Genomic DNA, 144,179 nt, shown 5'->3' on the forward strand with positions numbered 1-144,179 from the left:
CTAATACATAGTCGAGATACTTATTATATCTCTTAATCGTATTTCTATACGTATGATACTTTCAAACTTTAGGGTTTAGTTTCATTCCGATGAAGTATCAAGTAGTTTTCAGGACAATGCGCAGGTGCTGCCTGCACACTGACACTGTTTAGTAAAACGACGATCTCTCCCAATTGAACTGTTGGATCAAGATGAAATTTGACAGAGGCGTTCCTAAGAGGCAAATCTATAAACTGACCGTTGGGATTTTGAATCTGGCAAGTTTTGGGTAGTGTGCGAACGCACACAGTAGGTGTGCGAACGCACACCCTAGTTTTTAAGGAGTGTGCGAACGCACACTCAATGTGTGCGAACGCACACCCTTAACAGCCCCCGGAAAGTTGTTTTCCGGGGCTTTTCAGCCATCCCGACGTGCTATACATTCAACTATACAAAACCCGCATCTCGGTTTTCATTAAAACGCTATAATAACTTCAAAAACGTCAAATTCAATCCTAAAACACAATCTCACTAAAACAGCCATATATATTCGATTTTTAACCAAATTTATTGAAGATTTACCTTGAAACGAAGCTTAGGATCGATAGAGGATTCGATTCTGAAGAAATCGCCGCGAAAATCACTCGATTCGGACGTCGAACGGCGAAACGACGGTATCGCTCGTTATCTCTCTCGCTCTCTCTGGACTCTTCTTTCCTTCTGATTCATATCTTTCATTATATATAATCCGGCTAAAGTGCCACTTTGATCCTTGTTCTTTTTGTTTACTATCATTTATCCTTTAAACTTTTCTTTCGTACGATTTAGTCCATAACTAAATCGATAAACTCTTAAATTATTACTGTTACGTATTATTTATATCCGATAAATAATACGAAGCTCGATATTAACACTTTCCCGTCAAAATCCAATATTTCCATTTCCGACACAAAGTGGCTAAATTACCACTTTGGTCCCTGTACTCTATTATGGGCTTTACTTGACATTTTTCCTTTTAATTCCAATTCTAACTTTAGAATTGAAATATAACCGTAATTTCTTCATAATAAATTTCCCCCAAACCGACCTACTAAAACTTATTTATCTTAGTTTTATCGAAAAACTTCATGATAACGCCACCCTGGCGAATCCAGACTGGACACGTTTTCCAATTAGCTAATTAATTATTTTGGGGTATTACATTCTTCCCCCCTTATAAAAATTCGTTCTCGAATTTTCATATACCTTCCTTAAATACCTTGTTCAATCATATTCTTACAAACTGCTATAATAGTTTACCTTTTTGATCTTTCTCGATAGTGAGTTCAGTTGTACTCACATATATATTTTATCATTAGGGACGATAATCTTCGTCACCAGGCTCCCTCGTCTAGACAATCCATTACTCTTCTTTATTTGGTCGTTGTCACGACTTGATCTTATTTTCCAACATCATTTACTCCTATCATCATTCCTTATTGAGTGATATGGACACTCAAATTATACGTGTTTCACTATCCGCGTAGTCTCATTACCCACCATCTTCTCTTGTCTCGTTATTCCACTTATTATATATAAATTCCTTCTTTTACTACTTAGTACTTGATTCATATTTATTATGAATCAATTCTCTTTCGTCGACCGTTTACGATAATATCTTATTTATATTCCTTAACAAATCCTTGTTCATAACCTATCATTCTTTTCTTTCCACACTTCCGCTGCGATACTCTGATTAATCATTCACTAACTGTTGACTTTGCAGTTAGGTTCACACGGTCTCTTATCTATTACTATTCCTCGGTGACAGTATCTCGATATACTTATCGAGTAACTTCCTATGCTAACAATCCTTAACCCTCTTACTACTGCTTGATTCATAATCATTATGAATCAATTCTCTTTATTCGACCTTTTTGAACAAGGTTTGTTTGTTCGTAGGGTTCGTATCCTCTGACGTATGTAATTTCTATGTTCGATTTTCTCATTCTAGAGGTACACTAGCTCTTAGCTTATTATACGTGGTCGCTATCACTTTACAAACGTGTAAAGTAACGCCATTGTACTTGTATTCTACATACAAGACTGCTTTATGGATTTGCAATTCAAATCTTGATACCTCTCGCTTCACGATACACTATTCGTTATTCTATACATGTATATTCTTATGTAGGCCTAACAAGATGATCAGTTTTGTTCTATGCCTCTAGGTACAGAGTCATTGTCTGAGCGTACTTACGTTTGAAAACTCATTCGTTTAAAATCACGATACTTTTCATTTTCAATTCATGTCATAATTGTGCGCCGGTGTGATGACTTCTCTCATCACAAGAGTTGCAATGACACTCCTCTTTTTCATTTTCAGACATACACAATGTATATGATGCATGTCCTATTAGTGAATGCAATATGGATGTAGTGATGCAATTCTATTTATGTCAATGCGATGTTTTTATGATTCGTGTCCGGGCACAATTATGTCTTTTCAAAACATTTTATTTCATCAAATACATTTCTTTTCACAAAACAAAATTTACGTAAGTTTCTATTGACATAAGACTCTGTACAACTTTTTATTTATAGCGATTAACGCTCTGTCATTCACAAACTAAACATACCTATTACATACGAAAAGATGTAACCCTATTCGTCTGTTTCAGGCGTCGTGCTAAACTCACGTCCTAAACGTTCTCCTTTGTACTAGATTAGCTCAAGAGGTCCAATCATTATTGAGCTTCTTGTGTTTGGATTCCATAACTTCCACAGCTACTATGTGGTCTATCTTGAAATTTCTAACCAAACATCATTGGAGAGACAAAATTGTTGGGCATTTCACATGATTCGTGGTATTCTGTTACATGGAAAGTGGGCATTCGTTCTCGTAATGACCTTGTTGTCCACACTTAAAGCATACATCCCTTGCAGCCTGACAGACACCTAAGTGTCTTCTGCCACATTGTGGACATATGGGGTTTGTAAAGCTTGAACTTCCTTGTTCAGACTTCAGACTAATGGTTCTAGCCCTTTTGGCTACTTTTCCTTGTCTGCCCTTCTTATGAGTCCGGCCATGTCGTCGTTCAGTTTCTTCTCTCACTTGACTAGACGTTTGATGTCCGTAATTCAAACGTTCACTTCTTGTCTGATTTGAGCGTGAAGGATCAGGGATTTTGTCAAAATGGATAAGTGCTCGTTCCATTTGTTTCGCACTATCCACAAGCTGAACAAATTCTTTATCAGTATGACTCAATAATCCTATAAATTGAGATCCTAATCCATTCACGAATCTTGTATTTACTTGGACCCTATCCATCATTAAATCTGGAGCAAATCTGCCCAGTCGATTAAACTCGGCGACATAATCGTGAACTGATCCATCACCCCGAGATAATGATAGTAGCTTATCTCTATTACCTTCAACCACAGCAAATGGTAGGAAGAATCCCTTAAATCGAGTCACAAACTCTGCCCATGTTATTTGACCCATTATCGGTCTGATTACTTGTCGAAACCAATCCATGGCCGAACCTTTCATTGACATCTCAGTCAACATTATTGTTTGTCTCTCATCTGCTTGGAGTCTACAAGCATTCTGCTCAACTTCTTCTAGGAAATCGAGTGCATCACTTGATCCGTCAAACTTCTTTGAGTTTAACTTCGTATAAGCCAATAACAAATCTCTATCCGTATTTCTCTCTTCGCGTTGATACTGTCGTTGTATCAACTGCCCCGTCATTAACATACAATTCTGCATATCGGTTACTTCTGCGGCCAGTCGATTGACATCGACATTAAGTGGTTGCGGCACTCCTGGTGCCTGCACGTTCCCGACTAGGCCTACTCCAGGTTCCTCTTGATCTCTGCCCCGTCCACGGCCCCTACCTGCCGATTGGGCCGGGTCATATTCGCCCGTATTACCTCTGGCCTCCCCGCGGGCCTCGTTTACGAGTTGTGCGACTGCACGCGCTTGTATAGCTCTTTGCTCAGCCATTCTATTCGTATAGAACCCTTGATGTGTCCCTTAAAACATAACATAAATAAATCATCACAAACAAGTTCCTTTTGGCCTAACTTGGCCACGTCACAAACTTGATAGTTTTGAGAGTATTCCGCTCTTTGTAGACGTAGTGGAACATTAAGAACATATAGTCATACATACGTGTTCCATTCTTATGCTACGCATGTCTATAAACATTCTATGTTGATCAAATCCAAAGAAAATCGGTGTCCCTTAGATTTTCTTTGACTAAATTGCGTATCTTAAATCTTGTAATCATTTAGCCTATCATAGACTCAACAAAAACCAACAGCATTCAATCATAAGGCACAATCCTATTTACAGGAATCAATCACAAATACGCATGCGTTTGATATATCACATTACTAATTACAGGTTTACGTACCTGTGAGCATATCACTCTCCTGAGTGTTCGCGTCTTGCAAAACAATACACAACTCATCTTATCAATCATATAACAGCTGATCATTTCAATCTCATCATCATTATTGATGATATTCTTATAATATGAGTCTCGAGAGTATATAACTCTTCACAGACTATAGATACTCGAAAGCATACTGCTTATTCGAGTAAAACACAAACATATATTGTGCTCGCGCACACATCTAACTTGACTCATATTAGCACATATAAGGAAGGACGTTTTTACAAAACGTTTGAAAAACCGATGAAATCGATGATTACGTTCAAAAGACATGACTGGAAATCCCTATAATCCGCAGTAGTGCCTAGGTACTGACTGACTCTTCCCTAAACTCCAATCACAAAAGAACAATGGCCTAGGAATACTAAACCATTGCTCTGATACCAACATTGTCACGACCCAAATTATTGAGCCGCGACCGGCGCTAGGGAATGGGAGTGGTAGCTCCAAAACCCGTAGCAAGCCTGAAAATACATATTAATTTTTCGCAAATCAAATTATATCTCGTATATCATAATAGTATCCAAATATACACGACCCCTATTTGAAATACATATCAGAGTTAAAGCGCTTCACAAATAGAGTCTGGCTATTCTAAACTACTGCGGACTTGCTAGAATGAGAACCTAGTCTCATGACTCGTACTACTTCCGAGAATTAAAACTTCGGAAGCTTCGTTCTCCACATCATACCTAACTCAACCTGTAAAAATTGGAATAACAACGGGGTCAGTATAAAACTGAGTGAATACACTTAATTACAAGTAATATTGCATAAAGGGTGAAAATGTTTAAAAACCTCTTTATGTAGAAAATATTCTTTTTGAATTATACTTCACACGATCTTACTCTCAACCATACTTCGTATGTTCGTTCATACTATCAGAGGCCATGTACGTGTCATAAACTAAACGTTTATGTTATAGACGTACTTGATATCCTTGCCTCGTTCTTGTATCTCATGTACGTTTATACTGCGTACATGCTTGATATGTTTTGTTTACTGTTATAGTTTTGATTGTCTTTATTTTTCTTATTAAACTTTTCTAACTTCATTTTTCTGACATCGATAGCAAAGCCAACCGATGTGTTTCATCTGTCTGACATCGATAGCAAAGCCAACCGATGTGTTACGCATATCTGACATCGATAGCAAAGCCAACCGATGTGTTTTACATATCTGACATCGATAGCCAAGCCAACCGATGTGTCTTTAATCATCTGACATCGATAGCCACGCCAACCGATGTGTCTTATCTCATATGTTAATTATTACTCTTGTTTCATATTGATTCTCAGTATATATATACTTAATTTTATCTTTATATGAGTCCCGAGGACTATTATCAAGAATCGGTAGATACAGGTCTCGGGATACCTCTACCGAAATCAACCTTGTATCTCAGTTCTTATATTTGGTTGTACCATCGTACAAATTCTCGTTTTACGTTTATTATTTAATTATATATTTTCCTTTATGTTGTATTGATCCTTTATGGACCATGACATGCACATTGCAATCTACAATCATACATCTATAACACACGCACATATGGTATTCGTTATAATTAAAAGTACGTATGGGAACGTACTATATTTCTTTGTAAACATATGAATAATAGTACATATGGGAATGTACTATACTTTTCTCGTACATATTTGGTTCGATACTTGTATATTGCTTAACCCCTTTCCCAGTATTTTAAACATATATGTTCTTTTCATCTATTTATGTTATTCTTAAAATAACGCAGTACGGAAAGTAATCATTTTCAAAACATACATACATGTACTTTTTCAAACATATATTAAACATATAAGTATTCATATAGTCGTCCGTATATGAAAATACGTGACTCTATGAATATTAACGAGTAATTAAAATGTACTCACAGTGACTGCTATCCAATCTACCGCAATGCTACCAATCTATCACGCAGGTTCTATGCATTGTCCGATCTTGTAGCTATTCCAGCTCGTCGGCCTGGTAGCTCGTCGATACGTCCATTACTTATCCAAATTACCTGTACGTTTAATTCATAAACGTAAACTTAGTACCGAAATCCTAAGTTGTAACCTTAGGCAATCACGATCTTATTCTAAATACGTCTTTTAACTTTGATCGTGTTCTAATACATAGTCGAGATACTTATTATATCTCTTAATGGTATTTCTATACGTATGATACTTTCAAACTTTAGGGTTTAGTTTCATTCCGATGAAGTATCAAGTAGTTTTCAGGACAATGCGCAGGTGCTGCCTGCACACTGACACTGTTTAGTAAAACGACGATCTCTCCCAATTGAACTGTTGGATCAAGATGAAATTTGACAGAGGCGTTCCTAAGAGGCAAATCTATAAACTGACCGTTGGGATTTTGAATCTGGCAAGTTTTGGGTAGTGTGCGAACGCACACAGTAGGTGTGCGAACGCACACCCTAGTTTTTAAGGAGTGTGCGAACGCACACTCAATGTGTGCGAACGCACACCCTTAACAGCCCCCGGAAAGTTGTTTTCCGGGGCTTTTCAGCCATCCCGACGTGCTATACATTCAACTATACAAAACCCGCATCTCGGTTTTCATTAAAACGCTATAATAACTTCAAAAACGTCAAATTCAATCCTAAAACACAATCTCACTAAAACAGCCATATATATTCGATTTTTAACCAAATTTATTGAAGATTTACCTTGAAACGAAGCTTAGGATCGATAGAGGATTCGATTCTGAAGAAATCGCCGCGAAAATCACTCGATTCGGACGTCGAACGGCGAAACGACGGTATCGCTCGTTATCTCTCTCGCTCTCTCTGGACTCTTCTTTCCTTCTGATTCATATCTTTCATTATATATAATCCGGCTAAAGTGCCACTTTGATCCTTGTTCTTTTTGTTTACTATCATTTATCCTTTAAACTTTTCTTTCGTACGATTTAGTCCATAACTAAATCGATAAACTCTTAAATTATTACTGTTACGTATTATTTATATCCGATAAATAATACGAAGCTCGATATTAACACTTTCCCGTCAAAATCCAATATTTCCATTTCCGACACAAAGTGGCTAAATTACCACTTTGGTCCCTGTACTCTATTATGGGCTTTACTTGACATTTTTCCTTTTAATTCCAATTCTAACTTTAGAATTGAAATATAACCGTAATTTCTTCATAATAAATTTCCCCCAAACCGACCTACTAAAACTTATTTATCTTAGTTTTATCGAAAAACTTCATGATAACGCCACCCTGGCGAATCCAGACTGGACACGTTTTCCAATTAGCTAATTAATTATTTTGGGGTATTACATGCATATCAAACTAATAGTCCTGTTTTTTTGACAACAATTGACCTACTTTATCAATATATATCAAAGTGAGGAAAAACTTTAGAGACCTATTTTTAGGTTTTGTGCATGTAATTGAAACAAAACCAATACTACTTGTTATTTGCTAGAAACCCCAAGATTAGATGCTTGTTTAGGATTACATATGAAACCCCAAGATTAGATGCTTGTTTAGGATTACATATCCCTTGTTTAACATGGCCAGTTAAATAAAATCATATGCCAGTTTTTGTTACTTGATGCATGTTTGCCAACTTTTTAGTATTTACATTATTTCTAGTTTTGCCCATATATTGCAATTTAGAGATTATATATGTTATTACTTCTATAATTTGACATTCATGAATGGATTAATAGCGATAATTGATAAATTTAATAAAATAGTAAATTACAATAACTGATGTGTTCATTAGTTCACATTTTTTTGATTCGATATAAGACATCTTATGCATCTATAAGTGAGTTAGATTGGCTAGTCAATCAAATATTAAGAACTATTTCTCTCTCTAAAAAATTTGTTGTCCATTCTTTAAAAAAACTTTATTTTTCTTTATTTTTTTAAGGGTGGAAAAAGATGATAATTTCAGCTAAAGCCGAAAAATCATCTTCTCTCCGTCTATATTACTATGTATTCTAGATCTACTCCATGTTTTAATAAGTCTTCCTTAAAAAAAATTTGATTTGGAGTTTTATCTTGTTTGAATAAATTGTTATGTCTTTTGTATCTGTTTTGATCTTATGTTTTAGATTTTTCAAGAATCGTTAGCGTTTGTTCGGACTTTAAATTCAATTTTTATAGATTTAAAAATTGGAAGATTATATATCTAAGTTTTTATAATCTTATTTAAGATGAAAATTGGAAAATACTAGACTTCAACAGATCGAGCGGATTGTATGTCAATCGAAAAAAGAATATATTGAAGTACCCATCCAACGTAACTTTTTGCTCATCGTTGTGTTAAGTTTGTGAGATTTATATCTAGATTTTTTTATTTTCGATTAATCTGTACTTGTATGTTAGATTGTTGCTTAGTATTTAGTAGTTCAAAATTTAGAAGATGGTATAGTTATTTTTGTTATATGATTTTCATCATTTATACTTTGATTTTTTATTTTTGATAAATCACCAAAAAAGGCAGCAGATTGCTATAAATCACATAAAACAACATTCAGTAAAACTGATACAAATAAGCTGAAAAATCAAGAGGCAACAACTTGCCTTTAACAGAACCAGCAAAAAAGCAAATAAAAAACAAATAATCTTAGATTTGGCCTCCAATCGAAAATAAAATGCCAATACTTTAATCATAAAGGAATTTTAACTTGGAAAAAAAGATTAATTTGTCGGCACAAAAGATATTTCTAGTACTATTAGATGACGAATTCCTTCGTGTTTTATTTGCCATAGGATTGAGCAAAATCGAGCACATTGTATTCACAGACCGCTCGTCCCACTTTTACTAACATATTTTCGTACTTTTACTAACATATTTTTGTAGATAAATTTCAAATTTATAATCTCGTGATGTGGTATAAGGCACTGAAATTTTATATGTCATGCTAGATAAAAGATGTCCTAACAATTAGTTGGCTACGTGATCTTAGATTATCATACTATTGTTTTACTGGATTGCTATTCGCCGCCCCCTTTTGCTTAGCACCGCACGGGCAAAGGACAATTTTACCCTTTTCACATTTTCAATAGATAACCAATTCATAAAAAAAAAACTAAATCCTCTCAACTCATTCAACTTTTCACAAATTCATATTTTACGAAAATGTCGGATTTGGAACGAGATAGAAATCGACAACCTCCGGTAAGTATTTTTTTTTATTAATTTCGGTTTTTTTTTTTAAAAAATAATTTAAAAAATAGAAAACGGAATTTCACGTCCCCTCCGGAGGAGGGGACGCCGGAAACCGGCGTCCCCTCTTCCGGAGGGGACGTGAAATCCGACGTTCCCTCCGGAAGAGGGAACGTGGATTTCCCACGTTCCCTCTTCCGGAGGGAACGTGCGGCGTCCCCTCCGGAAGGGGGGACGCCGAAAACGGCGTCCCCCCTTCCGGAGGGGACGCCATTCGTCCCCTCCGGAAGGGGGGACGCCGGAAACGGCGTCCCCCCATCCGGAGGAGACGCCGGGCGTCCGGCGTCCCCCCATCCGGAGGAGACGCCGGGCGTCCGGCGTCCCCTCTTCCGGAGGGGACGCCGGACGCCCGTTCCGTAATTTAATATAATTTTTTTTTTTAAAAAAAAAAAATTAAATTTAAAAATATATTAAATAATTTTACAAATTTATTTAATTTAATATATATTATTTCTATAATTTAAATTATTATAATTGCAGGGCAGAAAACGTATGGGGAAGACGTTTTTGGCCCCAGAATTAGGGGGATCGGGAGCCCGTCACGTTACGACGCGTAAAGTTTCTGCCTCGGCTCGACGGAAGAAACAAGCGCATACTTCTCCCGATGAGGTCCGCATTTCTGTTGAGGATCTTAGAGAGTCTGATGATTTTGTGAGCTCAGAGGACGAGCCAGAGGACGAGCCAGAGGACGAGCCAAGTGAAAAAATTTACATTTCTAAACGGAAAAAGGGTGCAGGTGGTCGGTTCGTTGGCGACTCGTCATCAGGTAAATATAATTAAATGATTATAATTAATTTAATAATATTGTTAAAAAATTAAATGTAATTTAATTATGTTTACTGTTACTTTCAGGGTCGAACAGACGACCTGAAGAGGTTGACGTGTGGACCGTTACTGGTCCAGTACCTGGTGGACCCGAGGATGACACTGTTATTCCTAGTTTTCTCGGGCATGTCGCTTCTCGGCTATGGGATGGGGCGGACAGAGGCGTGCTGAAGTGTCAGACTAGACATGGAGCTCTGAAGAAGCTGAGGCAGTGGTATGAGACGGCCTCAGAGGAGGTTAAGGTGCTGATAGACGGGACTGAGATATCACATCTCCCGTTTATCATGTTTGATCATCTGGATATCCCGCTCCTTTCTGCATTTGTGGAGCGATGGCAGCCAGATACAAACTCTTTTCACATGCCATTCGGGGAGATGACCATCACATTACATGACGTGTGGCATATTCTTCGGATTCCAGTTGCTGGGGCTATGGTTTCAGGTGCGATATTCTGTTATATTTTTTACATTTAATGTTATTTAGAATAAGTTAATTGTTTTAGGTTATTTAATAAAATATTTAGACAAATTAGTTGTTTAATGTGGATTGTGTTTTGGTTTGCCAATTGTAATTTCTTTGCAGGACTTCCCTGAAAAATGGGTGATGCTCATTTTTAGGGGAAGTGCTGCCCAATTTTTTCTAGAAATTTACTGTACTTATTGCGTGATATTAATTTAAATTGCGAAATTATGATTTCAGGTCAGCCGAACAAGGCTCAGCTGATGGCTTACTGCGTACAGATTTTAGGTATTTCACCAGAGGATCTTGTGAGTAAGACGAGCAAGCATTTTGCCCAGGGAGGTGTGCTGATTGAGTCGATCATCAGCTTATGTAGGCGTGACCGTACTGCAGAGGTGGAGGCAATAGCCTGGATCTGGTTGACGTTAGGTTGCACTCTATTCACTGACAAGAGTGGCCATCGGATTAGACCTGCAACCATATGGGAGGTGCGGGAAGGAGTCACAGATACGAGTACAGTTTCCTGGGGATCAGCTACACTAGCTTATCTCTATCGGCAGCTTGGAATCTCATCGAGAGGAGACTGCTCCGGTTTGACTGGCTGTCTGACACTGCTGCAGACATGGATTTATGAGTACTTTCCATGCTTTCGGCCCCAGCGAGAGCGGTTGTTGATCGAGTCTCATCTTCCTCGATGTTCTAGCTGGAGTGCTATTGCGTCTGATTGCTCAGCCACCCGACTTCGGTCCTTGCGAGCTCGTTTGGACACGCTGACTGCTGAGGAGGTATGTAAATTTGTTAATCTATTAGTTAAATTTTATTTTATTACGATCGCTATATTTTAATTTTTGTTTTGTAATTTTTTAACAGATCACATGGCTCCCTTTTGGCGGCGAGCCTGCTGCCACCGTAGAGCACACTGCATATTATGGCTGGATAGCGTACCGGGACATTGTCGAGCCGTACATGCCGTCTAGGGTGCTGCGACAGCTGGGTTATGTGCAGACTGTACCTGTGCCAATTTGTCGGCCAATAGGGGCTGTTAGGTCCTGGAAGTCAATCAAGTACTCTGTGGACATGAGTGTGACGATTGCGGTTGACATGTGGAACGCTTTTCCGGTCATGTACAAGCTGCCGTTAATGGGATTTGAGGAAGCCCACGTTATTGCTGGAGGATGCCATCCAGCTTACCTGGACTGGTTCGAGCGCCATTCGCACCCCCGTGTCCTTCCTGGCAGAGATGTTCCACGACGACATCCTCCCCGCAGCAACAACGATTATGTAAGTTTTCATTTTATAATTTAGTGAATATTACATATATTTAACATATTGAATTTACTTGTCTATTTGTGGTATTACAGTGGATGACACTGGTGACCACGAGGTACGAGAATTTCATCCAAAAAGTCAGCACGATTACCGGCCAACATAGACAGCACTGCGACTTTGACGGCATTCCGGAGTTGGAGACTGAGTCGGAGGAGGCCAGCACGGATTTGGAGAGAATCATGGCCGCTTGGCGCATTGCTGACTGAGTGTTGTTAGTATATGTTGTATGTTTATATTATTAGTACTTTTTTCTGATTATGGACTTGTTTTCTTTAGATGTTAGTTTCTAGAGAATTTTTTTATATTATGTACGTGTTTGTTTTTATGCAATTTCATGAACATTTTTAAATATTACGTACTGTGGAGTTCAAAAATATTACACGTATAATAATAAAACACACAATCAGCATAATTACCGAATAAACATTTTACAATCAACTCAATCTGCCATACCTATCAAACTATCCCATTGCTCTCTCCTATTAGCATATAAAGTATGCCAAGACTGAACAGTATGGTCCCTGTGCTGGAACCACAGCGTGGGAATTGGTGGGACAGGAAAATTATCCTGCAAATTCAACCTAACAAAATGTGCGCGTCCACTAATATACAATATCACTATCTCCTTGGATGGTCGTGAGTGAACCTCAGAGGAATGCAAAGGCAGAACAGTAAACGAAGAGAACCGAGTCTGTTGTAGCGTCCCGCCTTGTATGTAAATAACAGCTGCATTGAAGATAGTGGCAATAGGGAACAAGTCATCCAATACCTGCATCCATTTAATAAGTCAGAATATAAATATCATTTTTTTAAAAAAATATAATAACTTTGTGATAAATTTATATAATTCAATTAAATACCTGCATCCAGTAGCTAGGGCCACACTCTCCGCCTTCCCAGCTAATAGGTGTAATGGCCGCTTGCAACCCATCAATGAAAATACCCTCGTATCGATAAGGGTGGGCGGAGATTTCGTTTGCAATGTTCATTCTAGTCATTCCCCACATCTTCTCGTCACCATATATGTGGTCTGCCACCACGCGAAATCCACAGTTGCCGTCTCCACGCACGTCCACAAGCTCGTCAACGAATGGTAAAAGGAATCCTGGAATAACCTCCGCATTTTGCAAACCAGCTGCGGGAAATAAAAAAAATATTATTATAAATAACAAGGATACTACTACAGTAGACGTACATAACGAATATTAGTGGATGATAATTACCTGACGCGGATGTACGATTTTTCTGAGCTTTGGAAGATTTAGGACGACCAGGTACACGGTCCTTGTACTCATGACGACTCGGATCCCGCTTCGTTGATTTGCTCCCCTTTGGTCGACCTTTGACATTTGTTTTAACTTCTGGTTCCATGTAGCCTAAGTCTTCGGGGTGAAGTCGCTCTCGAACAATACGAGAAATATCACGCAACACTGAAGGATCCTTAGTCATGACCTCCTCGGCGACCTCGTGAAAATACTGATGTTCCTCAGTCTGAAAACCAGCAAAATCGGGTTGCGCAGATGCGTCCAACCCATCGCCGAGAATAACAAGTTTCGTCCAAAACGGGTGTATACTGTCAAGGCTGATCGGGTTACCTACAAATAACACATATTAGCTTTCAATAACAATATTAATATTTTTAATATTAGTATTCAATGAAAGTGGTGCGTGATACCTGAATCGACCACCGCTCGCAGCTCACATGCACAGGGGATCTGATGTGTTGATCTAACCACACAACCACAGCGATCGTAGACATCGGTACTCAAATCTCGCATACGCCTTAGTTCTTTCGATATTAAATCCAGACAGTAATGCGACACTCTGCATGAGAGCTTGTCAAATGGAAAACCGCGTCGATGTACGCCAATAGTCCGTCTGGAGTCCTCAAGTGTTTTGCTGCAGTAATTTTAAAACATTTATGTTAATAACAATGTCCACATAGTTTGTATAAGTACTAATATTACTCGAGAAGAATGTTACCGGATATCTATCAGCTGCGACTGTATAACTTTGTCGACCTTCGTCCAGACTGTTTCCAGAGCACCGGTGCTAGAGTTGAGCCACTGCTTAAGCTGAGCATGTGCGCTCTCGACTCTACATGTGGTGGTGTTTCCAAAATGTAGGACTAAGTCCGTCCAGCAAGATACGAACTTCTCTCTGTGTCCCAGCCAAGTCCCCTCAATGTACTGTATCAACCCTGGAAAACCTTTAAACCGATCTCTGAAGTGCTCCACAGCTATGTTATATTGATCAAAACTTGGCGCTCTGATAATTTTCTTCCATGTACTATTCTTGAAAATTTCAGCAAACTCTTGGTTTTTCCCACTAATTCTGTACACTCTATCTTCTACGTCCTTATTTATGTGCCACGTACATAGTAGATGAGAAGAACGTGGGAAAACCTCTGACACTGGTCTCATAAGCCCCAATTCTCGATCAGTAAGAATAGCGCTCGGATGAATATGTTCCCCAATCAAGCACCTGCATTATTGCCCGATGATTTAATAAGTAATTTGAATTTGAATATCATTAAAATATCAAATAACATAATTATAATTAAATACCCCAGTCTCTCCAATACCCATCTGTAGCTCCCTTCAGTCTCATCCTTCATAATTGCATATGCAATTATGAAGTTCTTGTTGCAAGGAGTCATTCCAATAATCTCAAAAAAAGGCAGCTTGTACTTGTTCGTCTTGTACGTGGAGTCCATGCCGATGATCCAGTAGTACGTACGAAGTAGTCTCACTGAATCAGGATGAGCCATGAAAATATGGGTCAACACACCTGTATCCTCCTCAGCAAGAGTCCAGTGTACATAATCATTTTGCTGAGCCATGTGATAAAATTGCCCAACCACATCTCTACCCTCAAAGCTAGACTTTCTCAAAGTCTCTCTATAGTTGTACACTTGCTTTATTCTAGGGTTGTCAGATGGTACTTTATCTTTTAAAGCTGCCATGATAGAACACGGCTTCGCTTGTGCCGCAGTCATATCTCGCACAATTTCTTTCGCCTCGCCACTCAGCCCACTCATCTGACGGTATCCTTCAGGATACACAGCTAGAGCATGGTTGTGTGTACTCGAAATACCAGGATCTGTAAGTATAAACCATGCAGTCTTTCCTAATTTGACAATAATTTTAAATTTGCACTTACACGCTTTTGTCTTCGTATTTTTCCGTACGAAGGAATCAGAATCTGTGAATGAACCTCTGTAACGCTCACCCCGAGCACATCGTAGAAGCTTCTTTTTCCCCTCGTTCTTATGTGACGAAATGACTAATTCAAATCCAATCTTTATAGCAGTACTCTTAGCCCAAGTAATTGCTTCAACATCACTATCAAACCCATGATCTAGCTTAAACCAATCGCTGTAATCAATTCCATCACCGCCATAATCTTCTAAATCAACCTGCAAAACATAAATACTTACGTTTAACAAATCGAAATAATATGTAATAAAAAGTCGTAATAATATGGAATAAAAAATTACTGTAATTATTAAATTTTTTAGCATTAATTAATTTCCGGCCGCGACGTTTCGGTCGTGTTGAGAATAAACCCAACTCGTAGTAAATCCGGAAGTACGGAATCGATCCCACGAAGACAAGGGGTTTAAAATGAACGAACACGGATCTTGAATTCCAATTCGGAAAGCAACAACAAATGATTTGGATTTAATAACTACGGACTAAAAATAAGGTAAACAATAATTAATCTATCGATAACAACCAAACAATCAACTAATTATCTTAAAGTTTGAAACAATAATAAAGGTAAGTTCAAGGGTTGCTAGCTTAAATTGATAGTATCTTAGAGTCGGGATTGTAGGATGGCGCCGGTTTTGGGTCAAGCTATTCGAAAGCCCTAAGTTCCGCTCTCTCGAGTCTAAAACTAGGAAAATTGCAATAACTAATCAACCGATAACTAAATTGCCCTAGCATAATTAGTTATCGACTAAACTAGCAAATTACAATTAATCAAGCAAACTTAAAAGACCACCTAATCCCTAAACCGCCCTCGCGTGATTAGGTCCTAGGTTCATGACTAATCAAATCCGTCTAATTAATTGACCCTCGCCTAATTAATTATACCAAAATCCTAGGTTAATAGATCACACTAACCTAGGCATTAAGAGCACATAGCCAAAACAAACACAAGCCAATCACAAACCCAAATCCAATCAACTAACAACCTAAATTAACAACCCCCAAACAAGGAGTTTAGCCAACCATACTTAATCTAACATTAATCACAAGGTAATGACTAATAAGCATAATGGAAATAGGATAGATTACCTTGATTAGAAAGTAGAACACCAACATAAACAAGATAATGAAGATTGAATCATAAGAACTTGCATTAAAGTGGACATAAATCCCAAAATCTGGAAATGTATCAAGAACACTAAAAACTAGAAATATTCTCTAGAGCAAAAGGAAATTCTCTCTACTTTTAGTTGATTCTTACAATAATGAGGTAATGACCTAAAAATAGAGATAAAAGGGGTTAAATAGTACTCCCAAAGAGGAAATAAAAGACATCCTATTACATGGGTGTTTAGCCAAATAAGGAAGTGGGCCTAAGTCTTGATTCTTCAAAATTCGAAATCTGAGCCCACATTATATCCCTTGTCTCGATCGAGACATTCATTAAAGAGTGTGTCTCGATCGAGACAAGCTTCTCCAAAAGCTACTGCTCCTTTTCTTGGCCTTGTCTCGATCGAGACACTTCTCCTAGTGTCTGTCTCGAACGAGACAAGCTTCTAGCTTCTCCAAGATTTCGCTTCCTTGCTTTCTTGACGATTCTTTCGCTTCCTTTAGCCAAAACCGCTCTAAAACACTCAAATGCCCTGAAAAGGTAAAGCACGTAATAAGGTACTCAATTCATCTTAAAACACTCTGAAAATAGCATAAAAGTGCCTTAGAATCCCCTAGTAGATAGGAGTATTTTACTCCTATCAAACCTCCTCACACTAAACCTTGCTTGTCCTCAAGCAAGAAATGCATCAAACCACAACTCACTCTTAGCAACTTGGCAATAATGAACAAGCATCAACAATCAATCTCCACATCAAGAATGCACAAATGCAAATGTCTAACATCAACAACTAGAGACAATGCAAACAAATGAGTACTTCAATTATCATGACATATTTCGAAGACAAAGAGAATACAATCGCATTAGTCTATGGTCAATCTCGAATAGTCAAGTTATCGCCATCATCTACGGGACATGCGAATATTTGATTAACAAAATATTGGGCAAGCTATGGCAATTCGAACATAAAAATTGAACCTAGGCATCAAAATCCTCACTAGGTATCACTCTAACACACAAGTGTTTAGATAAGAAATTTAAGCACACAAACGCGGAATTCCCATAGGTTTGCTCATAGTCCTAAACTCCACTACTTAGCTCGGTGATCAACAATTATCTTATGGGCTTGCACGGGTTGTAACGTGGCCAAGGGTCGGGGTAGGTCAAAGTTGATATTTTTAGGCTAAAACTTGACTTGAAACTAGTTAAAACATTACTAAGAACTTGGGCTAGCTTGGACTTTTTACATTTTTGAACTCTTTTTGAACGCTTAACTCAATCTCATGCCTTTATTTCTTTTCTATCTTTCTCTTTTTGGATCTTTCTTTCCCTTGCATTTTTTTTTTTTTTTTTTTTTTTTTGAATTTTTCTTTCTTTTTCTTTCTTAGGCACTAATTTCACTTTTAGTTCAAGTTCACTCTTCTTTATGTTCATCAAGCTATTACCCTCTCCTCCTCACACTAGTTGTCAAGTCAAGTTGGGTGAATGAAAGTGGAAAATTTAGAATGGGATTGTGTTGTTAATATGGTAATATCAACAAAGGTCTAAGCTCAAAATTGGCTATCTAAAGGGTTAAGGTAGGCTTTTTAAGCGGTCTCTAGAATGGTTACACCTAATGCCATAATCATTTAATTATCAATCACTCAACAATGCAATTTTGAATGGACACCGAGCAAATTCTAGGAATTCCGGACAAAGTAACACTCACAAAGACAAGTAGGCTCGAAATAACTCAATAACAAAAATGTGGTGTTATGCCTATTGTTCAATCCCTATGTTTTCATGCCAATTATGCCCAAATTATGCCAACACAAATTTTTCACAATTTCGCACATCATGCAACCGTATTAGGCTAAACTATCATTTTCAAGAATCAACAACTAAAGATCAATTTTTTTCGATCTCTTCGCAACATGTCATGCCCATCATATTTCATTAAGCAAGCATTAAGAATAGTTGTTTAAGCTAGACAAATGCATTATGACATTTAAGTACAAGAGATAATAAAAGTTGATGCTACTCAAGATATTGCCAAATTCACTAATCTTAAACAATCAACATTTCAAGCTTGGTACAAAAGTTTAGTGGAGGCGACTCAAACATCCTACAACTAGACTCAAACATAAAGAAAACACACAAACATAAAGCAATAAAGATAAAGCGAGATACAATTTCATAACCCTCCTCACACTATTTCTAGCTTAGTCCCTAAAGCATAGAAATATAAAATAAAGCAAGAAATTGTAATGAGAGAGTTAGAAAAAGCAAATCTCGCTAGTCGAAGTCCGGGGTGGCGGGAGATTGAGGTGGAGTGTCAATCCAAACGATTCCCGAGCCATTCACATAATTGCGGAAATTTTCATCTTGGCGGTCCATCTTTGCTCTCAAGCGCTCTTGCTTGTATTCGAGTCTCGCCATTCCACGCCTTTGCGCCGCTTCCATGCGCTCTAGCATCAATCTTTGCTCCTCCCAAGCCCGGCGATTTTCCTCCGCCAATTCATTGAAGCGATGGTCATAGGTCGACCATGGCCCCCCCCTAGCTCGGGTTCGGGCCCCTCGGGGGCTTGCTCGGGTTGAGATGTTCCACCCACTTTCTCCTTTCCTTTCCTCCTCACACGCTCCTTCACCGGCCTAGCAATCGGTTGATCCGCTTCTTGTCCCGCATTTGGAAACTCCGCTCTTAACGCCGCATCGGTTCCATGTCTATTAATCCAACTTGCACGTTTGTAATAGGGAACCACCGCACCCTCGTGCACATACGAAGCCGATTTCAAATGATCTATCCCAAGGCGCCTCGGAGTGTGAATTACCCACGGACTCAAGTCTTCATTTGTGAGGCCGCGATCCCACGTTCTCAAAAGGTGTAAAATCATCCATCCAAACCCCACTTTCTTCGTTTTGCTAGCCGGGACCTCCAATAACATATGCTTCAAACGGAAAGCGGTGTTGAGCCGAATGTCTTCATTCTCCGGATGCAAAATTGAATTTAAAGCAAGCAAATCTTCCTTCGCCACTTTTGAATACTCATTGCGTCCCATGAACGAATGTCCGTACCACTTTAGGACCACCACAATAGCGGTGTCCTTAACCTCGTTCACCTTGGATGTGTGAGGATCATAGAAGTCCTCATCCGACAATTCCTTCCAAACGGCATCCGCATCAAACTCGTCCGGCATACTAGTCAACCCCGTCTCCCTCATTTCAAATGTCGTCTTCAAAGTGTTCGCATCAACATAGTAGTCCGCTCCTCTCATTCGAAACATGAAATCTCCCGGTTCGCCCGCCACTTTAATTGTAGAGAAAACCTCATAAGTTAGTTCCTCCACATAATCATGCGGCATTTCCGCCAAGCGACGCAATCCCAAGACATCCAAGTGCCGTTTAACATCCGCTTCAATCCCCAATTCCTTCATAGCCTTCCAATCAATCTTAAATGGCTTGGCAATGCCCCTAGAATGGAGATTTTCGTACCTCTCCCCCTCTTTTACCGAGCGGCATTGAAATGGAGTTTCAAATCGTCTTGTTAGAGCCTCGGGAGTGTTAGGTCCGAATACTCTTGCACCGGAGGCGGATTGTTTCCGAGTAGCTCTCTTGGGCCTTGGTTGTTCTTGAACGGGAGGGTTTGAACTTGTGGCGGCATTGGTGGGTGCGGTGGAGGCTTCCTTAACGGTCTTACCGGATCGAGCCATAGTGAGAGTGGCGAAAAGGGTATCCGAAAACGTATTTTGTTTGAAGTTTGGTGGTGGTTTGGTGGTGGTTATAGGGTGGCCGAATTTTCTTGGAGGAAAGATGAAGAAGCTTTAATTTTTCTAAAAATGGCTAAGATAGATGGAGAAGATGAAGTGGTGGGTGAGCTTTTATGGAAAAATTTCAATTTCAAAATGGAAGCCCAAGATGTTGCCACTTCATTAATCCATGTCTTTTGTGTTTCTCAAGAATGGCTAGGATCGTGCCACCTCATCAATCCATGTGGTTGTGTTTGAATCAAAACCAATCTTCTCCCCTTTAATGATTGTCTCGATCGAGACACCTGGGTAAGTGTGTGTCTCGATCGAGACACTAGTAGCTCAAAAGCTACTGCCTCTTTTTCTGCTCTTGTCTCGATCGAGACAGCTCTTTTAATGACTGTCTCGATCGAGACACCCATACATGAGTGGAATTCGATTTTTTCTTTTCTTAGCCTACACAACACAAACAACACACCCGGCATAAGATCCAACAAAATTTTAAAAAAAATAACAACTAAACTACTAAAATTAATTGACTAAGAAAATGAAAAGACAAGGATTAAAAATCGAACCTCTCGGGATTGCCTCCCGAGTGCGCTTGTTTTAAGTCGAAAGCTCGACCGTTCCATCACATGAGACTTACGAAGGAGGGGCTAGATAGACTTGTTCGCCTATTTGATCCGTCAAAGGTCCCAAGTAGGGCTTGCAACGGTGTCCGTTGACCTTAAACGTTTCCCCCTTTTGGTTTTCCAATTCTAAAGCTCCATGGGTTGCTACATGCCGAATCTTGAAAGGCCCACTCCACCGAGATTTTAATTTCCCTGGGAACAATCTCAACCTTGAATTGTAGAGCAACACAAAGGCTCCTACCTCAAAAGTCTTGGGTGAGATGTGAGCATCATGCCACCGCTTTGTTTTCTCCTTATAGAGCTTAGCATTCTCATAAGCATTAAATCGGATTTCATCCAACTCATTGAGTTGTAACATGCGCTTCTCACCCGCCGCCTTGAAATCATAATTCAACTTTTTGATGGCCCAATAAGCCTTGTGCTCTAACTCCACCGGTAAGTGGCACGCCTTTCCGTAGACAATGCGAAAAGGGGACATACCAAGCGGTGTTTTAAAAGCCGTCCGGTATGCCCACAAAGCATCGTCTAACTTTAAGGACCAATCCTTTCGAGACCCATTCACCGTCTTTTCCAATATTCTTTTCAACTCACGGTTGGACACCTCGACTTGGCCGCTAGTTTGGGGATGATACGGAGTTGCAACTCGATGATGTACATTGTACTTCTTCATTAAGGCGTCAAATTGCCGGTTGCAAAAATGAGACCCCCCATCGCTTATGATGACTCTTGGTGTGCCAAAACGATTCACGAGATGCTTGAGAAAACTTAGGACAACCTTGGCGTCGTTTGTAGGCAAAGCCTCCGCTTCTACCCATTTGGACACGTAATCCACACATACCAAGATGAAGAGCTTCCCGTGAGACATTGGGAAGGGCCCCATGAAGTCTATCCCCCAAACATCAAATATCTCCACTTCTTGAATGGAGGTCAATGGCATCTCATCCCGTTTTGAAATGTTTCCAACCCTTTGGCAACGGTCACAATGCCCCACAAAGTCCTTGGCATCACGAAATAGGGTCGGCCAAAAGAACCCACTCTCAAGAACCCTTGCGGCGGTTCTAGATGACCCATAGTGCCCGGCATAATCCGCTTCATGACAATGGCTCAAGATTGGCATCATTTCCTTCAATGGCACGCACCTCCGAATCATCCCATCCCCACATACCTTGAATAGGTAGGGTTCATCCCACAAAAATCGTTTCACATCGCTTAAAAATTTCTTTCTTTGATGATGGGATAGATCCGGAGGCATGATATTCGAAGATAGGTAGTTTGCAATATCCGCATACCAAGGTGTATCGACTTCCGAGATCACCATCAACATTTCATCCGGGAATTGCTCATTAATCTCCACTCCAATTGGGATTGCTTCCGGGTTCTCAAGCCTTGATAGATGGTCCGCAACCACATTTTCCGTTCCCTTTTTATCCCGGATTTCAATATCAAATTCTTGCATCAATAGGATCCACCGGATTAGGCGAGGCTTTGCATCTTGCTTGGCAAAAAGATGCCTCAATGCCGCGTGGTCGGTAAAAACAATAGTCTTGGCCCCAAGTAGATAAGACCGGAATTTATCAAGAGCAAAAACCACGGCGAGCATCTCTTTTTCCGTGGTGGTGTAGTTCAATTGAGCCCCCGCCAAAGTTCTACTAGCATAATAAATCACATGGACTCGCTTCTCCTTACGTTGCCCCAACACACACCCTAGAGCTTGGTCACTTGCATCGCACATGAGCTCAAAAGGTAAACTCCAATCCGGAGTTGAAATGATCGGAGCGGTCACAAGTGCTTCCTTCAATTTCCCAAACGCCTCACAACACTCCCTTGTGAACTCAAATGGGGCATCCTTCACTAGGAGATTCGTCAACGGTCTTGCAATAGATGAGAAGTCCTTAATGAATCGCCGGTAAAAACCCGCATGGCCTAAAAATGCCCGGACTCCCTTCACCGTGATCGGGGCAACCAACCTCTCGATTACCTCCGTCTTAGCTCTATCCACCTCAATACCTTTCTCGGAAATCTTGTGCCCGAGCACAATACCTTCTTCAACCATGAAATGGCACTTCTCCCAATTAAGTACCAAATTTGCTTCCTCACACCGTTTCAATACGCGTTCAAGATTCACCAAGCACTTGTCAAAAGAATCCCCAAAGACGGAAAAGTCATCCATAAACACCTCCATAATATCTTCAATCATGTCATTGAAGATTGAGGTCATGCATCTTTGGAATGTAGCGGGTGCGTTGCATAGACCAAAAGGCATCCGGCGGTATGCGAAGGTACCGTAGGGGCATGTGAAGGTCGTCTTCTCTTGGTCTTCCGGGAGAATTAATATTTGATTGTATCCGGAGTACCCGTCGAGGAAACAGTAAAACTTGTGACCCGCTACTCTCTCCAACATTTGATCGATGAATGGTAGCGGAAAGTGATCTTTTCGGGTTTCCGCATTGAGCTTTCGATAATCAATGCATACTCTCCAACCGGTCACCGTTCTTGTGGAGATTTGCTCTCCCTTGTCATTTTCCACCACCGTTATACCTCCCTTTTTAGGCACGCATTGAATCGGGCTAACCCACCCACTATCCGAAATAGGGTAGATTATCCCGGCGTCGAGGAGCTTGACAATCTCTTTGTGCACAACTTCCTTCATATTTGGATTCAATCTCCTTTGCCTTTGAGTTGATCTCTTCGACTCGTCTTCAAGATGAATCTTGTGCATCACAACTTGAGGGCTTATCCCTCGGATGTCGGAAATTTGCCATCCCATGGCCAACACATGACTCTTCACTACTTGAACAACCCTTTTCTCTTGCTCTTTTGAAAGCTTATCAGAGATGATGATGGGGAGCGTTCTGTTTTCTCCCACAAATGCATATCGGAGGTGAAGTGGTAACGGCTTCATTTCAACAATTGGTGGCACCTCGGAAGATGGGGGTGTCACTCCTCCTTCTTTTATCAAGATTTCCGGCCTTGGCTCCTCTTCTTCGGAATACTCACCCTCAATGTCATCGGAATGGAAGACAACCTTTGAAACTCGAGAAAAATCAGTAATTTCCCCATTACAGCTTGTCTCTTTCGAGACAGAGGGGTCCAAATCGAGACAAGGAGTGATTTTTCCTTGTCTCGATCGAGACACCCCTGTCTCAATCGAGACTAGGCCAAATTTTGGGGCAGTAGCTTTTGTGCTACATGTGTCTCGATTGAGACACTTTTCTGGGTGGCTGTCTCGATCGAGACACCCCTTGCAGTGGTCAAAATCTTCCAAATTCCGTGAAACTCCTTGGTTGATGACTTCCACATTCTCTTTCAATTGATCTTCCACAAGATTATCCACCAAATCAACCCTCATGCACTCTTCGTCCTCGATGGTGTTCCGCATCACCCTCTTCATATCAAACTCCACTTTTTCCTCATCAATTCTCAAGGTAAGCTTTCCGGCATGCACATCAATAAGAGCACGCCCGGTGTTCATGAATGGGCGGCCAAGGATCATAGGGCACTCTTTATCCACCGCGTAGTCCAAGATTACAAAATCCACCGGAAAGATGAATTTATCCACCTTAACAAGCACATCTTCTACTATCCCATACGGCTTCTTGAGAGAGTGATCGGCTAGTTGTAGCACCATCGAGGTATGCTTCACCGGTTGTTCACCAAATAAGGACCTAAAAAGAAACAAAGGCATCAAATTAATACTTGCACCAAGATCACATAAACAATTTATAGCATTAGTATTTCCAATGGTGCAAGGGATAGTGAAACTCCCTGGATCTTTTAGCTTTGTTGGTAGGTTGCTTTGGATTATAGAACTACAATTCTCCGTGAGGGGTATTGTTCCGCCTTGCTCCCAACTACGCTTATTCATGATGATGTCCTTCAAGAACTTCGCGTATTGGGGCATCTCTCTTAGAGCATCCGCCAAACTAAGGTTGATTTGAAGCTTCTTGAAAACCTCAAGGAACTTATGGAACTTTTGGTTGTCCGGTGCCTTCCTTAGCCGGCTTGGAAATGGTACTTTCGGAACAAAGGGTGGAGGTGGTGGAGGTCTCACATATGCTTCCTCGATGTTAATAGCCACCTCCTCACTAGCATTAGGGAGTTCTTGACTAGAGCTAGCGACATCAATCACCACTTGAGGCTCATCCTCCTCTACAACATGCTTCTTTCCATTGGCCTTCTCAAGATTCCTCCCGCTTCGGAGCTCTACCGCTTTAAGATGCTCTCTTGGATTGTTTTCCGTAGTGGACGGCAATCCCCCTTGAGGTCTACCTTGAAGCGAAATTGCCATTTGAGAAATTTGAGTTTCCAAATGATGAATAGTGGAAGCTTGGTTCTTCTCCCGTTGCTCCATTTTTTCCAATTTCTCAAGTACCTTGGCAAGCACATTTCCCTCATCCGTGTTCCGTGGTTGTTGAAAACCGGGAGGGTGTTGCGGTCTACCACCATAGTTGTTCCCATGGTTTGGATTTCCTTGGTAGGGACCTTGTTGTTGTGGAGGTCTATTGTGACCTTGAAAGTTTGAACCCGCTTGATTTGACCCTTGAGCATTGCCTTGCCCCTCTTGATTTCTCCACCCAAAATTTGGATGATTCCTCCATCCGGGGTTATAAGTGTTGGAATAAGGATCATTGGCTTGCCTTTGACCCCCGATGTAGTTCACTTGCTCACTCATACTTTGCCCCGTGACTAGGCATTCGCCTCCCGAGTGGTTGAGATCCCCACAAAACTCGCATCCTACTTGGACATAGGCCACCGGAGCATTTCTTGGGGCAACTTGTTTCCTTAAGGCATCCACTTGCGCTTGAAGTGAAACATTTTTCTCCTTGATAGCTTCCATCTCTCTAACTTGGTCAAGCGTCATTACCGACTTTTGACTAGCCGGTGCTCTTCTATCCGTGGGCCCCCATGTGCTACTAACCATGGCCAACTTTTCTACCAACTCAAGAGCCTCTTCATACGTCTTTTGCATCAAAGACCCCCCCGAAGCCGCATCAATAGTGGCTCTAGTGGTGATATTCGTTGCATCATAGAAAATTTGAATCACATGCTCCTTGTTAAGCTTATGATGGGGAACACTCCTTTGTAGATCCTTAAAGCGCTCCCAAGCTTCATAGAGTGACTCCCCGTCGAATTGCACAAACTCAAGAATGTCTTTGGTTAGCTTTGTTGTCTTGCCATGTGGAAAGTACTTGTTAAGGAAAGCTTGAGCCAACTCCCGCCAAGTATGGATCGATTCATTGGGTAGAGATTGAAGCCACAAACTAGCTTTATCCCTCAAAGAAAAAGGGAACATCCGGAGCTTGATTTGGTCCGCGGTTATCCCATGAAGCTTGAACGTGTTAAGGACCCCCAAGAACTTGGCTATATGGGCATTTGGGTCCTCATGCTTCAACCCAAAGAAAGCACAACGGTTCTCCAAGAGTTGGATAGTACTTGGCTTGATCTCAAAAGTCGCCGCTTGAACCGGCATAGCAAAACATCCGAACGTGGCATTATCCACATCCGGCAAGAAGAACTCGCCCAAAGTTTGCCTCGGTTGATTTTGCACTTGCGGTTGCACCCGAGGGCGAACATCCCTTGGTCGCTCTTGTTGCCTTTGTTGATTCACATTCTCAAGTGGAGGAGGGGGTGGATATTGTTGTTCCCCTTCATCCACTAGAGGATTGAATCCTTCTTCTATCTCATAATCATGTCCGTCACCCTCCATAACTAAAGGGATTCGGGCTCTTCTTCTCACGCCTCTTTCGTAACTACCGAGATCCTCTTGAAAAGGTTCTAGTGGAAGATTAGCACGTCGTGTATTATGCATACACGAAGGGTAGATTCCTACACACAACAAAGACAAGAGAACCGAGCGTAAATCACGAAAACACGCAAGATGAACAACAAAAAGTAAAAACAAAAAATAATGCTAACTCGACCGAATTTCAAAATACTTTCAATCAATTAAACGCAACCTTATCCCCGGCAGCGGCGCCAAAAACTTGTTGAGAATAAACCCAACTCGTAGTAAATCCGGAAGTACGGAATCGATCCCACGAAGACAAGGGGTTTAAAATGAACGAACACGGATCTTGAATTCCAATTCGGAAAGCAACAACAAATGATTTGGATTTAATAACTACGGACTAAAAATAAGGTAAACAATAATTAATCTATCGATAACAACCAAACAATCAACTAATTATCTTAAAGTTTGAAACAATAATAAAGGTAAGTTCAAGGGTTGCTAGCTTAAATTGATAGTATCTTAGAGTCGGGATTGTAGGATGGCGCCGGTTTTGGGTCAAGCTATTCGAAAGCCCTAAGTTCCGCTCTCTCGAGTCTAAAACTAGGAAAATTGCAATAACTAATCAACCGATAACTAAATTGCCCTAGCATAATTAGTTATCGACTAAACTAGCAAATTACAATTAATCAAGCAAACTTAAAAGACCACCTAATCCCTAAACCGCCCTCGCGTGATTAGGTCCTAGGTTCATGACTAATCAAATCCGTCTAATTAATTGACCCTCGCCTAATTAATTATACCAAAATCCTAGGTTAATAGATCACACTAACCTAGGCATTAAGAGCACATAGCCAAAACAAACACAAGCCAATCACAAACCCAAATCCAATCAACTAACAACCTAAATTAACAACCCCCAAACAAGGAGTTTAGCCAACCATACTTAATCTAACATTAATCACAAGGTAATGACTAATAAGCATAATGGAAATAGGATAGATTACCTTGATTAGAAAGTAGAACACCAACATAAACAAGATAATGAAGATTGAATCATAAGAACTTGCATTAAAGTGGACATAAATCCCAAAATCTGGAAATGTATCAAGAACACTAAAAACTAGAAATATTCTCTAGAGCAAAAGGAAATTCTCTCTACTTTTAGTTGATTCTTACAATAATGAGGTAATGACCTAAAAATAGAGATAAAAGGGGTTAAATAGTACTCCCAAAGAGGAAATAAAAGACATCCTATTACATGGGTGTTTAGCCAAATAAGGAAGTGGGCCTAAGTCTTGATTCTTCAAAATTCGAAATCTGAGCCCACATTATATCCCTTGTCTCGATCGAGACATTCATTAAAGAGTGTGTCTCGATCGAGACAAGCTTCTCCAAAAGCTACTGCTCCTTTTCTTGGCCTTGTCTCGATCGAGACACTTCTCCTAGTGTCTGTCTCGAACGAGACAAGCTTCTAGCTTCTCCAAGATTTCGCTTCCTTGCTTTCTTGACGATTCTTTCGCTTCCTTTAGCCAAAACCGCTCTAAAACACTCAAATGCCCTGAAAAGGTAAAGCACGTAATAAGGTACTCAATTCATCTTAAAACACTCTGAAAATAGCATAAAAGTGCCTTAGAATCCCCTAGTAGATAGGAGTATTTTACTCCTATCAGGTCGCGGCCGGAAAAGGGGACGCCGGCGTCCTCTCCAGAGGAGAGGACGCCGGCGTTGGGCGTCCCCTCTAGAGGAGAGGACGTTGAATTTCACGTCCTCTCCTCTGGAGGGAACGTGAAATCCAATCGTCTCCTCCTCTGGAGGGAACGTGAAATCCAATCGTCCCCCTTGAAAAAATTTAAAAAAATATTTAAAAAATTTAATTATTACCCCAGAAAAGCCGGAAAAACTTGTTTCCAAATGTCGATACTCGTTTCCCGACGAATTATACTCGTTATCCGTCATTTTACTCGGCTTTTTACATATTTTTCCGAATGTGTTCGAATAAGTTGAGAGAATCTTGGTTTTTTTTTTTTCGAAATTTTTCTAAAAGGGCAGAAAATGTCTTTTGCCTGTGCGGTGGTAAGCAAAAGGGGGCGGCGAATAGCAATACCCTTGTTTTACGGTTGTCAAATTTTAGAGTCCGGCAAATTCAATCTCACATGCTTTCAAGTAGCAAATTAAATTAAATTAAATGAACATTATGTATATATTAGGATTTGCTTCTACTAGGAGAAAGAAAAATAAATTAAAGTTTAGACTAAACAATCAAATACTTTAAGCTAAATAAATAATCTATTTTTTTTACTCTTGTTATCTATTTTTATTTTTATTTATTTAGCTCTTTATTTTAGTTATATTTTTTTTAATTAAGATATCATTCAATCTATTAGATAAATGATGATTTATATTTATTAAACAAATCAATATAGAGATTTTTAACAGCTCCACTAGCTTTCTGTTTAAAAATAGATATATAAATTAATAGCTTAATGTTTTAAAAAATCTCGACCTTTCATCCCCTTTTTAATCATAACATGACGTTGAAAAAATTTCAATTTTACCCCATTTTGTATTTTTTCATTTCAAACCCTGAAACATAAAATTGACCTTTATTTATTGGGTTAATGTCAAAAAAAATCACAAACTTTACACGTTTTCTCATTTTAATCACAAAATTTAAATTTTCTCATTTTCATACATGAACTATCACTTTTTTTCAAATTCATGCACGGTGCTGAGGTGTCACGGCTCCATTGGTGTAATTCGCTGAGGTGGAGGTCATTTTACACCAATGAATGAGTGCCACCTCAGCACCATGTATGAATTTGAGAAAAAGTGGTAGTTCGTGCATGAAAATGAGAAAATTTAAACTTCGTGATTAAAATGAAAAAACGTGTAAAGTTCGTGATTTTTTTTTGGTAGTAACCCTTATTTATTTGACAAAAATTCAATAAATTTTTTTAAAAATGGTTAATTTAATATAAAAAGTTAATCTAATGCAAAACGAGTCAATTTAGAGAATTTTTGCCAAATAAAAAAAGATCAATTTTATGTTTTAGGGTACAATTGAAATGAAAAAAAAAGTGTAAAATAGGATAAAATTGACAGATTTACAACATCAGGATATGATTAAAAAGGGGATGAAAGGTCAGGGTTTTTTTAAAACATTAAGCCTAAACTAAAACATACTGAGTGTATGTAAATGGAAAATAAATAAGTACAAATAAGGGTTAAATAAATAAAAAGACCAAATAGTATAGGTATCTCAAAATGACTAGCTAAAAGGAATATAAGAAAATTCTATATATATATATATATATATATATATATATATATATATATAAGGATTATATGATAAAATGAAAAGTGTATACACCTTGAAAGGTTATGAAAATTTATCTAAATTTCTAAAGAAAATTTAAAAATTTAATGTCTTAAAATATGAATTTAATTGTTTGACTAAACTTTTTTAAAAGTTTATATAAAAATCTTTATTTTTTTTTAAAATAAAATCTGATTTTTGTACTGTTCTGCTATAATGTTTTTATTATTACTATCTTTCAGGTTTTTCTATTAAAAATAATTTTATTATTTTACTTTCTCTTTCTCAACAACGTTATCTTTTCATTTTTCTCTTATATTTATCTATTTATTTTCTAATTGTTTTTCTTCATAAATAAATGCTCTATAATTGTTTTCTATTTCTTCTTTTTTTTTGGTTATTTCTCTTCTTTCTATATGTTAACCGTATTTTGAAAAAAATTGAAGAAATTTCTCATAATTTTTCAAAAGAACAATGAACATATATTGTTTTGAACTATTTTAGAATTGTTTTTTTAAATATTTTTATAAACTGTTTGAAACCATTGAAAATTATTTACGAAATGTTAAAAAATACTTTCAGAATCCATTTCTTTTTAAATTTCATTTGAAACCATTTTATAATAGTATGTTTTTAGATACAGTTTTTAGAAATAATTATAAAATATTTTTAGAAAATGTTGAAAACTATTTTAGAAAGGGTTAACGTACCCTAAGATTCATATAATTTTATTTTTTCTTTACTTTGTCCCTAAATATTTTTGTTTCTTTATTTTATTCATGTACGTCCGAAAATTTTATAATTTGTTTTTGTTTGTTTTACTTATTTTCTGTACTTTCCAAAAATATTATTACTTATCTCTCACTTTTCACTTTTGTTAACAAAAATACTTTACAAAATTATATTCAAAAATGAAATGACCAAGTAAAAAAATAAAAATGGCTATGGACAGAGTAAAAAAAGAGAAGAAAAGTACAAAAACTTTAAGATAGGTTTTGCTTTTAAGAAACCATCAAAGAATATTTTTTAAAAAATCGTTTGAAACTATTTTTTGAATGTGTTGAAAAATATGTTTAAAAACCATTAAAAACTACAGTTTAGAAATTATTTGTAACCATTGTAAAAGTTGTTTAGAAAAAATTAAAAACCGATGCAAAATATTTTTTAAATTGTTGGAAATTGTTTTTCAAAAAATTCTAAAAATATGCTAGAAGCTATAAACTGTTATAAAAAATCGATAAAACAATTTTTTTTAAACAACGTTTAAAACGTTTTTATATAATTTTTTTTATAATTGGTTGCAAATTGTATTTTTTTAGAAACTCTTTGAAACCTTTTAAAAATAGGCTTAAATACACCAAAAATCACAAATTTTCGCGTGTTTTTGGTATTTAACATAATCTTTTAATTTTGACATATTTAACATAAACTTTCTATTATTTTTTTTGCAATTAAGACCACATGTGTTTTTCTTTGAAAAATAATGTCATTTTATATCTAAAACGGCGCCGTTTTACATCCAAAATAGTGCCGGTGTTTTTAATTGCAAAATTATGAAAGTTCATGTACTTTTTTGCCAAAATTAAAAGATTGGGTTAAATGCCAAAAACACGCGAAAGTTGGTGATTTTTGGTACATTTAAGCCTTAAAAATAATTGTAAGTTGTACCTTAAACTTTTTTGTGGTAAAATATGATGAAACAAAATTTGGAGTTAGTAATAAAAAAACGCAAGACTAAACTTTTAAATTTTAAAGTATGATTTTCAAACTATAGTATGAGGATTAATTTATATGAATATTTTTTATGAAAGTCCAATTTTAATATAAGTTAATGTTTGATCCAATTAATTAGGGATTTGCGATCCTTTCAAATTTATTTCAACGTGAAAAATTAAATTTAACGAATGTTATACCATCTTTCATAAATTAACGGTGTAAACTGAAAAAAACTAATTTAAATTAAAATGCATTATTTATTTTATAAAAAGTAATGTGCATTAATTGAAATTATTTTATCAAATTGACGTGAATTTTAGAGGATTCTAACTCATTAACTATAGATAAAGTCGTGCATTTTGCTAGTCATTTTTAAGTTGCCCATAAGTAGAAAGTGAGTCTAGGACAAATATGAGATGAAATAAAACATGTATATATGATTATAAGAGACATGTCAGTTATTAACGAGAGTTTCTAATGATGATGGATTAAAGAGGTTGTTCCGAAGTTGTCGTTACATTTGATTTTGTGGAAAAATTTAAAAAGGTTCTTTCAATTAATAGGTAATTAATCCTGAAAATTATTAGATTTTCAATTTTTTTTATTTTAATTATTAAACTATTTTTTATAACTGGACTTTAATTTTTTTCATTTTAATATTTCAACCAAAAACATTTATATGGCAGCCAAAATTTATTTTTTTTATCTGAAAATTTTCATATATATAATAATAATTTTATCTAAAAACTCCTTATCAAAGTGAAATTATGTTCGTATGATAAATTTGCAAAGTAAAACTAGTAAGATTCGATTGTCAAATGTCAGCTTCCGGCTGTAATATCAATATTTTTTGTCGAAAAATACAAAAACAAAAAATTTAATGATAAAAATAACTAATTTAATAATTAAAATAAAAAAGTTTAAAATTCAATAATGGTCAAAATAGTTACCGTCCAAACAATCATAAAAAAACAAATTTCAAACAAAAATAGATATCCTTTTCAGCTAATTCAAAATTAAAAAGGTCTAGTTTACGGGGTTGGTGAGAATATATTTTGTGGTAGTTGGCGACGTCCGTGCGAAAGAATTTTGGATTGGTTAGTTGGTATGATATGACATGGAATTTGCCACGTTTCACATTATCATCCTATCGCGGATATGGTAAGGAGAGTGAATAAACACATGAATGATGTCTAAATTTTGTACAAATAATCAAGACCTAAATGCTCCAAAAATCACAAATTTCAGCTCGTATATTTTTAATATTTGACATAAATTTTTAATTTCGGCGTAAAGATACACTAACTATCCAATTTTTGCAATAAAAACACTGTTGTGGATTCCGGCTTCAATCTGCTTATATAGGACCGGACGGTGCCACGCTGTTTCAATTCTTGGTATAGTTCATCCTTGTCATCAAAAGGGTGCCCTTTTCTATTGAACACACCTTAAAAATATAGGAATTATTTTTACATTTTTTACCTTCATCTTTTAAATCAAATTTTCTACCATAATTTTAAATACACACCCAACAAAATGATAAACTAATCTCACTAACATAAAGGAATTTTCAACTAAAATCCAAAATAATCAAATAAGACACAATTAAAAGAAAAGCTAACCATTCAATTCAAACTACAAATCCAACTGTCCTTTTCAAAAATTTAAAATTAACATAATATTTTGCATTCTCGTCGTCTTCTTCGCCGAGTCCTTCTTTATCACCTTGGCCGGGAGCTTTGATATTCCGGCCACCAGGCAATCTCTGTAGGGGCAGTCGTGAGTTATGTCGTAAAATAAAACTGACGATCACCGTCTTTCGGCCGGCGTAGCGGCCTTATAAGAGGACTACAGCCTTGTTGGTCTTCAGGAACTTCACCATTTTGGGAGATGTTGTGGTTTTTGTGTTTGCCGTCTAGAGTTTGGTGGTTCTGCTAGTTATATATGGTGGGGTGGGGTTTTGCTTTAGGATTTGTTGGATTTGGGACTGGGCTTGGTTTTGAAAAGAAGTGCCGATAAGAGCGACAATCTCATCGTGAGACCAACAAGGCGGCGGGAGACAGCGGGGATTGGGGGTTGCGTAGGCGCGGAGAGTAGGGATATCAAAGGGTTTGGCAGAAGGATTGAAGGTTGTAGAGGGGCAGATCCGGAGGCGGAGATGGACATGGTGAGGAGTGGATAAGGAAAAAAGGAGGTGGAGGCGGTGGTGACATGTTCAATTGAATTGGGTGTAAAAGGGTGGATGGATGTGAATATGTTAAAAATTTATTTTAGTTTATGAATGTAAAAAGAATAAAATTAGTCCTTATATTTTTTAGGTGTGTTTAATAAAGAAATGAATTTGAGATTAAAAACGACATAGTTTCGATGATAAAGATGAACTCTAATATGGGTAAGGACAGTATGACATTTTGCGGTGCCACATAAGCGGTTTGAAGCTGTAATCCACACCTGTGTCATTATTGTAAAAATTGGACATTTGGACATATTTCATAATTTATTCTTAAACTTCTACATATTTTATAATTTATTCATAATTTAACGAATTATTCTTAAACTTCTACATATTTCATAATTTTTAACTTTAATTCTATTTTAAGCGATATGATTTTTTATTTTTATTTCCGTTGATATTTTAGTCTTTCTGTTTATTTTCATCTCAGTCAACTGAGTCAAAGGACTTAACTTAAAAAAAATTAAATTTTAATTCAATTTTAAAACTTATTTTTGATATAAATATAAATAAAAAATAATTCTTATGAAATTTAGTGGTTTAATAAATTTGATGTAATTTGTTTTACTTTTCTCATATTTAAATTTATTTTTCTATTTTTGTTTTTTTTACTTCGTTTACTCTTTAAAACTAAAAAATAAAAAAAATTATTGTTTTAAAAAAAAATAAAAATACTTATAAATAGTAAAAAGGTAAATTAAATCATTAAATTATTAAAATTTACCATAATATAATTTGTTAGATTTTAAATTACTTTGGCATATCCCTAAGGCATGTATGTTTTTCACTGATATCTGAAATGAAAATATGAATCAGATATAATAAATTTTATCTTGAAAATAATTTCTTATACTTTTTCAGTTGATTGTTTTAATGAAATAAACCAATAAAAAAATGCATTGTTTGCCATAGTGGCGCTGATGTGGTGTGAAAATTCGCCTGCCGTTTTAGAGTTGGACATAATTGAAATGAAATTCTATATTTCAACAAATTAGATAAAATTGAAACTTTTGAATTTAAATTAAATTTTTATATAAAGTTTGACTTTTTGTAATTATTTGGCCAATATTAAATTAGTAAAGTATGAGTATAAATTTTAAAATTTTGCAGTATGTTTATAAATAAGTTTAAAAGACTATTAAATAGTTTACTTTCCACTAATATGAATAAAATATACTAATAGTGCAAAGAAATAAACTACAAAAGTTTTTCATAGTTTTTCCAATACCAAAGCTATTAGCTCTCAAAGGGCAAGGCAAGCAAATGGTTATTTAAAGAACAAAGGATCAATTCATTTTCTATATTTCGCATGAAAATTCAAAATGGCCCGAATCGTAAAATGTGGTCAAAAAAATTTAATAATTCCTTACAAATCGCTCTTCTTGCTGGAGAAGGATCACAACTCCTTCTCGAATACCGGAAGCGGTTTCCGGTGGGTGTCGGAGGCGGCAGTGATTCTCGATGGGTGTATGACGACGAATTATTTAAAATTATTTGTATTAAATTAGGTTTAGTTAGTATTAAATTAGGTTTAACTAGTAGTATTTAGATTAGGGTTAGTTAGTCATTTCTCAAATTCTTTGGGTGCTTTTAACCTATTTTGTATAAGTGTGAGTTTGTTTGATTACTTTCATGATTTTAGGCTATTTTGATCTTTCATGCTAAATACATGGGTCGATTGATCCTCTTTTTGTTGTTTAAAGAGCAAATTACTCTAAGGCCCCTCACGTTTGTCATAATTCACAGTTTGATACCGTTTGTTTGAAAATCAAACAATTTGGTACCTCAATTTTGATTTTTTAAACTATAAGATCCTTCTGTTAGTTCCGTTAATAATTTGATATTTACTTTCAAACAATTTGATACCTCCGTTTTAATTATATAAATGATTTGGTACCTCAGTTTTAATTATATAAACTATTTGGTACCTCATTTTCAAACGATTTGCAAACGATTTGGTACCTCACGTTTCATTCTGTTAACGATTTGGTACCTATATTTAATAGAAGTACTTTATAATTTATAAAATTAAAACTGAGGTACCAAACTTTGAATTATGACAAATGGAGGGGTCTTAGAGTAATTTGCTCTTATTTAAATTATCACAAGCATTTACAGTCCAAGATAAACTTTTTTTTTTTTCCAAAATGAAAATCATAACAAATTTTAGATTATAAACATGCATGTTTTTGTAGAATGAGAAACCACTACCTATTCAATTTCTCTACATTAGTATCACCTCAGATTCACTCACTAAACCAACATTTCCAATTCCCAAAACCCACCACTAGAATACGCCAACTTTTAAGATCACTCACACAAAACAACTCAGAATTACACTACAAGCAAATCCATGCCCAAATTATAGTTTCCAACTTGGAATGTGATACATTTATAACCAATGTATTGCTTAATTTGTATGCAAAGTCCAACTTTTTATGCCATGCACGTAAATTGTTTGATAAAATGCCCAAGAGAAACTCAGTTTCTTGGTCTTCAATGGTTTCAATGTATTCCAAAAGTGGGTTTAGTGAGGAAGCTTTGTTGGTGTTTTTGGATTTTAATAGGTGTTGTAATGATAGTCCTAATGAGTACATTTTAGCTAGTGCTATACGTGCTTGTGTGCAGCTTGATGATTATGGTGGTGGACATGGTGGTATAGGTAAACAAATGCTTGGCTTTGTTGTAAAGTTTGGTTTTGATCAAGATGTTTATGTGGGTACTTCTTTGGTTGATTTGTATGCAAAGAGTGGCTGTGTTGATGAAGCTAGATTAGTCTTTGACGGGTTGTCGGAAAAGAGTGCGGTTTCTTGGACAACTATTATTACTGCTTGTGTTAGAAGTGGGAGAAGTGAGGTGTCATTGCAATTGTTTAACCAAATGAGAGAAAGTATTGTTATGCCGGATAGATATGTTCTATGTAGTGTTTTAAGTGCGTGTTCACAGCTTGAGTGTGTGCGAGAAGGCAAGCAAATTCACGGGCATGTGCTGAGGAAGGGGATTGATATTGATGTTTCAGTGGTTAATGTGCTTATTGATTTTTACACCAAATGTGGTCATGTACAAACTGCTAGGAAAGTGTTTGATCGAATGGTAGATAAAAATGAAATTTCGTGGACAAGTATGATTGCTGGATATATGCAGAATTCTTTTGATAGGGAGGCTTTGAAATTGTTTGTTGAGATGAACAGATTAGGTAGGAAGCCGGATGGGTTTGTTTGCACTAGCATTCTCTCATCATGTGGTTCACTTCAGGCTCTAGAATTGGGGAGGCAAGTGCATGCCTACGGTATAAAGGGTAATGGTGAGAGTGATCGGTTTCTGCAAAATGGTTTAATTGATATGTATGCGAAATGTGATTCCTTGATTGATGCAAGAAGAGTTTTTGACTCTATGACTGATCATAATGCGGTCTCATACAATGCATTAATTGAAGGATATTCGACATGCGAGCAACTATTTGAAGTAATAGAACTTTTCAGCGGGATGAGACATAGGATGATCTCGCCGAGCCTTTTAACATTTGTAAGTCTTCTTGGCGCATCATCAACGACGTCAGCCTTGGTACTCGGTAAGCAAATTCATGCCCTGATGACTAAATTTGGCATCCTAATGGAAATATATGCTGGCAGTGCATTAATAGATTTATATTCGAAGTGTTCATGTTTGATGGATGCCAGACTTGTATTTAATGAAATAACTGAGAAAGACATTGTAGTGTGGAATGCAATGCTTGCTGGCTATACCCAACAGTTGGAAAATGAAGAAGTTCTTAAACTTTACTCTAAATTACAATTATCTGAACAGAAACCCAATGATTTCAGTTTTACTGCCCTTACTACAGCAGCTAGCAACTCAGCAAGCCTCTTATGTGGACAACAAATCCACAACCATATCATCAAGACAGGTATAGATTCAAATTCATTCGTGACGAACTCGCTTATAGACATGTATGCTAAATGCGGAAGCTTGCAAGATGCTCGTAAGACATTTAGCTCAGCGATGAGGAGAGATGTGGTCTGTTGGAATTCAATAATCCTGACATATGCACATCATGGAGAAGCAAAAAAGGCTCTTCAAATATTTGAAGAAATGACAAAAGAGGGAATAAATCCCAACTATATTACGTTTATCGGCATTCTCTCAGCTTGTAGTCACGCAGGTCTCGTTAAAGACGGACTTCATTACTTCGAATCAATGCCAGACTATGGCATTGAACCAGGAACGGAACACTACGCTTGCGTAGTTTCGCTTCTAGGTCTTGCAGGTAAACTACACAAAGCCAAGGAATTTGTAGAGAAAATGCCAATAAAGGCAGAAGCAGTAGTATGGAGGAGCTTACTTAGCGCGTGTCGCAGAGGAGCTTCGAGTAATGTGGAACTGGCAAAATACGCAGCGGAAATGGCAATCTCGATCGATCCTACAGACAGCGGTTCGTACACATTACTGTCAAATATTTATGCAGCTAAAGGAATGTGGGTAGATGTGAAAAAGATTAGGGATGGAATGGATGTTGCTGGTGTAGTAAAAGAAGCTGGACATAGTTGGATAGAAGTGAATAATGCTGCACATAAGTTTATAGCAAGAGACACAACTCATTGTAAAACTGAACTAATTTATTCAGTTTTAGATTCTTTAATTTGGCAAACTAAAGAGGCAGCTCATACTTATAAGTTATAACACAACTTTTTCTTAAATGATTAAATGGATATGTTGTCCAAGTGCTTCAAATTTTTGATCAACTTATAACAATACAGCTGGAATAAATGAGTTTTTTAAATATACATTAAAATTATATGTATCTGATACTGAATGTATAAATTGAATTTTTTAGCTATAAAAAAACATTAAGCGTGTTAATTTTGAAAATATAATTTATTTTAGGTCATTTTTATAATTTCTTAAATAATTTTGGGTAAACTATAAAATTACCTTAAAATTAGCTCCAAGTCAAGACATTTCTATTTTACCAAAAAAATAATTTTTTTCCATATTTTACGTATTTATTTTGGATACATATTTGATACCTTAAAAGAACATTAATGATATATTTTTTTTATACATCTGTGATACATGAATAGATAAAGCGATTTTTTTTAGATATCTAGTGAATATTTTTTGAGTACTAAGTATTTTTTTTTTTCAGAATAGCGGATTTTTAATATTTTTACCGTTTTTTTAGATTTTTCTGCAAGTTATTTTCCCAAAAACAACAGGAAAAACAGTACAAGCCCAAAAAATAGCGGGCCAAAGTTGTGGGCCTGACCGGAGATTTAAGGGTCTGCCACCGTCTTCTACTTGTAACATAAAACGCAGCAGCCTTCAGTTTTTGATTATCTGGTAGCTTCTTCAAAACTGTATCGAAGCAATAGCTGCACTCGGTTTGGTTACAACTCGTCGCCGTTTAGTATTAACGATCCCAGTCTGAGTGTCGTTTAACCTTGTAAGCCGCAAAAATGTCGACGGTAATGCAGAAAATCAAAGACATCGAAGATGAGGTAATTTTCTGATTAATTTTTAGTGTAATGAATTAATTTTGTTTGTAAAATTTGCTTAATTTTTGCTGGTGTTGTTGGAAGATGGCTCGGACTCAAAAGAACAAGGCCACAGCTCATCATCTTGGATTGCTCAAGGTACTAGTTTTAATTTGTTATTATGTAAGCTGTAGCAGTGCCATTTTCTACTTCAATTTAAACTCACTACAATGGAAGTAATTAATAATAATTTATTGAAGAATCTATATAAACTTATGGCTATGTTTGGTTCATGGAAACTGTGGAATAGCAATTTGATATGGAATGAAATAACTATTGAGGAATACTTATTCCATAAAATTTACATTGAACCATATACAGAGTTATTCTATACGGAATAGCTATTCTATTCCGGACTTATTCCATGAGCCAAACATACCTTATAGTCTATGTGTGGAATGAGAGTAATTGTCTTGAAAATATATCCTTCATTTAAATGAGACGGTGAGGTGAGGGCCTTATCCGTGAAAAAGAGAGAATTGATTCTGGGGTTCATCAACATTGAAGAATATAGGGAAAGCACATGGACTTTGTTTTAGATTGATTTTATTTTATATTAGTGTTAGTCTTACAGTTGTAACAATATCGCCACTTCGAATCTTTTTTAGTCTTCTGTTAAATCAGGATATAAATGTATTGTCAAAATAATTTACTAGTTACAAAGACAGCTTATCAGCCTAATGAGCATTTGGTTTGAAAAATAAGTTCAGGTAGTATTATGTTAAATTGTGCATGTTATCTCAATTATCTTATGGATTGTGTGCCGTCTTCTTATTTCCCCTCAGAGGTAGTATAGCTTAAAGCAGTTCAAAATTCAGTGAAACTAAGAGAAATCTCGACTACTGTTTTGTAGTACTTTATTCCCAAGTCGTCAATATTTTGTTGCCTTTTCTACCTTATGAACACCGATAATTTCCCTTTGTGATTGCCTATTTTGTGCTAGGCTAAACTTGCAAAGCTACGAAGAGAACTCCTTGAGCCTTCTGCAAAAGGAGGTGGTGGTGCTGGTCAAGGTTTTGATGTCACTAAAAGTGGAGATGCCAGAGTTGGCCTGGTTGGTTTTCCTTCGGTTGGGAAATCTACACTGCTAAATAAACTAACAGGAACTTTTTCAGAGGTACAAAGCTATTACCGTGATTTCATAGATTTAATTGTTGTCATTTATGGAATACATAAGCAACACAGGCACCTCACAATTTGAGCCTGAACTTATCATAGCAGAGTAAGTTTATAGCTAGTTATTAATCAGTTAATTCTATAAGGTATCAGTCTCTTCCCTACTCTTTATATCAGAACTAAAATATGTTTGCAATGGTCTGAAAGTACCTGGAAAGACTACAAACTTCAAGTGATCATTATGAAATATTTTTCTTGTGTTAAAACTTTATGCTGAATATTTTCAAATCTCATAGTTTATTCTGTCTTTAGTTATTTGATATGCTTATGTTATATGAGAATTATAGAGAGAGCCTTAATATCTAGGACTCTGGTTTAAGGTCGCTCCTATTTATGTGTTTTCTAAAAGCTGGGGTTAGAGATGAATGTGCTGATTACTTGGTAGCGTAAGAAGTGAGCATTACAATTTCTTGAAAACTGAATTCATTTGAACCTTTATGGCTTACAGGTCGCATCCTATGAATTTACTACCTTGACTTGCATCCCAGGTGTTATTGTATATAGAGGAGCTAAAATTCAGGTATAATTATTCTATATTTCTTTTCCTTTTCATGGGTCTATAGTCAGATTCAAACTACCATTAGGATAAGGATGTGTCACTACTGCAACATATAAGAGTTAGAAATTAATTTGATGCTCGGTGTCTCTTTTTAGTTTCGTTAGTTGTCCTCTTTGAAGTATTGGTCATCAGTATATGAATAGACATAGTGCCATTTCTGCTGTTTGAATATTAAAATTTTCGTCAAAAATATTTCATTTATTGATAAATTCATATGTAGTAGGTTTCCTGCAAGATAATGTTCTAATACTTTTCTTTCATGTTTATAGTTGTTGGATCTTCCTGGTATTATTGAGGGTGCTAAGGATGGGAAGGGTAGAGGAAGACAGGTACAATTTTTTTCTTTTGCTGGTGCTATAGGTTGCGGTTCAACTTCCATTTACTCTGGTTTGTGTTATTTTTTCTGCCTTCTAAACCAAAATGATGATCTTTGATTAATTAGTCATCTGAAATGGATATTGCATAGTGATTATACAAAAGCTGATAACTATTTTCATAGGAGTACTACTAATAACCTGCTAATTGTGGCATAGTTGTCATAGTATGTTAGCTCCATGATTGTTACTTATTATATTTTATTGAGAATCAAACTTGTTATTAATTCTCAAGGTCACAGATTTTATTAGAAAAGAGAAAGTGATGATATGAGAGGTAGTGAGGTACGATGTAAATGCTGATTACCATAGGATGTCAAGATGATCATTAAAGTTCAATCCTTTTTTCGTACTTATGTTGTAACTTACCCGCTCATGTATCTGTATTGAAATGCAATTAATATTTAGATTCTGCCATCTTCATTCAGGTTATTAGTACTGCTAGGACATGCAATTGTATCTTAATCGTTCTTGACGCCATAAAGCCGATAACTCACAAGCGTCTGATAGAGAAAGAGCTGGAGGGATTTGGCATAAGGTAAAACAGAAATACTGTGCATTCCATGATATGTTAATACTCTCTTTAGAAGTAGACATTGTTTCTTACTCGTAATGTGACATCGTGAATTTTTAATTCCTCATCCTTTTCCTTTGTTGAATCTTGGAAAATAGTCTTACTTGGATGCCTCCTTGTTGCTGGTAATATGTAAAAGTACTGCTTCCTCATTTGTTTTGCTTTCAATGCTATTTTTTTAAACTAGTTTAAAAGGCATGTGCTACACAGATTCATTTCTTGTAATCTTTTATTTGTAGGAACAAAGATAAAAAAAATGTGAAATTTTTCCTGAATCCTGATATGTAGCACAACTATTTAACAAGCACTAACTTTACAAGTTGGCTTTTGAACTGTGGACAATGTTCTCTAATGCATCGAAACAGATATTTAGGCTTCAACTGTAAAGCCATCAAGTTGAGATTAGCGCAGTTGCATATGTGGAAAGCGGAACTTCCACCGCTCGAATGACAAGCACCGATAAATTATGTTATGCTTTTGGTTGTTTGATATGTGTGTGTACAAACATACAAAATCTTTTTGTAGAACGATAAATATATCAACATTCAGTATATGTCCAAAATTTTCTTGAACAATTGTGGTTAAATATCCGTGTCTTCTGGATGATTTTCTAATAGTTTTACTTCTATGCTGGATTCCTCATAAGATCATCAAATTACATTTTGATGATTGATAGTTCTGTTTGTAAATCCACTGTTGTTTTTCTGAGAACAGATTAAACAAGGAACCACCTAATCTCACATTCAGGAAGAAAGAAAAGGGTGGGATTAATTTCACCTCAACAGTTGCTAACACTCACCTTGATCTCGATACTGTGAAGGCAATATGTAGCGAATACAGAATTCATAATGCCGATATCACACTGAGGTATGATGCAACGGCTGATGACCTTATAGATGTCATCGAGGGCAGTAGGATATACATGCCCTGCATATATGCGATAAACAAGATTGATCAGATTACCCTTGAAGAGCTGGAGATTTTGGACAGACTTCCTCACTACTGCCCAGTCAGGTGATTTGGTTTCTTGCTTAAATTATTATTCTAAAGTTTTCATTGTTGATAAGCTGTTCTATAGTTTGCATCTATAAAGACCCGATGCAGATACCGGAAAACAACATTTAAAAAAAATAAAAGACTCGAAATGTGGGAAAAAGATGTAAATAATAATAAAATAGAGATATATACATTTTTAACAAGTAATGAAATGAATCATTAAAAAATATTCAAGATTTAAGTTCATAAAGAATAATAACTTATCTATGAATTCCATAACTATAATTGAAATGAATATTTTTAAAAGATTCTATTATAACAAAAATATTATACAATTCAGTGGAATTTAAAAAATTAAATTTATCGCCGATAGTGTAAATAATAAACTTTGTGAGTAGTATAATATTTTTGTTTAGATTTTTTTTATAGTATACAGACACTGAAGCATTTTAGGAGCGGAGAAACGCATCTTTATCAAGGCTTGCTATTTAAATTTGCATTAAGATTATATAAGCAATTTTGAATCCATAAATATGGTTGTAAATGAGCCGAGTCGAGCTGGGTTTCGAGTTAAGTTTTTAGGTACTTGAACTTGAGATTGACATTGAGCTTGAGTTGAGTTTTAAATAGCTTGATAAAGGGATAAGTTCATCTATATCTTGTGGTTTCGATTTTTGTCGCAAAGGTCCTGTGAAGTTTTTTTACTATCATATGGTCATGTGGAATGAACTTTTGGCAAACCAATTTCGTTAGTAAAATCAGTTGAAGGGCTTAATTGACGTAAATAAAGTACAATCTAGTCGCTTAACTTATTTTAAATCTAAACTAGCCTAAAAATAAACATCAATGTATTATAATATTATTTTTTAAGAATCCAAGAAATATAACTTGTTCAAAATAAGTGAATATCATACTTCGTTCATGGTTTCTTTTGTTTATATTAGATTAATTTGGATTAAAATAAGTTGAGTGAGTAAAGTTTGTTTTATGTATATCAATTAAGTATTTATTATTAAAAGTTATACCATTTATTAAAAAAGTTGGGCATTTTTTTTTGCTAAAATTTCATTCCACAGGACTAGGGGTGTAAATGAACCGAGCCGTTCGCGAGCAGCTCGGTGTTTGGCTCGATAAGAGCTTGGTTTATGTTCATTCGTATTTTAGACGAACCGAGCTCGAGTTTGATTTTATGTTCGTTAATATAAATAAGCCGAACATGAACATAGTGGTGTTCGGCTCGTTTACGTTCACGAACAGCTCGAACAAGAGTTCGTGAACGAGCTCGATTAAGAGTTCGTGAACAAGTTCGTATATAGTTCTCAAACAAGTTCGTTTAACTACTGTTCGCAAACTAATTTATATTTAAATTAATTTATATAATTATGTTTCCAATTTATTCAGCTCATATTCGTGAACGAGATCGATTAGATTGTTTTTAATTTATTTAGTTCATATTCATGTTTGTTCGTTTAACAGCTCGTGTTTGTTCGTTTATCCGCTAAACAAGCGGGCTCGCGAACGAGCTCGTTTTCTTGTTTAGTGCTTATCAATCTTGTTCGCGAACTTGTTCGTTTAGCGGCTAAACGAATGAACACGCTGAATACTAAAAAATCTAAACGATCCAAACATGAACACTCCGTTCAAAGTTCGACTGAACATGAACCAAACATGAACACTCCGTTCAAAGTTCGACTAAACATGAACCAAACATGAACACTCCGTTCAAAGTTCGACTAAACATGAACCAAACATGAACACCTTATTCGCTAAACGAGCTGAACATGAACACTCCAAAGCTCGGCTCGGCTCGGTTCATTTACATCCCCTATACAAGACACAACATCCTTTAGGATCTAAAAATTTCACAAGACCCTTCGTGTTAAAAGTCAGAACCACATAGTAGTTAAATGAATTTATCCCTTAACTTAATGAGCTTTTTATGAGTTTGAGCCTAATCGAGTTCACATAATTAGTTTATTTACTTTTATGTTAAGCACTTGATTCTTTGTTTTATACATCAATAAACTTTTGTGAACCCAGAAAACTTACGAAACATACCAAATCTTGCAGTGATTTTTAAGATTAACCTTTGGTTGAAAAATTTACAATTTTTATTATCTAAGCGATAAAATGAGCTGACTTGAAAAGTTTATATTAGTAGCAGTTAAGTGCACAAATTTAGAGCTGTTATTAGTATATGGCCCTAAATTCATTTACAATACTGTTGACAATTCTTTTTTTAACATAGAAATTTACCATCTTCTTATGAAGATAAAAATAATTATAATAAGATCATGAAAAGTTCTGTCATTCAAAGAGAACTATAAAATGGAAGGAATTAGCAAGTGAAAGTAAAAATAAAATTAAAAAAAAGTTAAAAAGTTTTAAGAAAATGGTAAATTGGTAACTGTTAATCTCGTAAATAAACTAAAGCACAAGGGTAAATTCATAGAATTTAAAAGTTTGATAAGATAGAAATAATAAGCAAGAGTTAAAAAAAATTATAGTCTTAAGAAAATGGTTAATTCAATTGGTAGAATTTTATAGGTTTGATAACATTTGCGAGCCTGTCAAGTCAATCATCACGGAGCTCGAGCTTGACTTGAGTCGATTTTGATATTGTGTAATAATTCACTAGTTAGCTCGACACTCTTACAAATTGTCATCCAGATATTTGAAAAAATTGAGGGAGGCGGCAGGCATTTTTTACTTGTAATCTTGTGATGAATGGAAATTAGTGGTTCTTGCAATCCTAGCAGCATTTGCTTGGTTTCAGTTAGGGGATATCACCTCCCTGATTCTCTTCTGGTTTTAAATTGAATCTCATCGCATAATGTATATTTTTTGGCGATATGATTGCTGCAATGGATGATAAGTAAATTTTATTGGATTACCTGGCTATAAATGTAACAAGCTCTGTCCATAATTTTCGAGCTGACTTGCGCTTACACAAATTTTTCCAAAACGCTGGAACTGTCTTAATATTTAGGGTCATACAGATGCATACTCTTTTGTGATATTATGTACTATACAGTAATTGTACGTAAAATGGTTAATATTTTTATGCCATGTGTTTTAAATAGTACATTCTATTGCCATATACATTCAAAATCAAAGTTAATGTTTTGCAAACAAAACATAAGAATTTAATTTGAAAGGAAAAAAGTAGAGCAAGTATTCAGATCAGCAACCTGACTTGGCTAGAAACTCAATGTGGGCTTGGTGCAAGCTATGGCTTGTGTATAACTGGCTTATCCCAGTCGATCCAAACTCCTTAGCTGTTTTTCCTGGCTGGGAACAACTTCCTCATTAGTGAGGACAGATCCCTCCCAATCTTTCATTGATCTCCTATAATGGGAAGCAGTGCCCTGGAATTGAAATTTATTATAGTATTGTACATATTATAGCTGATAATGACAGTCCTTAATTTTTCATTTAGCAATACATACTAATGTTGTTGGTCTTTGTCAATAAGTTAGTTATTTTTCACATCATTGCCTCTTTCCTATTTAGTCCTTTACGTTCCATACTCATTTTTATGGCTACTCTACAGTGCTCACCTTGAATGGAATCTTGATGGTTTGTTGGACAAGATATGGGAATATCTTAATTTGACTCGCATTTACACGAAACCTAAGGGCATGAATCCAGACTATGAAGATCCAGTGATTCTGTCATCTAGAAATTGTACAGTGGATGATTTCTGCACCAGAATCCATAAGGATATGCTGAAACAGTTCAAATAGTGAGTGTCTCTTAGTTTTATTTATTGTTTGTGTTTATGCAGTGTCATGTACTTACCTTTGGCATATGGTACAGCGCGCTGGTATGGGGATCAAGCGCAAAGCACAAACCTCAGAGAGTTGGCAAGGTTTTGCATTCCCCTTCTGCATTTGTCTTTTTCTTTTTCTTTTATCTGTTTTCACTCGAGTTTGCTTTTATTTTAATTTTCAGGAACATGAACTAGAGGATGAAGATGTGGTACAAATAATAAAGAAAGTGTGACAAAGTCATCTCCGATTTGTGAGTTCTTTGGTGAGATCTGTAAGCTATGAATTCTGCGGTTTTGAAGGTAATCGAGTTGGAGCGGAACTCACATGGTGAGCATAGTAGGAAACAGATTGATATGAAATTATGCTATTATCCAATCAGGCACTTCAGTTATGTATCTGTTTGCCCATGGTATGTATGACTTAAATGATGAGACTGAGCAAATAGGATTAGTTGAGAAATACAAATTGGAAAGATAGGTGATGAAGAATTGTGGATTTACTTAATGAATTGGGTGTCAATTCATCACGTGTTTAACTGTGTTATTGGTATTTTGTCTTTGCAGCTGAACTATTCAAAACATGGTATGGCAATGGTTTTGTTTTTTATTTTGCTTATGAATTTTCTTTTATGCTAATATATATAATGAATCTGCCCCCAAAATGATTCGAAAGCTAATTCCGGGGTTGACCACAAAATTGCCCAAAAAGTCGTGCAATTTTTAAAATTGTGCTCAAAGTTTAAAAATTTCACTTTTATCTAAGACGTGAATTATTTTATTTTCATCTTCGACGCTTTTGTTTTTGCCTATGAAAAATACATCTTTGATATTTCAAAATTATAATGCTGTTGATACATTGTTTTTAGCGACAAATCTGTAAGAACAGAACTGCATGCAAACAACTTGGGAACAATGAATAGAAGCAATACGCTGGTTCCACTTAGGAGTGGAACAGAGTTGAGAGCTTTCAGAATTGGTTTAAAACATATTCAAAATCAACTCAATAATCGAGTTCAAACTATGAATTAAATTCCCAAGTCAAATTGTATTATTAGATCCTCAAGTCAACACGTTTGCAAAACTTATTAAATATGGATCAATTTGCTTTTAAATTGGAGGAAATTACACTATTTATAAAAAAAATGAAAATAATTGTAAAGATATTATTGGTTTTTTTAATTTACGAAAATACTAGTTGATTTAAAAATATCAAAGATAAAAAATAATTACAAAAATATGGTAATGTATATTATTTGTATAATATCAATATACTGAATTTCTATGCGTATTGTATATAAACTAAAATTTTACCAACATTATACTAAGAGTATACATATCAGAACATATTGAAAGTTTATTAATATTAAATAAAATTATACCAACACTACACCACATCGTAGAAATTAAACTAACAGTATACTAAAATTATATCAACAATATACAAATTTTCTGGTTCACTACCTAACTAGTGCAAATATATATAAATAATGTATACAATATCAACATGAAAATATATATAAAAAATTATTATCGATATACTAAAAATATATTGAAATTATATCAATATTATACCAAATACTGTTTTTAAATTCTATGATTCATAAGTTTTAATATACTAAAATAATAGCAACAAATATTGTAATTTTGTAAATAATTTTCATTTTTTAATATTTTTGTAAATACTTTTAAATCAACTCAGTATTTTGTAAATGCAAAAACTCAACACTTGTTTTTGTAATTTTTTTTTTAAAATTTTAGATATATTTGTAGGAACCCCTTTAAACTATGGGTCAATTTAAACTTTTTATTATCATACATTTTTATATAATAAATGAATATTTAATTAGTCAAGTCATATCATATTCAATTTATAGTTATTCTATCGAGTTTGCTGGAATTTTATAATCAAATGGAGTTTCACAATAGTTTAATCTAGTCCCAATGCTAGATGAAAACTGTATGATGCTCATTGAAAATAGAGAGAAGAATCATTTCAATCAAACTAGGTATAATACAAGGGAGAGAAACAGAAGAAAAACTAGTTAAGAAATAGAAGGCAGAGAAGAAGATGAGTAAATGGATGTTTGGATGATTACAAATGAGGTAGCTCACGATCAAACCGCTTCGTTCGATTTTATTAGGCTTTAACACAGCAGTTGAAGCACCTGAAAAAGCTTCTCCTTGCCTGTTTAAACAAATTCCACAATCAGTTAAATATCATATAAATAGCATTATTAGTACATGTTTGGAATCCATATACAAATATAATCACTAAGAGTTGGCTGAAAGTTCCGGTTTACGGAGACTTCGAACCTCCATTCTATGGAATAAAAGGTCATAAGAATGGTACAAAAGCTTCTATAGCATGTGCATGCTTCCCTCTATGACCAAACACCTCTATACTGCCTAACATTTCATCTAATTGCTTGCCGGTACTGATCCTAGATGTTCAATCATCAATAAGCTAGGACCACACGGGACCATTGTGCGATAATTGAGCTGTTCAAGGCCTAGAGATCTAAAATGACCTTTAGAGTTTATAATCCCCATATCTGTTTTAAAATACTTGGAACTTGGTATAGTTGTATACAACATTAGCTTCTTACGCACTTCTAACAAGTACAATAGTTTTCCTTTCCGTTCTCCTCCCGAAATTTTAACTGTTTAAATTTTTTAATAGAGTTGGAAGTCTTATTTTCATGCAATAAGAAAATATGAGACTTGAATGAGTATGTTCTTCCTCTGTAGTGCAGTATTATAATTTTATAATATATTGGAGTATGGGACCTTATTGAGTTTATTCTTTTTTCTTTGTTTGAGCATTATTGAGTTTATTCCTCTTCACTCTGTTTTTTTATACAATACATTATCTAATAAGTCCCTTTCCTGTGCCGAATTGGCCCCAATGAAAGACTGCAAAAATAAAATACAACCTGAAAAATCGAATTGAATCGAACCGAACCTCTAATTGAGTACGGTTCGGTTTGAAATTATAATTTTTTCAGTTTTTCAGTTTCAGTTTGAATTTGAAGTAAAATAATTGAAGTTCATTTTTGGTTCTAGCCGAATTGAAAAAACCAAACAAATAAATAAAAAGAACTAAACCGTCTAGTTTGTTCGGTTTAAAATATTTCAAAATCCTTATGAAATCATCAGTTTAATATATTACAAAATCCTTATGAAATCAGTCGGGTTTAAAAATAAAAATAAAGTTTTTCAATCTTTATTTCAATTAGTTCGGTTTGAACCAAATGCACACCCTTAACCCGATGCATTGACCGAGCATGGTAAGAGCACCAGGTTTGGTACCCTTTTTCCTTTAAAAGAGGGGTTCAGATTCCTATATCAAGTGGAGTAATCTTTTTTCGGAAAGACAAATTAAAATACTCATTAAATACATACTACCTACTAGCTTGCAACATTGACCCACCCATTTTAATTAACACAACCAAGCAATTTCCTTACCACTATATCACATGTCTGCCATTATAGCCTACCACATTTCTTTTATTTATTAGTACTATGTTATTCTCTAAATACTCTAACTTAATAACTACCAACTGCTGCTACCATAATTATAACCGTACTAGATATATTATCTTTAATGAACTTTATGAAAAGAGATATATGAAGAATCTTACATTAGGAGGGTGCTGGTGATGGCTCTGATGGTAATGGTCGTTTTCGTGGTGGTGATCATGATCATTACGGGTAGCTTTTGCGGTGGTGGCTGTCGGGTTAATGAGGTCGTCTTCATTGCCGAGACTGGCTCTTGACACATCCCTCTTGTTCTGCTTCCTCATTTCCCTGATTTTTGAGAAATCCATCGAATAATCCGGCAATGGACCCTTTTGATCCCAATCTCCAAATTGTGGTACTGATAGCCATGGTGCATTTTTCTTCACAAACAACGAAAAGATTTAATTAACTAACGTTCTATCACCTTTGAAAAATTGACTGCAACATTTTCAATTTGCAACATCTAAAATCTATAACTGAAAGGTTGTTAGTAAATTAATCACTCAAATTTCAGCATACAAGAAGGGAGAACAATTCATGACATTTCAGTCTTTGCTTAGCAGATAAAAAACCACATCAATAAAGAAACTTGATCGGATACAAACTATGCCGCATCGAAACTTCTCGAGTTCTAAATTTGATGTATCTACATTTTACCATGGAAATGCTTATAAAATTCTGAAGTTCTACGTATACAGTAACCTATTTCTATTTCCTAATTCAGCATATTCCATTTCAACATTTTCATTTCCGTGATAGTAGTGTACAAAAAAAATTACAACATGGAGAACAGAATAGTGATGACAACTATCCATTTCGATATTTTCCATTTCCATATTTTCGTTTCAATTTCCGAGCTACTCGGATACAAGTGTACGAAGATTGAAACATGGAAAGCAGAATTATAATGACAAATCATTGACAATTTCAAAGCTAGAATTTCCAACTTCTGTTACTGTTATACATGTATTATTATAATAAAGCAAGAACTTTGACTGTTTCAGACATTCGAAAAGTCCAAAATGATGACTTAGCTCGAATAAGTATTCACAAAAACAAGGTAAGAAAGCAACTTTTTGACCCAGAAACAAATAAAATCATCCAATCAAATCTACATCAACATAAACACCATAATTAGCGATCACAACCATAAACATAAACATAATCCAATCTTCATTAAACACATGCATATAACAAGAATTCATGACACACAACAAAGAGAGAGCCGAGGACTTCACTAGTAAGATAGCACGAACACTTCATTCGATTAACGTTTTTCATTTTGGAAACGTGCCGGACACATTACATTTCGGACACGAAACTTCCCTTTTTTACATAGAAAACCTTAAAATAACACTGTTTTGCCGTGTCCGAGTCCAAATATGTAACAAATTTCGATTTCCATGGTAAATAATGACTAAAATCCACAGAAAATCAAGCTAAAACTACTCAAGAAACAATCTTTATAATAAATAGTTACTCCCCATTATCAAACTTACATAATCAAGAACCAAAAACATAACAGAACAGAAAATTAAAGACAAAAAGAGAGTAATACCTCCTTACGATCCTCCATGAAAGTAAAACAAGTTTCAAAGAATTCAAGAAATGAAAAACAAGTTTCAAAGAATTCAAGAAAGTAAAAGAGATGAGCTTTGTGGGTATGTATTTGATTTTTGTAAAGTGGGAATTTCAATCAGAAGTTAGTTTATGTGATGAAAGTTTATAGATAAAATAATGGAATAAATAATAAAAGAATAAACTCAAAATGTTGTGTACTGACTACAGCGCGATGACAGCCTCTTTATTTTTTTTTCTTTTAAATACGAACACTTTTCTGACACGTACTTTTTATTTTTGCTTTACTTCTTCTGCGAAACTCTCTTTCTATTCGTTTTTATTACCTAAATGCCACCCTCCAACACGGTTTCATATACTTTTATAAGAGAAATTTCGCAGACTAAGTCAATTATATCATAACACCTCATTAAAATGAAATTATTTTTATAATTTTATTTGTTATTTGCATACACTTTTAAATAATGATATTAAAAAATATCTTCATTTTAATGAAATGTTATAATATAATTGGTTTAGCATATGGATGACGTAATGAACTGAGTCTACTTAATAATTTGAGAGAATTAAAGAAATACCTCAATAAGAAAAAAATTAGCAATTACCTACCATAATTTTTAGACTTGACTTACCTACCTATCTGTGTCAGCAAATTATTTTTATACTCTGCCCTATTTGTTTTTATACCTAAAAATTAATACACTTGTTTACAGTGTCTTCTTCTTCTTCTTTTCTTCATTTTTTTCAATTTAATTTAAAAAAAATAAATAAATCAACAAATCAAGTTTAATCTTCAGCTCATAACATTTTAGAAAATTAATTTTTGTGATTTTATTACTATTTTTTATAGATTTATTGCTAGTTTCAAATCTATTTTCCGAACCGCTCAAATTTTTAATTCGTAATCAAATCGCTTCAAATTTCACTTAGAATTCAAATCCAACGATCATAACTTTCTCCAAAAACAAAGGAAACTGATAATTTTTATTTATTTATTCTATTAAAAACGGTTTCTAACTGTTTTAAACACAGTTTCAAATGCGGTTTCAAATGCATTTTCAAACGGTTTCATACAATTTTTAAAAGACATATTTATTATCATTATACAATGGCTTCAAACAGTTTACAAGCGTATCAAACAGTTTCCAAAAAAACAGGTTCAAACAGTTTACGATGGTTTCAAACAGTTTATAAAGGTTTCAAACAGTTTCATAAAACACAATTTGCAATTTTTATCTAAAAACAGTTTCAAACAATTTAAAAATGTTTCAAACAGTTTACAAAGGTTTCAAACAGCTTAGAACGGTTTCTAAAAACACTTTAAAACAGTTTCAAAATTAACAGTTTCAAACAATTTAAAAATGTTTCAAATAGTTTACAAAGGTTTCAAACAGTTTAGAACAGTTTTTGAAAACACTTTAAAACAGTCTCAAAAATAACAGTTTCAAACCGTTTACAAACGTTTCAAACAGTCTAAAACAGTGTCTAAAAAACACTTTCAAACATTCTAAAAATAACAATTTCAAACAGTTTCAACAAAACAGTTTCAAACCGTTTACAAAAGTTACAAACAGTATAAAACAGTTTCGAAAAAACCGTTTCCAACAATTTCTAAAATTAATTTAAAAACGTTTGAAAACCATGTCAAAACATCATTAATGAAGAAAAAACGATTTTTTTCAAAAAAATTGAAAAAAACACCAAAAAACGATATTACAATTAAAACAATATAGAAAGAAGAAGAAGAAGATTCTGAAGAAAAAAAAAGATCAATGATGGTGATGGCGATTACGAAAATCTTCGTTATTTCTTGAGACAAATTATGTCGAATTTTTCATAATGAATTCTTCTTTATCTTGAATTTTTGGATAGAATTTGTTAAGAAATTTTATTAAAATGAAAAAAAATAAAAAAAAAGTTGCAGAGAAAAGAAAGAAGAAGAAGAAGAAGAAGAAAAAGAGAGAAGAGAAGAAAGAGAAAAGAAGAGCAAGAAAAGAAAGAAAGAGAAAAAGATAAAAAAAATAAAAGTACACATGTGTCTTTCACGAGTGGAGTAAAAATGCTAATAAGTTAAAAATTCTAATTGGGTAGAGATAGAAACATTACAAAAAGAGAGTAAAAATATAAATTTTCAAAATTGAGGTATTTAAAACAAATAAATCTAAAAACATAGTGTTTTGTGTAAATTCCTCTAATAATTTCTCTCTTTATAGAATAGCTTTTTGGTATTTGCAAGTGTCTATTATTTATATTATAGTTACTTATTTTAATTTAATAATTAATTATAAATAATTAAAAATGAAGTATAGAATTTTAAAAGTTAAAAAAAAAATTTAAAACATATAAAAAATAAATCGAATTTATTAAGTTATTAGACTTCATAAAAATATAATTTTTGTTTATATTGTTTCAAAAATAATTTTAATGACTGAATTGAAATTTAATTTTTTTAGTAAATTTTTTGGTAGTTGACTAACATAAAAAAAATAAACAAAAATATTAAAATGTCAACGGAAAAATAAAATAAAAATTATACTGTTTAATTTTTGAATAAAAAAGGTATAAATTGATACTATATATAAAAGGTTTGAAGATAATTTAATAATTTGATTATTTTAAAGTCATTTAAAATATATTTAATATAGCAATTCAAGATTTGTGTGGATGACGTTGGATTGAGAGAATGAGATGGGAGACTAGTTAAAATTTCGAAGAACCACTGGCTTCCAGCCGGGCTAATTTCATATTATGCACATAGACATTCTCTTTAACTTATGACTCTTGTGTATTTTATTTTTCATACAAAGACATCTCATTATTAATCGATTATAATACATTTTAAAAACAATAAAGTCTCTAAAAATCCCCCAAATCAAACAAATTAAATATGACCAACCTAACTGATCAATATTTAAAATATGAATAAACAGCCTAAGTGATCATTGGAATAAATATTATAAGACCTAATCAACCAGAAGACGCGAATAAGGAATTTCGGAACATGCAAAATATGAGTAAAGGACTCAATTCCGAGAATGAAACAAACAACCTGGGCAAAAAGATTGATATCATGAATATCTTAAAAAGATATATGTATGAACAATGGTATTTTCGGAGCTCTGGTTTGCTCAAGTTTATGGTAATTTTAATGGTCAAAAATAGAATGGGAAAAGGGTCATTTATACCCTTAAGGTTTGACTTTAAGATTAAATAAGCCCTCAACGTACAAAAAGGTCATATATGCCCCTAACATCTTAAAAAATGAACAATCAGGCCCCCGATTTGGACAACCAGACCCCTAACCTTTCATTGATGCGTCAAATTTAGGGGCTTGGTTGTCAACATTTTAAGACGTTAGGGGCATATTTGAACCTTTCCGGACGTTAAGGGCTTAATTGATCCTGGAGATAAACCATAGGGGCATAAATGACCCTTTTCCCAAATAGAATCGTCATCTAAATAAGTAAAGAAATACTTTTTTTACCGACTGAATGTCCCACTCACTTATGGATGCATAAGACGTCATGCATCTAACTTTCAGTCTTCAGATTTGTGGACACAATTAACTCTTGTACTTGGTTTATTAATTTTAGGGTTAATTACATATAAAATCACCACCTTTACACGAAATTGCAAAAATAACACGACCTTTAAAACGTGGCAATTCAGGGCACCACCTTTCATTTCTTTTCAAAAATAACACGGGCACATTTTTAGTGGCATTTTTGCTGACGTGGCGTGACAAGTGGCACTCTTATCGGGTGTCCAAGTCAGCAAAATTTTATCAAAAAACGTGCCCATGTTGTTTTTAAAAAGAAATGAAAGGTGATGCCCTGAATTGACACGTTTTAAAGGTCGTGTTATTTTTGAAAATTCGTGTAAAGGTGGTGATTTTATATGTAATTAACCCTTAATTTTATCTATTTAACTAGCATGTCCCAAGTAAAACAATTCGTGTTATATATGCAATAACAGTCTCATCAAATAGAACGTCCAGATAAATACTGGAAAGTAAATGATTAGAAATAAGTGAAAGAAGTAAATGTAAACATGCATTACATTCATGATTGGCATATGAATCGATATGTACTGATATGATGAGTAAGAAGCAAATAATCCTAAACAAGCATCTAACCTTAGGGGTTCCTAACACATAATGGATACAAGCAGATTTTATTCCAATTACATGCATAAATCCTAAACTGGAGATACAAGTGGGATTAATTTTAGTATCTACCATCTTGAATGTATATACCACTACTAATTATAGATTTCATGACAGTCCTAGAATTCCTATGTGATTTGATTAGTTTGGAACTAAACTAACGTGATTATTTGATTAAGCCTATTAAAATTGGATTTGTCCATACATTCAAAGCAATAAACACTTTCAACATACTCAATACTATACTTTATATACATATAAGGCTAGAGATACTTTTAAACCTCATTCTAGAGTGTCTAGAGGTTGTTGGTCGTTTGTCTGCCAATACTGTTAGATTCAAGATCTGGTCAAAACATGAAAGTTGTTTATCTAGTCAATATGAGTTCAGTGGTCCAAACCGGAGTCGATTCTGAATTAAAACAAAGCGGGAAACATTGAAATAAGTTACTAGATCGAAGATCTAGGGCATTGTGGACCATGATGTTATTGATGACATGGCACATGGCAGCATTGTTGAAGTGGCAACGACATGCTGACTCGTATGGGTCCAGAAAAATATAAAATAATAATAACTTACAATTAATTGCATGTCCAACATCTCAAACATGGAGCAATTTTGAGTTTGGATGAACCTGGAAACGCAAAAACAAGTTCAGGATTCAGAGACGAAGATTTACAAAAGCTGACAGACGAAGAATACGGTTCCAGAAGGAATGGCGGCATTGCCAGATTAGAGTGGCGGAGGCTCCCCGTCGTTATGGTGGCGATGCCACAACTCTCTTTTCGAACCAGGTTTGATATTTTGTCCATAAAATATGCAAAAAAAAAATAAAAAACGCATAATTAAACTTTTGGAATCAATATTTAACCAAAATGACATATAAAAGCAATAAAAAAACACCCTAAATATGGATCTAGAAGTGAAATCATAGGCAATCATGGCAATTTACTTAAGAACGCAAAAACAGTAATCACGCAACTAATATATTGAAATTGAAATTGAAATTGAAATTGAAATTAAATGTGTGAATGTATATACTTATGTGTTTTAGGGAATGATTAGGGTTCTCAGAAGTACCGTCCTGAGTTACGAGGTCATTGTTTAGTGATTTGAATGTAGAATCCAGTGTAGAACGCCGTGCAACAGTAAATCTTTGAAGATTTTAAGCGTATAAGCTCGATTTGACTGATTAATTGTGGTAGTGGCTGGAAATTATGTGTGGTTGCTGAGATTTGGTTTGAGATTTAGGGTTTCCGTATAATTATGCGAGCCAACCCCTTAATTAATTGATGTGCTAAGGTGATGTTTATAGAGGTTATGTTAGCTAGGGTTGGGGTTTAGTGTGCTTAGAGTCTAGATTAGGTTAAAACTCCTATTTTGGGTCAATTAAAGATTATTTTTGAAATATACAGCGTTTGCCATTAAAAAGGTGGAAAAAGGTTATTTCTAGTCCCTAAAAGTGTCAAAAAGGCTTCCGGGTTACTAAGATTAGGTTTTGGGTAATTTAGTTTTTAAAACCTACAAATTGGCCTTTAAACTTCTAAGTCATTGTAATTAGTCCAATTTATTAGACTTCTATCACAATCGATTTGGATTTTTATGGATTATTTGAAACAATTACGCTTCAGCCCTTTAAGTTTGATGCTGTGTATCTATCTAATCCGCTTGAATTCTAACAAGCGGATCGCCAGCTCAACACCCGGACGGATGTCTCTAGAAATCAACATCGAACGCTTCAATCCCTTATCACTCTTTTACATGTTCGAAAAAGAGGTGTCCACAGTCCCCCCCCTTTGACATGAATTAACAAAGTAGGTCAATTTTTGTTAAAGCATGATACTCGCTGTGTGACAAGCAATAAGGATATTTCCCACCAGTGGAGATATTTACTCGCCGATAGTTTAGTAATACCTTGTCTGAGCATTACCGGTTGAGGTGCGCCGTACTGATTCTGTGCCCCCTACTTTTGATCTACCCTACATCTATCGCGCCTAAGAGTAGTGCTTTTCAAATAGCCTGAAGGTCGTCCGCGGGATCCGAACTGCCTAAAATTTGCCCCGTGGAATGGAGCTGCATCCCTTAGCCGCCCTGGGGGGATCCAATGGCTTGAATCCTATATGGTATTGGTATTTATCATGTTTGGTGCCTCCTAGGTTTGTAGAGGAGACATCATCCCCTCAGCTGTCCTAAGGGCCATCATATTGAGTTGATGCGTGATAATTATCCTATATGGTACTTCCTAGGTTTGTAGAGGGGCCATCATCCCCTCGGCTGTCCCAAGGGCCATCATATTAATTGGATGCTTGGATTCTGTAATTATTCCACAATTATTAAAACCATCAGAGGTTTATTTGAACTATTGCAGACAAAATATGTGACATCGTCTTAACAATAAAAATCATCTTCCATCCGGAGTCTCGCATGTAGGGTTCGACCGCTATTATGCTACTTTCTGTCGCATTCTGCAAATTCTAGAAACCTCGATGTTTCTGTTCCGCTGGGTGCTTGAAGTCAATTCTATCCTCTGGGGATGAAAAATATGGTCCTCTAGAGGTAAAAATCTACTATAGAGTCTAGAGATAAAATTCTGATCCTCTAGGGATTAAAAACTGGTCCTCTGGAGTAAACATTTGGTCTTGAGTCTGGAGGTGAAAATCTGATCCTCTGGGGATAAAAAATTGGTATCCTAAAGGGCAATTTTCTTGCAAAATTTGGGCATTATGTCCTCTCTTGGATGCAAAATTACGTCTCTCAATAATTTTCTCTATTAAAGCTTAGAGCCATAAATACTTTGAAAAATTCAATTCCTTATTTGTATTTCACTTTCTCTTTCTTACTTACTTTTCACTCAACTTAGGAAGCTTCCTTTATTTTCCGTTGGTTCTACATCATTATGCAATAATAGGCGTTCAGAGAACCGTGTTTGGATCTCGACAAACATGCTGTGCATGAGAATCTGTCTCTTGATATGGGCGATGAGATCCCGCTTCTCTTTCACTTAAAGCGACATTTTTGAACCGGATTTTGATATGAGGTGAGTTTTTCCTGAATTTTTCCCTTGGGTAAATGTTTTGATTGCTTGAAAGTTCAAAATCCCATTTGAAAACGCACAAAAATAGGCTCGTGGAGTGGGAAACGGTTGTATAGAGGGAACATCCTAACTTGTGTCGGCGCTAGATTGATGTGGCGCTTCCACCACATCAAATTAGCGCTGCCGCCAGTCAAAATGGCGTCGGTCTGGCAAAAAAATGATTTTTGATATTTTGGAAAAAAATATACGAGCTAAATTTGGACTATTCCTTTATCAGCATTGACAAACTTGGCATTCTTGCAATCTCACGATAGGGCCACATTCCACACATTTGGCAATTTTTGCAAGGCTAGGTTGTGGTTTGAGTATTTGCCTGATCTAATTCGGGAGAGGATTGATGGTGTTGGCTTCGGCGTCGTTCTTTGTTTACCTAATGAGGCAGTGTGAGATGCTCTCGCGGCATGCTTTGATAAAGAGGTGGACAGATACTGTTCATACATTTCACTTGCGAGTGGGTGAGATGATAGTTAGTTTAGTGGACTTCTCGCTTATTACTGGACCGGAGTTTGGTGGGCAACCGGTGCCCTTTGATAGTGGTTTACACTTGTTTGTTGCAAATATATGTCGGTTTCAGCAGTTTTTGTGACGTCTCAAGTTTACCAGATGCAGATTTCTTGAAAAATCAAGTTTGTATATAACTCTAGCGCGATTATTTGATTTCACCTTTTTATAGGCTTGTAAGGCAGATTTGCGACTAAATCGCTTATATATGTAGCACAGGCCATTTTTTCTTTATCAGATCTACATGTTACCATGCATCTCATACTGTAATTGTTCTCGTTTCGAGTTAATACAAAGATCTTTATGTTGATTAAAAAGAAATATAAATATATCATTGAATTCTAAATTTCATGTGGCACATACATGTGTGAGAAAAATTACTCTGTAAACATCAACTTGTTAAACAAAGTCTTCTTAATTCACAAATAACATTCACAATTCATACCACATAGCTAAAATCACTCATAATTCATATCACTAAGCTAATTACTGGTCACTCAAGCATAATTGTTACTCATCTTTCTTAGTAATGGACAATATAAAATAGACACACTCAATTTTCTCCCTTGCCATGCAATAATTCAGAATTTTCGAATATCTATCAAAAATCTCATCAATAATATCATTCGCAAACCCGAAGTGATTGATAATCAATGGCTCCATCGCAGCTCTTATAAGCTTTGCAACTCCATATCCTTCATTCTTAACAACTCCAGAGTCTATGTGGCACTCATTCCAATTTTGTTCGTAAATTTCCAGTGTATCAACAGAGAACGACCCTTCCTTTTCAATTTCATATTTCACTTCCAATGGAGATGGTGTATATATAGGAATGTTGAAGGAGTCAAACTTCTCCTCGTCTATCATGCCCTGAATCATATAATTAACCATATATTTTCATTAGTGTCTTCTATTAATATATTTACATTTAGAGGTTCAGTCTACCATGTCTAAGGGTGTGCAAAACCGAACCAAAACCGAAAAACCGAACCGAACCGACAAATTTGGTTCGGTTTGAGATTTCAAAGAAATTTCGGTTGGTCGGTTCGGTTCGGTTTTGAATTAAAAATATTTCAGACAGATTTCTATATAAACCAAACCGAAATAACCGAATAGAACCGAAATAACCGACCGAACCGACTGATTCGGTTCGGTTCGATTTGAAATTTTTTTTTCTAAAATTTTGGTTCGGGGTTCGGTTTGAACCGAATGCACACCCCTAACCATGTCATCCGTGTACTAAACCTATTACATAATGACACGCCATGAAAATGATGGCAATTTTATAAATTCGTTTATTACTTATTTACACATTTGAATAGTAATATTATAAGATTGCCATCATTTTAATGACGTGTCATATATATAATAGGCTTAGTCCATGGATGACGCGGTGCACCGAGTTTATCTAAGAATTTTTTTCCCATTTTGAATAGCTAAAACGATATTAGATAAGACATTTGGATCATAAAATGCTAAAAAATGAAAGGCTGAGTTTTTCATTCTAAAAACTAAAAAGTTAAATTTTTTTAATATCAAATTTTAACATAAAATTACACCAATTTTCACGTGTTTTGGGATTTAATATAATCTTGTAATTTTGGCATATTCAATATAAACTTTTCAAAATTTTGTAATTAAGACACAGACTCTATTTTTGAAATAAAATGATACCATTTTGGAGTAAAACGGCACCGTTTTGGATGTAAAATGATACCATTTTTCAAAAAATTTACACGTGATTTTAATTGCAATGTTTTTTAAAGTCCATGCTAAATATGTCAAAATTAAAAGATTATGTTAAATATTAAAAACACGCGAAAATTGGTGATTTTTGGTGCATTTAAACCTTTTAAATAATATGCGTAACAAAAAAAATGTTGAAGGCTGAAATTTTATATATAAATAACTCATTATTAAATAAAAATATTTATTTGATTACATAAGATAATCAATTAATTTTAGATTTATTGTTATTTTTAGCTAATTCCAAAGTCAAAATAATAATTTGATTATTAAAGATAAACTTCTATTCAAATAAAAATAAAGTAGTGAACTTGATCTAAATAATTAATTAAATTAGGGTGTATTATTAATACTGTTTAACTTTAAAATTTTACAGTAACTTATTAATTAATTATAAAATTAAAACAATTATTTAATCATTAAGTATAAAATTCTATAAAAATAATAAAAGCAGTTAATTTAATTTAAATATTTAATTGAAATAAGTTTAACTCAACTTTTACTTTAATAAATAGGTAATGACTAAGTTGACTTAAGATTATTACAATAATATCATCATTTTAATGAGATGTTATAATATAATTAGTTTAGTATACAGATGACGTGGTAGACGTGGTCTATCTAAAATTTTGTCATACTTAATATACGGAAAGTGAACCATCCAAGTGGAATAATAAAAAAGATTAATAGCTAAGAAAATAATTTGTACCTTTTGAACTAATTGATTGAGAGCCATAGCTAAAAGCTCCCAAAAATAACAGCACTCCTTGCTAGTTGGATCTTTGGTTCTCCTTCCCATGAAGGTTAGTACCATCCGCCCTCCTCCCACTATTTCATCAGAGCGACACTTTAAAAATGTAGAAAAATCCTTTCCAAATTGGGCACAATATGCTTTAAGCACGCTTGGTGGACTTGAACTGGACATATAAATATTTCCTTTGTTGCTCTCCGGTGCTTTTGGAACCTTAGCAAAAAAAAAAAACAGATTAATTATGAATATCAATATATTTGGGGTGAGTTTTTATATAGTAATAAGTTCGAAAAACGTCACCTGAGATAGCCAGTGGATGCCACTAGAGGAATAAGCAAAATGAAGAGTGTTGCTTGGAAAAAGCCTGCCGTAGAAAGAACCAGGGGTTCCAGAAACGAAACACGGCCCTTTAACATGTTTTTTCATTTCAATCTCGAAAGCTGGCAGCAACGACTTGAAAATAAAATTGAAGTCATTGCTTGATAGATCGTTTAAAAAGACATGATACTCTGGTGATTCATGCTCCATTTTTTTGCAGATGTTCTCTACTATTTTAATTATTTCAGATACAGCAAATAGAGTGTTTGGCCCTGAAGAGCATCCGAAATCGGCAATGACTAATTTTTCATGGAATTTACGGTTATAGAGATTGGTCATGGCTTCCTTTATTATTAGCTTTGACCTTGATATCACTTTTTGCTGCAAAATTAATTAACAAACCTGAATTACTCCCATGCAAACGAATAAGTGTAATTTAGAATATAGATGTCAGTTTGCGATATTTTTAAGTTATTATCTATCTGCATGCAGTTAGGATATTGCGAATTGAACAAATAATTAACACGCCTTCTGAATTTATGACACGGAGCTATTTTACTTAGTATATATATTTTTTAGCATCTAAACACAAAACTCTTCATTTTGTAAATCTGATAACCCGTACTTTACATTTTGGCAAAAAGCTCCAAAATGAAGCTTTTTTAACAGCATCTGTTAGAGGTTAAAAAAACTCCAAAAATCTTTTAGAAAAACCTCACCAAACGCCCTTTTTGGAGGGTCACCAAATGTTTAAGTGGAAATTTTTGAAAAGGAAAAGGTAAAAATTCTACCGAAAAGTTAAACCAAATGCCCCCTTAATATTTTTGCTAAATACATACACGGATATGATCTTTAAATCATGTCATATATTACATCAACTTTTTAATTTTTGCCAAAAAAACTCTCAATTCATTGAGAGCTAATGTGGCGCAATATTATATATACCATGTTGTATTTTTTTGTCATGTAAACGAATACCATTACGCCACATCGGCCATAAATGAGTTGTAGGTAGGGGTGTGCATTAATCGAATTGAACCGAAAACCGAATCGAATTAAACCGAAATTTTGAATTAAATTCGGTGGTTTCAAGCAAAACGGCACAGTTTGGGTTGGGTTGGGTGATTTTTTCGGTTTATGATAATCAATTCGGTTTTGGGTAGATGACCACCGATTTAACCGAAAAATCGAACCAGTGAAACGGCGTCGTTTTGAGAGGGGGCTGAAGCACGTGTGAGGATGGCTTCATGCACGTGTGACACTCCAGTTAACCCTACACAAACCGCAGCGTTTTGTGTAGGGTATAAATTCGCCTCTTAAAAAAAACCCTAAACCTAATTCATTTGCACCGCCTACTTCTCTCTGATTCTCTTCCTTTTCTCTCTGAAATCCCAAACTCTTCGTCTCCATTCTCTGCATTTTTCATCACTCGACCCTTTCAAATCCTAAAACAGCAATGGTTTCTCCTCTAAAACTTCGATTAAGCTAGCGTTTTAAGGTTTTAATCATACAGATTTCACCATTTTATACTTTTTAGTGCTCGATGATGTTATATTTCATATCCTTCGACCTTCGTTCTCTCTCGAAGGAACATGCATGATGTATAACATCACCGGTGAGTGTTTTTTTCAGTTTTGGTTTCTGTTTACATTAAGTTCCTTCTTCTTACTGTTATTATTTGATTCTTCCTAACTTTTTTCGTTTTTATGGAACATCAACATGGATCTAATTTTTGACTGGCGATCTCTCTCTGTTATGAACAACAGATTAATCGGTGAGTCTTTAATTATCTCTTTCCATTTTGTTGAAGTTCATGTGTTCTTTATCTGATTCTGGGTTTGTGACTAAACTGTTCTTTATTTCTGTTTGATTCACGTGTTGGTTTGGTGCTTCATCTGATTCTCTTGGATCTAATGTTTGAGAAAACGATTCATTTGACTGCAGTTTAAAAAGGGTGAGTCTTCTTCAGTCTTATTCTTTTTCAGTTGTATATTCTTATTGTGCAAGAACTTCTGTAAATGTGTGTTTCTGATGCTTATTTTTTTCTGATTTTTTGAGCAATCAAGTGGTGGAAGCATCGATCTCATTCTGTGTGGTGGAATTGAAAATTTTGAAGTCTTATTTCATGCTCTTTGGTGGAAGCAAAACTTGATCCCATTGATTCTGTTGGTCCCAGAAGTTCTCTGCCTCTGAAATTTAATCCCTTTCTTTCTTGTTTCTCTGCATCCTGTAAATGGCTATGAACCCAACGGTAAGCATTTTTCTGGATACTTTTTTTTCCACAAGTTCCATATTTCTTGTAAAAGATACTAATTCTTGTTTGTTTCTTTGTGTTTGTAGATGCCCACAGTTCTTGAAGTTGGGACTGAGAACAATCTTGCTCCCAGTCTTGCTCCTGTGGTTACTGCTTCGTTGATGGAGGTTGAGGGCATAAATGGCCCTCAACCTGTGCCTGCTAATGCAGAGGGAACAAATGCCCCAACAAGAAAGAGGAGGCAAATGACAAGTAGGTCTCCTGTCTAGGATCATTTTGAAAGGGTCTGTGATGAAAATGGTAGAGTCTTACATGCTAAATGTTTATATTGTGCTAGACTTTATAACTGTCATTCTAAAATGAATGGGACCTCCACTTTGAGAGCTCACATGCTTGCTTGCCTTAAAAACCCACATAGTAAACAGACCAGACAAACTTTGCTAACTATGATTCCTGTTGTTAATCCTTTGAATGTTGTTGATGATAATGTTATGGTGGGAGCCTGGAAATTTAATCAAGATGCTATTAGGGCTGCTGTATGCTATATGATCATTGTGGATGAACTTCCATTTAGGTTTGTTGAGGGGATGGGGTTTAAAAGACTAATGAACACTGCATGTCCAAGGTTTATCATACCATCTAGGTGGACTGTGACTAGAGATTGTTTTAAAATGTATGAAGAAGAGAGGTTAAAATTGAAAGTTCTGTTTAAGAGTCATAGTCAAAGGGTTAGTATTACAACTGACACATGGACTAGCATTCAGAGAATTAATTATATGTGTGTTACTTGCCATTGGTTTGATGATTTCTGGGTGTTGCATAAACGTATCATAGCTTTCATGCCTGTCACTGGCCATAAGGGTGAATACATATCTAAGTCCTTAGAAAATTGTCTGGTTGATTGGGGTCTTAAAAATGTATTTAGTATCACTATGGATAATGCCAGTAGCAATGATACAGCAGTGTCTGCATTTAGGAAAAAAATGCTGCAATGGGGAACTGGGGTAGCTAAGGGGAAGTATTTGCATATGAGATGCATTGCACATATTTTGAATCTGGTTGTGACTGATGGTCTGAAAGATTTGAATGTTTCTGTTAAAAAAGTGAGAGATTGTGTTAGATATATCAGAAATAGTCCTGCTAGGTTGAGAAAATTCAAAGAGGCTGCTGACTTTGTTGAAATTCCAACTAAAAAATCTTTATGTCTTGATGTGCCTACTCGTTGGAACTCAACTTTCTTGATGCTTAGTACTGCTTGCTTGTTTGAAAAAGCTTTTGAAAAGTATGATGAGGATGAGTCCTCTTTCAAAATTGATTTGAATGGTAATATACCTGATGCTCAAGACTGGGAAATGGTCAGAAAGTTTGCTGATTGTCTATCTCACTTTTACTCTGTCACTTTACGCATTTCTGGATCTTTGTATGTCACTGCTGATATGTATTTTCAGGAAATATGTGATTTGAATGTGGTGTTGTGTGATATGATTGAGAGTGATGACACTGAGGTAAAAACATTGGGTGAAAAAATGAAAACCAAGTTTGATAAGTATTGGGGGGATCCTGAAAAAATGAACAAGCTGATTTTCTTTGCTTATATTTTTGATCCTAGCTCTAAGTTGGAGGGAATGGAATACAATTTGAAAATCATGTTTGGTCCTGAAAAGGGTGGGAGTCTGTTTAAATCTGTGGTTGATGAGTTAACTATTTTGTGTAATGAGTATTTCAGTTTGTATGAATGTGGTGGAAACAATGTATCATGTATGAGTTCTCAATCTGAGCTGACTCAACCTCAAGGAGGCAATGTCTTAGCCTCTTCTGTGTCTAGTTCTGCTATAACTAGAAAGCCTGCTTCTGTCAGTAAGGCAAGATTCAAGCAGCACAGAATGGAAATGGGAGCTTCAAGTTCTCGAAAGAGTGAACTAGAGGTTTACCTCAATGAGGATTTGGTGGAAGATGGTGATGAATTGGAGGTTTTAACCTGGTGGAAGCAAAATGCTCATCGTTTTCCAATTCTATCGAAGCTTGCTCGGGATATTCTTGGTGTTCCCATTTCCACTGTGGCTTCTGAGTCAGCCTTCAGTACGGGAGGAAGGGTACTTGATTGCTTCAGGAGTTCATTAACTCCTAAATTGGTGGAGGCTTTAATCTGCACACAAGATTGGCTAAGAGCTTGTAAGGCCCCTCTTGTAGTTGAAGAATGCTTGGATGAATTGGACTCCTTTGAAAAAGGTTATGCACTCTTTCCTTTGTATTTTGGTTTTAATTATTTACATTTATTTTCACTTATTTGTTCTGAACTTTTATACTTTTCTTTGTCAATCCAGAGTTGCCAAATGTTGGTCCACCTGCAATTTGAATTATGCAAGGAAAATGCTGATTTTTTGTTTTTTGGAAACACATGAAGTGTTTGGACCTTATGGTGGAAGCAGAAATGCATGGTCCCTGTCCCTTAAGAAGTGAAAGTGATCTAAGGATCAATTTTTGTCCCTGTCCCTTCAGATTTGAAAGTGATCTAATGATCATTTCTGTCCCTGTCCCTTCTGAATTCTGATAAGAATGTGGTGGTGGAAGCATAGCAAATGCTGGCTGTTGACTTTGTCTGCAACTGCAGCAAGTATGATTTTCTAACTTTGATATTTCTATTGATTTTCAAATGTTTATGACTTTGATATTTCTACTCCTTCTATTTCTCTTTATATGATTCAAGCTACTTTGAAACTGTTTAACTTATGGTTTGAAACTTTCAAGCTTCTATATTGAACCTGTTATTTAACTTTTAAACTGCTTTTAGTCTTTTTATTTTTTTAACTTTTTGTAAACTATTTTAAACTATTTTTTGGGCAGTGATGAAGCTTCCACCACATTCAGATTTTGTAAAGCCTTCAATTTTTGATATGATGTTTTTGGCACCTTTTGAGCCACCATGTCATTTGATCGCTTTACAAATGAAAGATAAACAAATTTCTGAGCCCATTTTTTAAAAATTCCTTCTGGTTTTCAAATTTTAACAATTTGTATTTCTCCTAAATCCTAACTTCTAACTTGTAAATACTTATACTCGTTTTGTTTGCTGTATTGTGTTTTAATCATTCTTCACAGCTTTCTTCTGAACTGAGCTGACTCTGCTTGGAGGAGAATACAATACAAGATTCATTCGCCTATTTTTTTGCTTTGCTTAATGAATCTGTATAAATTTTTGTACATTCTGTTAAGGGCCTAATTTTTGTACAATCTGTAAGCAATATGTATTGCTAAGTTGACATCTGATTGCTGTAATTAGAGGGATTCAAATGTATGTATGGGATATAGGTTAATTGGGTTTTTGGGGGACATTTTATTGCCTGTAATTTTTGGGCATTTATATAATTTTGTATAAGTTAATTGTAAATTTTTTCATTTTCAAATGGGCTTTCAATAAGGCCCAAATCGAACTACCGAACCGAAATCAAATCGAACCGACCAGTAAAATTCGGTTATAAATCAATCGGTTTTTGGAAAAAAAATAGGCAATTTGGTTTTTAATTTTCTGATTAATCGGCATAGTCGGTTTTCAAGGTTTCACTACCGAACCGAACCGAACCGACCGATGCACACCCCTAGTTGTAGGTATATTAGACAAAAATTGAAAAGATGATATATATGACAAAAATGAAAAATCATGGTGTATATGAAAAACATGTCAAAATTGTGGGTAAATAGATGAATTTTGCCTTACTAGTATTCCCCACCGTCCCAAATTGATAGGCACTATTTAATTTTTTTTTTTCACAAATTGTAGGCGCTAGATATTTATCTTATTAAATAATTGTCCATACCCTCATTAATTATAAAAAATATTTTGCAAAAGCAATAAAAGTCAATGGACGACAAAAGTTACCACTCTATTAAATAAGAGAAAGTATGACATTTTTTTATGTATTAACTCATTTTATCTAGAGAGCCTAAATTTCTTAAAATCCATGTTTATCCTAAATTGTTTATTAATTTGAGACGGAGGGAGTAGTATTTAAGAGTTAGCCTGTTAAATTTATGGCTTTAAAAGCCCAATTTTTTTTTTGATTTTTTCGAATTCAAAAACCTTTTAAAATTTGTAAATGTATATCATAATTGAACAATCCGCTAGAAATTAATCAAATTTTCCAAAACCTATTTAACATTTTTCAAAATTAATTTAAACTACATGGTATTTCAAATCAATTTAGAAAAATTAAATAAATTTTTAGTACATTATTTAATTTGAATAGATTTACAAATTTTAAAAGATTTAACATTTGACTTATTGACGCTATTAGATCTAAAATCATATACACACATGCATAATGCAAAATAATATTAAGCATAATGCGTTAAGAACGATATCACTTTATTATCTAGCACTAGCATTTTCTAAGAAAAATGATAGACAATTTGGATAAATAAGAAATAATTAAAAAATATCATTATATAAAGGGGCCTAATTATTTTTAAAAAACCCCACCCTAAATTTTTTTTTTTTATATCCTGACCTAGGAAAAAGCTCATTTGTACCTTTTTTTTTATTTTTCGTTTTCAACTGTACCTCAAAATTTTATTTTTTTAACAATTTAAATAATTAAAGAATGAAAACATTAGAAATAATTAAATAGAAGAGTTATATCATCTTTTTTCTATTTGAAAAAAACACAAATAAATCCTTCAATTTTAAAAATGTTTAAATAAAGCCAAAAAATAAATTATGTTTAATTTTTTTTTATTAAAAAATTAAATAAATTAAAAAATACTTCCGACAAACCACCGTACTCTTCCAATTTATACACCGCTACGAATTGTTTTACAAAAAGAATTAATTTTTTTTCGAGTCCCTCAAAAAGAAGAGGAGCACATATCTACACCTCCTTCCATGTGAAGGAGGAGCAGATTTGTGCTCCTCCATCCCTATGAAGGAGGAGCAGATCTGTGCTTCTCCTGCATGGAGGAGAAGTAGCGGGCTCCTCCTCCGGACGGAGACTTCGATTTTTTTTTTAAATTTTATGGTTTTATATTTACAAATTATTAATAATTAATATAAATTATTATAAGTTTAATTTTGTAAAGAAGAAGATATTTTCATACTATTAATAATATTAAAGTCCAATTTAAATATAGGTTAAAATATGAAGAATTATTTTAAATTTTTTTCTAAATAAAAAAAGTTTAATTTAGTACTTTAGGGTAGAGTTGAAAACAAAAAATCAAAAAAAAGGTACAAATGAACTTTTTCCTAGATCAGGGTATAAACGAAAATATGTTATAAGTGAGATTTTTTTAAGTAATTAGGCCTTATATAAAGTGGTTAGAATTTGTTATTTAATCTATTTTTTCAATGTTATTTTTATAACGTTTTAGATATATAGTGATTAGTTTTTTTTTTATAACTTTTTAGAAAAAATGATTAGTTTTTTTAGTTGCATTTTACATTGATATTAAAAATAATATTTATTGGTGGATAAACAAAATTTTAAAATTTTTCACGGAAAATAAGAGGTGAATATATGTATATTTATATTTACTAGTTTCGCATTACATGCTATGCACGTGGTTCATAACGTAACTCGTCAATACATATTAGTAAATATATTATAATTATATCAATTTTTTTATTTATAATTAATATTAAATTAGTTAAGAATTTTTGTAAAAGTAAATATAATATATTCGGTTATTAAATCTTTTTCCATACTGAATTTATTCTTCTTTTGGTTTTATAATAACCATAATTAAATAATTAACTTAATTTTATGAATAATATCTTTAAAAATAATAAGATAGAAATTTAAATAATAATATATTGACCAAATATAGTATTTTAATTTTGTAGTTTAATCAAACTAAAAGATAGGTATTCCTACTAATTTGGAGACAATATAGTTATGTTTTACATAAAAAAAAAACTAAATTGGAGATAATTTAGCTACCTATTCTAATTAAGACTTTAATTACAATAGTGATTAATTAAATAAGTAATTAGTTAATGACTATAAAACCTTTATTTAGTACTAAATTGAAAAGGATTATTCAGTAACTTTGCTTGCCCCCCCTCCGTGCTTTTATATATATAGTATAGATTAGGTGATAAATAAGTTTACTCTTTTTTAAATTTACAAATCAAGCACAAAATCACTTTAAGTTCTTCTAATGAAATCACTATCCTCTCTTCATGGTGAATTCTTTACGATTTCTAGTCATTTGGAATCTTTGTGGCTTCAGAAGTCAAGACTAAATTGGAATTTATTTGGCGACAAAAATACAAAATACTTTCACTCTGTGGCTTCAATTCGGTCCAGGAGCAATTTATTGACTGAAATTACAATAGAGGGTGTTTGCTACAATAAGCCGGATACGATCAAGCAACATATTCATTTATACTTCAGGAACTTTTATAGAAAAAATTCCACTCCTACCTTCTCTATTAACAGCCTGCCTATTACGACTTTTTCAGATACTCAAGCTTCTTTTCTTTCAGCTCCTTTCTCTGAGGAAGAAGTGTTCCTGCTTTATCAAGTTGTGATAGTAACAAAGCGCCAGGTCCCGATGGTTTCAATTTTTTCTTTTATAAGAAAGCTTGGAGTATTTTAAAGCCGAACATTATGGAGTTATTCTCTACCTTTCATCAGAGTGGTCGGTTTCCTGTGGGTTTAAATACGGCTTTTTTGGTGTTGTTGCCGAAAATAAAAGGGGCATCTGATATTTCAAATTTCCGTCCTATCAGTTTGATAAATGGAATACTCAAATGGGTATCCAAGGTTTTGGCAAACAGACTTGCTCCTATTCTTCCTACCATTATCTCAGATAATCAGTTTGGTTTTGTCAGAGGGCGGAACATATATGATTGTCATATGATTGCTTCAGAGCTTATTCATCTTATTCATAGGCGTCGAGAGCAGGCCTTTATGATTAAACTGGATTTTAAGAAAGCTTTTGATTCGATATCTTGGGAGTTTATTTTGAAAATGCTTGATCGAATGCATTTTGATAACTCTTGGAGGGATTGGATTTCTTCTTGTTTTTCGTCTGCTCAATTGTTTGTTCTAGTTAATGGACGCCCTTCTGATAACTTCTTCATGGAAAAAGGGGTTAGGCAAGGAGATCCCTTATCTCCAATGCTTTTTGTTATTGCTGTAGAAGGTTTGAGAGCTCTTATTATCAAGGCAATCTCAAAGGGTTTGATCGGTGGTATTGCGGTTGATGGGTATGATACTCCGGTCTCTATTTTACAGTTCGCGGATGATACGCTTCTTTTTGTTCCAAATGATTTGGATCAAATAAGAAATCTTTTGAGAATTTTGCGTTGCTTCGAGTTGGTATCAGGACTTCAAATTAATTTTCATAAATCTTCTCTAGTGGGAATTAATGTTGATAACATTTCCTTGAACGCGGCTGCTTCTATTCTAAATTGTAAAATAGAGAATCTACCAATCACTTATTTGGGTTTGCCTCTATCTCTGCATAAAGTGAAGGCTAAGGATTGGGATCCGGTTGTTCAGAATTTCTCTTCTCAATTATCTTCTTGGCGTGGAAATATTCTTTCTCCTGCTGGCAGGCTTATTTTAATCAAGTCGGTTCTTAGCAGCAGGGGCGGAACCAGCCCTATAGGGTGAAGTGGCGACCGCCCTCGCAAACTTTTCAAAAAGAACAAATTAGTACTTCATTTTTTTTTTGAAAAAATATAGTCATTAAATTTATACTTTTATATAAGTGTTATCTCTAATTTCTTGTTAATATCTTCAAAATTTATAACTTTTATAAATTTTTTATGTATAATTTTACTTATATTACGATGTAGTTATATTTGTTACGAAATTTTTTTTTCCAGCCCCCCCATTTTAAATTTTCTAGTTCCGCCCCTGCTTAGCAGTCTACCCATTTATTACATGTGCTCTCTTCGGATTCCTTAGTCAGTTGTTTCTTGTCTTGAAAAGATTATGCGGCGTTTTCTATGGAATGGGTCCTCTGAAGGTACGTATTTTAGCAAAGTTTCTTGGTCAGTTGTCTGCTTACCGTTTTCACAAGGAGGTCTGAATATTACTCCTTTTAAATTAAAGAACTCTTCTTTGCTTTTCAAGTGGATATGGAAATTGATGAATACGGGTAATAGCTCCCTTTGGTTATCTGTTATTTCTAATAGCTTGAACATATTTTTCTGGTTTGATTTGCTTGCTAGTAATACGTTGCGGTTGTCTCATATTTGGAAAAGAATTTATTTGGCTTGTATTGATAATGCGGAAGCTTGGAGCAATTTTTGTTCCAATATTTCAGTGGTGGTGGGTGATGGATCAAGAGTTAGATTTTGGAAAGATAGATGGATAGGATCTAGTCCTTTGCAGGAGAGTTTTCCTAATTTATTTAGAATTTTCAGAGTTCAAAATAGTTTGATTTCAGAATTATTTGATATCAATCAACAGACCTTGTGCGGTTTGGTTTGAAAAAGACAACCCAGAATTTCAGAAAATGCCGCGTTGATCCAACTTCAACAGCTTATTGCTGGTTTGCGTCTTACACAGCAGCAGCGTGATTGGGTTTTCTGGCAACGGACAAAGACTTTTCTTCAGCCTCATTATCAGCTCTTACACGTCAGAATTCTACATCAAATATGGGTTATGACAGCAGCTTCATAAAGATTATTTGGGCAAATAAATTACCTCCTCGTATCCAATTTTTCTTTTGGCTTTTGGCACGAAACCGTATCTCTTCTAATTCGGTTTTAGCTCGGAGGGGAATTATTCTTCAAGAAAATAGTGGCTGCTTCTTATGTCTTGAGGAGGAGACCTCTCTTCACATTATTTTCCATTGTCAATATGCTTGGAAAACCTGGTCATATTTTCTTTCTTTGAACAACATCACTTAGGTCATGCCATATTCATTAGAGCATTTTTATTATCAATAGTCAAACCTTTCGACGAAGAAGTACAGGAACCTTTGGAATTTAATGGGTAAATTAGGATAAATACTCCATTTTTAAAAATAATTTGATTTCCTACCTCAATAAGGAAAAGTTAAAGATAATACCTCATCCTTTTATTGTTTTTATTTTTTTACTCTAACAAATATTTATATTATAATTATACCTAGTTTTTATTATTATTTACTTTAATCATAATTTTTTTACTCTCAAGTGACAACTAATGACAACTGTCATTATTTTCTTTTATCTCTTTCTTTTCTCTCTCCTCTCTCCTCTTTCTTCTTCTTCTTCTCTGTTTTCTTCGCCATTTTTTCTTCTTCTTCTTCTTCTTCTTCTTTTTCTTCTTTCTTCTTCTTCTTTATTTCTTCTCTTCTTCTTCACCGTTCCTTAATCGGTCGTCGTCACTCCGCCATCACTCAACCGTCGCTCCGCCGTACTTTTCATATTTGATTTTAGTTTTTTTTAAATTTGTGGTGATTAATACGATTTATATTAACTTTTATATCTAAATAAATTGCTCTTTGATTTTCTCAATTTTAGATCTAAAAATCTGCATGAAAAACGATTTTATGATGAAAAAAACGATTTTCTGCACAAAAAACGATTTTCTGCACAAAAACGATTTTCTGCACAAAAACAGCATCTGATTATCATATGAGTATCACTGCATTATCATAACATCATTATAACACTGCAGAAAAAAAAATAATTTTTTTTGAAAGACAACGTCTGATTATCATATGAGTATCAATATATTATCATGTTGTTATCATGACACTGCAAGAAAAAAATAATTTTATGGAGAAAATAATGTTTGATTATCATATCGTTATCATAATATTATCATGTCGTTATCATAATATTATCATAGGATACCGAGATGATAATATTTATGGTACCTAGATGATAAAGTTATGATAATATCTATAATTATGTTATGATAAAACAATGTCTGATTATCATGTCAGTATCACTACATTATCATGTCGTTATCATAACACTGTAGTATGATAATTAGATGATAATGAAGTATGATAAGTTTATGATAATTGTATGATAACCTACGAAAATAAATAAATGATATAAGTGTTTATGATAACGGAGTAAAATCATAAGTATTTTAAAACCCAGAGTAAAAACATAAATCTGGAAAAAACATGAGGTATTTTCTGTAACTTTTCTGTGTTGAGGTATAAAGTGCAAATATTTTCATTTTTGAAATAAGTACCTAAACTTCCCAATTTAATTGGATGTTACATTATTTGGGCTTTTTGGAAAGCAAGGAATAAAAGAGTTTTCAAATTCAAGACTACCAAGATCGAGAACATTATTTTTGATAGCATAGTCAAGGCGGTATTATTTTATAAGTCGATCCACACGGCTTTTCCGTTTTCTTCTTTAGATATAATTCGAAGTTTGAATTTCTTTTTTCATTCTTAATTGTATTAGCTTTTTTGCCATCCATTGCTTTTGGATGAGCTAATATAAATATCATTTATCTAAAAAAAAGTTCTTCTAATGAATAAAGGTCAACTCGACTTTTGAATTTATGTTTCGGGATCAAATAAGTCATTATTAATTTTTTAGTCAATCAGATCCTCAAATTTAAATTCTAAAATCGAATAGATCAATTTAATCAATTAGATCCTCAAACTTGTGTCTCGAGATCAAATAAGTTATTTTTAGTCAATTAGATCCCCGAATTTATATTTTAGGATCAAATAGATCACTTTAATCCATTAGATCCTCAAACTTGTATTTCAAAATCAAATAAGTCACACGTTTGAAATATAGAATTAAGGGTTACTAGATCTAAATTAAGAGAGTTGGGGATCTAATTGACTAAAAAAATTAAAAATGACTTATTTGACCCCCAAATTCAAATTTAAAAATCAAATTGATTAAAAAATTAAAAAAACATTATTTGATTCGGGAACATTGATTCGGGATACAAGTTCGCCGTGTTGTTCCTTCACTCATATTTTTAATATAAGCATTTTTTCGCATACTGACATAATATAGGTGAAACTATTAGAAAATTGAATGGTTAAAAAACGGCTAAAAAACAATATGAGGTGATAAGATTATAAATTAGATCTTTAAAAAAAATATTAAAGTAGTAAGACTAGTAAAGAAGGCACTATATATAACCTGAAACACCGAATTTTGAGCATAACTAGTTTCTCCATTTCCACCATTCATGTGAAGCACTTGCACCACTTCCATCTCTCACAATAATTTCTTTAAGTGTTTTTTAAAGTTTGTTTGAACTGCTTTTTATTCATCAGCATTTTCCTCTATTTATAGTGGCTAAACTATGATAAGTAGTACTGTTATCTTGTTGAAGTTTAAAAAATATTTTTTAAATAGGTTAGGCAATGCATAAACAATAGGTTTGGCAGTACATAAATAATAAAGATTCAATAAAGATTTTGCCACATTATTTTGAATTGGGTGGGGCATGTTCAGTCATGAGCCTATGAAAAGTGAGCAAAGGCAATTTGGCTAAATCTTTATTTGGCTGAATATATAGTTTGACCGCTGAACTTGTATCCTTTTACCCATCTAACCTCCAAACTTAACGTCTCACCTATCGAACCCCTGAATTTGTTAAATAATCCGATTTAACTCCTGAACTTGATAAATACGTAAACATTTAATCCCTCCGTACACAATTTCTTTTAGAACGTTTCAAGTGACAGGTGGACACGAAGGGTTTAATACTTACATATTTATCAAGTTCAGGAGTTAAATCAGATTATTTAACAACTGCAGAGGTTCGATAGGTAAGACGTTAAATTTAAGGATTAGATGGGTAAAATGGTACAAGTTCAGGGGTCAAACTATGTATTAAGCCATCTTTATTTTGGTGCATCCACTTTATACATGACTCATAAGATATGATGCATGTTAGGATAATGTTGAATTTAAAATAAAAAGGGAAGTGTTTATGTGAAATGAGAATATGAAGAGTTTCGTTGTTTTTTCACATTGTTTAGGAGAATTCAATTTATTAATTTATATATTTGGTCTTTCTCATATAATTTATATATTGAACGTAGTTAAATTTTAACTTAATTACTAAAACTTATGAATTTTATAAATGTAACTTCATATTATATTTACCTAGTAATAAGCTAAGCAGACTTCATCTTATTAACTTTCACTTAATACAACTTAAATATTAATTCATGTTATGCTACTAGAAAATAAAAAATTATTGACAGAAAAATCCTGATTTAGAGAGTGCTTGCAACCTTTTAGCGAGGAAAAAATAATTTAACAATGAATTTCATCATTTAATGATGGAAATATTTGTTGCTAAAAGGCTATTTTCTAAAAATGTTAACTTAAGAGGACTTGCTATCTATTATAATCATAGTTGGTTCTCCTCTAAATGAAATTCTTTCGATGATATGTCTAACCAAGTTGCATGACACGCACATGAAGTAGATGTAACATATTAAGATTCACATGATGAAACTGCCATAATTGGTTATTTCTTTTGATACCAAGAAATTGCATAATTTTCCATCGAAAATACAAAACTATTAGTGCTTTTTCTATCATTAATATCTCCATCAAAATCACTGTAACACTACTTCCATCTTTCACTAATCTCTCTTTATTATTGTTTTTTTTTTGTTCATTTGCTCAACTCCTGCATTCTCCTCTATTTATAAATTATAAAAAGGTGCTCTTATCTATGTAGTTTTTTGTTCACACATTCTATTTAATTGGTTACAGATAAGCAATATGTTAGGTAATATGCAAACAAAAATGATTAATGTTGCTTGGGGCAACATGTCTCCCAATTTCCCACATTACTTTAATAAAATTCTATGAACGTATTTTGCGAAATGCACTTACAGTCGATACTCTACTGTAGCAGAAAGAGTTTTTGATGTCAAAAAAAGAGAACAAGTAGATGAAAGAATTTTGAAATAAAAATCGAGCAGCTTTCTAGTTTTAGATTAGGTCAAATAGCCGTAAGCTCATCCATTCTCTTTCTCAATTGAGTGTTTATCGTATGAGAAATATAATTATTCGATATAATCATTCAAAATAAGCCAATCATTTACCAAAAAAAACTTTTAAATTAACAAATTATAATTTCTCTCTAATAATAATAATCTTTTATATTATTTTAAAAATGAGACAGTTCAACCAGTTCCATCGAAATATAGTAAGGATGCCATGTTTCATTTCTGGAACCCCTGGTTCTTTTCATAGAAGGCTTTTCTCTACTAACACTCTTCACTTTACTTATTCATTAAGTAGTTTCAGTTGGCTTTTGCACCTAACATGTAACATTATTGGAACACGAAATATTTATGGATTTTCATAAATTGAGAATATCAATCAGACTACTCCAACATCACTAGTACCAATATATCATACGTTAATAAATTTTCAAATTATTTCAAAAAGATAATAAATATTAATTTTTTTTAAGATTATTAAACTTTAATATTATTTAAAAAACAATTTTAGCAAATTTTGCTAACGTGCAATTGAGTCATATATATACACTTTATGTCATAATAAGGTAAAATATTTACAAACATGCAACCTTATACTTTCTCTTTACAAAAGTGTTTTTCATATTTCCAAAAATACAACTTTATTTCTTTTATTAACAACAATACCATTTCTCTGTTTTTCTTCATCTTTTTCACCCAAACCCTAATTTTATTTTCTCCTTTTCTCCATTAACTCCACCACCACTATCAATCCACTACCACCATTGTTTGCCGCCAGCCGCTGTCGTCGAAAGGTTGCCGCCACCACGAGAAGCCGCTGTCATCCCTTACACCGTGCCGCCGCAGCTGCTGCTCCATGCCGCCGTCGCAGCCGCTGCTCCATACCGCCGCCGTATCCGCTTTTCCATGCCGCCACTGTTTTTTTTTTAAATCAGATATGATCTCTTATGGAATCATATTTATTTGTATAGATCTAGCTTTTGTATATATAGCTCTATTATTTTATTATTTTATTTGTAGATCTAGAATTTATTGCATATGATTTCTCAGTTTATTTTTTGATTTTCAGTTCTTTATCCTCATCTCCTCCATTCTTTTGATTTGAAATTTTTATTTCCAGATTTGATTTTGTTTAAAACGTATATAATTCGTATTATATACGAATTATATACATATTATATACGGATTATATACGAAATATATACAATAAAAATGTATATGTATATTATCTGATTTTATATACGAATTTTGTGCTGAATGTATACAAATCCATTTTTTTTGTATACAAAATCATATTTTTGTATATAGAAAAACTGTATTTTTATAAATATTTTTAGAAAGATGGTATTGTTTGTAAACAAAACATTAAGGTTGTATTTATGTAAATATTTTCATTTTTCCCGGTATTTGTAAAAAAATCTCTTAAATATAAGGCTTAATCACTTGAACACCCCCCCTCCCCCAGCCTCTTTTGCAATAACCTAGGAATTTCTTTAATTTTATCCTAATTTGCCCTTTGAAATTTCAATTGTACCCCAAATTGATTTTTTTTGACAATTTAATTATTTTAAGGATAAAAAAATTCAAAATAATTAAATCAAAAGATTATATCCTATTTTTTCTATTGGAAAAAATATAAATAAATCCTTAATTTTTAAAAAATTTCAATTAAATCTTAATTGAATACTTAATTATGTTTTATTAAAATATCAAAAAAAAATAAATAAAAAATTAAAATTTTATTAAAACCGCTTCCGCCTCTGCTGATTGCACACGACCTGCCGGAGCTCCTTTTCCGATGGAGAAGGATCTACTCGCTCCTTCCAAGATCTGTGAGAAGGAGTTATTTCCTTCTCACAGATTTGAGGAGGAGCAAACAATTCCTTCTCAGATAGAAGGAGCCGGTTGCTCCTTCTATGGGGAAGGAGCTCCTTGTCTTTCTTCAGATCTGTCACGATTCAAATTATTGAGCTGAGACCGGCATTAGAAAATGAGAACGGTAGTACCGAAATTCGTAATAAGTCTAAAATCACTAAACCTTTTTAGCAACTATTAATCGTACGATGACCTTAGAAACGGAAGCATTTATACAAATACACATTTATACACTAATAAACCATCGATACAAATACATGGGTCTTCGCTTCCCTATCCTGTACGTACAAGCCCGTTGTATACCAGCGTATAAGGTTACCTCACTGGCAAGGCCAATCTTAGATGAAATGAGGTCCTAGGATGAGTTGGTTAAACACGTATAAATTATATAATTTTTTTTAATTATAATGGATAATGTTTTGTGGTAATTTTCTGAAATACATGTTTTGGTAACTTATTTACACCTTTACCTGCCAAGTTTTGATTTTTTTTCTACCTTTTTTATTTACGAAAAATATTTTCTTTTAATTTCACAAATACCTTTTTCGGTTTCCAATTTCAGTTTTCGGTTTTTCGGTTTGGTCGACTAAACCGACTGAACCGACCCACAGTTTTTAATAATTTTTTTTTATAGATTTTTTCCTGGATTTTTTTTTAATTTTTATAGTGTAACAACAGTGTATATATAGTGTTTTTATAGTGTAAGATTAGTGTATATATAGTGTATTTTTAGTGTATTATGGCATTTTATAGTGTTTTTTGTGGTCTACACCATGAAACACTGCAAATACACCATAAATATACTAAAAAATGGCAGAAATACACAATAAATACACCAAAAATTACTTTAAAACATAAATATATTATAAAATTACTACAAATGCACCATAAATAAATTTTTTCTTTACAAAATCAGTAGCAATAAATAAATCTATGAATAATAGAAGATAAAATAAATAATTATATGAATAATAGAACAATTTTATAAACCAAAAATTATAGATCTACAATAATTTATTTACAAAATATTTAAATCATTACAAAAAACCTAAAAAACTACACAAATCTAAAAACGAGTCGAGAAATCGATAGCGCGAACGAAAGAGCCGAACGGACTAGTGCGAACGGTAAAACGACCGGAAACGACGAGAAATCCATCGGAAGTAGACGAACGAAAGCTCGACCGGAAAGACAAACAGAAAAATAATCGGAATATATACAAGACAACAATGAAAAATAACATATCGTATTACACTGCTGTACTAGGCCACTACTCGATTAAAACGATATACTACTGCAGAATCTATGAAAGCACTTGCACTACTTCTATCTTTCACTAATCTCTGTTTGTTATTTTGTTTTAACAGCCTTTTGTTCATCTGCTCAACTCCTGTACTTTCCTCTATTTATAAAAAATATTCTTACCTACATAGTTTTTGTTCACACATTTTATTTAATTGGTTACAGATAAGTAACACTACTAGAATACTGCTCATTAGGGACAGATATTTGCGACGGAATGAATATCCGTCGCTAATGAGTGATATTAACGACGGATTTGGCGACAGACTTTCCAATCTGTCGCCAATAAATGAAAAAGTGATCAGCGACGGACAATCCGTCGCTAATCCGTAGCAACATTGGCGGGAACAAGGCGGGAAGCCTTTCCGCCATTTTTTTGGTGAAATTTTGCGACGGATTATCTTATCCGTCGCTAAATATCTTCAGGCATGAAACGCGCCGTTTCATTAAAGAAATTAGCGACGGAATACAACACTCTGTCGCTAATTTCTTTAATGAAACAGCGCGTTTTATTTGTTTTCGATTTTAGCGACGGATTTAAGTGCCCGTCGCTAAAATTGAAAATTACTTAACCTACAGCGCTTTCTTCTTCATTCAGTTTCTGAAACTGAAAAAAGAAAAAGGAACCGCCGTAGTTCAAACTCCCCCTTCCTCTTCAAACTTCCGCCGCCATTCGTGTTCGCCATTTTCTTTTGGTTTCCGGTGATGCCCTTCTCCGGTTTCAATTTTTTTTCCTTTTGGAGGCCACTGCAGCCGTCTTCCTCTGTCCGCCGCCGTCTTCCTCTGTCCGCCGCCTGTTATTCTGCTCCGGTCAGTAGGTTAGTTTTAGTTAATTATTTGTTATATATTTTATTGTCTTGTTAATTTAATTATTGTTAGATTAGTTATATTATTTGTTAGGTTAGTTTATTTAATGAGATTAATTTTTAGGTTAATTGTTTTGTTAGTTTAATTATTAGGGTTAGATTAATTTAAATTTATGTTAGTTAATTAGTATAATTACAATTAGAGTTTATAATAATTAGATAAATATTTATTATAATTTTAGTTTAAATTATATAATATATATATTTTAATTGATAGTATTTAGGTTAATTATTAGGTTAAATTAGATTAAAAGTAGTTAATTTGTATTAACTAATTAAAAATTTATAATTGTGTAATTAGTATTAATTGTAAGTATTTTTATTAATTGTTAGATAAATTAGTTTATTAATTAGTTTATTAATTATTTTAGTTTAATTGAGATTATATTAGTTCATTAATTAATTAGATGATTTTAGTCAATTAGAGTAATTAATGTAATAAATGTTAAATACGGTGTAATTGTATTGTGTTGTTGGTTTGTACGTTTTGATATTTATTTGCAGGACTTCTGAAAAATGGGCGATGCTCATTTTTAGGGGAAGTGCTGCCAAATTTTTATTAGAAAAACGGATTTGATAAATATTAATATATTATTATTATGCTAGGTTTGCATTCGTTGACGGTTGCTGATGTAGCCGTTTATTGCCGCTCACATTTATTTCGACTGATCCTGCTGTTTTTTCGATCTTTTGCGAAACTGCACGTCAACAAGTAAGTGTTATTTCTTATTGTTTTTTTTATTTACAGTACATTGAAGTATATCATTCAACCTAAATTGACCGCGATTTTATTCCCACCGAATAAAATCGCAAACCTAACCTTAGAGTTCCCGTCCCGTGCGTTCAAGAGATTGAACGTCACGGGATTGTACAGTTTGTACAGTTTGCAAAACTGATCCTCCCGTAACTCGATCACGAAAATCATATATGTCTAGTAGCGGTAGAAAAATGTTCGGTTGTTTTCCAGCGTTTGTTCTCCGGGTGGATGTATAGTATATGTTTTGTAACGCTTATTCCTCGCGGAATATATAATTGACGTTACAGCGCATATACTAAATATCGCACTGAAGGAGAACGACGCCGGAAGGCTGCCGAATATTTTTCTCCGTTACTAGGCATATATCGTGGCCGAGTTAAGGGGAGCCAGTTTTGCGAATGAGATAGGTCCATACCTTTAAAGCAGTCAATTACATTGACTTTGCTATTTTCGAGCGAAAACCCTCCTAATTATTTGTGCTACAAAAATGGAGACAGACCGAAGTTGGATATATAGGCGGCTCCAGGGCGGGTTGTTGTACCCTGGTTTTGACGAGCGCGTCCAAGAGTTTGTTAATTTCGCTTTACGCCATCCAGCGTGTATGAGCGGGTCCGAGATTAAATGCCCCTGTCCTAGGGTGGGATGTAAAAATACGGGTTACCGAGATGTCAAAACAGTGAAGCTCCACATTTTGCAGAAAGGGTTTGTCAAAGATTATCAAGTTTGGGTTTTTCATGGGGAGGGAAATGTTTTAAATCCCCGTCCTGTTACACAACTACCGGAGTATGACGTTGACATGGAATATGAGGGGGGGGGTGACGAGTTCAGCTCATTTTAGAGAATGGTTATCGATGCTGCCGGTCCAGAAGTAGTGTTCACGGAGGAGGAGCCGAATAATGAAGCTAAACATTTTTATGATATGATGCGTGCGGCCGAAGAACCTGTATGCCCCGGTAATAGCAAACGCTCTCCCTTGTCTGCAGCTGCTAAAATGTTGGACATCAAATGTCGACATAGTGGGTCAGTAGCTTTAGTAGATGATGTGACCGAATTTATATAAGAGCTGCTCCCAGAGGACAAAAAGATGCCAAAGAACTTTGCTGAAATAAAGAAGATGGTTAGAGGTCTTGGGTTGCCGGTTGAAGTTATCGATTGCTGTTTCCGCAACTGCATGATTTTCTGGGGGTCAGACGCGGAGTTAACGCGATGCAAAATTTGCGATCACGAACTGTGGAAACGGCCCCCTAAAGGAAATTCTGTGAAAAGACGAGTTAACGTCCCTTATAGGAAAATGTTTTATTTTCCTATAACTCCGAGACTGCAGAGGTTGTACGATTCTAAAGCCACCGCCAAGCATATGACGTGGCACGCAGAACACAAAATGTTTGATGGAAAGATGTGTCACCCGTCAGACTCCCCGGCGTGGAAACATTTCAGTGAATTCCATACAGAGTTTGCAAAAGAAGTTTGAAATATCAGACTGGGCCTGTGTAATGATGGGTTTCAACCATTTGGGGCCTTCGGGCAGAATTATTCATCATGGCCAGTAATTTTGACACCCTACAATCTCCCCCTAGGGATGTGTATGAAAGATGAGTTCATGTTTTTAACTGTTATTGTCTCTGGGCCTCAAAATCCTAAACACCAAATGGATATTTTCCTGCAGCCGTTGATAGCTGAGTTGAACCAACTGTGGGAATTTGGAGTCCAGACATTCGACGTTCAAAGGCGACAGAATTTCCAAATGAAAGCGGCACTTATGTGGACAATTAATGATTTTTCCGTTTATTCGATGTTGTCTGGCTGGAGCACATCTAGGAGACTGGCTTGCCCACACTGCATGGAAAATACAGATGCTTTTACGCTTAAAGGGAGTAGAAAACAGTCATGGTTTGATTGCCACAGAAAGTTCTTGTCTCGTGGTCACCTGTACCGTCGTAATACAACTCATTTCGGAAAAGGAAAAACCGTAAACAAAAAATTCGGACAGCCGAAAACCGAAGAAGAAGTGTTGGCAGAGATGGACAGTCTGGGGTTTATGAAGGCATATGAAATTGGGGCTGAGAAAAATAATGCTGCGAAGTCGACAGATTATGGTTGGAATAAAAAAAGTATATTCTGGGATTTGCCGTATTGGAAAACGAATCTCATTCGTCACAATCTCGATGTCATGCATATTGAGAAAAACGTATTCGACAACATTTTCAATACTGTACTAAATATTCCCGGGAAAACAAAAGACCATGCAAAATCTAGAGAAGAGTTGAATGACATATGTGATCGCCCAAAGTTAGCAAAAGATCCGGTTACTGGGAGATTTCCTAAGGCAATGTATGCTTTGGACAGGGACGGAAAAAAGGCTTTGCTCGAGTGGATTAAGTTAATAAAATTTCCAGATGGCTACACGTCCAACTTGTCCAGATGTGTCAATACAATCGGTATGAAAATGCATGGAATGAAAAGTCACGACTGCCACATTTTTATGCAAAGACTTCTGCCAATCGCTCTTTATGAGCTATTACTGAAGGAAGTGTAGGAGCCTTTAACAGAGTTGAGTATCTTCTTTCGTGAGTTAACCTCCACGTCTCTAACGGAGAAAGATCTAGATCGTATGGGGCTGGAAATCCCAAAGATATTGTGTAAGCTGGAACGTATTTTTCCTCCCAGCTTTTTTGACTCCATGGAACATCTACCCGTACATCTACCGTACGAAGCTATGATGGCAGGGCCGGTTCAGTATCGCTGGATGTACCCATTTGAAAGGTAATATTACTGAAGTTTCTCAATTCTGTGTATCAGTATATTAACATGTAATGTTTACTAACTGTGACATTTGTGGAATCAGATATTTGAGAAAACTGAAAAAAAGTCAGCAATAAAGGGAGGGTGGAAGAAAGCATTAGTAGCGGATACTTAAATGAAGAAACCGCAAAATTTGCAGCTTATTACTTTTCAGAAGGTGACCTAATGATACTTGAGCGGCTGCAAAGAAATGAAGTTTGTGACATTGAAGTCGACGACGATATTGACAGACTATCTATTTTCAAGCCGCACGGGCAATCAGTGGGTGCTTGCCGCAAGAGATATCTTGAAGATGATGAGATTGTTGCTGCCCGGACATATGTTTTGTTGAATTGTTCAGAAATTGAAAATTACAGAGAGTAAGCTTTAATACAGCTGTCAATGTAATTAACAACAATGATTCAGTTTCTGAATACTGTTTTCTTCTTAACTAAAGGGTTTTCGAAGACGAGCTGCGGAGAGGAAACCCCGATATCAGCAACTCGCAAATTGAAGCGAAGTTTGAGAGTGACTTTGCGTACTGGTTTCAACAATATGTAAGTATTTTACAAAATATATTTCGATTCTTTCAATAAAAACGTTCTGATTTATAATACACTTTTACGCTACAGGTTCAAGATCCAATTGTCTGTACTAATCCCTTCATTCTTAGTCTTGCTAAAGGACCTCTTAGATCAGTCAGAATATTTAAGGGGCACCGTGTAAATGGATTCAAGTTTTAAACTCAAGCTTATGGGGATGAACAACTTACAATGAATAGTGGAGTCTGCATGAGGGAAACTCAATATGTCGATAGCGAAAATGACTTTTATGGATTTCTAATAGACATAATTGAGTTAGAGTATCCAGCGCTTCCAATGAAAACGACTGTCTTATTTAAATGCGAATGGTTCGACCCAGCGCAAAATTCTGGCACAATTTGTAACAAAAAATACAACATGGTGGATATTAATAACAGAAAGAGATACAACAAGTATGAACCATTCATCTTGGCTGAACAGGCCGACCAAGTTCATTACCTTCCATATCCGAGTAAAAGAACGAATAAAATAAATTGGTGGGCAGTTTGCAGGATAAAGGCGCGATCAGAGCTTGACATGCCCGAGGGGATTATCCCAGCCTTTCAAGATGACATAGAAGAAAATCCTCTCGTTGTTGTAATGGAAGACAATCCGACATATTTGGCTGATCAAACTGGAGAAGCTGAAGAAGATGTGTTGTTCATGCCTCCTGAACAAGAAACAGAAGATGAGTTCATCGCATCCTCATCAGACGAAGATGAAAGCGAAGAACTTTAGTAGTTTAGTAAATTTTATGTATTAGATTTTCTGCAACCATAATCAATTGTTAAAGATGATGTATTAACGCTGATCGAAATTATGTTTTTTTTAATTATATTATTCAAGTGTATACTTGTTGAATTTGAATTTATATTTCTTAGTTTTATGTTTCACGAAGGAATGTATAATTTTATTAATATAATGTGTTGGTTGTTTGTGGAACATTTAAAAATGATTTATGTGCAGGTATGAGGGGTCGAGGTCGAGGATCAGGCACAGGCCGAGGATCAGCCTCAGGCTGAGGACGCGGACGGGGGTCAGACCCTGTTCCTGGCGATGGCGACGTCGCTGAGGAGCAGCAGCAGTTGGAGGCTGGAGCACCTGTTCAGCCTCGGCAGCAGCGTGAGCCTGGCGAGCCCCCGGCTGTTCTAGACGACCAGGGTAGGGCGAGGGTTCACCCGGACCCTAGCAGGTATGTTTACAATTTAGTTATCCACGTGTGTATTGTAATATGTATATATACTAAACTATGCTTAAAAAATCACAGGACGATGTTGATCGACTCTGGGCCTGTTTTACGGGCTATGCAGGAGATTTTTAGGAAGTGCTGGTTCGATAATGGAACAACATGGCACTTTCTAACAGCGGAGCAGAGAGAGTTCTACTTCCAGGAGTTCCAGGTAATTCAATTTACAGTTTCGTAACGTTTAAATTATGTTTTTTTTTGAAAAAACTAACTCATGCAACATGTTTGTACTGTTTGCAGAAAGAGTTCTGGTGGGATAGGGCGGCGTACATCGAGGAGGTCATCAGACAGGTCTTCATGGTCCACGCAGCCAACCGCTATAAAGACAACATCCACAGAATGAGGAGGACGCAACATAAGCATATTTCTGTGACCCAGGATATTTGGGATGCTTGGAACGCGTTCTGGATGACATAGAAGGAGAAGAAAAGGTCAGAAACCGCCCGAGCAAATCAGATGAGCGAGCCAGCGGGCGCCGGTTCTGGACCTGTCCGCCATACTGGTGGATCTCGCTCTGCTCTCAAGCATATGCATGTGATGGTTTGTTTTAAAATTCAGTAATTAATATACTTAAATAACGTATTTGCTTTATTTTGATACTAATTGAATTGTATTTTTTCTGTTAGGAAAGGGAGCTTGGCCGGAAACCGAGTGCGACAGAGTTGTACACTCGCCTTCACTCCACGAAGGCTGACAAGAAGCCGATCGACAAACGGGCTCATGATATGACTGTAAGTTCTTATTAAACTTATAATTCTCTAAGTTGAATTTAATAATTCGGAAATGATATATTAGATTGAAAATTCTTGTTGGTTAGGTGTTAAATATGTTAAGGTAGATTGTTTATTTGAATTTAACAAGTTAGAAATGCTACATTATATTGAACATGTTTATTGGTTGGATTATATACTGTAATTTGCTTGCAGGACTTTCCCTGAAAAATGGGTGATGCTTATATTATAGAGGAAATACTGTCGAAATTTCGTTAGAAATTAGGTTTACTTTTTAATATGTTATGCATTTTTGGTTGCTTTAAAACTAAACTGATATGTTTTTCTATTGTTTTGTAGGACGCCAACACTGAGAGGCTTGCTGCTGCGACACAGCCTCAGACCGGAGAGGGTAGCTCCTCGAGCCCAGTTGCAGTGGACGAGACCCAGGTGTTTCTAGACATCGAGGGCATCAACAAGAAGAAACGTGTGTACGGCTTGGGTTCTGCGAGCAGCAGGTACGTCGGGCCAAGCAGCAGGGTGCAGCGAGGCAGCTCTTCTAGGACGTCGCAGCAGGCAGGCGAGGAGGTCGAGCGCCGTGTCCAGGCCGGCATTCAAAGAGTCTGCGACTGGCTCAGCAACAGCAGGCTTCGAACATGGCCCATATGATACGCGAGGAGATTGCCAGGATGATTCCTAACCTTCCGGCAGAGTTTCGGCCACAGCCCCCACCTACTCCACCAGACGATGACGACACTACAGCTTTGCAGTGTCGTGTTAGCTTATCTTATTACAAACATAATATGTTTTTTAAGCGTTTAAGTATACTTTGATATTTATATATATATATATATATATACATATTTATTTATCAGTTTCCATTGATTGTGATTTATAAATGAATTGTTATTACTGTGTTTAACATATTTGAAACGGTAGGGAAAAACAGAAAAAATAGCGGAAAACGGTAAAAATCTGCCGGAAAATGACCGAATTTTGCGACGGAATAGGTAGAGTTGCGACGGACAAATCCGTCGCAAAACAATTCCATTTGGAGTCAAAAGGTGAGCGTTTTGCGACGGAAATTATCCGTCGCAAATTTGCGACGGAATTGTCCGTCGCCAATGCCTTACCATTTGTCTCTAAATGAATATTTTTTGCGACGGATTTGTCCGTCGCAACTATACCTATTCCGTCGCAAATTAGTCTCCAATTCAGTCTCGTTAGGAAGCAAATTGGCGACAGAATGATAAAATTTTGCGACGGAATTTTCCGTCGCCAATTTGGCGTCGAATTGATAATTGGTCGCTAACATAGTTTGCGACCAATTATGTTGCGACAGATACGGTCCGCCGCAAATCCGTCGCAAACTGTGTTTAGCGACGGAATGTAGGGCTTTAGCGACAGAATATTCTGTCGCTAAAGCCCTGTTTTCTCGTAGTGTAATATGTTAGGTGATATTCAAACAAAAATGATTAATGTCGCTTGGGGCAACATATCATCCAATTTCCCACGTTACTTTAATAAAATTCTATGAACATATTTTGCGAAATGCACTTATAATAGATACTCTACTGTAGCCGAAAGAGTTTTTGATGTCAAAAAAAGAAAACAAGTAGCCGAAAGAATTTTGAAATAAAAGTCGAGCAACTTTTTAATTTTAGATTAGGTCAAATTGCCGTAAGCTCATTCATTCTCTTTTCTAGTGGAGTGTTTATTCGTACGAGAAATATAATTATTCGATATAATCATCCAAAATAAACCAATAATTTACCAAAAAATATATTAAATTAACTAATTATAATTTCTCTCGAATAATAATGATCTTAAATATACAATTCTTTATATTATTTTAAAATGAGACAGTTCAACCAATTCGATCGAAAATTGGTATATGGTCTGACTTAAAAGGAGAAATATTTAAAAACTTCAACGTTATCAATGTTAACCATTCTGACCAAAATTTAAACTGATTGGACCGTGTTACTGGCGTTTTGCGTTTGTAACAACAAGCGTGTGAAATGCGGGCGTGCCAGGAAGCGGATTCCAAAATGTAACTTAACTTCTTAAACGAGCGATTGGGGTTTGGTTAGCCTTATAACAAGTACTCCAATCAAGTAATGCTAAAACAAAGAAATTCAACTGTAAATGTGTTTACTAATTGAATGAAATGAAAATACAAGTGTTTGAGTAGAAATTGCAGAAGTTCAATCGTAAAGTTCTTTACTGATTGAACAAAATTGAGAATGCTAAGTGTTGAGTGTTTTTGCCTTTGGGCTGGTTTTTGTTGGATTTGATCGGGGGTTGCAAATTGGCTGCTCTTCTCTTATTTATAGCTTTATCATTTGAAAACTGCTGCTTCATGTACCAACTGCACACGTTCTTCCCCACCTTCAGGAACTGCCAATCGTGTCTTTACTTCTGTTGCACGTGCTTTTTAACTTCTTTTCTTCTGAAAATAAACTTCTTGGGCTTATGGGCCATTTAAAACAATATTTAATGGTCATCTCAAATTCGGGCTTAACCTTCTGCAAATGGACTTGGACCTTTTGAATTAACTCCTGGAATAGTCAACCTCTAGAAATCAACCTTTGGAAATCAATCTCTGAAAATCAACTTTCGAAATCCAAATTAGTCAACCTCTGTAAATCAACCTTTGGAAATCAACCTCTGAAATCCAAATTAGTCAACCTCTGAAAATCAACCTTTGGAAATCAACCTCTGGAATCCAAATTAGTCAACCTTTGGAAATCAACCTCTGGAGTCAAAATTAGTCACAATACCCTTTTTATTTTTTGAAAAAAGAATATGGGCTTTTATGGCCTTTTAGCCATATTTTTAATTTTGGTGCAAACAATGTCCCCTATATAATTGGCTTTTTAGAAATAAAGCCATTTATATATATTCTTTTAGCCAAAATTAATTTAATATTCCATCATGATGAGTCTAAAATTTAAAAAATTTGAAAATTCACAGCATGTATTTTTAGCCGGTAAAATTTCAAAAATTCAAATCTATCTAAAAACTCCAAAGAATATTAAATTTTACATGACATAAGTTTTTTGTTTTTATTTTGGGCCTACAGAAAGCCCAAGTGCTTTAGTCTTCTTTCTCCTCTAAACACCCAAATACCCTAAATTCAAATTCTCCAAAAATAAATTACCTGCCATCATTACCTTTTCCACCAAGACCCTTATTTATTCATACTTTTCCACGATAAATGGTCTTCCCAGGGATCTTAATTTTTGTTAGTGATATGCACTAGGTCAATCATGTTTGACCATGTTTTGACTTTATCATTTTGTTATTTATTGATTGGCAGTTTTTATCATTTTATATTAATGATTAAAATACTTGAATGGTTAATTCTTTCTAAGGTCATCAAGTATGTGACTTGATAGTAGAACCCTTAGGTTTAATAAAAGAATTATATACCATCTATCCCTAGTCTTAATAGAACATTGAGACTAGTATGATGTTGACTGATGATTATGTTTTACTAATCATGTATATGAGATATTAAGTCAAATCATAGGTGCTATTTGAGAAATAAGGCACTGGATGACCCACTGTGAGAATACTACATAGATCACTGTCATAAGTAATTCTCATTACAGTTCTATTAGTATAATCCTTTGACCTTGAAATCATCATGGATTTCTACATAGCTATTTCATGTTTTGATACAGTCTTACATTATATTTAACAAGATAATGGAATAGATTGTCATTGGATATGAAAGTAACTATGTGAGAAATGTGATTGACTGAGAAGAAATTTGTCCCTCATTTATTTGAGTAAGATATCTATGGGCCCCTTGAATAGACTGAAGGAAATGCATGGCCATGCTAATTGATAAGGAGTTATCATTTTCAGTCTACTTAGAGTCAAGAAACTAATGATTGAATATTATAAGGATGACAGGACTATGCCTTATATTCAATCAGGATATCGAGAGACAAAGGGATTAAAATATTATTGTAAATGGTTAAATCGGATTATCGATATTCATATAACTTGGGTATTCATAATGTCTTGCTAGAGACCACTTATGACTTGTAGGCTGAAATAGGGATTTCGAGCCTACTGCCAACGTTATATGAACCTACAGGGTCGCACACTAAGAACAGGCCCAAAACAGTTATGGGTTGTACAAGCCCAATGTGATTAAGTGATTAATTATATATATATATATATAAATATATATATATATATATATATATATATTAATTCGAAATTTAAGGATAAGTGTTTTCCTTAATTTATTATTTTTGGAAGATAATAAATATAGTAATTAATATATATGGATAATTATCAAAAAGGAGTTTTTGATAAACATAAACTTGTAGAATTGCAATGAGATTGAAATTCGAATTTGTCTCAAACCCTAGTGTTGTTTATCACTATAAATACACATTAAGCAATTGGTTTGAGAATGACGAAATTTATTGTTCACTAAATCACTAAAATTCGAAATTGCTTGTGAAGCAATAGTGCTAGCACACAAGCACTAGTTTTGGCTAAGGTCTGTTCGTGTGGATACTCGTAGAGGACGCGTTCTTTTGGAGGCGTTTCTGATCCGAGGCCAGGTATCACCAAAGTGAACCACCTCCTTCCTTCCTACATTGCTGTTGAATTCGACATACAAGTAAGTAATTATTCTGTTAATTCGAATTACATGGATCTTGGTTTGGGTTTTTAGATAAATTTTTGAAATTCCGCTGCGTTATGAACCAATAAAACCCAGCAATTTTTAGATAACAAAATTATAATTAATTTGCCATATCACAACCTTTGACTTTCCTTTAATTTCTAATGCAAATGATGGCAGAACCTTTCACTGTGCAACTATTGGCGAGAAAAACTTCCATCTCATCGTTAGACACTGAAACGAAGGTAGCAACTCCTTCGGCTAGGTGCGCGGCTTCAGATGGTGGTCTTCTCTGCGAAGCATTCAACAATTACTACGCTTCACGGCGAATTTCAGCCGCTCAAACAGCTCCTACCCCTCAGAAACACCACAGCGGCTGGTCCTCCACAAGCAGTGTGCCACCTCTAGCGGCCTTCACGCCCAGCAGCTCTCACACCCGGCTATCCATCCAGCTTCTCACCAGCAGTCGGTTCTCCTTCAACGGCGACAGCAGGTCGCTCTTTTCCAACAGCAGCACCACGGCGGCAGCGATGGCGGACAACACCCCCTTGGCAACGGCGAAGACGGACGGCAGCTCCTCTTTTTCTGCCGGCAACTCCTCTGCTCGTCGGCTTCAACACGCTGGCGAATGAGCCCAACGGCTCCTCCAGTTGTAGCACGCCAATCAAACCAGCCGACTCATCTCCAGCAGTTGCGGTGTCCCTCGCAAGCCAGCAGCGTTCCAGCGGCGGCGATGGGTACTCCTTCTCCAACAGGCCAGCAGCTACCCAATCGGCAGCCAGCAACTGAACAACGGCGACTCTGCTCCGGCACCTGCAGTAGGTAAGATTTCTTCCCCTCTCTTTTGTTTTCTAATTAATTAATTAATCGTTTTTAATTAATTAATTTACTAAATGACAATTTGAAAAAATGGGAATCGAATAATTTTGGGTGATTGTGTGTTTTCCCTTTATTGGTTGTAACTAGAAATTAGAATCTATTTTCTGAATTTCATTACTAATAATGCCTATAGGTTATGACGTAGTGTCGTCAATTTCAGTATTTCCTACGGCGATTTCGTCATTTCCCGATGGCGTTTCTTCATTGCCAATCACGGTATCAGGTAAAATTCACTTAACACTATTCAAATTTTTGAATTTTAGCATGTTGTGATTTTGACTTTGTTTGCTACTGAAATCTTTCTTTGTAGCTGGCGATTTAACGACCGGTTTGGTGGCGGAAATTGTAGCTACTACGCCTGCTTTTAGCTCTACGACACTAACTTCTAGCTTCGCGATTCCAAAGGCAATAACTTCTGGCTTTCCGGTAACCAATAATTCAAGTAAGTTCTGAATTGGAACTTCTAAAATTTTAGTTTTTGCCACGTGATTTTGAATTAGTTAGTTTACCTAAGGTTATGATTTTTCCTTATGCATTTCAATTCCATCTCCAATAATTGAATTTAATTGCTCAACATTTAATTTGATGCTAGAACAATTAAGTCCAATTATTCAAAATTTAACTTAGTGCCAAGAACCATTGAGTTCAATTGCTAATAGTGTTTGGCATCAATTTCAGACCTTGCTTTGGCTTCTAAAGAGCTGTTGGTCCTTTATCTTGCTGATGGTACCTTATTTACACCACCCTTCCAACCCAATATAGTGATTAAACCTTTGCAACAAACTGTAACCCTGTCAACGGGTAAGAGTTGATTTTTAGGACTTTAGATGCGTTTTGTCTTCTGGATGGTTGAATATATTTGTATCTTGATATTTGCAGGTTCTCCTAAGTTGGTAGCTACTACTTTCTCTGAATTCACGGCTTAAAAGCCGGCTTTCAACCCTTTTGCTATACCATCCACCTCTTCTCCTCCAGATAAAGGTAAACCACTATATTACCTGCTTTTGTGAGTGGATTGGTTGGTGTGAATTTTGATGCAGGTTTTATCTTAATGGTTTAGGATATCAATAATACTACTAGGAATTTGTAAATTCTTCAGGCTATAGATTTAGCTAAAATGTTCTAAGCCTTTAGAAGTTGCAAATTTCTAGGTGGTTCAGTTTAATCAACACTTAAGGCCCTATGACTTTTTAGGCCTAAATTGTTGACATTCCATTTGAACCATGTTTGTTTTGGCTTTACTTCAACCATTTAGAACTCGAATTGGCTAAGTGATTGGTTTATGTTTATTTTACTTTGAGAATTTGCAAAAAACCAATTTCTTTTACTTTTGTTTTAGCCAATTTCGAAAATGCATATGAAAGTTTAAATTTGTACTTACAGGGTGAAGTAAATGGCATTGTTGATTCTAGACATACTGCCTTTTCAAATTTTCAGCCTTTGATGCCGCCATCCGAGAGAAACATCACGACATGAATTTATAAGCCGTTTGTTCATAATTTGTGAAAGTGAAGTCTGTTTGCCGATAAGAATGAGATAAGCTGAAGTGTAGCATCTCTTTTCAATTTTCCTCCATCTCACTTGCCACACACTGCTGAGAACTCCTCCACCAACTTTGATACTATTTAGCAATATTTGTATATGGAACTAGTCAAGTAGTTGATAGTTGTAATGATTTAGCACCTTCAAAAGTTGTTGGATGATGTTCCTTCTATTTATCTCATAGGACATTTTTTCACACGGCCATTTGGCCATTATTTGCTTGTTGTGACACGTACACTTTCACATATTCACTTGTACATGCATTGCATTACAGAGATGCCATACAGGTACTTTCTAAACTTCAAATGTCTTGGTGTGAAGATGGCTCTCCAGCCATTTGTTTGCTTGTTGTGTTCCACACCAAGATTCACTTACAGGTACAGCAATGCATTGCATTTTCACTATGTGTTTATGTTCCTAGTATGAAGATGGCTTTTGCTATATACTTGTGTAGTGATGTGATGTCCATACCAGGACTTGTTTCACGAACAAATCACATATGTCACTTACAGCCATGCATTGCATTACAGGGCCGTTTTTGTTTGCTGTTGAATGTTGTTGAATTTTCTTTTTATCCCTTTAGCTTAGTTAGCCAAAATTTAAAAAGTCTTAGAGGAATAGAGAACTTATAAATTGTTTATAGTAGGAGTTTGACACTAGGATAGTGGAAAAACAAATTAAAGTTCTATCATTTATCTTTTCCCCTTCCTCCTATGGACTTCTATAAATCTTCCTGCTAATCTCATGGCAACCTTGCCAGTCAATTCTAAGGTGTCTTGCATGGTCTTTTCTAAGTGACCACTTCCCATATTTCTTTTATTATTTCTAGGTGGTGGGTAGATTACTTTCCACCTTTGACAGTCAACTCTTGAAATCAATTTTTAGAGGATCAATTGAACAGTCAACTTGAACTTCTAGGAATCAACTTTTAGAAGTCAACTTCTAGAACAAACTTCTGGAATTAATTTTTTCTAGGTGGTGGGTAGATTACTTTCCACCTTTGACAGTCAACTTCTTGAAATCAACTTTTAGAAGATCAGCTGAACAATCAACTTGAACTTCTAGGAATCAACTTTTAGAAGTCAACTTCTAGAACAAACTTCTGGAATTAATTTTAGCCTCACCAATTTAGCTAAAGTAGCCAAACTTTAGAATTTTAATTATAAAAAATGGCTAAAAGCCATTATATTACAACTTGTGCCAAAATCCATAAGTTAATGAAAAAGTACAGGTTTAGCCAAAATAGCCAAACTCCTAAAAATCTGATAATACACTCGGCTAAAAGCCACAATGTTACAACTCATGTACTGATATTACTAAAACAACTTACATAATCTGCAGTACATGTATGGCTAAAAGCCATTAAGTCATTTCTAAGTTGTATTTCTCCCAGATGGTGGGAGTGTATTTCTTCAAGTACTTTCCATTAATAAATTTTTTATGAGGCTCACCCTCTAGACTTGATAGCCAGTATGCATTCCCCTTCATCACCTTGTGGACTAAGAATGGCCCTTCCCAATTAGTAGACCATTTCCCATATTCTCTGTCTTTAGTACCAGGGGGTAAGATCAACTTCCATACTAGCTCATCCTCTTGAAATGTCTTAGGTCTAACTTTCTTGTTGTAGCTTCTGGAGACTTTCTTCTTCTGTATAATCATATTGTTTAAAGCCTGAAGTCTCCCTTCTTCTAAATTTTCTAACTCCATCATCATGGTTTCATTGTAATCTTCTGGAGTCAAATGATTCTGCTTAGATACTCTCAATGACCTCACCACCACCTTAATGGGTAACACTGCATCATGACCATATGTTAGCATAAATGGACTTACTCCAGTAGCATTTCGCCTAGAGGTGCGATATGCCCAGAGTGCTTCTGATAAAATTTGATGCCAATCCCTTGGATTTTCTTCCAACATCTTTTGAGCTATGTTGATGATAATTTTATTAGAAGATTCAGCTTGGCCATTGGCCTGAGCATAATAAGGTGTAGAGGTCAATAATTTTATTCCATAATCAGTGGCAAATTCTTGCATCTCCTTACCAGTGAACATTGTGCCCTGGTCAGTAGTTACTGATTGTGGAATTCCAAATTGATGGATAATTTCCTCTTTAATAAATTTAATAACATCTTTTTGCTCTGCTTTTACCAATGGCTTAGCGACTACCCATTTGGTAAAATAATCAGTAGCTACAATTATGAAACTGTGATTTTTAGAAGATGGAGGATATATTTTACCTATCAAATCTATGGCCCAACCTCTGAATGGCCATGGTTTGATGACAGACTTCAACTCAGCAGCTGGAAGTCTTTGTATGTTTCCATACCTTTGGCACGATTGACAACCCTTTGCAAAAATCATGCAATCTTTTAGGATAGATGGCCAGAAGTAACCATGTCTTCGGATCAGCCATCTCATTTTCACTCCAGATTGATGTGCTCCACAAACTCCTTCATGAGTTTGTTTCATGACCTCTAGTGCCTCTGTAGTTCCAAGGCATCTTAGCAATAGGTTGTCAAATCCTCTTCTGTATAAAACATCTTCTATGAGCACGTAGTTAACAGCTCTCACTCTTACTTTATACATCATCTTCTTGCTAGGATTCTCCAGGTACTTTTTAATATCTCTCCTCCAATCCATTACTAGTCGGTGGGTTAACTCCTCCGACAGACGTAGGCCATATGCTAGCTGTGATAATTCATCGGTCTCCCAATTTTCCTCTCTAGGAACATGTACTAATTCAACCTCTTCAAAACTCTCTATTAACTCTGTAGATGTCATCGAACGACTCAAATAATAAATAGCCTGTTCATGTCCATCTTGGTTGCTCTGGGCTAGCAGACACCCAATTGAACCTTCAGCTGCTGAAATGTACAACCTCAGAGGTATACCCTTTTTGGGAGGCATCAATACAGGAGGCTTCATTAGATAATCTTTAATTTCATCAAAAGCCTCTTGATGGATGGTTTCCCATATGAAGACATCCTCCTTTTTTAATTTTAACAGGTCTGAGAACACTTTTGTTTTTCCTGCAAGATTAGATATAAATCTCCTTAAGTAATTAACCTGCCCAAGAAACCTCTGAAGTTCTGTTTTATTTCTAGGCGGTTTAGCTTCTCGAATAGCTTTGGTTTTGTTTTGGTCCACTTCAATGCCTCTTTCATGGACCAAAACCCCCAAAAACTTTCCAGCTTTTACACCAAAGGCGCATTTCAGAGGATTGAGTTTTAAACAGTGAACTCTCATCCTCCTAAATGCTTCCTCTAGATTTTTCAAATGATCTTTTATTAGTTTTGATTTTACAACAACATCATCAATATAAACCTTCATAGTTTTACCTAAGAGGTCGTGGAAGATGGCGTTCATAGCCCTCTGATATATTGCACCAGCATTACGTAAACCAAACGGCATGACCACCCATTCAAATGTCCCAATAGATCCTGGACATCTAAATGCCGTTTTGGAGATGTCTTCTTTAGCCACCATAATTTGGTTATATCCAGCAAAACAATCCATAAAAGACAAAAAAGAATGATTAGTTGTAACATCAATAAGAGTGTCAACAATTGGCATGGCATAAATATCTTTAGGAGTTGCTTCATTTAAGTCCCTAAAGTCTATGCATATTCTAAGTTTTCCGTTCTTTTTAACCACTGGAACAACATTTGCCAACCAATTACTATATTTAGCAGGCCTAATAAAGCCTGCTTTACACAATTTTTCAATCTCTTCTTTTACCTTTAATTCAACTTCTTTTGACACTCTTCTTGGAGGTTGGCGGTATGGTTGAAACTCAGGCTTAATAGGAAGCCGATGTTCTACCAATTTCCTGCTTAACCCCGGCATATCAGAATATTGCCATGCAAAGCAATCTTTGTATTCCTGAGGTTCCTCAGAGGTTCCAAGATTCACTTCTTCTAACTCCTCTCTAACATGGATGGCTTCATCATCTATCCAAAGAGGTGCTTGTTCTAGCTCCTCCAAGCCAATCTCATGATCTTCAGAAACTTCTTCTTCTTCATAAACTACTTCAGCATCTAGAACCTCTGCCAAGTTGTTTTCCTCCATAATTCCTTCCATAATGTACTGCATACGTTCTTTTAAGATAGCAGATGCAGCTGCTGCAAACTCACTAGAGGTGAGCTTAATCATTAATTTCTTCAATTATGATTGAGGAGCACGGCTTGTTGTAAGGAACAATAGCCGTTGATCCCAAAATTTCTTCTGCTTTCTTTTTGACCTCCTCATGAGTTTCCAGAGGTTTGCTTTCCCTTGATTCGCCCTTTTTATTTCTTCCAGTGAACTTGATGGGGCCAACACATGAATCATAATAACGGGCTTCAACCATGTTGGTGGCAGTAGTGAATGGTTTTGTATCTGCCCATACCACCTCCACCTCATTTCCTTTCCAAAAGAGCAAAAATTGATGCAGAGATGAAGGCACACACCAGTTAGCATGAATCCAATCTCGTCCCAAAAGAGCTTGGTAGCTAGCTGAGGAATTCACCACAAAGAAAGCAGATAGAGAAGTCTTGCTTCCAACTGTTACCTCTACTGGGAGAACACCAATAGTTTTTGTAAGTTCTCCAGTAAAGGCAGACACACTAACCTCTGTTGAAATGAGGTCTTCTGTAGTTTTTCCCAGAAGGTGTAACATTTTGAATGGCATAATGTTGACTGCCGATCCATTATCAATTAGGACCCTGGAGGTTGGCCTGCCATTGAAGTGAGCTTTAATATACAGAGGCTTGATGTGTTTGGTCATCGCCTCTGTTGGTTTGTCAAAAATTACTCTCTTTGGCCCTCCATCAGTTGGCTCTTGTATAGTAATCTGACTGCGACACCCATCCTTTGGGAATTTAGGTTCCTCCCTCTGAATTTCCTCTACCTCCTCAGAATCATCCAAGGTCCCATGCACATTTGGACCTTTAAAATCGTTTGGCAGGATTAGAGTAAAAGCATTGCAAGTGAGGGGGATTTCGATTTCACCCACTTTGATGGAGGTTTGCTTCCCACCTTCTGTGTCCGACTCTGAATCGCCATTTTCTAGAGATCTCCTCTGAAATTTGCCGCTTTCCTTAACTGGTGGAGTATCATCAGTATCCTCTTTCAAGAGGTCATTTAGTCTCATGCCCTCCTTTAGAATTTCCTCATCCACGAGATCATCCACCTCCATGTAATCTTCTAGGAGGTCATCTAAGTTCATGCCATCTCCTGCAAATTCCCCTTCAAGAAAAGCTTCTAACTCCATGTCTGAAATTTCCTTCTTCGAAGGCACGTGGGAAGTTTTATTTTTCACTTCCACTGCCTCAGAAGATTTTTGGCTTCCAGGTTTCTCCTTCTCAATTAAAATCTCTTTTGACCCCTTTTCCTCAACAACTTTTCTAGGGTTTTCCAAGTGTCTGGACTGCCACTCGTTTCTTGCAGCAGCCCTCAACCTCTGGCGCCTCCTCTTCTGAGTTCTTGTTAGCGGAGGCGGAAACTTCTTGTGATAATTGGTATGCCACCTTGGACTAGGAGAGACCAATGGTGGTACCACAAATCTTTGTTCTTTTCTTCGGTTTTCAAAGGTAGAAGGAACCTCTGGTTGTTTTTCTCTAAGTGCCAAAGGAGCTTTTGGCTTTTCCTCCCTAGGTGCCAAAGGAGCTTTTGGCTGTTCCTCCCTCTTCCACACGAAGGATCGCCTCTCCGGGAAGACATGCCTTTCTGGCCTTCTTTGATAGTAAGAGGCCCTGTTTTGCTTTTTCAAAGGAGGACGGTTAGTAGAAACAAAATTATTAGAGTTTCTAGAACCAAATACCTGCCTCCTCTCTCCTCTCTAATCTCGCTTCACCTCTGATCTCCTCTCCCTTTCAACTCTTTGATCATTTTGTTCTCTGATCCTGAGGTTTCTCTTTATGTCCAACAACAACCTCAAGTCAAGCTCTGAAAGGTCACTGGCATTCACAGACGCCACTGCTGGGAAAGGATCCTCATCTATTACAAGTGCCTCTTTCTTTTCTGGGAATTTTAAAACTCCCTTGGCAATTCTATCCTGTATAATATTTTTGAACCCCCAACAAGAATTGGTTGAGTGGTTCCAGGAGTTGTGGAACTTGTAATATTCTCTGCCTTTCAATTCTTCCTTTGAAGGCATTTTATGATCAGGAGGCAGAGTGATGAACTTCTCTTTCAACAGAAAATCGAAAATTTCTTCTGTTTTTGATACCTCAAAAGTGTACAGAGGTTGGGCATTAGAATGTTGTTGTTTCTTCCAGCCATCAGGTGCCTTCTTAATCAACATAGGGCAGGTGCATGAACCGGTGGCCGTGAGGACGGCTACTGCGGTTTCATATGCTCCCACCTCCTGATAGTAGGTGCCCATTGCCACCTTCTTCTTGTGGCTTTCTTCTCTTAGGAGTTCCTCATATTCAGAGACTTTGGCAGCTAACTCATAAAAGTCCCTGAATTCCATCCCTTGAAATTTTTTCCGGAGCTCAATGTCTAAGCCCCTTTGAGCCATTTTCACATACTCATTTTCTGGGAGGACAATCTTACACCTGCTCCTCATCTTTTTGAAGCGGTGGATATACATATCGGCATCCTCTCCCGACCTTTGAGAAATTCTGGATAACTCAGCAATACAAATCTTCGGCTCGGCCCGGTAGAACTGGGTGTGGAACAACCTTTCCATCTCTGCCCATGTTAACACTGAGTTCCTTGGTAAGGTGGCATACCATGTAAAAGCCGTACCTGTTAAGGAATTAGGGAACAAACGTAACTTAAAATTGGCAATATTGTCAAAGTTGGCCAAAACCCCACACTGAACAGTAAATTTAGCAACATGTTCAATAGTGGAGTGGCCATCCTCTCCAGAATATAATGAAAAATTTGGGATCTTATATCCTCTAGGATAAGGATTTTCCTTGTCAATATAGTCTGGATATGGTTTGTGGAATTGAGGTCGGTCTACTTGTCTCAGACCTGGACCAAACAACTCCTGGACGACCTCTCTCACTGCCTCCATGTCAATTGGCCATGCTGGAGGTTGGTGTGGTAGAGGTTGGTTCCTCTCCTGGGGGAAAATAATTACCCCCGGTGCCCAGAGGTTGTGTCAAACCTCGCCTTACTTAACACGAGATTGACGGTTATTTAAAATATATTTATCTCCAACTCAACATTTTAAAACGTGTTCTGTAAATAATTAAGCACAAATATATGAAAAACCTTTTATACAACATTTTAATTAAACCAGTGTATGAAAACTAAATATTGTTACAAACTTTTATATATATGATTCAAAATACATCTATAAGTACAAATATATTTATTATAAACCAAAACATCAAGGCATCTCAAAACTCGGAGATGTGGCCAACCTCTATGTCTCAAGCCCAAACTCTAAGCCCAACTCCCTCTCTAGTCAATTGTATTGTAGATTGCCTTGCTAACTGAAAAGGTTTTAAAACAACTAAAATGAGCGAAAGCTCAGTGAATAGACATAACAAGCATAAAACATTTATATACTTAAAATAAGTATATCATATAGTAACGAATACTTACAACACAAAATACTTTTAAAGTTCATCTCAAAAGCATTTATAAATATAAACAATATCAAAACAATTTCACTTTAAATATGAAATGTAGTTTGTATTAATCATCAATTATAACATTGATATATTACCCTGTAACAATAATATACACCATAGACCTGAAATCAGGAACACAACACTGATCTACAGTCTAACCAACATATCTAGGAACACTTGATGGCTAACCCTTCTCCATCATTAGCACGGCTCAGCCCTTCTCCCTTCACTGACCATCAATCAAGTGCCCTATGTCAAATGCGCATAGACACTCACAATATCTCAGATGTGCATATAACTATCTCAGCACATAACCTGGTGCATATCATAACTCAGCACCTCCCAAATATATCGTTACAGAGTAGCCATATCACATAAAAGAAATCTCAATTCATTCCATCAAAACTCAATACAATTCAATAATAAAACCATTTCAAATTCTCATTCAAAGTTAACCAAATCAAACGACTATTGAATTGCCGAAAGGTATTACACATTCATAAAAAAATACTCATTATATCAAAAGCATCAAAGCTTTACAAAAATCAAACAATTATATAGATTCAATTCAAAACTTCTTTCATTTTATACAACATTTACCAAAGGTAGTATTTGAAATATTTAAACAAGGCATTTCATCGAACACCTTTCGTGCATTCCAAAACAACCATATATAACTATTTAAAACACAATAAACCTTGACATTTTGAATATCAAAATAGCATATATATTTCAGTAGCAAGGGCTAGTATATCGACTCACCACACAACAACCAAAACTAGTCCAAAATCACGTCACAAGCTGCCTTACTTTCTACTTGCACCGTCGTTGCCAAAATGAGCACCTAAATGAGTAATGTAAATCACAAAACACCATCACAATCATATATACATACCTGTACAGATATCCAATACTCATTTGACCTAAATTCAGATCCTACAAATGGATTTCTATATGGTTTATGCATGATTATTAACATGGCAACAAATCTGCCTTAGTAGGCAAAACATTAAGCTTCAAATCAAACATGTCCTGTGAATAGTCTAGACATAATTTTAACAAACCTTTCGGTGAAGTTTTATCCCTTTGAGTCTAATATCCAAAGAAAAAGGAATTTCATAATTTCAATATCGAAGCAATGAGTTATACCAGTTTTTGTGAGGTCAGGTCAAACTGCTTTCACAATTTAAGCAATAAAATGCCGCGGTCGTTTTCAATATCAAAACAACAGAATCAGATCACACTCAAAGAATACAAGTCGTAGTAGACACTCTAAAATTTCTGTGAAATCAAGAATTACTCGATTTGGAGATATATAACTCGACTTATGTGTAAAATACAGAAGCTACAATTTCTGTCACAAAACAGAACAAGACCACAACTAGGTATGCTATAGTTCAAAGCATAAATAGATGAAAGAACTTACCAATTCTGTTTTCCCACACCTTATAATGACTTAGATCATTGATAATTGAGGTTTATCTTCTGAAATGAAATTAGGGATTGAAGGATTTCGAATTTGCTCTCTTAGGTTTTAGGTTTCATTATATGTAAGAATAAAGAGGTGCTTTTTAACTTACTCTAAACACTTATCCTTATATATAACATATTAAGATATTTATAATGTTTAAAATTAGAAAATGAATAATGTTACCTTTAGTACTTTAACAATTCCAAGAGTTCAATTGAAACCTTAAAGATTCAATTCGTTTCAAACTCACGAAATTAACTTAGTTACCGACGAACTCCCATTTCAATTGACATGCTAAATAAACTCTAGCGTTTTAATGCATGATAATGAATGTATAATATAACATTAGAGTACGGGTGTGTCAGGTTGAGTGTAATTTTGGTTAACCTCTGGATCCTCCACGGGAGGATGATTACCACCTGCATTAAACGGCCTAGAATTCTGGCCAGTTTGATTATTAGTTTTAAATGAATTAAAATGAGCAGGTTCATCTCTTTTGTGAGGAGGTACATACCTTTCTTCAGAGGGTGAGTTTGAGATTGGCACATGACTAGTGCTCCCAATCTCCTGGATTCCTCCGGATGACTGCCCCCCGTGTCCGTTAGGATCTTGTTTGGCCGTATTAACAGCCTCTGGTACATCACCACCATGAGATGACACTTTGACAACAACTATCAATTCTGCCAAATAGCGTTCCATTTCGAACTGCTTCTTATCCATCACCTCATGTTTCTTGGTCAACTCGGCTTGTGCTTGGTTAAAGCTAGCCTGAGTCTGTTTCATGTCTAACATGGATTTTGACAGCATGTCTAAAGCCTCTACCAATCTTGGCTCAGAATTTCGCCGAGTTGGTGTCTGTTGCTCTCCAAAGCCAAGAGGCACATCATCACTCGCCTCTCCTAGAGGCAAATTTTCTTTTTCAATGCTTCTGACCATGTGAGCCACATAGTCTCCATGTCCTACATTTGTAGTAGTAGGATCATCCACTGTATCCTGGGATACAATAACATCTTTTCCTTTTTCACTTCGAGTTCTAGCGATAACTCTTAGTGTCCCACTGGGCGTGCCAAAAATTGTTACTGCCGTTTTGCGTTTGTAACAACAAGCGTGTGAAATGCGGGCGTGCCAGGAAGCGGATTCCAAAATGTAACTTAACTTCTTAAAACGAGCGATTGGGGTTTGGTTAACCTTATAACAAGTACTCCAATCAAGTAATGCTAAAATAAAGAAATTCAACTGTAAATATGTTTACTAATTGAATGAAATGAAAATACAAGTGTTTGAGTAGAAATTGCAAAAGTTCAATCGTAAAGTTCTTTACTGATTGAAGAAAATTGAGTATGCTAAGTGCTGAGTGTTTTTGCCTTTGAGCTGGTTTTTGTTGGATTTGATCGGGGGTTGCAAATTGGCTGCTCTTCTCTTATTTATAGCTTCATCATTTGAAAACTGCTGCTTCATGTACCAACTGCACACGTTCTTCCCCACCTTCAAGAACTGCCAATCGTGTCTTTACTTCTGCTGCACGTGCTTTTTAACTTCTTTTCTTCTGAAAATAAACTTCTTGGGCTTATGGGCCATTTAAAACAATATTTAATGGTCATCTCAAATTCGGACTTAACCTTCTGCAAATGGACTTGGACCTTTTGAATTAACTCCTGGAATAGTCAACCTCTAGAAATCAACCTTTGGAAATCAACCTCTGAAAATCAACCTTTGAAATCCAAATTAGTCAACCTCTGTAAATCAACCTTTGGAAATCAACCTCTGAAATCCAAATTAGTCAACCTCTGAAAATCAACCTTTGGAAATCAATCTCTGGAATCCAAATTAGTCAACCTTTGGAAATCAACCTTTGGAAATCAACCTCTGGAGTCAAAATTAGTCACAATACCCTTTTTATTTTTTAAAAAAAGAATATGAGCTTTTATGGCCTTTTAGCCATATTTTTAATTTTGGTGCAAACAGACCGACATAACTATTTTTCATTGAAAAATTCTAAAAATTCACAAACAATATAAACAATGAAACAATTTTAACAAATCAAACAAATTAAATTTTTTAATTAACCCCTCAAAATTCAATTTTTTTAAACTAAAACCAAAGGATTAGATATTATAAAAATTCAACAAAAATATATCTTTGGTTCGATTTGATTTTGGACATAAAAAATTTAATTATGTTCAAATTTACACAAAACCAAAATAACCAAGCCGAGAATTAATCAAACCGACAAGTTCGATCTGATTTGATTTAATATTTTGGTTTAATTAAGTTTGGATAAAAATTAAAAAATTGGTTTCGTTTGGTTTGAAAATTTCATTTAAAAATATTGATTCAGTTCGGTTTAGTTTGATACTATAAAAAATTGACCTTTTGGTTCGGTCTATTTTTGCTCATTAATGTTTTTAAGTAAGCACTGTAATAACCGCGTTAAAACTAACCAAACCATCTTGTCCGATTTTTTTTTTTTAAATTAATTCCATAAATTCAATTCAATTTTTTTGAAACTGAAATTTTTTGATTCAGTTTAATTTTGAAAAAAATAAATATCTTTGGTTCTATCTGGTTTTATTTTATATTATAAAACTATTTGTTTTTTTGTTCGGTTTGAATTTGAAAATAATAATTTTTAGTTAAATTCTAATGTAAATTCGTAATAACAGAGCCAAAACTGACCAAATCGAGAATTCAATTCGGTTTTTATAATATAAGTCTTTAAAATATTGATTTAGTTCAGTTTTGAAAAAGAAAATGGTTTTGTTTGGTTTTAAAAATAAACAATATCGATTTACATAAGTTTGGATTAATTTTATAAAAAACATTTAATTTTTAGTTCAGTTCGATTTTGCACCTTAAAAAATTAGTTAAGTAAAATATGATTCTTTTGACTTTTGATTTAGATGAAAAAATGATTGAGATGGTTTTTTTTTAAAAAAAAATACTTCAATTTATTTAATGTTATAAGAAAATTTGTTTTTCGATTCGCTTCGATTTTATTTCTTTCAATATTTTTATTTATTTTGATATAAAAAAATTTAATTCGGTTCAGTTTGACTTTACAAAAATTGATTAGGTTTTTATTTATTTTTAAAAGATTTATGTTTTTATAATTTTAATAAGATTTTATAACTTAAATTTATATTTGATTTTTTTTGTTACAAGGAGAAGAGATAAATTCTAAGCAGAAAACAAACTAAACACAGAGGTTATACGACACACCATGAACATTGTGTAATAACCAAAAGCATAAGCTAGATGGAGGACTATTATGAGAGACGAACCCCATTAAGTTCTCATTGCTTATAGAGGCGAGATGATCGGCCGCAAAATTAGCTTCGCTAAAGATATGACACACTCTAACTTTCCAGTTCTTAACGACCAGAGACTGAATTGTAGCAGCTAAATTGGAGAAGTGACATGTATTAGAGCCTTTATTAATTAAATCCGCCACGTTTATATTATCAACTTCGAAAATAACCCGTCCCAACCCAAGATCCCAGCCCATTTGGAGACCATAATAAACACCTCGAAGCTCATCTCCCAAACGAATCAACACCTATGATCATGGAAAAACTACCAAGCCAACCATCGGGCTATATTCGATCTTGAACTGAAGGCACCATCCGTATTATTTTCAACCCAACCTATAGGAGGACAATGCCAAGAAATATGGGCTGTCTTTTTTGGCTGAATAATCATTTTCGTAGTCATAGAATTATAACAAAAAGAATATATTAAATTCTATTGTTAATGTACGAAACCAGCAAATTTGCTTTATTTCTGCACATCTAAATATGCCAAACTGTAACGCCAAAAGCCCACACCCAGTCATCCTTCAAACTGCAGTTACTTCTATAGATTATATAGCGAATTAAGGCATAAATGTACATCTGAATCTAAATTTCTTTCTACTTCTCACTATCTCTGAGCGACCAATATATATACAATGTCTATTGAAAACTTAGAAAGAGCATACAGATGGTGGATCTGATGAACTTTTTTTATTGTTACTAGTATTACATGCTATACACGTGACTCATAACATGATCGTTAAAAATAATATAGTTTTAAATAATAAATTAAAAATACTATAAATTAGTTAATTGAGCAATTAACTAATTTCTTTGTAAATTATTCTATTAATATAGTACTACTAATTTACTTTATTTAAGTATTAAAGTACTTGTTTATAGTGTAATTTTTTAATTAATAATTAAAGTAATATTTAATAATTGTAGCTTATTAATTGAGTAATTATAATGTTTATAAATTATTAATGGATACTGAACCTTTTAAGTTTGGACCTAGACCTCTTAATCTGAATCTAAATCTATAAGTCTGAACCTTATTAAGTATAACAAAGTGGATTAAAGGATTAGATGTAAGATTGAATCCTTAGGGATTTTTCTCTCAAGGACGAATCCTTTTGGATTCACTCATCAAGACCAAACCTCTAATTAGCGTTTCGCCTGAGTATACTCTAAATCACTAGTATAATTCAGATGAATTCCCATCTTATCCGAAAAAGACTTCTTATTTGAACACAACTCAATATAAGAAGTTAATTGATGAATTTGGGATGGAGTTTGATCAACCAGTTCTGTATGAATGGATGCCAACTTATTGCAATCTCTATAACAAGTTTGGACATACTGCCTTTCAATGCAAAATTCAACAAAAGGAGAACAAGATGTGGGTGCCTAAAGTTAAAGAAGTGGAGAGTCAGGAGGAGAAAGAAACAGGTAATGAAATAGTAACAAATGAGGTTGTGTCTAACTCTCTAAAGATAAGGATACCTGGGGAAACCTAGACAAAAGTTATTGCTAAGAAGAAATCTCCTGTTGCTATTATGTTTGGTGTGTCTGGTACTATTTCTAGTAATGTTACCCAGAGGAGGATATTTGTGAAGGATAAAGGAGTTATAGGTGATGGAAGGAAGGTTTTGAAGGAGGGTGAACCCCCTGATAGGGGATGATAGGCACATGGAATATAAGGGGTCTAAATGACCCAATAAAACAGTCAGAAATGAAAAATCTGATTGTTAGTAAGAGCTTGTATGCTATGGGAATTTTGGAAACAAGAGTTAGGCCAGTTAACTTTGATAAAGTTTGGAAGAGTTGTAAGTTGTTCAAATGGAATGTTATAAACAACAATAGTTTCTCTGAGTTGGGCAGAATTTGGATAACTTATGATCCTGCATTAATCCAAATTAGCAATATTACTTATTCAGCTCAATGTATTCAATGTGAAGTAAATTGGGAGAATAATGAATTTTTATGGTCTGTTGCTTATGGATCAAATGATGAGATTGACAGCAAAAATTTATGGAGGGAGCTTATGAATTTCAGATCTACTAATAGAGGTCCTTGGTTGGTAATGGGTGATTTTAATGCCATGACTAATGCAGGGGAGAAAATTGGAGGTAATGACAGTTTTGAGCATAGTGGAGAGGATTTTCTTCAGTGCATAAATGATTGTAATCTTAGTGAGTTAAAGAAATTTGGGTGTGAGTTCACTTGGACAAATAATCAAGCTGGAGAAGCCAGAATCTGGAGGAAACTAGATAGGGCTCTGATAAATTCTGAATGGTTGGATAGTTATGGTGATTCAGACTATGTTGCTCTTAATGCAGGAGTTTCAGACCACTCTCCTTTGATAGTTACAATCAACAAGACAGTTAATAAAGGGGCTAAGCCTTTTAAGTTCTTTAACATGTGGATGGATAATGAAAAATTCATTGACATTCTGAAAGAGGTTTGGGGGGTGGATGTGACAGGATGTGCTATGTTCAATTTGGTTCAGAAGCTTAAGAATCTAAAGGTCAGGTTGAAAGATCTAAATCAGAATCAATTTTCTGGGATTTCTCTTAAAGTTAAGGAGAGTAGGAAGCTTTTGGAGGAGTTGCAAAATAATCTCCAGAAGGATCCTTTAAATGAGGATTTGCTTATGGAAGAAAGGGCAGTTTCTATTCACTACAAGAATTGTCTGAATGCAGAAGAAAAGTTTCTAAAACAAAAGTCCAGAATCTCTTGGTTAAAGCTAGGAGACAGTAATAACAAGTTCTTCCACAATTCTGTTAAAGTCAGAAGATGCAGGAATAGAATAACTAAATTGGTTGATGCCAATGGGAATGAGCTGAAGACTCAGGAAGAGATTAGTGATGCTATGGTTGATTTTTATGAAAAGCTGTTGGGGAAATCATATCAAAGGAATCACCTAGATCCTAACATTGTTGACAGAGGTCCAAAATTGGGGGATATAGATTCTAATAGTCTTGTTACAGCAGTTACTCAAGAAGAGATTAAATGTGCTATGTTCTCTATTAATAAGGCCCCTGGGCCAGATGGCTATTCTAGCCTGTTCTTTCAGAGAAACTGGAACATAGTGGGAGGAGATGTTGTTAAAGCAATCCAAGAGTTTTTTTTCTACAGGAAAGCTTTTGAGCCAGGTAAATGCTACTGCTTTGTCTATTATCCCTAAAACTGTATCTCCAAACAGTTTAAATGACTACAGACCGATAGCATGTTGTAATGTCCTGCTGAAATGCATAACGAAAGTCATAGCCATGAGACTTAGTAGATGCATCAGTTCCTTAATTAGTCAAAGCCAGTGTGCTTTTATTCCAGGTAGAAGGATTATTGACAATGTTCTTTTGGCCCATGAACTTGTGCATGATTACCCTAATGAAAGAGGTGTTGCTAGCTGTGCCATGAAAGTAGATCTAAGGAAAGCCTATGATACTATTGAGTGGGATTTCTTAGAGGAATTGCTGTTAGGACTTCAGTTTCCTAGAAGGTTCATAGAGTGGATCATGATTTGTGTAAGGACCCCTAGGTACTCTGTTTCCATAAATGGATCTTTGTATGGCTATTTTAGGGGTGGTAGGGGTTTGAGACAGGGAGATCCCCTCTCCCCCACCTTGTTTGTGATTGTGATGGACTATCTATCCAGGAATCTTTCTGAGATTGGAAGCAGGAATTGTTTCAAACATCACAGAGGTTGAGGCTCTGAAACTAAACCATCTCAGCTTTGCTGATGATCTCTTTCTCTTTTGTCATGGAGATTTGGCTTCAGCTAAATGCCTGAGGGAAAGTTTAACTCACTTTCAGGAGGTGTCTGGTATCTGTGTCAATAAAGATAAAAGCTCCATTTTTTTCTGCAATGTTCCTGCTGATCAGAAAAGGAGTATTTTAGACCACATGGAGTTTGGAGAAGGTTACCTTCCTGTTAAATACTTAGGGATGCCTCTAATATCCAGGAGGCTTACTAAAGATGATTGCCAAAAAGTAATTTTAAAAATTACTAACAGAATATCTGCCTGGAATGTTAAATATCTCTCCTATGCAGGAAGATTGCAGCTCATTAACTCGGTCCTTATGAGTTTACACTCTTACTGGAGTCAGATCTTTATTATCCCTAAAGCTGTAACTAATGAGATAGAGAAAATCTGCAGATCCTTCCTTTGGAAAGGCAGCTCATCTGGAAGGAAGTATGGTGGTATTGCCTGGGATACAGTTTGCCAGAACAAGAAGAGTGGTGGTCTAGGGATAAAAAAGTAGATATTTGGAATACTGCTGCTGTGATGAAACAGGTTTGGATTATGTTAACTGATAAATGCTCTTTGTGGCCTCATTGGGTTATTCATAATAAACTCAAGAAGCTGAGCTACTGGGGCATTACAAAGCCTTACAAAGCATCTTGGAGCTGGAGGAACTTAGTTAAGTTGCGAAGTATAGCTAAGGATCTTTTTGAGTATAAAGTTGGCAATGGTAGGGATACTTACTTCTGGTTTGATCCCTGGGTTCATGGTAAATCTGTGCTAGATGTTTTCCCTAGAATCAGCATAGAAGATGCAGACATTCCCAAGGATGCAAGAATTGCTGACCTATACAGGAATGGTACCTGGATCCTCCCAGATGCAGCAGATGAGGTGACCCTTAATGCTTGGGAGTTCCTCAGAAACAATTTCATAGTTAACAGCCAGGAGAGTGATAAGGTGATGTTCCTAAAGAAGAATCACTTTACCATAAAAGATACTTGGAAATTCCTCCTCCCTGATTCTCCAAAGGTCTCTTGGTATTCATTGTTATGGAAGGGTCCTAATATACCTCGGTATAGTTTTATTACTTGGATTGCTATCCAAAAAGGTTTGAACACTAGGAATAAACTCTTCAGGTGGGGCTCTGTAAACAGTTCCAGGTGTGTTTTATGCAATGATGATTCTGAAACTATTGAGCATTTGTTTTTCCATTGTAAATTCTCTGATGTTGTCTGGAGGGGAGTTCTGAAAGGCTGTGGCATTCGCAGAGATCTTTTAAGATGGGGTAGAGAAATCAGTTGGTTTACCAGGAAGTTCAAAGGCAGGAATTTGAGAAATAGGTTGTGCAGATTGGCTTTCTGTGCAGCTGTTTACTACATTTGGATAGAGAGGAATGATGCAGTCTTCAAAGGTTGCAGGCCTAGGGATAGTGAAGTTATAAAGAAAGTCAGATTTGCTGTTTGTAGTAGACTTAATCTCAGTATTGATACTGATGTAAATAGCTGTTGGATGTAACAGCTTGTATTAGAGGTTGTAGGCTGTATTGCTTGGCGTTTTAGCCTTTTTATAAAATCTCGGTTTATTGACAAAAAAAAAACAATTCTAGTATCATCTACTATTCTCAAACCATCTAGAAGAAACGAAAGAACATTATATTGCTCTATCTGTCTTGGTAGGTTGTAACATGTTTAAAAGAAATTGTATAATTTTGTGTACATACCTTGTATCGATGAGACGCCTTTTGATAATGATTCTAATCCTTTCATCCTCGTCAAATCCTCGTGGGTTTGATACCTGAACTTTTATCCACTCTATTACGGTTGCGTTACCGTATACTTGCGGTAAATGACCGACAATTATCATGCGTTATCATGTAGGATTGAGTCTAAGATGTTGTGTAATTGATTTTTATTATATTAGTGAAGTATTAGAAGGTGTACGTGTAAATTGAATGCTTAATTATAGTCCATGCGCACATGATTTAGGTGTGGATAAGGGAAAGAAAAGTGTCGGTGCGAATTAAGCAAAAAGCTGAATCGGTGTGGTTAGTAGATATGTATGCTCTTGCAACTGAACTTGACATGTTATTTAGATATTCAATATTTTAATATTTAAAGAGTTTTAATGTGGTTTGTTTGACTGTTTTGAGATGCACGAAAGGTGTTCGACAAAATGTCGAGTTAAATGTTTCAAATATTGTTTTATGAAATGTTTTCAAATATCATTTTATGACAAGTTAAAATACTGTAAGACCACGCGAAGACTGACTTCCTTTTCAGGATAACCTGTTCAATACTCTTTCTTGCCTTAGGGGTAAGATCGCTTGAGACAGAGATTTCTCTGTGATTTTTCTTTGTACTAATATTGAATGCATCCGTTTTAATGGATCTAATGTCATATATGCATATAGATTGATCACTAAAGATAGTATGTTCATTAGGTAAGACATCACACAAATGCGCATAATTACTATTTATGCTATCAACTTTGGAAGCAAAAATAGTGCCATCCTCATAAATGGATGCCGACATTACATCAGTTTCATAAAACAAATTTAAAATGTTGCTAAATAAAAATTCTTCCAAGTTTTCTAGAGTATCCTCCACAAGGATTGGGTCTCTAAGCATGTTGTTGAACAAGTCTTCGGCGAGCAGGTCTTGTGAGGCGGCATCCTTTGTCTCTCCCTTCATGTCCTTGAGGACATATTGGAATATCTTAAAGCTTGGCGTCTGATTCCCTTTCTTCGTGATCGGCTTGATCTCTTTAAATGAATTACTCATTTTGGTTTAGCCGGCGACCTGGTCCTCATTGTCGCAATGCGTCATCTTGTGATTGAAGATGTTTGGTTTGAGCGTTTGACTACACTGGACCTTGCCTTCCTGAGCAGCAGTCAAAACTATCTTTCTTGTATGAGTGCATCCATAATAGGTTAGTATATGATGTACAATATTCTGGATGCATGAGATGCGTGATATTCATGATATCGAGGGTTAGTTAATACATAACACGTAACATTTAGTGCATAGAACAGTTGATATCACACACACATGTTATTTATTCCAACCTTATTTCTCCCACACACAGCGAGGTTTCATTCCTAGGATATACCTGTAAGCTCTCTTCTAGCAGTTATACAACAAACAGGCGACGATTGTCAATGTAAGAATCGTTTATCTTTTAATTGAAAGGTGTGAAAACATAGAAAGTGGACCCGGCGGTCCGAAAGTGTCACGACTCAAAATCGTTTGTCTTTTAGTGATAGACTTTAAGCTTAATCTAAACACTGTAAACCCTAATCCTAATCTAACCACTGTAAATAGGATTGTTAATTACCCTAGTCAAAGGCGACATCAATACATATAGAAGTAAAATAATCAAACCCTAAAAATAGCTCTATTGGTCAAACCCCCCAGCCCCAAGACACACGCTTAACAGTCAATTTCAGTCAATAAAACAAGCTTCTACATTTCAATCAATTAAGAACGCCCTGCTACGCACCGATCGAAAGCTGGATTCCGCATATGGATCACCAAAAAACAAGGCAAGGACTTAGAAAGATAATCTTGAGGATCCAACTATAATCTCTATCATTTTTTCATCTGTTCGAATGTTAGATATGTCACGATCTATTGCTTTAACTGATAAATTATTTTAACTAATTCTGATGCCATAACTGCTATAACCGTCAATTCTGATGATTATGTCATGCTTAAACCAGATCTATATTAAAAACATTCTTTTTAGGATATTTTACATATTTTAATTGCTCTCATATGGCATATCTGATCAAATCTGATAAGATCTATAGCTATAATTGTTTGTTTAGCCATATAATGCTTTTTCTTCCATGATTATTGTTCTTAACATGTTTTCCATCAAATCTACTTGAAAACATATTTTTAGGATGTTTTTGAATGTTTAGGATGCTTAGATTTCAATTCTAGTACCTATTTTGTGCGTTTTGAGCATTTTTTGAGTGTTTTACATGAAAATCTGAGCCGAACGACGAACTGTCGTCATCCCCTAGCAGTGGCGCCGTTGCCACTACACCATGGTGCCACTATCACTTCATAGTGGTGCCTTCACCACTATGAGTGGCACCATGGTTGCCTCTATTCTTCGTTCTCATATCGCTCCCAGATCCTTCCTAACCCAATCCAAATTTATTTTGGCGTTTCCGGATTTGTTTGAACTCGGAAGTGAGCCCCTTTTGAGCTCATGGAATTGTATTTAGTTGAGGCTTTAATTCTGTTTTATAATGGGTCAAACTCAGTTTGTATCAGGCCTTGAAGCATAGATTTGTAATCTACCCAGTCAATAGGGCCTTAAAGCCCAAACCTGATGAAACCAGCAACTTCCGGTGGATCTGTATCGACCTCGACCTTAATTTGAACCAGTTGATCTGTATCGACGAGACAAAGAACTTCTGTGTCCTAACATAGTCCTGATTCCGACCGTATCGACAAACAGATAGAGATGAGTTTCAAACAGTCTAGTTCGACAAGGTTTAAACGTATCTTTAATCTTGTATGTATATCAATTGCCTATGTGTATGCTTATAATGTATAAACGCTTTCCAAAATATGTCCAAATCCAATATTAACAGGTTAAAGGACTTAACCACCTAAATTAGTAATCAAATCCAGCAAATCCAATAATCACTTAGAAATCATATGATTGCCATGAAAATGTACTTAGAAGGTTGTACAAGAATTCAAGATGACTTAATAAATTCATTCTCACTTAGACATATGTTTTAAGGCTTTATGCATGTAAAATGATCATGACCAGCCACTTGTCTATTATTTGATAGGCATTTTAAGGTTATATGTATGCTTAGGGGTATCTACTACTTGCCTCACATGTCTGTCAAAATCGAGTTATATGCGCGTCTAAACATGATTTATTGCTTTTCTTTATCGCTGTCATACATATTAATTTACTTTGCAGTTCATTATCTTATGAATTGCATGAATGTCGAGATGAGAAATAACCGGATATATCCGGTAAATAAAAATGTAATCGATAAGTCAAGTACAAGAGTTTCGGTAATGTCCATCGAACCCGGTCTTTTGGTCTGATGTACGATAATCTCATACATATGCGAGTGAGGTTATCTAGTCGGTAGAAAAAATATTTTCTAAATGAGTTAAGCGGCGATTCCATTTCTCAAACCTTTCCAGATCTGAAGTTAGTCATAAGTTTGGGCGAGCGGACCTCGAACCCTGCTCCACTCACAATTACTGTATTTAAATTAAAATATATTTTAAATTTTAAATTTTTGAATTTTAAATAAAATTTGCAAAAATTATAATAGTATGTAATTAACTACTATATTAAAAATATTAATAAAATACATAATAACAAGTTATATTACCATCAAGGCTAATGGGCTGAAAAAACTCTGACCTTTGTTTTGGTTTTCAACTGTACCCCGATAAAGTAATTTTTTCAATTTTACCCTATTTTGCACTTTTGGTTTTCAATTGCACCCTAATGCATTAAATTAAACTCTTTTCATTTGCATAATATTCAAAATAGGTCCTTCACGTTTATTAAAAAATTCAAAAGTTCTTTAATGTTATAAGATATACCAAAAGCCAGCTTCTCTATAATATAAAAACAATTAATTAAATTTAAATTAATTAATAAAAATAATTTTTTTTTAATTTTCGGAGGAGGAGCAGCTCCTCGTTGAGGAGAATGTGTAGCTGCAGCATCTCCTCACCTGAGGAGCAGCTGCTCCTCCTCTTCCGAGGAGCTGTTGCTCCTCGGTAGAGTATGAGTTTCGGTCAAAATTAAAAAAAAATTGTTTAGGGGTTTCCGATGGAGTTGGCGGTGGATTGTTTGGATGATCGTGGGTGACGAGCGAAGTTTGGTCGATGCGCCTGATGATGACGGGTCCGATGAAAGCGAAGTGGAACGTATTAAAATTTAGGCTTAATTTCTTAAAAAACCCCCACCTTGCATTTTTTTTCGTTTATACCCTGACCTTGTAAAAACACCATTTGTACCCAATTTTGAGTTTTTATGTTTCATCTCTACCCAAAAGCATTAAATTGTACTCTTTTCATTTGAAAAAAAGTTTAAAACAATCCCTCATTTTTAACTTATATACGAATTAGATATTAATGTTATTAATAGTACAAAAATACCATCTTTTTCAAAAAATTAAAAATAATAATAATTTTTTTTAGTTTTTTTAAAAAATATTTCGAATTTTTTTTAATTTTTTCAAATTTTTTAAAAATATTTCCGACAAAAAAAATTAAAATTAATAATAATTTTTTTTAGTTTTTTTAAAAAATATTTCGAATTTTTTTTAATTTTTTCAAATTTTTTAAAAATATTTCCGACAAAAAAAATTAAAATTAATAATAATTTTTTTTAGTTTTTTTAAAAAATATTTCGAATTTTTTTAATTTTTTCAACTTTTTAAAAATATTTCCGACAAAAAAAATTAAAAATAATAATTTTTTTTTTAATTTTTTATTATTTTATCAAATTAAAAAAATTAATTAATTATTTGGATGTATTTGATTATTTTTTAAGTTTAAGGATTTATTTGTATATTTTAAAATAGAAAAAGTATGTTTTAAACTCTTTTCCAAATGAAAAAAGTACAATTTAATGCTTTTGGGTAGAGATGAAACATAAAAACCCAAAATTGGGTACAAATGGTGTTTTTACAAGGTCAGGGTATAAACGAAGAAAAAGTGCAAGGTGGGGGTTTTTTAAGGAATTAAGCCTAAAATTTAATAATTAATTATAATTAATGTTCTATTTAAGATTTATTTGAAATTTTTTTAACGACTTGTTTAAATTTGTCCAAATGGAAAAAAAGTACAAAATAATTCTTATATGTATTTATTTTAATTCCTATAATAATAAAATTATTAATTTTTTAATTCAGAATGCTATTGAAAATAAAAAATTTCAAATAAAATAAAATTAAAAAAATTGCGACATCGAAATGGAATTAAAAATCAAAATAAAGATTAGGGTTTTTTGAGCTCATTAGTCTACCCAACAATCTATATACTATCTTATAAAGTAGAACCGAAAAACACTGTACAATGAACAGTGCTTTCGGCTCTTTTCTATTTTACCCCTTCGTTTCACTTTGAATAACAATTTAACTCTTTCTCATTATATAACACTTTCTCATCAAAATGAGGTGGACGGCTGGATTTTAAAAATGAGAGACTTTGTGGATGTGTGCCTCCCTTTTTGGAGAAGTAGTGACTCAGCCATGTACTTCTTTGACACTTGGTTGATATAAATTGGAATTGCTTACAAGTGTTATGAAGCTTAAGCATGGACGATTTTCATCTATATCTTCTTCAATTATTTCCCAACTTTGCCCCTACATAATAACATTATAAAAGGAGCTGTCATTGAACAATTCAAATTCACAGTGCTTTTACGAAAGTTAATAGTTTAATTAATTAGATTATTTGTTGTTTTGCCTTCATTAGACATTTTGATCAAGCCAGCTCTCAGGTTAAGTATACTTTCATTTTAATATTTTATTTTCTTTTTAAAATACTTTGCAGAGTGAATAAAAGTTTCTTTTAGAATCAAATTTTTACTTTTTTTTGTACAAATCATTTATTTTTTCAGTTTTTTGGTACAAGCCGGTAAGAAGATTAACCCAATTTTAACCAGTTTTTTATATTTAACAAAGTTCTTATTAACAATTGAGGGAATGAGAAATGAAATTTACTTAATTGTCGTCAAAAAGAAATCTAACATGATCTTGTGCTTTTAAACTGAATTTATATCCATGTTTTGGACATGGACGCTCTGTGGCTGCGTATACGCCCTTGAACGACCTTGGAGTTGTACTTATAGTTACAGATCTAACTTGATAAATTAATCACTGGATTGTTAACATCGTTTTTGAATCGAACTTCGTTTTCCTCGGCTTCCTTTAAAACGATTTGCAGATCTGTCCCAACATACCGTATGTGCAGCGGATCGTTCATCGTTTCAGTTGGCACCGAATGAAAACTAACCCTGGAAATGGGTTTCAACCCTACAACTAAAATTGTAGATAAAAGTACATATTAATCCTTCTACGATTGTTGAAAGAAATTTTAACCATTAAAGATATTCTTTTGACTATTAATTTCTTAAATATAACAAAATTAACTACGTAAACCTTTTGGATAATATTGTTCAAAATTATTAGTATTAATTATATTTAGTCATTTGTTTTTTAAAATATAAAATTTATTTATAATGGAATCTATACATATATTACAAACATCAAAATAAAAAAAATTAAATTAGTGAAACATAAACCATTAATATTATGAACTAAAATAAAATTATAAATAGAATAATTAATAAAATGCTACCTCATTTTTCTTCACCTTTCAATTTTACTATTGTATTCAAATAAAAAAAATCATCATCATTAATCTACACTTCTTTCACTTAATTAGAGTAGTCAATTATTTTTTAATTTTAGAGTAATGGTCTGATACCTGATTTAAGGAATATTTAAAAAATAATTAAACTATATATTAAAAGAAAAAGTAGAACCGCACATCGTTCGATTACGTAAAATTTCACACACCCCACCTAAATAAATTTTAGTGGGCATCATCATATTATTATTATTGAGTTTGGTATTTATTTTGAAACTTTGTTTTCCTTGTGACGTTTCATAAGCTATCGCGTTGACGGACCCTAGAATGTTCCTTATGCATTTATTTTTATTAAGACTTGCATTGTTTTTTATGTAATATGAATTTTATTGTTCGGTTTGTGAGCCGCGCGCGAGGGAGAAGAATCTGTATGAGTTCCTTACTGTAGCACTGGAAAAATTAATTACAACATTGTCCTCTCATATTTAGAAATGAAAGAACGAGATGATGCAAAACAAGAGAGTTTTCTCTTTTTACTGTTTTTATGCTGAAATGAGTTGTGTCTGGTTTTCCAGTACTAGATTTCAGACTTCAAATTTATAATTTATTTATTTTGAACGATCGAATGGTGTTAGATATATGTATGTTTTGATCTAATGGTTGCATGAATTTAGTACAATCAACGGCTCGATTCACCGGTCAATTCTTGATCGGCTGTAATCTTCTCCTTTTCTTTTGAAATGTGCTGCAACTTCACTGTTCCTTCCCGCATGGCATGGCACATGAACATATTTAAGCATGTTCCCTTTTCAGCTCCAACATTTAGACTAATGTGCTCCGTTGAAATCTTTAATAGCAAATTTGAATGAATTTAAAAATTACTTTTAAATTAAATATCATATTAATTTATTAAAATATGTTATTAATTGAATATGGCACAGTATTATATCCGAAATGCAATTAAATTGCATATGATCTTTTATAACATAATAATATCTGTGTGCTTTTATATATTCAATTATTGCAATATTAATCGTTACTTCTTTCGTCCAGATAGAAAAAATGGGCAACCTTTTTATTTTATATAAAAATAAAATATTATATTTAGTATTAATTAAGGATAAAATTATCTGATTATTCTCAAAATTTTATTATTTGAGGATTAGATATAATGGCTTTATAATAATTTACTTTTAAAAATTAAAAAGGACACTGTAGAAATGTTTTAATAAATTAATCATAAGTATTGTATATTTTGATTATTTTTTTTGAAAATATAATATTTCATATTATTTATAGTTATTTTTACTACAAGAGTGAATTAATATTTCTGTTTGTATATTTTTAGTTTAAATACGTTCTTATATATTCGGAAATGTATAAGACTACATATGCCGCTAAACTTTATTTGTAATGGTATATTAATTTTGTCCCCGTGCATATTATTAAGATTATAGAGTATTAAATATATATATCATTTGATTAGTTACTTATTATTAATATGCCGCTAAACTTTATTTGTAATGGTATATTAATTTTGTCCCCGTGCATATTATTAAGATTATAGAGTATTAAATATATATATCATTTGATTAGTTACTTATTATTAAGGCTATTATTAAATATTTATAAATTTTATATCAGTTAATTCAGTTGTTGTGCTTCAATTTTGAATAGGGACTGCCCGAAGCAACGCGAGGGTTCCGTACTAGTATGTAAATGAAAAAGGAAATGAAGATACTTCTTTTGACAAACCTATGAAGAGATGGTTATACTATTGAAGATTTTCATATTTTATGGGCTTTGCTAGGAAAAAAAATGATTATTTGAATCCATTTTTTTTTAATTCTAATATAAAAGTGCATGGACTCGGAAGAACCACGTATCCATAAAAATAAAAGAGATTAGTGTGAGATAATTCTGAAACAAGGGTCGGTACAGAAAGACTAATCCAATCTGTTAATTCAACAAAAAGTACTACAAAAACTTGCACATTTCTTCTTTTCGGGACTTTTTGGGATCTAACAAATTTGTTTTTTTCCTATCATATAAGATATGAAGAGATTTGATAGGCCATTCCGACTTTTGGCTGATATTATATTTTGGGTTTTTTTTACACTGCAACTTGGACTTAGCTGATCTGTTCAATAATTATAGGATCTGTTCAATAATTGAATATTGCAAAAAAAATTGAAAAAATTACAAAAATATTACTATTTAAATAAAAAATAACAAAAACACCCACCAAACAAATAATTTAGGTAAAAGGCTCAATTTGGCCCCTAAAATCAAACCAAAAAAATAAATAAAATTCTAAGGTCGAGGTTGGCTCACTTCAAACCATGTAGTTATCCAAAACGGCTCAAATCACACCGAAAACTTGACTCTGTTAGATTTTTCTGTCAAATGATGACGCGGCGCATTAGAAAATGTTCCAAAAAATCCTTAATGTTTAAAATACTTACCAATTTTATACTTATAATTTTTTTTAACAATTTTCACCCTCTTCTTCATTTAAATATCAATAATTAAAACATATTTAAAATTAAGATATTTATTAAAACAATTGAAACACAACTAAACATTTTGAAATAAATTAAATGTTTCAAAATCCAACTAATTAAATTTAATTCACCCACCCATCCTCAAACACCCGCCGAAAATCACATCTACAATCTCCAGCAAAAAATATTCCAACTAAAAAATTAAAGAAAAATTAAAATAAAAAAAATTCACCGGAGAAGACGAACGTTCATCTCCAGACTGTTCTTCCTTCGGGAAAATAGCTCGGCTGTTCTTCCCCTTCCATGAGGAAGAAGAGCCGGAGAAGACGAACGGATTCGTCCCGTTCGTCTTCTCTGGAGAATTTTTTTGATTTAATTAGGTTTAAATTTTTAATTTTTTACTTTAATTAGGTTTAAATTTAGTCTGAATTGGTTTAATTAAATTTTGAATTTGTTTAATTGTATTTTGAAGCGTTTAATTAGTGTTCAAAGTATTTAATTGTATTTTAATTATTTTAATAAATATTTTAACTTTAAGTATTTTTTTAGTTATTGATGATTATATGAAGAAAAGGGTGAAAATGGTTTAAAAAAATTATAAATATAAAATTGGTAAGTACTTTAAATATTAAGAATATTTTTGAATTTTTTTTACGTGCCACGTCATCATTTGACTGAAGAAACTAACGGCGGTGTAATGTGAGCCGTTTTGGACAACTACATGGTGTGAAGTGAGCCGACCTCGATCTTAGGGACTTATTTATTTTTTTGGTTTGACCTCAAGGGATAAAATGAACCTTTTGCCAATAATTTACATTGATACTAAAAAAAATTAAAAGTTTACATATTCTAACCAAAGTACTAAATAGGAGACACATGTCACAGTTAAAGCAAAAAAAGTCAAAAAACGTGTCATAACTGGTCAAAAATGCGTCTGACATGCGTTAAAACGCGTCTGTCACGTGTCTGACAAGCGCGCCAGTCACGTGTCAGCGCGTGTCAGAATGTCAAAATATTTAAATATGTATCATCTACATATCTGCTATGTATCGGAAATGTATAACTAACATATTTTCTCATATTTCAAAGCATATTTGAAAAATGGTTTAAAATTGAGAAAAACATTGTGTTTCTTTTATAAGTTTAGGTTTTGAAAAATAAAATGGGTATTTTTATTTTATTTTGTTGTGATTTAGTTGGTGTAAAGAATTTTGATTATTAATTACTCAATTTTAATGATATATTGAATTATGAAGACTTGTTTTTTAGTTATTGAGAAATTAGTGTAAGTTTCCGCTAATTGTAATTTTATTATTGGAAATTGCTAGTAATTAAAATTTTATTATTGATTTTTTTCTCTATATCTATGATGCGTCAGTGATGTATTTACGATACATATATAGACGGTGTATTTATGATGTATCGGATATGTATTTGCAATGTATTTTTAATGTATCCAATATGTTTTTACATTATATATATGTATCTACACAACAAAACGAACCAATAATATATGCATAAAAAATGAATCAACCACTAGAAGTTATTAGAGATTGTCGTTAATTGAAATATTATTATTAAAATTGCCGCTAATTGAAATTTTATTATTTTTTCTCCGCTATATTTATAATGTATTGGTTATGTATTTATAATATATCGACGATGTATCTACAATATATCAATCATTTTGAATTTTATTTATTTAAAAATAATCATTCTGAGTTAGAGAATGATTCTAAAAATTATAACTCATGGTATATCTACGAAATTCAGTTTCTTAAAATAATAACAAAAAAGTATATATATCTATAATATATCAATGATGTATCTATCATATATCGAGATTTATCTATAATGTATCAGTGGTGCATATATAATGTAAATGTTTCCAATATGTATCTACATAATAAACTGAACTAATAACTATGTAATGTCTTTCATAAATTTATCACCCGTTGAAGTTAAACTTACACATGAATTTATATCAAAAATGTAAATAATTACAATTTTATACTTTATATAAGAAATAAATCTCAAAAATATTCCAGATACATTTAAGAAACATATCATATACATCTTAAAATATTTCAGAACGTTTAGCGCAATTGCATAGTTGTCTGGAAACATCAATTCTGCAAATTAAGATGGCAAACAAAGCTCTTTGGTTATAGTAAACACACAAAACATAAAACAAGTATTCATCACTAGTTTGGGCAACCTCAAATACAAAAATAAAATTTGCATCAAATTCTACTAAGTTGATTCTAACATTATGGAAGTCTATGGTCTCTGAGATTTCCAAAGCAATCAAACACGATAAAAACAATAACAATTGACATAATTTGCAATAAATTTAAACATAAATTCCATTCATTTACACAGAAAAATTAAAATCTCAACCAACAAAACCAAAAAGAGGAATAAAAACCTGCATAAAAACTACCACTGAGATTATTAAGAAGATTAGCAGCATGATATTCTTCTCTAAATAGAACATAAACTGTTGTAAAACAAAGCAATCTCTTTATTGATGTGAAAAAGATTACAGAGAAAATAACTGTTGATTCCTTTTATAAGTGAAGGAGAAGCAGTTATTTTAGAAACAAAACAGAAAAAGAATCTAATCTGTTACAAACAGTTATTGATCAAACACACATGCTCCTTGCTGATATGCCACATCAGAAACATGCTCCTCTTGTTGAGAAGATCAGAATGCCAGCTCATGAATTCAAGTTAGAGTGGAATCCAATGATTCAAGAAGAATCCAATGCTACAACAACTAGACTGATCTTGAGCTAAGCTTGAAATCCACCAATGCACAATGCTGCTGCATTTGAATAACTGTATGACCCCCCCCTCAAGCTGGAGCATAGATGTCCAATATGCCCATCTTGGAAATGGAATAAGTAAAAGAAGCTGGTGGCAAAGTTTTAGTCAGACAATCTGCTAACTGATTAGAGGTATGAACAGGTAAGAGATGAATGAGACCCTGAGCCAGTATTTCTCTTATCAAATGACAGTCAATGTCAATGTGTTTTGATCGTTCATGATAAACTGGATTGTGAGCTAATTGAATAGCTGATTGGTTATCACAAAACAACTGAGCAGGTGTTGTTTGAGGAAGAGAAAAATCATGCAGAAGATACTTGATCCATTGAAGTTCACAAGTCAACACAGCCAATGCTCTATATTCAGCTTCAGAGATGCTTCTGGACACTGTACTCTGTTTTTTTGATCTCCAAGATATCAAAGAGGTGTCTAGAAAGACACAATATCCAGATATGGATCTTCTGGTGTCAAGACATGCTGCCCAGTCTGAATCGAAGAAGGCTTTCAGACTCAAATCAAAATTTGCAGAAAAGAACAATCCGTTGGCAGGAGCAGACTTCAAGTACCTCAGTACTCTATGAGCATCAACTAAATGTATAGTAGTAGGACAGTCCAAAAACTGTGACAATTGTTGGACTGCAAATGAAAGATCTGGCCTTGTAACACATAAGTATAATAACTTGCCTATTAACTGTCTGTACTCAGTATTGTTTTGTAATAAAGGACCATCTTCTTTATGCAATCTCTTTGAATTTACCATGGGTGTAGGTACAGGCTTTGCATGAATAAACCCCATATCAGAAAGTAAATCCAAAGCATACTTCCTTTGACACAAAGTAATGCCTTTTTGAGATCTTGCAACCTCAAGACCAAGAAAGTATTTGAGTTGACCAAGGCCCTTAATGCTAAAAGTAGCATGTAAATAGGACTCTATATGATCAATAGCTGCTAAATCATTGCCTTAAACATTCCCAACCTAAATAAATCAAAGAACACACCTTTATAAAATCAAAACCAAATCAAACAAACCCACATACAAACACTAAAAATAACCATATGATCAGCAAGATTATCACAAATATTCAACGACTCAAGATCGCCATATTTACTAAGCTCTTGAAAAAGATCATGATAAAAATCCTCAAAGTGGTCTTCGGTCTTGCGAGGATCAAGTGATTGGGACAGAGACTGAGGATGAAGGCCGGGTGTGATAAGCACATCAGGACGTTGATATTTTTTGTATGCAGTCTTGAACCGACCGCGGTGGCATCGTTGAGAACGAACTACGGCGGCGTCGTTTCTCTTTTTTAATATCTTTTGTAGAAGAGAAATGGCATCGGGCGTTAATGGAAGAAGACTGTACCTTCAGATAATTAAGTCATCACGTGGCAGTTAGAAAACTAGGTAGCACGGACACGGACACGGATACGGGGAAACGGGACACTTGGACACGGCGAAACGGTATAATTTTAAAGTTTCCTATGTAAAAAATGAAGTTTCGTGTCCGATACGTCAAGTGTCTGAAACGTTCCCGAAACGGGAAACGTCGATTGAATGAAGTGTCCGTGCTACCTAGTTAGAAAATAAACGGGTATATAATATAATAATTAAGCCAGCTAAGCTATTTAGTGTAAAAGATACCTGGTAGAGGAGAAAACTTGACAGAATGTTGGTATTAGAGCAAATTTTTGCTGCAAAAGTAATTATTGAGTAATTTTCTCAAGAACATTTTGGAGGAAATTACATGTTATACGTCTTTTATATTAAATTTTATAAAATTACTCTCACTACAAAAAATTTGGCTTCTTGTGACGAATAAAATTTATCATGTTAAGCCCAAAATTTGTCACAACAACGTTATTGTGACTACTTTGTGACGAATTTTGTTGGTCACAACAAACAAGTCACAATAAGTCAATTTTATAGTTTGTCACCATAAATTTTCTATTGTGATAAAATTGTTTTGTCACATTCATATTTATTGTGACGAAAATGTATATCACAAGTAATCCAATGTTGTCAAAATTTGTCGTAATATACATCGACTTCTAGTGACAAAACGCTAATAACATGACAAAAAAATATTTATCACAATTCATATAAATTTGTCACTACATACACCAAGTTATTAGTGACAAAAAGATTATATGGTGATAAAACCATATTTATCACAATTAATATACATTTGTCACCACATACGCCGAGTTATTAGTGACAAAAAGATTGTGAAGTGACAAAAAAATATTTATCACAAGTAATCAATCATAAAGTGACGAAATTGATTGTCATAATAATTAATTAATTGTGATACATGTAATTTATCACAACAAGTAATTTAACATAATGTGACGAGATTAATTGTTATTATAATTAGGTAGTTGTGATAAATTTAATTTATCATAAGAAGTAATTTAACTTAACGTGACGAAATTAATTGTCATAATAATTGGTTAGTTGTGATAAATTTAATTTATCACAACACGTAATATAATGATAATGTGACAAAATTAATTGTCATTATAATTTGTCGACGGTGACAAATTTAATTTATCAAAATAAGTAATTTATCATAACGTGACGAAATTAATTGTCATTATAATTTGTCAACGGTGACAAATTTAATTTATCACAACAAGTAAGTTATCATAACGTGACGAAATTAATTGTCATTATAATTAGTTAGCTGTGACAAAAAAAAATTATCACAACAAGTAAGTTATCATAATGTGACGAACTTAATTGTCATTACAGTTTGTCATCGGTGACAAATATAATTTATCACAACAAATAATATATTATAACATGACGAAATTAATTGTCATTATAAGTTGTTAACGGTGACAAATTTAATTTATCACAAGAAGAAATTTATCATTACGTGACGAAATTAATTGTCATTATTATTAGGTAGCTGTAACAAAATTAATTTGTCACAACAAGCTATTATTTCCATTTTTATCGATACCAAAATAATTGAATACGGTAATTTGTTGCTAAAATCAATGAATAAAAAACAAAATCAATTCAAATATTACATAAAATTATCAATGATTAAGTCTTTAATAACACTGAAATAACCGATCGTATGAAACATGTAAACTATTTGCTATAAAGAAAAGAAACTAAATTAGGCCTAACTTTTGATATAGGAGACGTCCATCTTCTTTCATTCAATTCCAATCTGCAAGAAAAAAAATACGTTTATTATATACACTTTTATTTTCAAACTGACATAATTAAGTGAATAATTTTCAAATTATAGAAAAAAATTAAAAGCGTAAAGAATTAAAAAATATATTTAAGTAAGCCGTCACATACCAATCATTAGATGGTTCGTCATCAAGAGATTTTTCACAGCCATCGATACATGTTTCGTCGCCATCAATAGATATTTCTTCATCATCTTTTGCATTCAACATTTGTTGAACAAGATGCTTGAGTTTGCTATATGATTGAGAAATGTTATCAATTTTCACCTGTTGATTTTGAATTTGGTCATTTAGTTCTTTAACTTGCTTTTCAGTCTCAAACTTCTCTGCTTGTAAACGAGCTTCAAACTCTGATTCTTTAGCTGTTATCCGTTTGGCTCCATATCCGAGTCCACGAGCATAACCAGACTTCGGTATATCCAAAACCTTTTGTAGAATTTTCCTCCCATCAATTGCAACGCCTTCCTCGAGTGCTTTTGAGCGAATAGCTTCCATTTGTTCCTAATTAATTAAATATGCTTTAATAACACTTTATAAAATTGTGTTTAGATAACTATATATATAAAAAAAGAACTTACGTATTTTTCTCCAGCTTCTGGGTCAATCCATGAGCCGTCTTTTTTACGGTGTGCTTGACTGTAGAGCCTCATTTCAGGTGGCTCTTCATCAATGACTTCAGATGTTTCCTATAACGTTCATACAATTGATTAAAAACTAAATGATAAAGAATTTAAATACGAAATCAAAAACAGATTACATATAAACTCATATTTACCATTTCATACAAACGTTGGCAATAAGACTTTGATCCCGAAGTGTGAGAAAAGGTCACTTTCTTGCGATTATTAATGTTTACAGTGCTTCGAGCCTATTATAATAAAGCCAACACATAAAGGTTTTAAAGGTACATATCATATTATCAATAATAAAAGTTTTATATAATTAGATATAAACTATTTTAACCAAAATAGTAGAGATATTCGTATCTCAGAAGCATAACTCGTAAACATGCCAAATACTCGGCGAAGTACAAGCATTTTCTCGAGTTATGTTAATTATGTAGACATCTGAACTCGAGGTAAGGCATAAAACTCGAAGAGTTTCAAGCCTTTCATCGAGTTTGAGCTTCTCAGATATGAACTAACTCGAGGAAGGAAAAAATACTCTACGAGATCATTCATTCCTCGAGATTTTCATTTCTGTATAAGCTCATTTTCGTGGAGAGGCTTTAAACTCGAAGTGTTTCAAGTCTAACCTCGAGTTTAAGCTTATTCAGAGTTAAAATAAATCATGAAAAGGCTAAAAATCATTTAATATTGAAATCCTTTGAACAAACCTCGTATTTTCGTTCAGAACACAATATGTGAAGCTAATTTAGATATAATTGGAAACATACTACCAACTAATTAGATAATAAAGTACTCATTTTTAGCAAACGATATTAGACAATTGTATATAAAATTGAAACATTACCTTAAAGTGTGCATGTTCATCAAAATGTTCACATAGGTTCTTCCAATCGTTAATTTTTACATCCTTGGGTGGATGTTTTTCAGCTTCTTCACGAGTAGGGAACGTCTTATAGTGTAAGTGACACTGATACTTGAAATTTCTAAATCGTCTAGCCATCATTCCATATACTACTTCTCTTGCATGTGGATCACTTAAATCAATCTCAAATTCACCCTATCAATAAAAAAACATATGAATAGTCACATATTATAAGAATACAATTATTCGAAATAACAAGTATGCTATAAAATAATTATTAATTTTACCTGAATAGTTGTAAGTAAGGCTTCCTTTTGTTCAGCGTTTATTTGAGACCAATAAAGTTTACCTAGCGGTGCCATTAATCGAGTGACAATACCAATTTCCATTTTGAATATCTTTTCTGAAGGACCAATTGGTAATCTATTTGTTTTTGCAATCACAATTCCACCAATTTTTGAACCATCTTTAGTCATTTTTTTAACTTCAAATCCTCTAGCTTTACCTCTACCATTCTTTTTTGGAAGAGGACCTAAGAAGTACAACAGTTTACCTCATGTTAGTTTGCTTTTTGTTTCCAAATTGATATGTACCTTTTTAAAAAAATAATTTATATGCAGTTTGTAAACGTTATAGTGACTGAATATAAACTATATGTGAACCATAAGTCAACCTCAGAAAACAAAAAACAAACACAGAATAGAGAAATACGTAAGAAATACAAAACTTTACCTCATACTAGTTTGCTGCTCTATTAAACTTTATATGTAATTATCATACTATTTTAAAATTTCATATGTATGTCTTATACTATTTTTAAATTTAAATGCAGTTTTTAAGACGTTTTTGTGCCCAAATATGAATCTTATGTCAACCGCATGAAACACAAAATAATCACAAAAAAGAGAAACAAATTAATATGTATGTCTTATACTATTCTTAAACTATTTTTAAATTAAAACACATTTCTTTTTGGGAAGAAGACCTAAGAAATACTACAGTTTATCTCATGTTAGTTTTCTTCTCAATTCAAATTGATATGTATCTTTTATACTATTTTTAATTTTTATTTAGATGCAGTTTTTTATAGGTTTTTGTAACCTAATATGAACCTTATGTCAACCGTATGTCAACTTTATGAAACACAAAATAGAGAAAAAAAAACGAATTGCAAAAAATATAAGGTAAAAAATAACTTGAAAACAATATTTCCATTCCAGAAAAAGCATTGAAACACAATTTCATTTGTTAATTATATCAATTCTCTAAGCAAAATAAATGAAACACAAAATAAATTCAACCTAACCTTCATCAACGTTTGTTGGTTCACCGGACATGGTTTCAGTTTCACCATCCCTGTTAACTTCAGCAGCCACTGGTATTGCAGTTGAATCATCACGGTGGTTGTGATGTTCAATACTATTTGGGTTTTGAATTGGAGGAGACGGAGATGTTGTGTTCACCAAAGGAGGAATAGGTTCCGACTCAGTTTCGGTAGTCTGAGATTGTTGTGATATATTTTTCATCGATGGTTTGTCATTCCCCTTCCTCAAATGAGCTTTCAGTCTAGCTGACCTTTGTAATTCGTTAAACGATATAACTCTTTTTCTAGTATTAAGTGACATTGTTCAGAAAATCGTTGAAACAAATTGAATTGAAGAACAAGTATGGTGAGAATTATTTGTAATTTTTTTTATGATCGATATTTTGATAAGAACAAAGAAACCACTTTATTTTGTCATTCAACAACGTGATTCCTGCAATTATGGTTAATGCCAAAGAAGTTTCCTTTTAGAGGGAACTTCTTTAATTAAAAAATTAAATAAGGAACAAATTATTTTCGTTTCCCTCTCTTTTTTTTTCGTTTCCCTCCTATTTTAATATTTTTTCCCTCCTAATAAATTCGTTTTTAAATTTTCCTGATTTGATTTGCCAAAATCGTGTCAAATCTAATCAGTTTGAGATATATTCTGAAAATCTTGTTGGAGAAATATTGTTTTTTACTCGAGGTAGTAGAGAAAGTCGACGAGTTTTATATGTTTCATCGAATATATGCTCTACTGAACTCGTCATAACTCGATGACATGGAAAATATTCGACGAGTTTAAACAATATACTCGAGTTAAAATCTATTTTTTTCAACTTAATCCAAATATCACCACTTTCCTTTAGATATAGAAGCAAAATGCAAAATAAAAAGTCTTTGTTTCCCATATTAAAAGCAAAACAAAGAGTCTAATGTTGATAAATGGTTGATTTTATGCTTATTTATGATTAGATATCAAAAATTTATGTGTTATTCAACGTAATAGTTGACCACTCCATTTTTATCGCTCTAACATAAATATTTCAAAACAATATTTTGTCTTAATTTTTTTGGAGGTAATATATGCCTTTTGCAAATAAATTGCAACAATAAGAAATTTTTCCACTTTTGCCTATTCTTATAATTTATTTTAATGTTTTTAATTAGTATAATTTGAATTTTTAATAGCTAAATTTATTCCGTTGAATATGATTTTACTCGCATAACCATTATTAAAATTGTATTTTAGGGTTTAGGGTTTAGGGCTTAGGGTTTAGGGTTTAGGGCTTAGGGTTAGGGTTTAGGGTTTAGGGCTTAGGGTTAGGGTTTAGGGTTTTGGGTTAGGATTAGTGTTAGGGTTAGAAAAAACAACATTAATTAGCAACATTCAATTTTTTTTAATGACCGCTAAAAAAATAAAACAATATTTAATTTATTTTTTTAATGACCGCTAAAAAAATAAAACAATTAATATTTTATTTAGTTTTCCAAGGACATCCATTTTTCATATCGTTGACATAAAAAACCTCATGTATACTTGAGAACTGAACACGAAAGAATGATTTGTTTCAATTCCATTTTTACATTAACAAAGCAATGTGGCAAAATTTACATGAAGTTAATTTTATGAATTTTGATAAAAATTAAGAGAACTTAAAATATACGTTACATGTGCCTCAATTTAACGTTGCATGTGCCTCAACTTACGTGAGATGTAAAAATGAACCTACAACTTCAACCTACTCGTAAAATAAGACATGATTTCATCACAAATAAACTAACTCGTTTTTAAGTACATAAATCTCAAATTCATGTACATATCTTGCAACCAAGCACTTTTGCAATTTTGAAAACAGATTGGTTCAGGCAGTACACACTTTAATAATCACAAGTTATGAGTAGCACACACGAACATGTTATTATGTCGTTGCATTCTATAAAGTTTATACATTTAATAATGTACGTAATTTAAAATTTTATGAAACAAATTATCAAAAATATATAGATCATATCATAATATATTAATAATTTTAAATGTTTAAATATTAAAAAATCGACTCAACCAAAAAATAAAAGCTTAAAGACTGATGTAATCAAAATATTAATTACATATTTTTAAAATTTAAATATTTAAATTTATAAAATATTAACATTTATTCAAATTTTCTAGATCATAATCCTTTTTTCTACGGATTTAGATATTTAAATATTAAAAATTGGTGGAAAAGAAAAATAAAAGCTAAAAGACCAATGTAACAAATTAATTACATATTTGTAATTCATAAATATTTAAATTTATCAATTTTTATTCTTTGGCTTTATAAGAAAAGTTAATCAATAAAAGTCATCTAACTATCCTAATTTATAACAATTTAACAAACTTAAATTTAAAGTTTTGTCAAAAAAAATATTAGTGTACAATGATCTAGAATTAACAAGTGTTAATATTCAAATTTGATAATAGCATTCAGAAATATTCATACTTGGTAATAACATTTCAGACCTACTAATAACACATGAGTTTATCACAATTAAACCTACTTATGTTCAAATACATAAACCTCCAAATTCAAAATACTAAATCCATAATCAACAGCTATGCATATACATCTGCTCCACGTCTTCAAAACTGCACCTCCAAGTCTCCAAAACAGCGTATCCAGAATTAGATATTTAGAACCAACTATGCAATCAGCCACCCATCTTATCTGCAATTTGGAAAACAGAGAATATTTCAGGAAGAAAAGTAATGCCCTGAAACCAAATGAATGACAGCATACAGATATGAAATAATCAAAATATTTTGGTTGTTACTAACCTTAACTCTACGGTGTATGTGGAGGTGAAGGATCATGTGCTCCCAAGGTGCCGAAACAAGCCTTCCATCGGCGATGTGACCTTCGTTGTTCTCTTTTAATCTCTTCGATAGATGTTTCAATATTAGTCAACCTGGACTTTGTTTCATTTAACAAAGAAAGTACTTCCTCTTCAAAAGCTCCCCTTCGCTTCGGCTTTCTTGGTCGCCTCACTTCCTCCTCTCTTGGTTGATCTATACCGACATCATCCCTCACCACCTCACCTTGACCATTCTCGGTTTCCAGTTCTCTACTTACATTATCCTCATCTTCGTCACAGTCATCTTCTATTTCTGCTTTTCTTCCCTTTCCTCTTCTCGGCTGGCCAGTTTTAATTAAATAACAATTTCGGTCCTTTACATTCATCAATTCTCCATCCATATCAAGAATGTCGGCTTTACGGAGCATAGTTTCATTAAGATACGCATCCCCCAAACATTCCATCTTATGCAAATCATCCTCATCAATAGCACTATGAAGCAATGCTATACAAGTTACTAAATGACCATTTCCAAGTGCAACTTTAGATGATGTTGCCATGGTCATCATGCTTTTAAAAATTAAGTGTATGAAATCAACACTTTTTGCCGAACGTCGCACTAAATAGTCAAGTACTAGTAAATCATCCTTCGTTACTCTATTCGACTCCTTTTTACCACATATAGAATGACAAAGGAACTTATGAAATATAAGATATGATGGTTCAATTATGAGTCCATTAGGAGCTTGTTGTAAATCGACCGAGTCTTCACCGGTCAATTGCTTCCATACTCTATTAACATCAAAATTTGAAGGACAACCTCTAATGCCAACTTTAGGCAACTTCAATTTCTGATTCATAAAATCATACCCTATGCTATAATCAACCCCTTTTATTCTAAAAGAAATTGCTTTTTCATTCTTAGAGGCATAATTCAAGGTGGTATAAAATTCTCTAGTTAACTCTTTATAAACTTGATACTTACCATGTGCAATAAAATTTAAACCCATTCTACCAACTATTTCATCAATTTTTGATTTCAAACCCATCCTAGTCAACAAAGCATAATCAAAATATCTAGGTATAACAATAGGCTTGCGTGAAATAGTTTCGTAACGAATACCTTCTTCGTCGGAGAAAATTAGAAATGGGCAATCATAATTTGAGGACAAATCTTCTCTTGTAACAAATTTCGGAGGCATAGTTGAACTTGATGATTTCCCTTTTGAAGCAACTCTTTTAGCTCGTCCCTTTGTTGATGCCATCATTTTGGTTAATGATTTGATAAGATTATGATAGCAATTTGATGAATTTAGAGGCTAGGTTTCGGGTTGTGGAATGGGGAAGATTTAGAGAAATTTTTTTTTTCACTTGTTTTGATTCTAGGTTTCTAAAGAAAAGTGGGAGGTTTAATTTTCAATTGCAGTAATTTTCAAAATAAATCGAGGTGGGTCTAAATACTCGACGAAAACAAAGCCTGAAATCGAGTTTGGCATAACTGGACTAGCATAAACTCGATGTTAGGTTTAAACTCGTCGAATATTAACCCATCATTGAGTTTATGCAGCACTGAACAGAAACAAACTCGATGTTAGGCTTAAAACTCGTCGAGTATTTAGCCAGACATCGAGTATTTACTTGTCCAGTTCTTTATATGCACATACCCTAATTAAAATAATAATTTTAATCATTTAAATTATTAAAACTATAACAAATTAATTGAAATCTCAAAATTTTAAATTATTGATTTCATTTTTTTACCCTTGAAAAAATGCCTCTATTGAAAACATTAATTTATTTTCAACACCCTTTAAATTTTTTATTCCAATTTTATCCTCATCTAAGGTATATGTCTCTTTAGTGTGTGTCTAATGTATCATATAATTTACCTCTCCTTTTTTCATATAGCGGGAAATACCCATTTGATATTGCAAAATTTGATTTCATTCCTAAATAATCAAAACTCTTTTCTTCCTTCCTAATTTGCCTTAAGCATACTTAAACCTAAATCCATAGTGACTACACGGGCTGCCACTGAGAACGACGGTAATATCAGAATCGCTGATATGGGTAAGAAATCCGTTGCAAAAAAAGCTTCAAAAAACAAAAAGGTAGTGTCAACCGGAGAAGCTTCAGTTCCTCCATCTCCTGTGCAGTTGAGTAAGAAGAGACATGCAAATGATTCACCTCCGAAATCGAAGAAACACAAAGGCATTTCCAGAACTGAATCCAAGCAATCTCCTCCTAAGGTATGATTTCATTAGTTTATAAGTCAATTAAGAACCTACTGCATTAGAATTGTTTTATGTCTTAAAATAATAAATTGACTCTGTTTATATGATTGTTTGAAATTATGTTTAAGTATGCTTGTTTGGAATTATGTTTATATAAAATTGTGGTTAGGTTGGTTGGTAGATAGTTTTGAAGGTACAGTTATGAACTCTATTTTTTTAGGGTACTGAAATTTCAGTTTTTGAAGGTTAATTCCTCCATTCTACTGGGTTTGACAATGAAATTTCAGGTTTTGATTTGGTTATTTTTGGGCATTGTATTGAGAGGAATGTTAGAAATTATTATGAACTCTAAATTACCCTTACTAATTGGCAGCTAAGTAGGATGGACAATTTACTCAATCAACATTCATGTATTGGAAACTTGGCGTTTCAGACACAAAATTGCAATTTTTATTATGGAAAATCTTGAAATAACAATGACTTGACGTCTACGTGTCCATATCTAAGTGTCTTGTTTACAAGTTTCCGAGTCCGTGTTACATAGCTTGGCAGTTTTAGTGTACATTTATGTAGATACTGGGAGACTTTTATGTTGGAGCTCTAAAATTTGAAAGCTTGAAGTGAACCTGAGCCAGCTTAGTGTTGTTTTACTTGCCTTGGAGGTTTATTACCTTAACCTACAAAATGTTACTTTTTGCACTGCTGAATTGGACCAGCAGTTTTACTTTGACAAGCACTATAAATATCTGAAAAAGAGTGCTGTAAATCTGTGTGCATACTATGGGTTTAATTTCTGGCTTTTGTTATTTTCCGAATTCCTATTTTCGTCTGGCTCATGTCAACATGTTCTTTGTGAAATTTTTGATATCTAACTGTTTTCACTCTAATTTCCATACAGCTATGGCAGTTTAAAGTAAGCCGAGAAGATCGTGTTCACTCGAAGATTGATACGCGCATGTCATACGATGTCATTTCTGATATCAAATCGACTCTGACTCCAGGTGAATTGGAAAAGTTTAGACAATCTTGCTTTGGCTACTTTCTTGATATTCCCAAGATCAAAGTGCAAAATCAGATCATACATTGTTTATTGTTGAGGGAGGTGGAGCAGCTAAAGAAGTCTGAATTGTGGTTTGAGGTTGGCGGTCATAGGCTGAAATTCGGACAAAATATAGTTTGTCACATATTTTTTTGTCACAACTAACCTATTTATTATGACAAAATATAGTTTGTCACATATTTTTTTGTCACAAGAAGCCAAATTTTTTGTAGTGTCTCATTAAAATTTGGTTTATAGGCATTCATGTAGTTTAATTGTTGTTTTTAAATTTATGCTATTTTATGGATTCTCTTTTTTCTTTCTAGTAACCATGTGATCATTACTATAGCCTTTTCCTTTTGATAGAATAAGACTTTTTTACTTACCAAATTCATTTCATTTTATATTTTGATTATACAAATGTCAAGAAATCTGACATTTTAAGTATATCATAAATTTTATAATTAATATTCATTTAGAAATTACATGTGATTTCCTTTTTATTTATTTTATTTTAATATTATATTATAGCTATGATGATAAAAAAAGAATTTGCGTAATTCATTTTAGTTGCAAGAATTTTATAATTTTAAAATAATTTAGACTTTTTTTTGTAGACACTTGTTTTTATTTATAAACATTATTTTTCATTATTTTTTTTATAAGTATTAATTTTCATTATTTAAGCATAAGTTTTTATTTTTACACATTTATACGTGACTAGTTTTGCATACTTGCTACACACGTGGCTCGTAATGTGACTCGTCAATTTGTGTATTAATTTCATTGTAATTCTATCAATATATTTTATTTATAATCAGCATAAAATTATTTAAAATTAATATGTACAATATTTGCATTTATTACAGTTAAATTAATATGTACAAACAAACAGCCTCGGTCGTCTGTTGAGCAAAAACAAAACTATTATGAAATAATTCTTATGCTAGCTAATTAGATAATTTTTATTTGATAATATATAATGCTATTTACAATAACTAGTTTCGCATTACGTGCTATGCACGTGGCTCGTAACGTAACTCGTCAATGAACATATTAGTAAATGTATTATAATTATATCAATTTTTTATTTATAATTAATAATAAATTAGTTAAGAATTTTTATAAAAATAAATATAATATATTCGGTTATTAATTTTTTTTATATTGAATTTATTCTTATTTTGGTTGTATAATAATCATAATTAAATAATTAACTTAATTTTATTAATAATATTTTTAAAAATAATAAGATAGAAATTTAAATATAATATATTGACCAAATACAGTATTTTAATTTTGTAGTTCAATTAAACTAAAAGATATGTATTCCTACTAATTTGGAGACAATTTAGTTATTTTTTACATACTAAAAACTAAATTGGAGATAATTTAGCTACCTATTCTAATTAGGATTTTAATTACAATAGTGATTAATTAAATAAATAAATAGTTAATGACTATAATATCTTTATTTAGTAGTAAACTGGAAGGGATTATTTAGTAAATTTGCCTGTCCCCCCCCCCCCCCCCATCCGTGCTTTTATATATAATATAGATATATATATATATATATATATAGATTAGGATTCCAATATTCTATTTTTTAGTCGAATAATTTTATTATTGTAGTATCACTTTTTAAGGGTTTTTTTGACTCAAACTAATTTCACTATTTTTTTATTCAAAATCAAATTGCTTCTTTAAATTGGATATCAATTATATTCGTTATTCAAAATTAAATATCAATTTGTTTATTAAGAGAATATTACAACATGATAGGATATATTTTAAAAAATTAATTACTATTGAAATTAGAGTTATAATTGGATTAAAAATTATATATTGAACTGAATTAGGATAATTAATTAACATTTTATTATCATCAAAGATAGAGTTTTAATTGCATTAAATTAGATTATTTGTATTGTCAATTGATTATGTTATGTGAAAGTCAAAACCAAGTTAAGGGAATGGCAGTGCAGGGACGACAATGAAGTTCACAGTGGTATGGTCTCTACAATTCAGAACGAGATAAGTGAGTTGCTTCTTCGCGAGGAAATATTGTGAAAACAAAGGTCTCGAGCTGATTGGTTGCAAAGCGGTGACAGAAACACCAAATTCTTCCACCAAAAGGCTTCCAATAGGCGGAAAAATAATACGATGCTTCTTATTAGAGATGAGAAGGGTAACTGGCAATGTGGAGAGGTGGTGAAAAGGGTTGCAAGAGATTACTTCAATATGTTGTTTCGGACTTCAGCTCCATCTGAGCAGGAGGAGGTTTTCCGGTGTGTTAATTCAGTTCTTTCGGTGGAACAAGCAGGTTTATTAAATCAGTTGTTTCGTTAAAAGGAAATCACAAATGCCCTGAAGGAAATGGGGCCTTGGAAGGCGCCTAGACCGAATTGGATGTCGGCTACGTTCTATAGCACGTATTGGTAGGTTGTGGGCGCCGACGTGCTTAGTTGTGTGCACAAGTTCTTGAAGGATGGGGTGATGCCCAATGGTATGAATCACACAAACATAGTTCTTATCCCAAAAATTGCTAAACCTTCAACTATGAAAGACTTCCGCCCTATTTGTTTATGTAACGTTGTTTACAAACTTATATCAAAGACGTTTGCAAACAGGCTGAAGAGGATCCTTTCTTCGGTTATCGATGAGTCTCAGAGTGCGTTTATTCCGGGTCGTCTCATTACGGACAACGCGCTGGTAGCATTCGAAATGTTCCATTAAATGTCGAAAAAGAAATAGGCGGAAACGGGGATTGGTGGCGCTTAAAGTAGATATGAGCAAGGCGTATGATAGAGTTGAATGGTCTTTTCTAGAGGGAATGATGAGGAGAATGAAGTTTCCAGACCATTTTATTTATCTTATCATGTCGTATGTTTGATCAGTTTCCTTCTCAGTGATGATTAATGGTTACCCGTATGGTTACATCATTCCCCAACGCGGCTTAAGGCAAGGAGACCCTTTATCACCATATTTATTTCTGTTATGTATAGAAGGCTTTTCGGCCATGTTGAGGAAGGGTGAGGTGGATGGTAAATTGACTGGGGGTACGGTTTGTAGGGGGATCCCGACTATAAACCATCTTTTCTTTGCAGATGATAGCATCTTGTTTGCAAAAGCTGAGGTTCAAGAGTGTACGTACATTAAAAAGGTGATTAGTAGATATGAAAGGGGGCAGATGGTCAATTTGATAAGTCAGGGATGATGTTTAGTGCAGGTACTCAGCAACAGCTTCAGACTGGCATCGATAAGATTTTGGGGTTCAGAGAAGTGGAGAGCTTTCATAAGTATCTCGGAATGCCCACGTTAATTGGAAGATTGCGCAAACCAATTTTCTCGTTTTTGCGTGATATACTTCATAAATGGATAGCTGGGTGGAAGGAGAGGTTCTTATCTAAAGTCGGGCGTGAAGCGTTAATTAAATCGGTTGCCCAATCCATCTCGACATACATTATGAGTTGCTTTGCGTTACCCATCTCGTTTTGTAATGAGATGCAAAGCTCCACTGCCAGATTCTACTGGAGCGATGCGGAGGATAAAAATAAGATCTCGTGGATTAGTTGGGATACAATCAGTAAATCTAAGGAAAAGGGTGGCTTAGGTTTCAGAAATCTTTGTGCGTTTAATCTGGCTATGCTAGCTAAGCAGGTATGGAGGCTGTTTCAGTTCCCAGAATCGATTTGCAGCAAAGTTTTCCAGGCAAAGTACTATCCGGATGGAGATGTGTTAACTGCTACAGCGAAGCGCATGTCCAACTTTTTTTAGAAAAGCTTCTTAGAGGGAGGACGGGTTTTGATGAAGGGTTTGGCGTGGAGAGTGGGTAATGGGCAGTCGGTGTTTGCAAAGACCGATTGTTAGCGCAGGGTTTATGAAACATGTGGGTGCTATAAATCTTCAGGAGGAGTGCCATGTTAGTGAGTTTATTGATGAGGTTAATAAAAGGTGGGATGTGGGTAAAGTGAGACAGGTTTTTTCAAAGGTGGATGCTGCCAACATTCTCCAAATACCGATAAGTTATCGTTTGCCTCCGGATAAACTCTTCTGGCCTCATAATAAGTTGGGAGTGTTTACGGTTAAAACAGCTTATCACATTGCGGCAAACTTAGCAAGAATTGGAGAAGCAGGGTCGTCAACAGGGAATGGCAATAATGGAGTGTGGAGCAAAATATGGAGATTATCGATCCCGCCAAAGGTCAAACACTTCCTTTGGCGGATTGGTCTCAATACCCTTGCGTGTAATGTTAACCTCGCTAAGAGAAAGGTTCCAGTGTCAACCATTTGCCCGCAATGTCAATGTGGAGAGGAAACAGTCATCCAAAACATAAAAGAGTGTGAGGAAGTGAGGGGGATATGGTTGATGTCTCAGTTGAGCTTGAGAGTGGATATATATTTGCAGCAATGCTCAGGAATGGCTTGCCCTAATGCGTACTTCGTTGAAAAAAAGATGATGCTCAACTATTTGCTATGATTTTGCGGAAAATATGGAATGATCGCGATGCCAAAGTGTTTGAAAATCCTCGTTTGCCTCTGCCGTTGTTATTTAACTATATTCGGTCGATGTTACCCCAGGGTGTTAGTGTATCCCGTAATGGAACATATGGGGTAGAAAGAGCAAGGTGTGTGTGGAATCCGCCTCCCCCTAACTCCTTGAAAATTAATATTAATGCAGTCGTGTCGGTGGAAAAAGGGTTGTCTGTTCTTAGTGCATTGTGTAGATATTCTTTAGGGATGGTGATTAGAAGTGGTGTTTCGTATTTGCAGCGATGTACTGTAGCTGAGACTGCTGAAGTGAAGGCTGTGCTGTTCGGTCTCTACATTGCAAGGGACCTGAATTGTAACAATCTAATTTGTGAGACAGATGCAGAATACGTTGCTAACTAGCTAAACAATACGGGTGATTCTAAGGATTACATGCAGACTCTGGTTAACGACTGACATGCAGAGAGTTAAGTTCGTCCGGTGATTTTTGTTCATGCAAAGCGAGATTGTAACCGCGTCGCTCACGCTTTAGCCAAGTGGGGTATTTTCTTTGGTAGAGATTTCATTTTTGACGGAAGTGTTTCTTTTCCGGTCAATGAGCTTGTAACCGTTCAAGATCATTAATAAAATGCAACATTAATTCTCAAAAAAAAAAAACCAAATTCATGTTCATGTTTTACCATATAAAAACAATACCCGTTATTATTAAAAAAAATTACACTACTCGATGGTGTAATGACCAGCAACTGCAGCGTTCCTAGGATAAAACAGCCAAATTCTGTAATCACTGCATTATGACAGCAGCTCTAAAACACTATGTATTGCTCTTTCTCTCTTTGAAACTTTCTGTGTTTTTGTAGGTTGACAAATGGAAATGGAAGCTCAATCTATAGGGAAAATAAAAGAACTGTTATGCAACTTAAATACAAAAATGTAGTTGTTATGTAACTTAAATATAAAAACGTTTTGCATATTCATTATAGTCAAAAAACGTCCAGACAAGTGGAGGAGATCATGGGATGTGCTGTGATTCAAAAATAAAAATTGTTACACATTTAATAAATAGAACTATTATGGTAAGCAAAAAATAAAGTGTTTGAACCAAACTAGATCAGGCCGGACAGCCGACCGAACGGCGCACATAGTAAATTGGGAAGGATTTATCTCCCAATCCATTTATAAAATTGGATACCTCTTAAATCCTAAACTTATATGAGAAAGACTAAATTTATTAATTTAATAAATTGAATTCTCCTAAATAATATAGAAAAAACACAAAACTCTTTATATTCTCATTTCACACAAACATTTTCTTTTTTATTTTAAATTACACTTTCTTTTTTATTTTAAATTCAACGTTATCCTAGCATAAATCATATCTTACAAGTCATGTATAAAGTGGATGCACCAAAATAAAAATTTAGCCAAATTGCCTTTTCTCACTTCTCATAGGCTCGTGACTGAACATGCCCCACCTAATTCAAAATAATGTGGCAAATAATGGGGCAAAATCTTTATTGAATCTTTATTGTTTATGTACTGCCAAACCTATTGTTTATGCATTGCCTAACCTATTAAAAAAATATTTTTAAACTTCAACGAGATAACAGTACTGTTTAATTATCATAATTTATATATGATAGCCTGATAGGTATATTCTTGATGTGCCTCTTCAACGGTTGCATCTCAAAAACAGTTCAAAGAAATTTATTTATATATATATATATATATCACGTATTTGAGATGTCTTATAAATGTATTTATTAGATACGTCTTTAATATATAATTTATACATGATAGATGTCTTTAATACGTATCATTAATATATAATTTATATAATTTCTAAAACATATGACACATAATTTATTTTGATATATGGTATAAATACATTTCAACTACCCATAAATTGTACATATAGCATTTAGTGTTTTAAATGTATAGTTCATATACATATACAATATATCTTTTATACATATCAGAAATAGCTCAGTCACATTCTCGTTCAAATATAATTTAATTTTATGAGATGTGTGTTAGATCTGATCAAGATGTATTTGACAGTTACATCATTGATACATAATGTTTACAATTTTTGATATATACTTTTTTAATACATAATTTATATATTTTTACCACATTTAACACATATCTTTTTGAGATGATATATGCTATAAATACATTTAAAATACACATCATATATTTTGATAGACACATGGAAAAAATAATGCTTAAAATATATTAAAAATACCTTCCACATATATAAAAGATATACATAATTTTATTTAATGCTTCTGATAGATATGTTAAAATGTCCTAAATGTATCAATATGTGTGAGATGTGTTCAAGATGTATTTGACAGATACATCATTGGAACACAATATATACAATATTTGATATATAATACATGGTATATAGTTCCTTAATACATAATTTTTTTCATTGTTAGAACATTTACTATATACCTTTTGATATGATATATGGTATAAATATATTTCAAATACATGTTATATATTTTGATAGATATATGGAGAAAATAATATTTAAAATATGTTAGAAATACCTTTCGCATACATAAAAGATACACATAATTTTTATTTAATGCTTCTGATACGTATGCTTAAGATGTATTAGAGATGTATTGGAGATGTATCTGTAATTCATCTGAGACATTAATACTGATCCATTATCGTGCTGACACGTCTGCACATTGACTGCTGCGTCTACGCGCATTGACTGACGCGTCTGACGCGTTGACCGACACGTGCTGATGTGTCGCGCTCTTAATAAAAAGGTACAAAATGTAAACTTTTTAAAATTTTAGGTGCTAGTTTAATAAATGACTCTAGTTGGTATTTTTG

The 144,179-nt window shown here is 34.2% G+C and overlaps 13 protein-coding genes and 2 long non-coding RNA genes across 17 annotated transcripts; 8 read left to right on the forward strand and 7 right to left on the reverse strand.

The window, feature by feature from the left end:
• Window positions 1-9,545: 9,545 nt before the first annotated feature.
• On the forward strand, window positions 9,546-12,599 carry LOC126656784 (protein MAINTENANCE OF MERISTEMS-like). The gene is made up of 6 exons (XM_050351402.1): window positions 9,546-9,584; window positions 10,113-10,398; window positions 10,485-10,898; window positions 11,157-11,701; window positions 11,787-12,197; window positions 12,278-12,599. Exons 1-6 carry the CDS (start codon window positions 9,546-9,548, stop codon window positions 12,449-12,451), a joined length of 1,869 nt encoding a protein of 622 aa, XP_050207359.1. The 3' UTR covers window positions 12,452-12,599.
• Window positions 12,600-12,684: 85 nt separating this feature from the next.
• LOC126656785 (uncharacterized) lies at window positions 12,685-13,757 on the reverse strand. Its single transcript, XM_050351403.2, has 3 exons — window positions 13,469-13,757; window positions 13,106-13,380; window positions 12,685-13,014 (listed from the first exon to the last, which is right to left on the reverse strand). Exons 1-3 carry the CDS (start codon window positions 13,692-13,694, stop codon window positions 12,685-12,687), a joined length of 831 nt encoding a protein of 276 aa, XP_050207360.2. The 5' UTR covers window positions 13,695-13,757.
• A 12-nt stretch (window positions 13,758-13,769) lies between these two features.
• On the reverse strand, window positions 13,770-14,280 carry LOC130015750 (uncharacterized). The gene is made up of 3 exons (XR_008791133.1): window positions 14,229-14,280; window positions 13,921-14,144; window positions 13,770-13,840 (listed from the first exon to the last, which is right to left on the reverse strand). It is a non-coding gene; the product is annotated as an uncharacterized LOC130015750 (long non-coding RNA).
• Window positions 14,281-14,373: 93 nt separating this feature from the next.
• On the reverse strand, window positions 14,374-16,576 carry LOC130014812 (protein FAR1-RELATED SEQUENCE 5-like). Its single transcript, XM_056103750.1, has 4 exons — window positions 16,550-16,576; window positions 14,813-15,663; window positions 14,455-14,729; window positions 14,374-14,405 (listed from the first exon to the last, which is right to left on the reverse strand). The coding sequence occupies exons 1-4, from the start codon at window positions 16,574-16,576 to the stop codon at window positions 14,374-14,376; spliced, it is 1,185 nt and encodes a 394-aa protein (XP_055959725.1).
• A 4,339-nt stretch (window positions 16,577-20,915) lies between these two features.
• On the reverse strand, window positions 20,916-26,635 carry LOC130014813 (uncharacterized). Its single transcript, XM_056103751.1, has 4 exons — window positions 25,589-26,635; window positions 25,301-25,437; window positions 23,567-25,193; window positions 20,916-23,470 (listed from the first exon to the last, which is right to left on the reverse strand). Exons 1-4 carry the CDS (start codon window positions 26,633-26,635, stop codon window positions 20,939-20,941), a joined length of 5,343 nt encoding a protein of 1,780 aa, XP_055959726.1. The 3' UTR covers window positions 20,916-20,938.
• A 9,414-nt stretch (window positions 26,636-36,049) lies between these two features.
• LOC126656786 (pentatricopeptide repeat-containing protein At4g39530) lies at window positions 36,050-38,604 on the forward strand. Its single transcript, XM_050351404.2, has one exon. The coding sequence runs from the start codon at window positions 36,121-36,123 to the stop codon at window positions 38,602-38,604; it is 2,484 nt and encodes an 827-aa protein (XP_050207361.1). The 5' UTR covers window positions 36,050-36,120.
• A 618-nt stretch (window positions 38,605-39,222) lies between these two features.
• LOC126656554 (developmentally-regulated G-protein 3) lies at window positions 39,223-47,516 on the forward strand. The gene is made up of 10 exons (XM_050351144.2): window positions 39,223-39,422; window positions 39,504-39,557; window positions 40,402-40,575; window positions 41,083-41,154; window positions 41,463-41,522; window positions 41,996-42,105; window positions 42,856-43,155; window positions 46,691-46,882; window positions 46,957-47,008; window positions 47,092-47,516. Exons 1-10 carry the CDS (start codon window positions 39,381-39,383, stop codon window positions 47,140-47,142), a joined length of 1,107 nt encoding a protein of 368 aa, XP_050207101.1. The 5' UTR covers window positions 39,223-39,380; the 3' UTR covers window positions 47,143-47,516.
• A 1,319-nt stretch (window positions 47,517-48,835) lies between these two features.
• LOC126657784 (uncharacterized) lies at window positions 48,836-52,171 on the reverse strand. The gene is made up of 3 exons (XM_050352555.2): window positions 51,987-52,171; window positions 50,551-50,808; window positions 48,836-49,094 (listed from the first exon to the last, which is right to left on the reverse strand). Exons 1-3 carry the CDS (start codon window positions 52,002-52,004, stop codon window positions 49,047-49,049), a joined length of 324 nt encoding a protein of 107 aa, XP_050208512.1. The 5' UTR covers window positions 52,005-52,171; the 3' UTR covers window positions 48,836-49,046.
• A 7,989-nt stretch (window positions 52,172-60,160) lies between these two features.
• LOC126657798 (S-adenosyl-L-methionine:benzoic acid/salicylic acid carboxyl methyltransferase 3-like) lies at window positions 60,161-80,973 on the reverse strand. Of its 3 annotated transcripts, none has more exons than XM_050352575.1 (5): window positions 80,940-80,973; window positions 75,905-75,977; window positions 62,562-62,960; window positions 62,220-62,474; window positions 60,161-60,634 (listed from the first exon to the last, which is right to left on the reverse strand). In XM_050352575.1, coding segments are annotated over exons 1-5 (1,089 nt in total). In that variant the 5' UTR covers window positions 80,942-80,973; the 3' UTR covers window positions 60,161-60,274. The 3 variants fall into 3 exon arrangements, with proteins under 3 accessions (XP_050208532.1, XP_050208533.1, XP_050208531.1); XM_050352576.2 differs by lacking the exon at window positions 80,940-80,973 and adding an exon at window positions 77,354-77,384 and having other exon boundaries at window positions 75,905-75,971; XM_050352574.2 differs by lacking the exon at window positions 80,940-80,973 and having other exon boundaries at window positions 75,905-76,044.
• A 2,647-nt stretch (window positions 80,974-83,620) lies between these two features.
• Window positions 83,621-86,060, forward strand: LOC126656787 (uncharacterized). The gene is made up of 7 exons (XM_050351405.1): window positions 83,621-83,919; window positions 84,016-84,647; window positions 84,777-84,974; window positions 85,086-85,187; window positions 85,406-85,697; window positions 85,775-85,874; window positions 85,950-86,060. Exons 1-7 carry the CDS (start codon window positions 83,621-83,623, stop codon window positions 86,058-86,060), a joined length of 1,734 nt encoding a protein of 577 aa, XP_050207362.1.
• A 1,540-nt stretch (window positions 86,061-87,600) lies between these two features.
• Window positions 87,601-88,523, forward strand: LOC126656788 (uncharacterized). Its single transcript, XM_050351406.1, has 5 exons — window positions 87,601-87,684; window positions 87,771-87,875; window positions 87,962-87,978; window positions 88,071-88,089; window positions 88,215-88,523. Exons 1-5 carry the CDS (start codon window positions 87,601-87,603, stop codon window positions 88,521-88,523), a joined length of 534 nt encoding a protein of 177 aa, XP_050207363.1.
• Window positions 88,524-93,231: 4,708 nt separating this feature from the next.
• Window positions 93,232-95,122, forward strand: LOC126656789 (uncharacterized). The gene is made up of 4 exons (XR_008791119.1): window positions 93,232-93,327; window positions 93,518-93,826; window positions 94,264-94,365; window positions 94,768-95,122. It is a non-coding gene; the product is annotated as an uncharacterized LOC126656789 (long non-coding RNA).
• A 1,166-nt stretch (window positions 95,123-96,288) lies between these two features.
• LOC126656791 (uncharacterized) lies at window positions 96,289-99,018 on the reverse strand. The gene has a single exon (XM_050351408.1). It carries the CDS (start codon window positions 99,016-99,018, stop codon window positions 96,289-96,291), a length of 2,730 nt encoding a protein of 909 aa, XP_050207365.1.
• A 9,921-nt stretch (window positions 99,019-108,939) lies between these two features.
• Window positions 108,940-112,522, forward strand: LOC126656792 (uncharacterized). The gene is made up of 4 exons (XM_050351409.1): window positions 108,940-110,416; window positions 110,526-110,855; window positions 110,920-111,338; window positions 111,422-112,522. The coding sequence occupies exons 1-4, from the start codon at window positions 108,940-108,942 to the stop codon at window positions 112,520-112,522; spliced, it is 3,327 nt and encodes a 1,108-aa protein (XP_050207366.1).
• A 26,470-nt stretch (window positions 112,523-138,992) lies between these two features.
• On the forward strand, window positions 138,993-140,606 carry LOC126656793 (uncharacterized). The gene is made up of 3 exons (XM_050351410.1): window positions 138,993-139,152; window positions 139,727-139,975; window positions 140,059-140,606. The coding sequence occupies exons 1-3, from the start codon at window positions 138,993-138,995 to the stop codon at window positions 140,604-140,606; spliced, it is 957 nt and encodes a 318-aa protein (XP_050207367.1).
• The last annotated feature ends 3,573 nt before the right edge of the window (window positions 140,607-144,179 follow it).

The sequence above is a fragment of the Mercurialis annua genome, linkage group LG7 (genome assembly GCF_937616625.2).
Source record: "Mercurialis annua linkage group LG7, ddMerAnnu1.2, whole genome shotgun sequence".
Taxonomy (NCBI): Eukaryota; Viridiplantae; Streptophyta; class Magnoliopsida; order Malpighiales; family Euphorbiaceae; genus Mercurialis; species Mercurialis annua.

Bases quoted from the DNA above. Each gene is read 5' to 3' on its own strand.
- LOC130014813 (XM_056103751.1), bottom strand. From the start codon at position 26,635: ATGGAGGGTGACGGACATGATTATGAGATAGAAGAAGGATTCAATCCT. The intron at 25,438-25,588 runs GTGAACTACATC...CAAACTTTCAAG, and splicing joins GGCAAAGTATGAGTGAGCAA to GTCACAATAGACCTCCACAA. The intron at 25,194-25,300 runs GTACTTGAGAAA...GCTTCAAGGTAG, and splicing joins AGGGAAATGTGCTTGCCAAG to ACCTCAAGGGGGATTGCCGT.
- LOC126657784 (XM_050352555.2), bottom strand. The intron at 49,095-50,550 runs GTAAGATTCTTC...TTGTTTAAACAG, and splicing joins ATCACCAGCACCCTCCTAAT to GCAAGGAGAAGCTTTTTCAG.
- LOC126656791 (XM_050351408.1), bottom strand. From the start codon at position 99,018: ATGCAGTACATTATGGAAGGAATTATGGAGGAAAACAACTTGGCAGAG.
- LOC126656788 (XM_050351406.1), top strand. From the start codon at position 87,601: ATGAGCGAGCCAGCGGGCGCCGGTTCTGGACCTGTCCGCCATACTGGT. The intron at 87,685-87,770 runs GTTTGTTTTAAA...TTTTTCTGTTAG, and splicing joins TCAAGCATATGCATGTGATG to GAAAGGGAGCTTGGCCGGAA.
- LOC126656792 (XM_050351409.1), top strand. From the start codon at position 108,940: ATGATAGGCACATGGAATATAAGGGGTCTAAATGACCCAATAAAACAG. The intron at 110,417-110,525 runs GTAAATGCTACT...GCATAACGAAAG, and splicing joins CAGGAAAGCTTTTGAGCCAG to TCATAGCCATGAGACTTAGT. The intron at 110,856-110,919 runs GTTTGAGACAGG...CTATCTATCCAG, and splicing joins CTATTTTAGGGGTGGTAGGG to GAATCTTTCTGAGATTGGAA.
- LOC126657798 (XM_050352575.1), bottom strand. The intron at 62,961-75,904 runs GTTATATATAGT...TTAATTTTGCAG, and splicing joins CTCAAAATTCGGTGTTTCAG to CAAAAAGTGATATCAAGGTC. The intron at 60,635-62,219 runs GTACAAATTATT...TATATGATTCAG, and splicing joins TCAATCAATTAGTTCAAAAG to GGCATGATAGACGAGGAGAA.
- LOC126656787 (XM_050351405.1), top strand. From the start codon at position 83,621: ATGCCAAAGAACTTTGCTGAAATAAAGAAGATGGTTAGAGGTCTTGGG. The intron at 84,648-84,776 runs GTATATTCTGGG...GGAAAACAAAAG, and splicing joins TTATGGTTGGAATAAAAAAA to ACCATGCAAAATCTAGAGAA. The intron at 85,188-85,405 runs GTATTTTTCCTC...ACTGAAAAAAAG, and splicing joins GATATTGTGTAAGCTGGAAC to TCAGCAATAAAGGGAGGGTG.
- LOC126656784 (XM_050351402.1), top strand. From the start codon at position 9,546: ATGTCGGATTTGGAACGAGATAGAAATCGACAACCTCCG. The intron at 10,899-11,156 runs GTGCGATATTCT...TTATGATTTCAG, and splicing joins TGCTGGGGCTATGGTTTCAG to GTCAGCCGAACAAGGCTCAG. The intron at 12,198-12,277 runs GTAAGTTTTCAT...GTGGTATTACAG, and splicing joins CCCGCAGCAACAACGATTAT to TGGATGACACTGGTGACCAC.
- LOC130014812 (XM_056103750.1), bottom strand. From the start codon at position 16,576: ATGTTGGTGTTCTACTTTCTAATCAAG. The intron at 14,730-14,812 runs GTATTTAATTAT...GCAATAATGCAG, and splicing joins TGGGTATTGGAGAGACTGGG to GTGCTTGATTGGGGAACATA. The intron at 14,406-14,454 runs GTTTTCCAGGGT...GCTGGGACACAG, and splicing joins CTTCAGAGATCGGTTTAAAG to AGAGAAGTTCGTATCTTGCT.
- LOC126656793 (XM_050351410.1), top strand. From the start codon at position 138,993: ATGCTTCTTATTAGAGATGAGAAGGGTAACTGGCAATGTGGAGAGGTG. The intron at 139,153-139,726 runs GTTTATTAAATC...ATGTTTGATCAG, and splicing joins TCTTTCGGTGGAACAAGCAG to TTTCCTTCTCAGTGATGATT. The intron at 139,976-140,058 runs GTACGTACATTA...TGTTTAGTGCAG, and splicing joins AAAAGCTGAGGTTCAAGAGT to GTACTCAGCAACAGCTTCAG.
- LOC126656786 (XM_050351404.2), top strand. From the start codon at position 36,121: ATGAGAAACCACTACCTATTCAATTTCTCTACATTAGTATCACCTCAG.
- LOC126656554 (XM_050351144.2), top strand. From the start codon at position 39,381: ATGTCGACGGTAATGCAGAAAATCAAAGACATCGAAGATGAG. The intron at 39,423-39,503 runs GTAATTTTCTGA...TGTTGTTGGAAG, and splicing joins TCAAAGACATCGAAGATGAG to ATGGCTCGGACTCAAAAGAA. The intron at 40,576-41,082 runs GTACAAAGCTAT...TATGGCTTACAG, and splicing joins TAACAGGAACTTTTTCAGAG to GTCGCATCCTATGAATTTAC.
- LOC126656785 (XM_050351403.2), bottom strand. From the start codon at position 13,694: ATGACTAAGGATCCTTCAGTGTTGCGTGATATTTCTCGTATTGTTCGA. The intron at 13,381-13,468 runs GTAATTATCATC...TATTTCCCGCAG, and splicing joins AAATCGTACATCCGCGTCAG to CTGGTTTGCAAAATGCGGAG. The intron at 13,015-13,105 runs GTATTTAATTGA...AAATGGATGCAG, and splicing joins GCCCTAGCTACTGGATGCAG to GTATTGGATGACTTGTTCCC.